General features: G+C 44.8%; 4 protein-coding genes across 11 annotated transcripts; all 4 read left to right on the plus strand.

Annotated features, from left to right (window-relative positions):
• The first annotated feature begins 2,523 nt into the window (after positions 1–2,523).
• On the plus strand, positions 2,524–62,596 carry MARK1 (microtubule affinity regulating kinase 1). Of its 7 annotated transcripts, none has more exons than XM_054170196.1 (18): positions 2,524–2,988; positions 25,526–25,729; positions 26,440–26,493; positions 34,882–34,930; positions 36,064–36,129; positions 37,112–37,182; positions 38,741–38,797; positions 42,645–42,881; positions 42,972–43,091; positions 47,020–47,119; positions 47,716–47,828; positions 49,044–49,218; positions 50,342–50,535; positions 53,961–54,061; positions 55,838–55,999; positions 56,786–57,040; positions 59,804–59,848; positions 61,956–62,596. In XM_054170196.1, the coding sequence occupies exons 1-18, from the start codon at positions 2,938–2,940 to the stop codon at positions 62,308–62,310; spliced, it is 2,409 nt and encodes an 802-aa protein (XP_054026171.1). In that variant the 5' UTR covers positions 2,524–2,937; the 3' UTR covers positions 62,311–62,596. The 7 variants fall into 7 exon arrangements, with proteins under 7 accessions (XP_054026171.1, XP_054026177.1, XP_054026181.1 ...); XM_054170202.1 differs by having other exon boundaries at positions 56,789–57,040; XM_054170206.1 differs by having other exon boundaries at positions 49,044–49,197.
• Positions 62,597–67,355: 4,759 nt separating this feature from the next.
• C2H1orf115 (chromosome 2 C1orf115 homolog) lies at positions 67,356–70,331 on the plus strand. Its single transcript, XM_054170246.1, has 2 exons — positions 67,356–67,846; positions 70,129–70,331. The coding sequence occupies exons 1-2, from the start codon at positions 67,553–67,555 to the stop codon at positions 70,246–70,248; spliced, it is 414 nt and encodes a 137-aa protein (XP_054026221.1). The 5' UTR covers positions 67,356–67,552; the 3' UTR covers positions 70,249–70,331.
• An 8,388-nt stretch (positions 70,332–78,719) lies between these two features.
• On the plus strand, positions 78,720–91,595 carry LOC104299881 (mitochondrial amidoxime reducing component 2). Its single transcript, XM_054170254.1, has 7 exons — positions 78,720–79,017; positions 79,250–79,423; positions 85,107–85,269; positions 86,949–87,089; positions 88,341–88,402; positions 88,554–88,625; positions 89,449–91,595. Exons 1-7 carry the CDS (start codon positions 78,743–78,745, stop codon positions 89,576–89,578), a joined length of 1,017 nt encoding a protein of 338 aa, XP_054026229.1. The 5' UTR covers positions 78,720–78,742; the 3' UTR covers positions 89,579–91,595.
• A 37,038-nt stretch (positions 91,596–128,633) lies between these two features.
• HLX (H2.0 like homeobox) lies at positions 128,634–131,991 on the plus strand. 2 transcript variants are annotated; one of them, XM_009900085.2, is made up of 4 exons: positions 128,634–129,342; positions 129,879–130,058; positions 130,531–130,715; positions 131,532–131,991. In XM_009900085.2, exons 1-4 carry the CDS (start codon positions 128,769–128,771, stop codon positions 131,883–131,885), a joined length of 1,293 nt encoding a protein of 430 aa, XP_009898387.2. In that variant the 5' UTR covers positions 128,634–128,768; the 3' UTR covers positions 131,886–131,991. The 2 variants fall into 2 exon arrangements, with proteins under 2 accessions (XP_009898387.2, XP_054024041.1); XM_054168066.1 differs by lacking the exon at positions 129,879–130,058.
• The last annotated feature ends 9,722 nt before the right edge of the window (positions 131,992–141,713 follow it).

Here is a 141,713-nt window from a genome sequence, read left to right on the forward strand (position 1 = left end):
TGCTGCCCCCATCCAATCCCTGCTTGTGCTCTGTGACAATGGTGGGCACTAAGCAGGACTTAATGCCACAGCAATAACTTTTCACATAATTTAGTTTCAGACAGTTTGGAGCAGCCATCTTCCAGGCCACTTTTGGACTCAGATTTTGGACTCATCATCTATTTTGTCTCTTTGGAGAGGCAGCTGGGAAATGACGAGACCATCTCTGTGGTCACCTTCTCCTTGATGCAGCTCCTTAGTTGCTGTCCCTGAGTTTTCTTATTTAGGCTAGACGAGAAGCCTGTAGTAATAACTAAACAAAATTAAACTGAGCTATTAAATGAATGAGTGACCTTATTAACGTGAAAGAACATGATAACAGAAACAACCACAACCAAAACAACTGCAAAGCAGATCTTCAGATAACAAGAATTATTACATGATTACACGTCTAATTTTTGATGAACCAGCATTTTCCTATGAACTACTGACCAAAATATATTCAAATGCTAAGGCAGGAAGTCTTTCTAAGCTTTCCTTTAGTCAGTGGTGTCATTAAAGACATTTAGAAGACATTTGAATTTACACTCCTTTCTTCCCCAACCACAAGCCTGTACACAAATCCATACCACGAGGGGCTTTCATCACTGGCAGTTTTGACCAAGGAAGGGTTACAGAGCCAGGCCCCACATACAGCCCTACTACACAGACTTGTTCTTATTTGGGATAAAAGTGAACACATTTTGATGAGCTAAGCAACCAAACTGGGTTAATATCCAGTTTGTCAACAAACTTGTTTTGGCATGATGATGAGACAATGCCTGTTTACCCCAAGTAAAGCCAATCTTGGATTATTTTGTTCCCAGAAAAAAAATGAAAAAACCTGAAATTTCCCTTGCAGTCAGCTATGTGAGGTGAAAGCTAGGAGCTAACAGAGACCCTTGCAAGGATTCAGGAGGTTTAGGGAGGCTTTTTATCTGGGAACCTCTATCATTCCAATCAAATAGTGCATCACCGGAGCTACATGATGCTGAATGTGCAAAGAGTAGTCCTGTCACACTGCTTGTACAACATGGGGATGTTCTCTGCCTGTGCTTGCATCAGCTACACATCAAGAGCTGTTTTCTCATATGGAAAACTCCACTGCTAGCTGACCCGTGCTAAGGAGCTGGGGGCACCTCTTGTATCACACCAGAACTAAAACTAGAACTAAATATACTCTGTTTACTGTGGTTACCTATAAATACAGGCATGTATGTGTGTGTGTGTATATAAAAACTATGAATATAGGTAATAAATAACAAAGTATGCCCTTTCACAAGCCCATAAGGACTTCTGGAGACACACACACAACCCATCAAGTGCCTTTCAAAGTATTTTTCAGTCATAAAATGCCAGGTTGGAAAGGACCTCAAGGATCATCTAGTCCAACATCTAAATGAAGGTCTTTCAGAACAAAGATTGTGTTTACAGCATTCATGAAGATGTTTACAGTTTAAGCTACAAGAATCTGTTGAACTATCACAATGGAAATTCAGGCACATTGTTTTTCTCTTGGTTTTGGTGCAGGAGAGTTGTTTTTGGTGGTTGTTTTTTCCCAATTTCTCCCCCTTCCCCCCCCCCCCCCCCCCCCCGGATTATTTTTAGAATGAGGTGAAGGGTTTGGCTGGTTTTATGGCAAGAGTTGCTGTCATGTAAACACTAGTAACTTCTCAAAGACAGAAACGTGTGCGTGGTTCTAATTTTAAGTACATGAGGTCATTGGTTAAGTGTTCGAGGAGTGCGTGCTGGTCGGACACCAGCGGATAGACGCATCGCCCGGAATCTTGATGCGATTTCAGCTTCAAGTGGGTAAAGGAGGCTGGCTCGTTGAGGCGCACAAATGTACAGCGTGATTTACACAGATGCTGACAGAGGGGTTTACGAGTCTCCGGGAAGTCTGTGACTTGAGGATTCGGAGCCGTGCGGGAAGCAGGCATGGCTGCCCCACCGCCCTCTCGAAGGTCGATGCCTAGGAACGGGCGAGTTCTTGTGGCACCCCACTCATCAAGCTGCAGAGGGCCCCAGCACCCCCTTGGGTACCGTCCCGCGCTCCTCATGCAGCGGGCTGGGGGGTTCCCAGGCAACTGTACCCCTCCCCCCCAACCCCGGGCCCCGCTGGCTTCCTCGAGGGCCCCCCCATCCCAGCAGGCTGAAGGATGCGCCCGGTGCCGGTGACGGACGCTGATCAAGACACACCGCGACGCACTCTCCCCTCGTCCTCCCTCACGAAGCAGCACACCTGCCCTGATCCACTTCACCCCGGGCCCGGGCCCAGCGCGACCTCCTGGCCGGCCCACACCCCGACTAGGCCCGGCGCGGCGCCACTCGTGTCGGGTGCCACGGCTGGAGGGACGGTGGCCCCGGCAGAGGCTGGCCGCCAACCTGCGTTCGCTGTCCCCTCCCGCACCGCCCGGCGCTTCCTGCGGCGCGGGGCGGTGAAGCCTGGCCGTTGGGGCAGGGCCCAGAGCGGCGGGGCGGGGAGGGGGAGGAGGAGGAGGGGAGACCAGGGCAGGGCAGGGCACGGCACGGCACAGCAGAGACGAGGAAGGGAGCGCGGGGCAGCGGCGGCAGGAGGAGGAGTCGGTGTCGCCGCCGGATGCTGAGGAGGCGCCGTGGCTCCCCTGCGCTGCCGGCCGCTCACCTGAGCGGGCAGGAGGGAGAAGGAGGAGGAGCCGGCGGTCGGGCTGCGCGGAGCCCAGCGGCGGCGAAGCGGGCGGGAGTGCGGCAGGAGGAGGATCGGCCTGGCGAGGCCATGGCGCCGGGCTCCTAGCGGGGCCGGCAGCGCGGCAGGAGGCCCGCGTCCCGCCGTGTGCGCCCGGCTGCCGGTGAGGACAGCCGGCGGCCTCCGCCGCGGCCTAGGAGAGCGGGCGGCCTTATCCTCAGAGCGCCGGGCGCGGCGCTGCCGCGGCCCCCAAGATGTCCACTCGGACGCCGCTGCCCACCGTCAACGAGCGGGACACGGAGAACGTGAGTGCCGTACCGGGCCTCCCTCCGCCGCGCCCCTTCCCCTGCCCGCCGTCCTCTCCGCAGCCGCCTCTCCCTGGCACCTGGCTGCGGCCCGGTCTGTCCTGCCCCCCAGGCCAGGTGCCCGAGGGGTGGGCGGGCTGCGGCAGTCCCCTCGCCCGGCAGGCCGGGAGCTCCCCAGCGCCGGGCTTGTACCACCGTCTCCCCACGCCGCAGGCTCCTTCATGCGGCGCTGCCGGGGCGGGTCCGGCGCGCTGGGTTCCACGTACTCCCAGCCCGCCCGCGGCTCCGGGCCTCACGCGGGGTCGGCGGGCGGCTGCCGCTCCGTACGGCGGCCGGGCAACCTCTTCCATGCGTTGCTAGGCCGGGCTGCCCTTATATGTACTTGGCTGGAGCCGGCGGCTGTCGGCGCACACAGGCAGTTGGCTTTGGGCCCCTGCCGGGGAGAGGCCTCCAGCCCCCGCGGGTTGCAGGCCGGACTGCCCTGCCTTCACGCGTGCCCCACGCCGGGCACCCCTGTGCTTGGGTGGGGGCACCCACTCGTGGGCTTCTAGCTGCCTGGCATTCGGCCCTGTCTCGCCTTCTGGGATTCTGCCGTACTTGTTCTTTGTTTGGTCTGCACCTCGAAGATAGTGCCCTGCATTGCCATTACTGTATTCCTTCCTCTGTTTTGCTTTGTTTTATGTCTGAGAGAGGTTGTCGTCGTGTCCTTGGTACCTCCCGAGTTGATTGTTTGTATCTTCCTTTGTGCTCTAATATCTTTGCGCTCTTCCTCTGCTCCGCCCGGACTTGATGGAGTAGAGGCGTAGTGTTGTTCTCTGTTGTGGTGGTCTTCTCACAGAAAATAACCAGCCTTGGTTACAATAGATGGTACCTCGGAGCGGTTGTAAAATCCTTGACCACATCTGGTCCTGTCCATTGGTGGGAGCTATTTAAATAGGCTGTAGTTTGAGAGATGTGAACTTGCCGTCTCAGGTGAAGTACGCTGAAATGCGTGCTAGATACGTTAGTTGACTTTGGGAAGGTAGCAGAAGGTGCAGGAGGGGCAAAAAGGAGTTTTGTGAAATGTAATGCGTGTAGTTGCACGCAGGTTCTACTTGGGTGGAGAGTGATCAGTAAGAAATGAAGGAAGATGGCCTGGTGGGTTGAAATGGGTTGAAGAAGATTCTTCATCATTGCATCAATCTCTCGAGGTTCTGGCCAACAGCAGGAGCTCATAATGTTTGTTACTTGTCCAGACCAAAGCAGCAGTATCTGTGGAGTAGATTACTGAATTTCATGAAATGAAAAGTGAATATGACCAGAGGATTTGGAAGACAAAGGTGACAGAAATGAGATAATACAGTTAAAGAAGTAAACCCCTAGATATTATAATGAGCTGTTAAGTATCAGTCACTCAGGAAAAGTTTAACTGACATAGCAATATTAGCTTGGTTGCTAGTTAAAGCAGATAGACACATTTGATCTGTCATTACTGTTCTTCATAGACTGATGAGTCCTGAAAGTCAGAATGGAAGCAAGTCCTTGAGAGGAAAATGAAAATTTACATTTAATTAAAAGACAACGACCAGGTTTGAGTGATACCTGTTACTTGTGAGTCTCCATTTCAAACATATATATATATATGAATGCAGATGAGAGAGAGAAGACGGGAAGGGATAAGAAATAATTATGCATCTATCCAGTAATAGACTACATAAGACTTGCAAAATACATTTGCACAAGGCAAATGGAAATATTCTCAAACATTGTCAACTTCTATAGGATGAAATCTTCAATGAAAGTGTTAGTAGCTCATTTAGAAAAGACTATGCTACTTCTAAATGCTCTATTTTGACACTAAAGGTAATTAGGGATTGGAAAAAAAAAACCAACAACAAACTATTTGAGAGAGTGCATTGGGTCCCTAAAAAAAATAGGTTTAAATGGGATATTAGAGTACTCTAAATTGCACATTTGCTCCTGAAATCGTGGTGTAAGCCTGTAACCTGATACTAATGAATATAATCCCCTAGCCAGATAAACAGTAAAGAGCAGTGCAGTAGTAAGTTTCCAAATCTGCACACAGTAATTCTAGTGTTGCCATTAGAATGGTGTCTGCTGGGTTTTGGAGCAGCAATCTCGAGGAGGTTGTTGCTTCTGTCCATCAGGGAGCCTTGGGAAGCCCAAGGTCTCCCTTACATAAGACATGCTCAGGTGGCACATGTGTGATAGCGGAGGAGATGGTCCGTTGCTGACCGCCCAAACAGCAGCATGCCTTGATTTAAAATGGACTTTGTCAGGGTGAGGCAAGACTCTTAATTTACTTTTAATGTGCTTCCTCCTGCTAATAAACGCTAATGGACTGGGAAAGCATTTATGCTGATGGGTCTTGATGCACAAAGTTTAGCTGGTAAGCTCTGGGTAGCTGAGGTGGTAAGAAGTTGCAACTAAAAGTAGAAGTTACTGGAAGGAGTAAGGAGTTACGGAGTAGCGTAAGTGGTTTTGGCCTGGTAAATAAATCCATCTTTGCAGTAGGTGTTTCCAGTTCCCGAGTATGTCTAATTAGTGAAGCTCTCACAAGTTCTGCAGCTAATGGTGATCTTCAGGAGAGCACTCTTTTCTTCTATCTCATTTACATGGCCATCTCAGTAAAGTTGCTCCATTGTGTGACTCTCGAGGGACACAGACTAGCTCTGTATCCCAAAGAGAGCTGATTGATGGTTCTGAGTACAAACCTTCGTCCTTGTCCAGCTGTGCTTTGCACGTGGTGTAAGGCCGTTGCATGAAATCATGGGGAGCTACCGTGCAGTACCAACCCCCTGTCTCTTGGCAGCTGCTTCCAGTGCTTTTTAAACCAGAAAATAAATAAAACTTCAATGTATGTTTTTCTGAGTATACAAGCATTCATTCTGTCGTATGTAAAAAAAACCCAACAAAACAGACACAAGCAAAAAACACCCCCAAACCCCACCCCCCAAAGCCAAAACAAAACCTGTAATCATTTGATATAGCTCCTGTCATAAGAATATGCATTCTTTGAGGAATGATGGGAGTTCCTGGTGGGATGGGTGAAAAAAATGCACATTTCTATAATGCTTTGTGCCATCTATCCCACAGCACCCTTTGAAGACAGTCTGGAATGGATAAGATCACAGAATCACAGAATGTTAAGGGCTGGAAGGGACCTTGAAAGATCATCTAGTCCAACTCCCCTGCCAGAGCAGGATCACCTATACCAAGATGGAACAGATTACTTGATAAGGTCTTAGCCGAAAGCTGGAGTGAGAGGTACAGGGGCAGTCAACAATGGACAAACAACAGGTGGAGGGAAACGGTGCTTGTGAAATGCTCACTATGTGTGTAACTGATAGGTCTGCCTTTCAGATGTTCACACCCTTTTCTTTTTTTTCTTTTTTGCTCTTTTACATGTCTCTCAGTACTATGTTTAACTTCTGTAGCATATGTCCCTAAATATTTTGCAGTGGAAGTGTTATTTGTCTTTCATGAAAGCCATGTTTAAGGAAAAGAAATAGAATGAGATTGTCAAACACTTACTCCTATTGAATGATTTATTGGGAAACTTGTGAAAATTCATAGGTGGAGGCAATATAGCAAAGGTTATTTTCATGCCTATTACCAGATTTAATTTTTCTAGTGAGGAGTGAGTGTAGTATTCAAAATGAAATTTTTTTCCCCTGTGTTTTGATTTTGTACATGTAACTATTTACAGCTTCCCCTCGACAGATTTTTAGGTAGGCCGTTGTACGTGATGTTTCAGTGCAACGAAACACTTGAAGTTGGGGTTACTCGGGTAAACTGAGCTTCCCCTCTCTGCAGAGGTTGGAGGAGGAGCGGGATGTGGTTCAAATGCTTTGAGCTAGAGTAGCTCCTTTGTTTTCATTGAGTTGGCACTATCAGTAACATACACTCTTAAATGGTTTTTGGGAACTCTGTGAAAGAAAAGACTGGGATTCAGCAGTGGGCTATTACAGTACGTGCTTTAGTAAAATTAGTGAAAGTGAGGATTGCTTTTTCTGACAAGGGTCTCAGTCTTTTTTTCTTTATAGTACATGCAATCTAATCTTTTGAAGGTATTAGTATTATGTGTGAAGGCATTGCTACTTATTTGTCTTGTGGTGTCACCCATATAGCTAAGTTTTCACTGAATCGCACATTTTAAGGTGTTGTTTTGTCTTCCACTTCTCAGACAGATAAAAGTTGGCTAATTCTGATGCAGAGGACTTGCATGTTTACAGCAGAAGGAGGAAAAAACAAGGCAGGAGTGATGGATGATAACACTGGCCAGAGTCGAGAAGGAATGTAGTTTGTCTTACCTAGTCAGTGCTCTATGAGAATGATTAAGAGATGTCACGGCAGAGGGAAGTTTAAGGCGGAGTACTGGAGTGACCTAGGATCATGTGGTTTTCTTCATTATCATACAAATAATTATCATTTTGACACATGCACACCCGTTTCCAGGCTAGCAAGGGAAGGGTGATGTCTCAGATGCCAGCTAAAGTGGGTGTGGTTAAAGATGACTTTGATAGGAGAGGCCACTTGATAGCTGCATTTTAAATTAAAGAAAAAAGTTGAACAGGACAAGAGGTGAAGAGGATGGAATGGAGTGGTCGAGTTGGGGTAATAATAATGATTATATCATGTTTAATTTCTTTCTGGTGTGGTTTTTGTGTTTGTTTTTTTGCTGTTTTGGGTTGTTTTTTTTCCTTCTGGATTTGCTTTTGCTCTATAAGAACACATGGTTTTGATTTGGACAGAGGGGGCGTGGGAGAAAGTATCTGACAAGAATTCTTTAGTTCAGTGCCTTAAGCAGAAGAATGGCCTAGTTTCTGAGCCTTATGGGTTCAAGAGTACAGCTGCATCTTTCTTATCCACAGGAGATGGGTTTTAGCAAAGTGGAGAATGCCTGTGTGTTTTCCTTGTAAGACTATTTTCATTAACTTTAAATACACCATGAGGTTGTATGTTTGCTTGAATCCTGAATAATCCTGTTTTCAAGATTTATTTTCTCTGTGCTAACTTTTATCTGTTATTTTGGTTCAGGTCTTGGGCAAGCTCCTATGTTGAGGAGAAAAGCACATGTTTAGCTAGAGCATTATGCACAGAGAGAGCAAGGTTCATGCTATCCATTTCAAAGTTAACCTTCCATGTGAATCATTGAGCTGTGGAACAGGTGATACAAGTGTTTAGCTTCATTTTTCCTTCGGTAAAGAGAAATATTTTAGAACAAACAAGTGAAAATCTGGCTTCATACTTCTGTGTTCTTTCTGGTCATCATAAAAGAGTATTTAGTGTTAAAGTTCGAAAGAGTTCATGCAGTTTGATTGTAGTACTTGTTTCATTTCATACTTCATGGCATTTTTGAAGTTCACAGGTAAATGTAGATTCAGATTGTGTGATTTGCATTCTGAAAGCTGCTCACATGGTCAGTGGAGCTAACTGCTCAACTAGAACAAGGAAATTCTGTCCCATGAAGCCTTGTTATCAGCAGGGTCACTACCATCGTATTTCTTGAATCACGTGGACCTACTGTTTATTTTAATGCAGCCTTTTTAATTTTCTATCTCTGCACTTAAAATGTTCTAATCATCAGTAAAGGCAAAATGTTGTTTTGTTTTTTTTTTTTTTCTCCATGGCACTCAGTTGTATTTGGCAATTAATGTTTCTATTGTAAATGTGGTCAGTTTCTACCATCGCAATTACTGCTGTTCAGCAGAGAGAGCTCCTGCTAGCTTCCAATTGATGTCAGTAGTGTAAACAGAAAAAAATAGTAATCTCATTTTTGTTTGAAGTGCAGATACAGTGATTTCTGTAAAATGAAGTTCTCAATCAGTGTTTTGTATCTGCACTTGCAGGGTGTTTTCTCTTGTTCTCAGAATTTACTGTGGACTTCACCTTAATATCTTACTGATGCTCGAGAGAGAACTTTAAATGCTGTTTGCCAGTAGAGCAGATTCATTGAGAAACTATCCTGCAAAAAGGAGAGAAGATTTTATTATTAATGTGGTGCTAGAAATCAAAGACAGATTCCTTAAAAATTGGCCTACTAGTAACTTGAAGAGTTTGAGCAAAGATTTTTTTATATGCCATGATATTAAAGAGAAAGCATTTTCTCATTTCTGTTTCTGAAGCTGCTATCTGCTAGCAGCTTCAACCCTCTTTTTATGCTCTGTCCTCCTTTTCAGGTTCAATACACTACTTGCAAGTTGCTGCAGACAGTGACATGCTTCAAACTTTACTTACTTGTGTTGAGGTCACGACACAATCTATTTTCTTTATTTGTTGTTGGAAACACAATGCTTGCATTTTGTGGTTGTGTCTTTGTTGGGTTTTTTTAATTTGCTGTCATTTCAGAATCACATATTTATTTAGTTATTTATTAACAGATTTTTTGGGGGGTCTTCATTCTGTAGTGTTTATTCCCTACTAGGTATTGATAAATTAAGAAGAAATGCTCTCTGCAGTTGAATATTTCTTGAAAAGAGCTGTGGAAGCAGGAAAGTTCCATCAAAACATTTACATTATTCAGCATAATGAATAGAATGAAACTAAATCTGACTGCTTAATCCTTACCATTTTTTTTTTAATCTAATTTAACAATTTATTTGTTTTTGTGGGGTGTATCTTCCCTAAGTGTTAAACTGAGCCTTAATTTGGGATGGTTGTACTTCATCAGAATCAAATTTTTCTTTGTTTCTTTTTCCTATGAAAACTTAGTAAAATAGTAAACCCAAAGGATTACTGATACCTCATGGCCAGTTGAAGACTTCATAGCTGTATGTGATACATGATGATGCAACTTAGACAGTTTTGATGGGCATCCTAGTGAATCTAAGATTAAAAATCCCAAAAGGATAAGAGGGTCCTTAAGATTAAAAATCCCAAAAGGATAAGAGGGTCTTTGTTCTTAAGGCAAGCTTCTCTGTGCTTCTTTCATCTCATCTTTTCTTCTTCCTTTTTTTTTTCCCCTCTGAGTAATGACCAAACGTTCAAACATGCTATAATTATCATGATAAAATAGTTAAAATGGTTTAAGGCAGAAGCAGTGGAAAGCACTCTCTGTGCTTACTGTAATCCTGCTTCTTTCTGCACTGTGATGGCAGTTGAAGAAAAGGTCAGATGGGTTGGTTGGTTTTTGGCAGTGTGTTGTTTCTATGTGGTTGGGGGTGCTTTTTGTGTGTAAATGAGCATTTTGTCAGGGTTTTCTTTATGTATGCTTTCAGAGAAAACACCAATTTACACTGAAAGACATATGTTCACAGTCGTAGTAAGGCATCTGCAGAGTTATTCAGCTGGGCTACAATTAACCTTTAAAGCAGTGAACCGAACGTGCTCGTGGAGCCGTGCCACAGCTTAGGCTGTAATGATTGATCAATAAAGTGTATTTATGTAAAACCCAAAAGCATAGGTTTTCTGTGCATCACTGCAGAATCTAAAATTCTCCATCCTAGCAGGACAGCTGATGGACTTTGCATCACTCAAATCACTGGGAAAAGTTGTTGGGTGTGTTTTTATCTGCTGGGATGAATGCCTTATTTGTGTGTATTCAATTTCTGTTTGTTGTGTGTGTATCCAGTAAAAAGTAATCATTTATCCTGCTTGTGAGGCACCTTAGTTGTAAGCTGTGGGTGTCAGTGAGAAGTGGTCTGCACTCCACTTGTTTGGTGAGCATGGCTTATGATCAAGATGACTTTTGTAAAGACGCCTGCTGAGCTGTTCAAGATTCAAGTGCTCAGTACCAGTGACTGCTGGCCCTTTGTGTGCAAACTGTTTCAAGTTTGCAACGTTTTAGAAAAATGTAGGGCATGTTATAGAAACCTACATTTATAATACAGGAGTACTATGGAGGGGTGAGGGAGGGGAGGAAAATTGTTTCTGTACACTTGCATTCTTCTAAAGCTTGATCATGTAACAGAAAGAGGACTCTTGGTTACAGTCTGCTTCAATCAGTTTCATTGTTTTAATTTCCAAGCTGTATACCAAATCTAAAGAAGCACTTGGGGGGAAAGAAACCAGCCAACCACATAAAAAAAAACCCACCCTAGTAAGCATTCTTTGAATTGTTCAATTGTCCAGTCATTTTGTACCCCCAATGAATAAAACACCCTAATATGTGAGTTTATAATCCTAATGATTTCTCAGGTAAGGTTTGATAAACATGGGTGTGTTACACTGAAGACAGAATGAAACATCTTTGTGACTTCAGATCAGTGTCTGCCTTATTAACCATGACCCTAGTGGCGTGATGACACTTAAGTAGAATAGTAATCCTGGTTTGTGTTTAAATATGTGGCCTGTTCAATTCTCAAAAGCATGAAAATGTTAACCAAACCAGAGAATGGTATCTAAATGTAGAATGTATTTAAATTTATTCAACATAAGGAGCTTTGTCCAATTGTGCTGCAGAACTGCATTTGAAACATACATAGCTGTGGTATGGACAGCTTGAATAGCAAGACAAAACTTTGTTTCACCTCTGATGAAAGCATTTGTTGTAGTACATCGATGTTTGCATAGCTGAACATAGAGAGTTACTGGATAGCCCATGGCAGTCTTTTGCAAGAGCAGATAATGATAATATTACTGGTGACAATGTCTAATTGGTTTTGTATTATAAAGTAATAGTAGCACATGATAGCTTCTAAAATCTCCAGCAAAGCCAAAATTAGGCAAGGTTGTTAGAGAGAAGTGATATCCTTCATTAGACAGATGTGGTTGGAGAAAATAGATTAGATTTGGGTAGATTAGACTCTCTCGAGGCTTGCTGTAAAGGCGCCTGCCCAAGGCTAACCTTGTGGTTAAACCTGTAGTGCCTCTGCTGTGCTTCTGCAGGAGAACCCACGCCTTACTCATGAGCTGTAAAACACGCATCTTTTTGTAAGGGGAGGCACAGCCTTAGTCACTGTGATGGGGCACTATTTTCAGCACGGTGGGAAGCTTTCCTCCTTTCCCCACTGATTGTTTCTTTTCCATTCTAACCAGTATTTTAGAAGAAAGTAACAGAAAAATAGTGTCCTTTACTTGTCCCCAAGCAGTCCCCTTTTTCAAAAGAGAAAACATCATGTAAACTTAATGTTTGTAAAACTTAAAGTATTAAAATTGCAAATCTCAATACATTAATATCACCTTATCTATGCAATAATCTTATGTGATTGTCATGGAGACCGTTGTTCTTATTTAGTGCCTTATGTGTTTGACCAATTTAATTTTGAACCTGGTTGTAGTCTGTAACCTGCCATCACAGCAGCTTTATGCTTCCCAATATTAATCATTCTGAGATTCCATTTGCCCACATTAAGTTGTTGGCCATTTAATACCTGTAGTTTCCTGCTTTATCTCATTCTTCCTCCCTATCTTGTTTTCCCTCACATTTGCTTTTGTGCTTGAGCCTGCATACTTGTTGCCAGCTTCCTTATGCTTCTCACTCTTTCTGGGATCATTTCCAGTTTTGCTCATTTAATGACATAAACAAAACCAATACAAAGCTTTAGTAAAGCTATGTAGTTGTAGCTCCTGTTTATCCTTCGGGTAATATCCTTTTGCCTGAGTCTCAAGGATCATTTTAGTATGTGAATGATCTGAATTGTAAAGCTAAAGGGAGCGAAGAAATGCTTTGCTGTGGGTAGGTTTCAGGGAGTTGTTTTAGGGGGTCTTCTTGAAATTACTAGCAGAAAGGATTGTTACAGCTTTACTCATTAATGAGACTCTATTTTCCTCGCCCTGCATTTCTTTCCCCTCCCCAGTAAAGCTCCTGTGCTTTCTTGTCTCAGATAACAGCAATGAGTAACCAAAGCTGTATGACGATTGTTTACGAAGAACAAACCATTTTAGAATGCTCTTCATAGGTTTCCTTCGACCTCACTAGGAGTTTAATATGTGAGGAGTTTAGTGTGCAGGATTTGCAGTTAGGAAAGTGTAAGGTGTATTGCAGTACATGTAGCAGCAGCATAAATTACTTGTGCTTAAACAGTAAATATCTGAAATTCCTTTTGAGAGTGCATGCTTGGGTTCAGTTGTATAGAAGTTATCTTTCTGATTCTTAGATGTTTCTGTCATAACTTAAAATAAGCAGAGGCATAGCTCAAAAATTCAGAGAATCTCATGCTTGAAGAAGAGTCTTTATTTTTCTGCCCTGCAAATTACTCAGCCTGTTAAGTGCTACATTGAATTCTTACAGAAGATATGGTTGTTTTCCACAAATGGATTACCTGTGTAATGTATTTACTCACGTCTCTATTCCAGATAATACTATTGATTGAAGCTAATAGAATTCTTTTGAAGCATTCTAGGGTTTGTTTAGTAATTTTTTAATTTTTTTTTTTCAATTGTAATCAGATTTTCTTTCCTCTGCAATTATTACAGTAAGGGCTGTTTACCAATGGTTTTAAAAAAAAAAAGGAAGAAAATGTCATTACTTGGTGAAGGACTAAAACAGTATTTTCTCCTTAAGATCAGACTCCAGGAGGAATAACAATTGTAATAATTCAGTGCAATGGGATGTATACAGAAAATAATACTGTCTCTCAGTAGTCTTTACCAGGCATACCTATATAGAATAGCTTTTCAAATTTGCTTGTCTTAATTTGCTATTAAAAGCAGCCTGCCTCGTGCATTTGAGAGTTCTCTTTGCCATTGATGGACACAAGATGCGCATGAACAAAGAAAATTTATGAAAGCATTTCACAGTGAAACTCTTGCTCCATCTACTGCATGGTCCAGAGAAATCTTAGACACAAAAACTTTGGTATGGACAATGGGAGTTGATCTGATATAGATGCTGGAGTTAGTCAGTAGAAGATGTAAGTATTACTAGAGAATGTATGCCTACAGCACTGTTCATAGGCAGGCTAAGGGAAATCTAATCCCTCAACCTGTCCAAAGCAAAGTAGACTGATACATAAAAGTCCTTTTAAAGAATGTTATTCTTGCTAATCCAGTGAGTACACTGGAGAAGTATTAAAACCTGAGTTTGTTTTTGAAGTACTGCAAGATAAAATGCTTACTGTCATTATTTTGTGTGTGTGACCTTTTGCAAAACTCTCACTTAGTATTGTGTGCAAAGTGTTTTGTCATCAGTCATGAAATCACTTTCCTGGTGGTCTGTCGTAGTTGGGTTAAATACATTTTTTTTTTTTTTGAAGTGGTGTCAAGCCTTCTGGAGTAGCATAGAAGAGGTAAACTGGGCTCCTGTATCCATCTGTTTGTTTTCACTCCCTTCACGTGGTAATTACTAACTTGAAGAAGCTGAATTCAATGAATCACTTGACTGTTAGACTGAAATGATGATAAAGTGAAATATTGTTGGTGCAGAAGCCATTTTCATAAATTGTCTTGACTTAATTGAAGATATTTCTAAGGCTAGCTCAGTGGGTGACAAACAATAAGGAAAGCAGCAAGCTGGAAGACTGTCAAGTCTCTTGGCAGGCAGTACAGTTATCATGTATTGGAGTTAAGTTTATGTCCAGATAATTTTGGGGGAAGAGTAGAAAGCTGTGTGTGATTTCAGGTCAGCTGTTGGGTGGTAGGAAGACAGCGGGGAAGTGAATAGGTTCTTTGTTAGCTGCTTGGTGACACATGAAAGATAGTTAACACAATAGCTCTCCTCCCCTGGGACTGGAGGAGTTCTAGTTAGTTTGGTAAATGAAGGACAAACCCTGCAGAGTTCCCAGCGAACCTGTTACAATTTAGGGATTGCAACATTGCATAAGGGGATAGCTAATGTGTGATCATCTCGTCTACAATGCTGTGGCTTTTCCCATCTCTGAAGAAGCAAAGAGCATCTTAGGGCTTAGTGGGAGAGAGACCCTTGGTGGGCTGATGGTGGAAGAGAGAGCATAACATTACTGTCTAATCCATCCCACCATTTGAATACATACATAGAATACATAGAATAAACCAGGTTGGAAGAGACCTTCAAGATCATCGCGTCCAACCCATCAACCAATCCAACTCCGCCCAAGCAACTAACCCACAGCACCAAGTACCCCGTCAAGTCTTCTCCTAAAAACCTCCAGTGATGGTGACTCCACCACCTCCCCAGGCAGTCCATTCCAATGTGCAATCACTCTTTCTGTATAGAACTTTTTTCTAACATCCAGCCTGTATCTCCCCTGGCGCAGCCTGAGACTGTGTCCTCTTGTTCTGGTACTGCTTGCCTGGGAGAAGAGACCAACATCTGTTTGGAATTTGGAATCATTCTGAGAAGGCCATTTGAAATCTGTGTAGAGATGACTCAAGTTTTTGAGAGTGGATTCCCAGCTGCTGGCAGTTTGGTTTTGTTTTGTGGGGGTTTTTTCTGCTTTCCATTTATCTTCCTGGTGGCATATGTTCCTAACGTGCTAAATTATGGTAGTTTGTGATGATAAATAATTCAAGCACAAAGGTTAAAATAGATGTTTTCATCAATTTAGAGACAAGGGGCTCTGAGGAGATTGTAGTCTGAGCTCTGTGTAGTGTGTGCTTTTTTGCTTGCAAGATCTGAGCTGATTCAAGGGGTATGCGGTGCTTGGACAGCTTAGAGTTAAGCACAGTTCTGTGCAAGGCTGGGAATATATTTGCCAAGTTGAAATGTGGGATCACATTATCCACATAAAGGTAAATAGTTACTACGACTCAACTGATGACATTTTATTTGACCTGTTAATTAACACTCATGGAAAAACAGGGCAAAGAGCACTCACCAGAAGACCATCTTCATTTCACTTCTGTTTCCTTTTTTTGCCTTTGAGTTCACAATGTCCTGCTATACCAGCTTTGCATTATTTTGCTCTGTATATAAAACCAAAGAAGTTCAGTGGTGTCCTTACAACTTTGTCTTCAACTCCTACCATCAGATCGGACTCTGCCGTACTGTTCTTGGTAGACAAAATCAAGGTAACCAAATGCTGCTTGAATGCAGGCTCACTGGTGTAAATGTCCTATGCTGTCAAAGGTGCTTCCTCTGCTTAGAATGGTGCCTGGTTTGCCTGTGTCAAAATGTGTGTTGCTGTTCAAAGTCAACCTTGGTATCAGTGCTTATAAAAATAAAAGACTGCAGAGTTATGAGTCTGATTATATCCTGGCTTCAATATTAAAACTACATCTTGGCAGATAGGGTCCAGTAGGCACTCTGCACTCCAGTGCTTTGAGGTAAGACTTGTTAATGACATCAGAATGCCTTGCTGCAGAGAGATGGACCAGAAAAGATTATCTGTCCTTGAAGTTAAAGAAGCTAAGCTGGTATGCTGCAGTGCAAGAGGCCATGAAGGGCTGTTGAGGTCAGGAAGCATTCCATTCCCTTCCTCTGAAGGCTGCAGCTCCTATGTAAGGACGTGAGAGAGGCCCTATTAATCTGCTGTAGGTCTGTGTGGGGGTTTTTACCCCCACTCTTCTATATCTCAGAACTAGCTGCCTGCCCAGCTACTTCTAGGTACATTTATGTTGTATGTATTTTATTGTCTGAAGGAAAATATTAAGATAAAAGTCTCTGTACCATTTAGACTTTTAAGATCCCTAAAAGGTTTATGTCAGAAGAAGCTTGGAAAATCCATCTGAACATTAGGAAACTTCATTTGAAACATAGCTTGACGTGATCCTCAGACATTGCAGAGTCCTGCACTACCATACAGTTTCTTTTCTAGGACATGAGTACATCAATTAGTATGTATTGCTCTCAGGTTGGATATTTTAATTGGTCATCTAATCACTTTCTGGAAGCAAACTTTACTTCAGAAAGTTTGTGAGACAGTGAGGTAAAATAGTCTTTATAATGAGATGTTGATCTGTCTTGATAGATTCATCAGTTGAAGCCATTGGATGAATCCAGTAATGGGGATATATAGACTTAAAAAACGCTGTCCAGCTTGCTACAGGAGTAACTTCTTGTTCTTTTATGTAGCAGAACTGTTAAGGCTACTTTATCTATGCATGTCACTCCTAAAGCATAGCTTCTTAAGCTCACACTGTGTGATTGTGTGCTTTTCTGTCTCACGCATCCAGGGCAAACAAACACCACAAATAAGCAAGTCTGTCTGTTTGTGTGTGGGATTTCTTTTGTTTAGAGGGGGTGTGTTATTTTGTTTGGTTGGGTTTTGTTTGTCAGTTGTTTTGTTGCTCTCCACGGTCCTTCTAGTTTTTTACCTTGTGGAATGGGAGTAAGTATCTCCTAGCTAAAGTTTCACTGCTGGTGTCAATTTGTCTCTGGATTATCAAGAAAAGTGGTGTGATCAGTTTCCTTTTCCATGTTGTTCTGTCCTGACAACAAAGTTCCACAAGAGTTTAACACGTAGCTGTTGTGTCTCTGTCTTTGGGTGCTGAGTGTTTCCCTTTCTCCTTGGGCACTGATGCTTGGAGAACTGTCTGGGGATATATGTGCTCAGGGAGCTGGAGGGTCCTCTGACAGAAAAGTTGCTAAGTTTTGTCAGACTTTGCTGCCTGGGTTGATTCTCTGGCCTAATGCAGCAGTAGTGTGATTGTAAGTGGTTGTGGACATGTGAGCAGTGTTGAGGCAGCTTCAGCAGCCATCACACCACATGTGGACTCTTCTAGAGTTGTTTCAGGTTTGTAGAGGGCAAGGGAAAAAATGCCCTATTTCATCAACTTTGATAGAAAGAAAAAGTTAAGCTTCAGAGCCTGGTCCCAATTAGCTGCCTGTATGCTTTCCTTCTGTAGAAAAAAACCTCAGCTGCCCCAGAAGAATGATTGTTTGTTCTTGAGTGTCAGAGATACTTAGCTGTATAATCTGGGTGCTCTTTTGTGAGTAAACCTTGCCTCTTGCTGATGATCCCCTCCTCTGGAGTCAAGCCTCGGGTTTCCAGATTGTTGTCTCCAGACTGTAGAAACAGTCCTTTCCCCTCAGTTTTAACGTTTGATGTGAAGGCATTTTTCACTTCTTGCACTCGGGCAAACATTTGAGAAGCTCTGTGTGCTTGATATGATCTTGAACTGTAAGTTGTTTCATGTCTCTCTTCTCCTGCCTTTCATCAGGGCAGCTGAAAAATGACCTGGCTGCATCATTTATAAGTGCAATAAAAACTCCTGCCAGTTTCCTTTGCCAGAAGTTTCGCTTTCTGGGTGTGTTCCTGTTCTTGTTTGGTTGGTTCAGTTAACGATCAACATTAGCATTTCGTTTTCTTCTTGTTTTATTGAGGGGATTTGAGCAAACTGTGAGTGGCCTGGCATTCAGCAGCATTGCCCGGTAGCTGCCTGTGTCTCTGGGTGCTGGCCAGATGTCCTGGGTGAGCTGGGAACACTCACTGAGAGCTCTGCGGTAGTAGGTTTGAAGATCTCGTGAAGTAAGTAAAAAGGGACTGATAAGGTTAAACTGATCACCTCCTGAGGAAAAAGCAATGGCTGACAAGAAGTGTTGAAAGAACTCTTTCTCTCGTTGGAAGGGTAATGCTTGAATGTGTCCAGGAGGCTGCAGCAGGAACAGCCCTCCTCTTCCCTTCCCATAAGTGTTTTTCTTCACAAACACGTGTTTGTGAAGGATGTTAACCATTCTATTTTGACAAGATAGGAAAGTAGAACTGTTTGGTAGGACTGACTGTAGCTTCCAGTACTGTACCAAATTGCAAACAAAAAGGAGCAAACATAAGAGGATTGGAGGAAAGCTCGTTTTGTTTTTTTGTTGCTGCCCTCAGTTCCGCCTGTGGTTTACTGCATCAGCTTTTAGCAGATGTTTTCACTGGGGCTACAGGGAGGGTTTCGTTGTGTTATAGCAATGGAGATGATATGGGCTGACTGTCCTGAATTAGCCCTGGAAAATCTTGTTTGTGTGTTTGGGATGAGTCAGGAAGGAAAGTGCCAGGTTGAAATAACTGTGCCAATTCTGAGTGAAATGGAACAAAAGCAGGAAGGTCCTGTTCTTCTGCACCTGCATGCCTGGCTGGGCTGAGAGCTTTGGACCCAGGGAGAGGAGGAAGCATGTTAGCAGAGTTCAGGTTACAAGACCTGCTTTAATGCTATGAAGGTATTTGTTTTTCTGAAGTGTTTTTGCCTGACTGCTCTGGGCAAGACCAGTTCTTGTTTTGATTATTTTTCTTTATCCTTTAAATTGTCAGTGGTTCCATGTGATAATGAACTCCTCCCTTCCATATGGCATTACTGCTGGGTTAAAATAAAAATAAAAACAAAAATTGAGGGCAAGCTTACTACAACATGGACAGCATTTATGACAGGCTAGTGTCACCATATGATAATTACAAGGATTATAAAGAACCTTGTCTGTGAAGTTTTGAAATGTATGTTAGCTGCGTTGGTAGATTATGGGCTCTGTTTTCCGTCCTAGATTGCCTCAAGCGTGGAGCTATAAACGTTGCATCCCGTGTAGCTTGTGATTAGAAAAAGCAACTTTGTCTCAAAGCTGGCAAACGTGTTTCTGATGCATCTCACAAAGCCACGTTGAACACTTGAAAAACCCCAAAACGAAACAAGAAACCCCACCCCCCCCAAACCTTCTAATGGGCTCTGATTCCGTAGTTACAAGTACAGGCTAAGATGTGCTCAGGCAAACTTATGCTGAGCGTTATCACCAGCGTATATATGTATGCTTTCAGAAAGGACTCTTTATTGGCATTAAAGGATTTTATTTTGCCTTGCAATAGAAATGTTTTACTCTTAGCTTTGAAGTCAAGATTTTAATTACTTATTTGTTTTAATACTGGGAAGAAAAGGAAAGAGGTTGAAAAGAAAAGAAAGATTAAGGGAAAGTTACTTTGTTCAGCAGCTCGTCTGCTACTGCAAATTGAACTCCATGCTTATGGCTGGGGTATTATATTTTTAAGTTTTATACAAAATGCTTTTCAGAGTTACAGCATCAGGTAATTAAATGCTCCCATATGCTTGGCTGAGACCAGTTTTATTCAAAAATCATTGTTTCGTACTGCTGACAGCTTCAAGCTCTTTCCAAGGTTCATGCCTGGAGTTCTTGCGTATTACCTAAATCTGACACAAGCTGAAAGATGCACATTGCGTGTGTTTGATTATTTGTGCACTTCTGGAGATCCTGTGTGAGCAGGCCTGGGGTATGGGGACAAATTAAATGCCACAATTTTGTCTTATTCTTTCCTGTCTCTGCCATACATTGACCTTGGTATCTGATTAAAATCTGTATATACTTTTCCTTTCACTCTGTGTGTGTTGATTACTTGGGTTTGGGGTTCTTTTGTTTGTTTTGTTGGTTGTTTTTTTTTCCTGGCTGAGTCCTGCATATTACCCTGTTTCAGTGGAGTAGGTTGATTGCTTTGGGTTTTGGGTTGCTTTGTAACAAAGTTTCTATCATGCATTCTCAATCTAGTATGCATTTAATTGCTGACAGAAAATCAGGAAGAGAGTCATGTGCATACGTTTAGTCTTTTTAATTGCACCCTCCAAAACACTGCTTTTTTGGATTGAGATTTACTAATTGGACTATGATATATGATGGGTACATGTGATGAGAGCAAGCTGTGGCTTTGTGTTTGGGGTTTGCCTGGAAGAGGACTGAACCCCCTTTTTGTGACATTAGCTAATGCATCAGGCATTGTCATCGTGTGCAGTTCAGAGGTGCACCATGTTTCATACCTGTGAACCTGGACCTCTGGGTGCCCTTGATACAGATGCAGAACAAGCTGATCTGAACATTTCCGTTGGTTTCTCCACTGAGATCTGCCAAGATCTTTCAAAGGAAAAAAGAAGGAAAAAAAAACCACCACCTTTTCTGATTTAGTTTGATGCTTATTTCAGCAAAACAAGCAGACTTGCTTGAGGTAGTTTGCTAGAAGCTCCTAGGTCCTGAAAGAATAGTTATGGGCAGCAAGTAGTTAAAACATGAAAACAGCTGGACATCCAGGACATTACTTCTCATCTTTCTCCCCTTTCCTTCCTCTGTGTTGTGGATCAAAGCTGTTGAAGATCAGAGCTGTTTAGAAGATGAACTTCTAAACCCTTTAGACTCCTTCTGTCTGGGCTAGCCATTTTGATTACCTTGCACAATATGACAGCTGTTACAGATGCTCATGTGTATGGCACATGCTTGAAAATGTTTGAAGTTATGAATATGAAAATTGGCTACAAGAAGCTTAAGTTCAGAACAGCAGATAATCATTGAGAGAAGCATGATGATGTGCTGCTTTTAGCACCCCGTGTGCATAATTTTGCTTCCATGGGCTGACTGTACCAAGGAATTTGCCTCGTGGTAATTCAAGATGGGGAAAATTCAGGACTAAGATGTGTGTTTAATTGTGTGGTGTATTTGCAGGCAGTTACCCTATTACTCAGGAGGGCTACAGAGGTCTTCAGTGTTGTTTGAGACAGACCTTGGTGACTGGAATGGGTCTGGGGACTTTTAAGACTAATCTGTAGGAGCAGTTAATGTATGTGATGATGTAAGTTTAATTACAGTCTGTAATCCATGGGAATACTCCTCCAGTGACTAGCTAAGTGGCTGAAGGATGCTGAATAAGTAAAGTAATGGAGCAGGCACTTTGTATCTCCTTGGTGGGGTTAGTTCTTCTGAACTTTCTGAAGGATAATGTGTCTGGGCATCAGGTCATCTTGCTCTTGCAAAGCTGCCTTGGGTAAACAGGAAAAATGATAGCTTTGAGTCTTGGGGAAGCAATGGGTCAGGTTAACTCTCTTGTGATTTTTAGTGCCCTTGACTTTCTGCAATAACTTGAATGGAACGTGTCAAATAAACCTGGGGAGGACTAATAATTGAGCTCTCTTCAGTCACAGTCTAAAATTGACTGCTAGAATGACTTTGCTGAGATTTCTGGCAAGGTGGTGCCTTTTGGTTTGTGGGGGGTTTTTTGGGGTTTTTTTCTTTGCCATTTCTAGGTATTTCACACTGACAAACTGAACATACAGGGGCTGCTGTTTATATGTGCTATTAATGTAGTGTTTCCCTCTGCTTTAATATCTGAAGCTACATTATGAAGGTATCTAGAGAAATACCAGAATCCCCAATTAAAATCCTGCAGAGGAAATGCAAGTTGTTAGGTGGAATTGGTTTTAGATGGCAGCAAACTTCAAGAAGTGTGGTGATTTATATAATTTTTTTTTTTAACAGCCTCCTTGTTTCCAGCACCCTGAAAAATTTCTGAGAATTTGAGAGATTGTTTTGAAATGTCAGTTTAAAATAAGTCACGTAGTAGCTGATGCATAATGAATGAGTGTATTGTAATGGACCAGAAGCTTCTTAAAGCCATGTAGCTTGTCTTTCTAGACAGTGTGGATGCTTCTGTGGAATTCAACTTCAGCATTGTTTGGAAATAATCTCCTGAGATATTATGTGATTTGATTTGCTTAGGGTAATTTTGGTTTTCACCATATTAACCTTGTCATGTTTTGATTTCATTGAATTCTGGTTTCCAGCTGATGAGTTTAAATTCCTCTGTACTTTCCAATAGTAATAAGCTGGGTATGTGCAAAAGAGAGGCCTGTTGCAGGACTCATGAAGAATAATGTGAATTTTTCATTCAGTGCTGTTCAAATTCAGAAATTATGTATGTATATATATGTGCCTCACAAATTGGGTAACTTTGACCTTTATGCATGTCTTCTGTCACCCTTGGGCTTAGCTGGGGAGAATGGTTGACTCTGAAGGTAATGGAATAATTAAAAAGCTGTTCAAAGGGGCTTAGTTTTTATGTCACAAAAAAGAAAGACCAAACTTGAGAATTGTCATGACCATGACCCTCATTATTTGTTTTGTGTTTTGGCTTTGTTTTCTTTTCCCCTTCAGATTTGCTTCTGCTTTATATTGTTAGGATTAAATAAATGTTTTCCCCATTAAATCTGCTCTGGATTGATCTGTCTCGTGAGGCCATTTTTCTGCCTCTGATGTTGTTTTGCTTGCTTATCTAACTGCTTATCTGAAAGATCCCTTCAAGTATCTACTGGAAGCAGACTGTGAAGCATATGAAACTGGCAAGGGGTAGCAGGATTGGTGATGCTCTTGGTAAACATTATATTTCAAGTAGTGATGCTCTAACTGTATACATGAATGGGCTGAAAGACTTAAAACTTGCTTGTAGAGTACTGCATCCCTGGATGGGGTTCTACGTACGTCTGTGATATTCATTATCAGCACCAAAAAAACCCTACTGATCTTGCAGAGTGTTTTCTTAAGCAGGACTTCTATTTGTGCTCTGATTTATCACGTGCAGGGCTACTGTCCAGTGTTGAGGGAATGTTTCAAGGTCCCTCTGCCTGCAGCTCTCCTTATGATCCCTTCTTTCTGACTCCACAGAAAGTATTTTAATGATGTGCTTCTAAAGGATAAACACTATTGCTAGCATGTTATTTCATGGTTGAATAAATGTGTCTAATACACAGAATCTAAACAAGCCTGGCTTGCTTAGTTCTGCAGTAATTTGGGGAACACTTTAGCAGTGGGGGTAAAGTACTGCTTTGCAGAGAGACTCAGGTAATGAGAAGACAAACAGAAAATTCTATTTAGGAGCGTTTTCCTGGCCATAGTGAATAATTAATAATGCTGGAGGTGATGTAAGCAGAGTTGTGCTACATTTGGGAAGAACGTTCTGGTTGTGGCGTGCTGCTTGTTTTTCCTGGTTGTGTTGCAGCTGTTTGCTAGTTTCCCCAATTCTGTTAGTGCTTATGTCCCGGAATAACTCCGGTTGGCTCAGTGGGACTATCTGTAAGCCTGGGTGTTTACCTGAGCGGATTGACTTTAGTCTGTAAGAAATGCATATCAAAATTGAAAGCACTGCTTTAAATTCCATTTTGTATAAGAAAATAACTATTTGCATAAGGAGTGAGAGGTATCTGGGATCAGTGTAGACTAAGATTAGGTTGGGTATCGTGAAAAAGCAGTGAAACCTTCCGCTGCCTTCTGATCCTACTTTCAGCTTAAGGTCAAAGATCTAGAAACCTTTGGTCTGTAAAGAAACAGGCTCAGTTAATGCTCCATATAAAGGTATCAAGATAGCCACTTCTTGATGGAAGCAGTGAACAATGGGAAATTGTTAAGGTGTCTTTTGAGTTTTGTTGGTGCTTTATGCTTAGCAGGAACTGACAGAGCTGTGAATAGGCATGCCTGTTCCAAAATCCAAAAACCAGCCTGAGAAGACACTGTCTCTACCTACAGTATTTGCCTGCCTTAAAATCTGTAACTTAAAAAGATGAGAGGCTAAATTTTACCTGTTAAACATTTGTGCCCATCTGCCACCAGTGTTTAGAAAGCATTTGAAATACTGAAACACTTAACACCCCTTTGACATCTTCCGTTACTTTGATTTCTCCTTGGATCACTTCCAAGCCCCATCTGTATCTTGCCCCTTATATACTTGGAAGTTGAGGAGTACAGAAGCACTGCAGATTTCAGTGACTAACATTTAATGTGGGATGATGTGTTGGCATGTATTAAAAATAACATCCTGAAGTTCTTCCGACTTCTTGATATTTAAAATGTATTTATGAGATACCATGGAGCTTTTTAAGAATAGATTGTTATTTTTAAGTAATGATGTGGCTTGCTAGTTACTTGAATGAAAACTACTGTGGCTTATAAAAAGATGCAAGCAGCTTTTTGGGAACAAAGCTTACTCAAAACTGCTTTTCTCATCATAGTATTTAAGTAGAGAAAAATTAAGAGAAGAGAGTGGACTGTTGTTTCCAAATGTGCCAAAGGACAAAGATTATTTTTCTATTGTGTTAGAGGACACAGTCTCAAGCTGTGCCAGGGGGAGTTTAGGCTGGAGGCGAGGAGAAAGTTCTTCACTGAGAGAGTCATTCGCCATTGGAATGTGCTGCCCAGGAAGGTGGTGGAGTCCCCATCCCTGGAGGTGTTCAAGAGGGGATTGGATGTGGCACTTGGTGCCATGTTTTAGTAGTCATGAGGTCTGTGGTGACAGGTTGGACTTGATGATCTTTGAGGTCTCCTCCAACCTTGGTGATTCTGTGAATCACAGAATGCCAGGTTAGAGGGAACCCCAAGGATCACGTGGTCCAACCCTTCTAGGTAATAGTGTAGTTGAAATGAAATGGCCCAGCACCCTGCCAAGCTGAGTCTTAAACTGTCCATGGTAGTAGAATCCACTGCTTCTCTTGGGAGATGATTCCAAACTGTTCTCATGGTGAAAAATTTCTCCTAGATTCCAATTGGAATCTCCCCAGGAGTCTTTTCCATGTAACTCCTTGTAAAAAGGGAGTCTCCACAATTATGGTGGCCACCCTTTATGTACTGGTACATAGTAATAAGGTTTTCTGTGATTTTCAATAGACTGAATCTAATTATGATGAGACAAGTTTATTTGCAGCACAGTGTGTAGTTTGGCATAGTTTTATATTTTCAAAGAAGTCTTCAATAGTTTGTTGATTGCAGTCTAGGTGTCTCTAGTTTTGCTCTTGGAGCTGATCAAGTCTTTCTACTGATTTTCCTTGAGACGTACATCAAATTCTGCCCAGAAACGGCATGCTCTCCTTAGGCTACCATCCAACGTTCTCAGCTACATTGTAAAAGTAAATAAATTATTCCCTTCTACACCTTTTAATGCTTTTAGTCTGTGCTTCAGCAACTGTCTAAAATCCAAGGAGCTAAATCCTGTTGTCTGCCTTCCAGCATACCTCAGTGGATGGATACACTGAGCCACACGTCCAGCCTATCAAGTCGAGTAGCAGACAAAACATCCCCCGATGTAGAAATTCCATTACATCTACCAATGAAGAGCATCCTCACATTGGAAATTACCGCTTGCTGAAAACAATAGGAAAAGGAAACTTTGCCAAAGTGAAACTGGCAAGGCATGTGCTTACTGGAAGAGAGGTAAGCCTTTCAGAAGAAAGAAAAGGCTGACTGTGTTTTATATTCTCTTTGGCTGCCTTTTTAAATGAGTATTTCTGTTATTCTTTTACCTTTTTCTTCTGAGCAGAAAAGTAGTATTTTTGTTTTGGTCATCATAAAGGGAAGATCAAAAGAGGCTGTTTGAGGATATAGGCAAAGTTACCTGAGGTGCTAGAGTTTACTCCCTCTAACCATTCACCCCTTTTAAAAAACATTATAGCCTTTGCTGAAGAGATTGAAAAGGGTGTTGCACATCAAAGGATGTTTTGAGGCTGGGAGGGGGGTCTGTTCATCCCCAAGCACTTCTAAATCTGAAGAGAAATCTATTAATGGATAGATTTCATTTATATTGATATTAAGGGTCAATCAATCATATCTATATTGAATGCTGGATAGATCTTGTGTTTGGGGAGCCTAGTTTTGCAGTGGACAGAACAACATTGTTCTGTCCTAACGCTGACTCAAGTGTAAAACTGATTCCATCTGGTGGCAAAAGTTCTGAGCTCCTGCTGGTAGATCTTAATAGGTGAGGGAAGTTTTGCTTGATGAAATGCATAAAAGCAAATGTGTGTGCCTGTCTTATAGGCACATCTGTGCTTTTCCTTACAGAAATGAGATATGGTTTTGCTTAAACTTTTCTTCTGACTTTAATAATCCATGGTTTTGTGGTGTGTTTTGTTTTATTTTTCAAGGTTGCTGTGAAAATCATAGATAAAACCCAGCTAAATCCTACTAGTCTGCAAAAGGTAAGAATATATCCTAAAATCTGAAGTTCTATGAACAGTTGATCTGTGATCTTTTATTTAGTTGACAAAAGTATTTGGTCCCTTTGTCTTGCTAAACAAATAACATTATATCTGAACAACCTTAGGAGACATATCCTCCTGTCCTTGTTACAAGGTGCACGTGCAGTTTGTTTGAGGGCAGTTCCTGTGTGGTTTCTATCCAGGCATTGCTGCTTTACTCTTTCTTTCTCCTCTAGATGTGCTCTTTACTAACAATAAAATTTGGTATCTAATTAGGCACACATGTGCTTTGTCTACATACTAAATCAAGCCATAATGCTGTACATGATAGGATTTTTCTTGGATTTTTATTTAGTCTGGTAATTGTTTTTCACGGATGTATAACAGTGCCAATTTTTATGCCTTTAACGTGGGGGGTTGTACCTTAGATTTTATTAAAGCTAATAATATAAAAACATTGTTCAGGGCACCTTTGGCAACTACTTTTTGGGCATAGAATTTACAAAATGACTGAAGGTAATCAGAACCTATTTGTTTGTGTCTGTAGACAGACATTCAGAAGTTCTTCATAACCATGGTGATTAAGTGCTTGAACAAAACCCTGGGTTGTTTGGTTTGGGTTGGGTTTTTTTCCCTATTTAACTAGGTATGTGTTTGGGTTTGGTTGAAGCACAGAAATACTGTATTGTCCTGGTGGAGGTTGCTCATTATAAATATTTGGGTTATTTTTTGTTTACAAATACTAGAGTGCTGCTGTTTGTAGCTGTAGAAGGAGAGAAAGGGGCTAGGGCTCACTGCTGTTCTTCTGTGCTGTTTTTGAGTATGGATTCTTCAGAGTTTGTTTATTTTTTAATTCAACCTGCTGGGCAGAGGCCATGCAGAAACTTTGCTATCCTTAAGTCCTGTATCCTGTAATAAGCAAGTCTCTTTTCTAATGTTTGAGCTCGTGAAGAGGGACCCATATGGGTGTGTGACAAAGCATACTGGTGAAATCTGGTGCTGCTCACACAGCTTCTGTGCAACCTAGCTTGCTATTTACACTCGAGGAGCTAGGTTGGTTTGTCTCATTGTTGAGCAATGAAAGGGTAAAACATGTTACAACTTTCTGGAGAAATAAGCATGGAAAAACTTAGTTCTGGGATTATTGCTTCCATGATAAATAAGCTGTATTTTACAAAATTAAAATAAATTGTTCACTAAATCCTTCCAAGTATAAATGAAACTCTCACAGCCTACAAAAGATGCCATCACAGAATTTTTATGGGTTGGAAGAGACCTCCAAAGATAATCTACTCCAACTTCCCTGTCAGAGCAGGATCACCTAGAGCAGGGCACACAGGAACACATCCAGGCAGGTTTTGAATATCTCCAGAGGAGACTCCACACACCCCAGGCAGCCTGTCCCAGTGCTCCGTCACCCTCACAGTGCAAAAAATTTTCCTCCCCCTGCACTAGTACACAATACTCACCTAACAGTGCACTGCTGCTCTGACTTGTTGGTTGTTTTTTTTTTAATGGGAAGCTGATCCATAAGAGAAAACATTTTTAGGTACAATTGGAAGCAGCTGAACTTCAGTAATTTAACCACAGTTCTCTTCTTCTTCAATAAATTCTGGAAATATTTATCCCCTACATCTTCTGCTTAATTGGAAAGTGTGTGATAATTTGTTGGAGTAAACTTTTCCTTGGTAACATCTTCATTGTAATTGGCAGAAAAAACAATCTTTGTTGTGAAGCTCTGAATGCTACAATTTCCTGAAAAAGTTGGAGCAACTGATTCCCTGAGAGTTTTTAAGTCATCTTTAGCACAGGTTTCTTTGCACAGTCACTCAAGTGTTTGGTTTTTTAAGCAAATAAAGATGAGAGAATGGTTCATCAGCATACTTAGAATGACTACTTCTGTTAGTATTTTGCTAGGCCATTTGTGTATTGTCAATAAAACAATATTATTTCTCTCCCCCCCCGCCCCTTCCATGAAATCACTCATCTTTGTTTTTCTTTCTGCACTGAACTAATTTTGTGATGATGTACTGCATAATATCATTGTCTTGTGGATTTTTCTATCAGGGTTATACTGCACATAGGACTGCAAAGTAGTCGATTGTTGTTTCTTCAGGAAGTAGTGTTGGAAATGGGAAGAAGTGACAGCAGTATTGTTCTTGTAGGAACAGACACTTTTCTAATGAGTGGTACTGCCACAAAAATACCAGTCCTGTGTTTGCACCCATCTAAATTAGTGCAGTTGAGAGGACAGTCTCTAGCACTTCAAAGCTGGTAATTTGTATATAGGTGAGCAAAACATTTAGGCCTTCAATCACCATGGAGTATTGTTGATCAAACAAGACAAATATGTAGTGATTTTATGCACAGGGTCATTCAGAAAACCATTCCCTTTCCATTCATCATATATAAAGGATACCAAGTGCAAGTAGGTTCTGCCATAGGGCTTACTACTGACCTAATTAAGCAAAAGGAGTTGAGGCATCGTAGCTTCTCATGCACCCTTCTGTTTTGTAAACAGAAACATTTGAGCACATACTTCGGCTGCTGAGAGTGTTGTACAGACTGGGTCTGTAGTTATTCACAGATATGAAAGCAAAGAAAGTGTTCAGTTTGCTTTTACTCACCCTCTAATATCATTTAAGCCATGCAGTACGGAGAGGGTAGTTTACAGACATAATTATTTTAACTCAAGCTGTCATATATTAGGAGATGACACAGGAATACTTCCTGCCTACACATTTTGATAGTGCAAATCATTGCTTCTGAAGATACAGTGGTTCTAGTGCATTGGTTTAGTCATGAGGGCTGTGGTGAGAGGTTGGACTTGATCTTTGAGGTCTTTTCCAACCTTGGTGATTCTGTGAAGTAAGTTGGCCTCATGAATTTTTAATTTTGCATCCTTGTGCATGGGATGTAATAGTCTGAAGTTAGATTCTGAGTCTTGCTTCAAGACTTCTGCATCTTTAAATAGACTGATACCGCTTCTTATTTTATTACCCATTTGTTCAGTAAGTGGTTCCCATCCTACTCACTGAGCTCCTGTTTAGAAGACAGAGATGGCTTTTTAGTAAAGTTGCTGTCTTGAATAGTGACATTGTGCTGACAGCTTTTTCCAGTGTCACAAATTGTCGTTTGCTCTCAAACCTAAGTATTTGGATTATAGTTTATAACTAATAGCCAGTTTACTTTCTGCCTGTCTGCTGCATTGGAAATGCCTCCTTGCACTGGCTTCCCTAGGGATGTTTCTGAAGTAACATTCTATTGCTGTTCTGCAAGTTGCTAGTGGAGCAGAAGGCACTTTTTTTTTTGCCTTAGTTGTTTCATTAGCAAGTGGCATTTCAGGTTTTCCCTCTTCAGGGAGGTTAGTGAGCCTCTTTTTATTCTTTAAACATATCTAAAGGCTCAAACTTAGAGTCTTTCTATTAAGAAAAGCAGAACAGAAATAAAGAAGTAGTAGAAGATTCAGAACAATTTCAATATGATGGCTATTGAAAAATGCTTTCTTTGTAACATCCTTTCTCTATAATGGTTCAGAAACCAGAGAACCATTCAAGCACATCTTTCAAAGTAAGGAAGAGCCTTGGTTAATTGGAAATTTTTGCTTTGGTTGTAGTAGACTTAAAATAGTAAGTCTTAAACATTTGATATTGACCTGGCAGCAAGTAGCAGTGTTAGCAAAGGTGTGACAGAAGCTCTTCCTGCAGCCTGTGCCCTGAAAATGAAACGTGAAAAGCAGGAACTGAATATTCAAGCTTTGTGCCGTTTCCATAGGTAGAAGCTCTGTGAATTGAGCGTGCTGCTGACTGGCCTCTACTGTAAGTGAAGCTATTGAGGCTACAATCTGTTTGCAACAAGGAGATGCTTGTTCAAGGGCTTTGATTGAATGATAGCACTTTATTAAAAACAGGGTGGTCATTTCACAGCCAAGAAGGCGAATGGCATCCTGGGATGCATTAAGAGGAGTGTGGCTAGGACGTTGAGGGAGATTCTCCACCTGCTCTACTTTACCCTGATGAGGCCTCACCTAGGCTACCGTGTCCACTTCTTTGTCCTTCTTGAGCTGGGGCACCTGGAACTACTGGAGTCTAACACTGGGCCACAAAGATGATGAGGGGACTAGAACATCTATCGTATGAGGAAAGGCTGAGAGAGCTGAGGATGTTTAGCTTGGAAAAGAGGAAGCTGAGTGGTGGTCTTTCAATGCTTACAAATACCAAAGGAGTGGGTATCAGGAAGATGGGGCCAGACTCTTCTCAGTGGTCCCCAGTGACAGGACAAGAGGCAGTGGGCATAAACTTGGAACACTGGAAGCTCCATCTAAACATGAGAAGGAACCTCTTTACTTTGAGGGTGGCAGAGCACTGGAACAGGCTGCCCAGAGAGGTGGTGGAGTCTCAGTTTCTGGAGACATTTAAGGCCTGCCTAGACATGTTTCTGTGTGACCAGACCTAGGTGATCCTGCTCTGGGAAGGGGGTTTGGACTTACTGATCCTCAAAGGTCCTTTCCAACCCCTACCATTCTGTGATACAAATGTGGGGTTGGGTTATGGGAGAGAAGTTGGGGAGCACTGAGATGTGCATGAATTATGAAAGCACTATTTCTGTTCAGTAAAACAGATGATCATATAATCCTGCAGTTTGCCTTGTGAAAGGGGAGATAATCTCACTGTTCTGTCCATACAGAGGTATCCTGGGTGATACTGAGGGGTGTGGTGGCCATAGTATCAATGAGCAGCATGCTTCTTCAAGGGGAAAGTGGTAGTGCTGTGGAGATTTATCCCAAAGCAGCACTCCATGGAATGCAGAGTTGCAATGTAAAATCATGTGCTCAAGTACTAGCATGTTTTTAACACTTTGATTCAAATGTTACCCATTGTTCAGAGGTTTTCTAGATTTGTTTCCCTCTTGCAAGACAGAATTAAAGGAGTGACCATTGGTGGTTTCTTAATTTGTATAAATGTGTATTTACTTGGCCCAGGAGAATTAAAATCCTGAATATACACCAGGACACCAGAGAACAGTTTGTTTGCCTAATTTTCATCCCACTCCCTCTGCTGTTTTTGAACATCTGTGCTGAAATAAGGTTCTCTGCTTTTCCTCCCCACTCTGCATTTGAGATCCCCTTACACATCCCTTGGACCATATGGGCCATGAACTACTCAAGGTATAAAGTGTCTGTGGCCTTCACACAGTGCTGTTCTGTTATTTCAGTTCTTTCAGCCTTCCAAACCATTTCTTTCTTCCTGGGGTGGAAGGTATCTGTCACGCCAAGCAGCTTTAGCAAAGCTGCTTGACTTAGTTATGTAGCAGTATTATGGCATACGTAAGTTACATTTGCCTGATTTGGGAGGTGCCTGAAATTGAGCTGCTTCAGAAGAAGGTCTGAAAATCTCCGTTTCCTGGTAAACAGCTGCTGGAAACTTGTCAGAAGCCAGTAACAACTACAAAACTAACTCTCAAGAGTAATGTGGGTCTCCCCATGGAGAGGGCAACCTTGTGTGCTCTGCTTTCAGTACTGGGCAGGTGGTTGGGACAGGAGTTTTATAGGAAGTACAGCCACTTAGGTTTTCTAATCTTTGCTGAGAGCAAGCCAACTGTAAAGAAAACAGCCAGTGCAGCTTACACCTGACGTGATTCGCTTGGAGGAGCATCACCTAAGAGAACTTCGGCTGCTTCAGCCTTGTCCAGTTCTTGCTATAAGCATGCAAACACATTTCAGGCAAGGTTAAAAATACATTTGAGTCAAAATCCCCAAACTAGAAGCCCACCTAAGAGCCAGTAACCAGGTAGAAAATACCCAGATTCACCTCGTGACCTTGAGATGCAGCAGAAAGCAAGTTGTACCAAGGGAGGTTTGGATTGGATAGGAGAACAAACATCTTCACTGAAAGGGTTCTCAAAGACAGGAACAGGGAGGTGGTTGAATCCCCATCCCTGGAGGTGTTTCAAAGAGGCAGAGATGTGGTGCTGAGGGCCATGGTTTAGCACCAGCCTTGGTAGCATTGGAGAATGGTTGGATTGAATGATCTCAAAGGTCTTTTCCAACCAAGATGGTTCTATGACTCTGAGTTCTGTACAATGTGCCTTAAAATAGCTGCTTGCTTTCAAAAGGTTGAGAGTAACTGCTTCCTCTTGAGAGGCTTGTGGTAGCTACTATGACTCTGTACATTCTTTTTTATGAGAACATGTTGTAAGTTGTCCAAAAAAAAAAGTCTGTTCATATAATAGATGATGTTGTAAACAAAGCAATTGTTTATATGGAATAAAGCTAAGCCCATACTTTAGGTCTTGTCAGAGCAAGAGCAAGTAAATGTTTCATATAGCAATCTGCATCAGTAATGTTCTCTCTTGATGAAAATAGACTTCTGTGCCCATTTCCTAATAGGCTTTTTCCTTTATGGAACAAAATAATTTACATGTTATGTGGAACAGAATTTTCATGTCACTGTGAAATCAGTTTGAATCTCAGAATAGTTAGTAAACTTCTGAACCCTGTGAGAGCATTGAAGAATGCACATACTTCTTTTTTTTCTTCCAATTACTCTGTGCTTCACTTTTCATGTAAAATTGTGTTTCTTAATGACCTTTTTTACTAACTTGAAATTACTTCTTTATAGAAGGCATGCATTCATTGCTGTAACTTTTACACCAGCATTAATACTGTTAAGTTATGAAATATCTTGTCAGTCTCTGGCAGGAGTTGCAGCTTTCCACTTACTGCTTAGAAGCTCTTCTGAAACTAATACTGGTTTAGCTGAGAGAGGTTTTTCTTGTGCAACAAATTGAAATGCTTGGAAAAAAAAAAAACAGAAAAATGCACAAAGAATAGCCTGGTACGATGTTTTTTCCATGGGAATATCTGACTTTGTGAGGAAACAAGAATATTTGCTAAAAGTTAATTGTAGTGTGTAGTATTCCATACCCACATGTTACATTTTGAGCCCAAGCAAACTGCATCATACTGTTCATATTTTCTCAGAGAGAGGGAACTGCTGTTACAGTCTTTGCTTCCTTCTGAAATGGTTTTAGTGGCAATTAAAAAGCAAGTGGATAGTAACTATCATGAAATAAAGAATGTAAATAGAGAACTGCAATAAAATTACTTAAATGATTTCAACAAGGTGCTGTTCTATGAGCTTAGCTTGCATAATAAATGCAGAATTCTAGAAGTGTTGTGACTGAGTTGCACAAATGGAGTAAAAAAAGTCAGTCTTTAAGCAAACTTTTGTCTTGTAGCCTCAGCCATCATAAAATGGAAACTGGGTTCTGTATCATTATGCCCTTATACAAAGGTAGCATCTGAGCAAATGAGACTAATTTTGAAAATGGAGAGAGGTGCTCTCTGAGACATGGAACAAATAGAAGAGCCACAAAGTGCATTTGCAGTGGGACAAGCTTCTCTGTAAGGAGGGCTGTTGTGCTGTTTCTGAAGTGTCTAACCATGATGCTGAAGTCAGTGAGCTTTTCTTCATTTCAGCATCCTACTTCAGCCCAATGTGGGACTGAAAAGCATGCAGCACAGTAGATAGATTTGATGATTCGCATAAGCTGCTCACTTGAAGTAAACCAGTGCAAGCCTATTGGTATTGATAGCCTCCAGTACAGAGTAACAGAACTGTATGGTCATTTTGGATTCCTTTTGTTAGCCGTCTTCCCTTTGAGCCCCTAAGTTAGTCTTACTTCACCTCTTCATCAAGAAACCCATGAACGAGGTGAAGACCTCGTTTCTGGTTAAGACAATGATGGGTTTACTCCTGAGGTGTGGGTTTTTTGAAGTATATACACTTAGGATTGTAAGTTTGTCCAGTTGTTTTAAATTATGTGACTCAGGATCCTAAAGCAGACTTCATCAATCATAAACCTTTAGGCCTTGGCAGGTTGAGAAGGGACATTGCTATTTGTGACCCAGTGCAAAATGTGGTAAATGACAGAAAACTGGTCTTGCCTGCTTCACCTTTGTTTAGCAGCAGGGCTGGGGTTCATCAGAATTCCTGGTATCTAATTCCATTGCAACATCTGTGTGTTTAGCTTTTCTTGCCAGTCACCAAAGACATCAGAGCAAAGAGAGAATAAAATCTTGCATGAATAATCTGCTGTGGTTTTGATCAACCTGAAACTCCAGAAGGAGCTATAAAACTTAGCTGTGTCTGTCTGTAGCAAGCTTAAAAATCAGTCTGGTAATACATTGCTGGTCATGGCTATGTCTATATAACGTCTGAGATCTTTTCTGGAATGCATTATACTATATTTATCTAATGTATTTTTGCTAATGTTGTTTTCTGTGGCTTCTGCTGCTCCTCTTTTTGCCATTTAAAATTGCAGATCTTGTGTTAACCTTTCCCTAATAAACACACTCTTAAGAAAATTGTCTTGCTTCCCTGACAGTTGTTTCGAGAAGTACGAATAATGAAGATCCTGAATCATCCCAATATTGGTAGGAACCCTGCATTTCTGCAAACCTTTTGTATTTTTCTTATACAGTGTACATTTTACTCTCTTTGGCTTGATTTGAGTATACTTTACAGCTATGCTTTAGATCATTAAACTTTTTTTTTTTTTTTTTTTTAAATAAGAAGACAGTGAGCATTCAGGAAATGCTTCATTGTCTCATCTCCTTTAGTGAATCACTAGATTTTGCTCTAAGGAGATGAACTGCTCAGTCCAGGAAAGCTTTCACACAGAGCAGATGCTGAGTGCTCCAGTCTGAGGGCCCCGACTCCCCTCTTTCTTTGAAACTGCTCTTGAGGGCAAAACTCACGACTGACTCTGGAAGTAGCAGAAGTCCATTAGTTCAGTCTAGGAAAGACTCCCACTGACTGATGTTTCCAGAAAATCAGAATTACAAAGTATGTAATTTTCCCTTTCTGCTTTAGTTCTTTCACCTGCCCCACAGCTTCAGGGTCCTACTTTGTGATGACAATTCTTCTGGCTGAGGAGGGCTGGACAGTCTTGTTCCAGAGACAGTTAATGGTCCTGAATTGGCCAGAGGGCTTGTTGCATACAAGGTATGGATGAGGTGTACGAGTTACTACATGCTAGGCACTCCCTTCCCATCCTTTGAATCATTTGTTTCTTTTCCAGCACTTTTAGCTTCTGCTGTTTATTTGTTTTCTTGGGGGTGGTGGTGGTGTGTGTGTTTGTTTTAAATGACTGGTTACTGTTGCAATCTGAGGAAGGTCTTTCAGACATAATATTTTCGGTACCCACTCAGCTTTTAGTTGGTTGGAATCTCAGGTTTCTAGTGGGGAGCAGTTTGCTAGCAAAACAGGGAAGGTTTGTATGATCTTAAAGAAGTCTCTGTCAAACACTAATTTCTGCATGGACCTGTTTGTGCAGTGTGCAAAAGCCTCTGAGAAAATTGTGGATTAATGTGCTTTATTATCAATTGTGATTTAGGAATTAATTTTGCCTTTCCCCCCCCTCAAAAGAATGCTAAGCTAAAGTTTTCATATGGTTTAGTGTTATCACTGGCCATAAATTATACTCATTTTATGAGTATAATTTTTGTTGGTGCTGTGTTTTTGCTCCCTGCTGCAATCTCTCTCTCTCATTCATTTTTTCTTGCAGTAAAATTATTTGAAGTTATTGAAACCGAAAAGACACTGTATTTGGTAATGGAATATGCCAGTGGGGGTAAGTGAATTCTTAATTCTGCTTTAAGGGTAAACTAAAACACACAAAGCCATTCTAGTTGCATGCCTTGGAATGATTTAAGGATTTTATGGTTAAAGGATTATTCCAGTCTGGCCTTCACAACAGTCCTAGCAGATCTCCTCGGGCAGACTTTCCTGCTTGCATCATGTTCAGTGAAGTAACCTATCAGGTTTGTGCTTCAGGATAGTTCCTGTTCCAAGGTGTCTGCTGGAATATCAGGAGATCATCTGTTGCTGATTCTGGCAAGGACTTGACTCAGTATTTATCTGCTATATTTAGGCAACCACCAGTGCCTAAATGTTATATTGAAAATGTGTGCCAAAGCACTTGGAGAGGCAGGTCTGGGGGATGGGAGTAAGGAACACGGGGAAGGGAACCAACAGGATCATAAAGAGTGAGGGGGTTAGTGGGTGCCTACTTGAGAACCTGCTTAGCATCTGAATGAGAAATGTTTGTATGTGGGAAGGGAATCCAGCAAGGGGCTAGTGATTAGCTTGCTTGCTGGGTGGTGCAGAGATGAGGATCTGAAAGGTATTTGAGCAGCTTTATTGGACAGAGAACAAGAAGGAAAAACCAGAGGTAATGCAGGTACTGTTATGTGAAGCTGCTAGAGATGTGTGGAGAAACAATGTGGTACATAAGTATCTGCTTGTTTCCCTCTGCCAATGTATCTCATGATTGAGGTAAATTTTGTTGTTGCTGTTTTCAGTGTTTTTAAAGTGGATTGATTTTAAAAAGATGAATCTTTAGTATAAAGGGTTCCATTTTTGTGTTCCTTGACTATTACACGTCTCAAAAACAAAATGCAATGCAAACAATTAAGAGGAGTTTTTCCTGGCTGCTTCTGTTTTCTTTCCCTTTAAGAAGGTGGGGGAGGGAATGTTTTCAAGCACGGTCTGATTGTTTACAGCAGTCAAAAATGCTCAATAGGGCTGATGGCTTTTGTCTTTGTCATGGTCAGGAGAAGTGTTCGACTACCTAGTTGCACATGGGAGAATGAAAGAAAAAGAGGCTCGTGCAAAATTCAGGCAGGTAGGAAATTACTATTCACTCTTTTTTGTGTGTGTTTCTGTTGATGATATTTTCAGCTAGGCATAGGTGTGAGTGTAATTTTGGTTTTTTACTTTATTTTAAAGTAATTGTTGTGGTAATGTTTATTAAAGATAGGGGGGGGGGGGGGGGTGAATCCCCAAAGAGAAAAATATCTGCTTCCTACGTCTGATCTAAAAATAGTAAGACTGTTTTACATACCTTTTTTAGTGGATGTTCCCAAGAGACACTTGTTTTTATTGTGACTCACTTGATGTTCTAGTCTTTTTTTTTTTACTGTTTTAGAATTTGACATGTTCCAGCGAGAGCGGTTGACATGATGACACGTATTGCTGTGTCATAGATTCATAGAATGGTTTAGATTGGAAGGGACCTTAAAGATCATCTAATTCCAACCCCACTGCTGTGGGCATGGACACCCTTCACTAGACCAGATTGCTCAAGGCCACATCCAACCTGGCCTCAAACACCTCCAGGGAGGGGTCATCCACAACCTCCTTGGGCAGCCTGTTTCAGTGTCTCACCACCTTCACTTCGTAACTCCTATCCATTCCAAATCTGCTCTCCTCGAGCTTCAATCTATTCCCTCTCATCCTATCACAACAAGCCCTTGTAAAAAGTCCCTCCCCAGCTTTCTTGTACCCTTGAGGTGCTAGAAGGCTGCTATAAGGCCTCCCTGGAGCCTTCTTCATGCTGAAAACCTCCAGCTCTCTCAGCCTGTCCCCATAAGGACAGGGAACTAGAAATGAACACAGTATTCCAGGTGGGGTCTCATGAAAGCAGGTTACAGGGAGTGAATCGCCTCTCATGTCCTTCTGCTCACACTTACTTTGATGTAACCTAGGACACAGCTGGCCTTCTGGGCTTCAAGTGCACATTGCTGGCTCTTGTTGAGTTTTTCATTAACCAACACCCCCAAATCATCCTTATCGAGACCTAGGGGCGTCAGCTGATGAACTGTTTTTTATGAAGGTTATTCTGTAACAGGATTTATATTCTTACCAAAATGAGAAAGTCTGCAATCTTCTTCTTGCTCTGTTTTTAGTGATTATTTTGTGAAAAGCTTTAATGAGATGAAGTTTGGTGTTTTTCAGAATCAAGGTGTGTAATGAATATGTAAAACACCCTGCTTTGAACCTGCTTTTCTATACGTGTTGTGAGACCTATGTGAAAGATGTATCTGAAAGCCTGCATGAAAATTCAATTGCTGCAATTATTTCAGAAGATAAAAACCTGAGCTAGAACATCCAGCTGTTTGGTTAGGGGTGGAATGATTTTCTGGATAGTTACGGCACTTAAAATAGATGTTTCTTCTGTTACCTTGAGAAGTTTGTATTAAACTTCCCCCCCCCTTTTTTTTCCCCATAAGCTTCTCTTGGGGGCTTTTTAGCATTTGAGCTTAAGTGAAACTTAAATGGGTATTTTCAAAAATGAAAGCTTTATTAATGTCTGCTGAATCACATCTAAATTACTAAATGATACACGAAAAACTGTACTGAGGTTGAAATAAAACATCTTACTGATCATCTTGGTGTTTCAGATTGTATCTGCTGTGCAGTACTGTCATCAGAAATGCATAGTTCATCGTGATCTCAAGGTAGGCTGTTAACTTACTTTTCATTTTGCTGGTTGACAGTATTGATTTAATTTCATTCTCTATTCTGGTCCTTGCCACTATTTATGAGTGCCTCAAGCATGTGAATGAGGGAACTGTCACTTTATTTTTGTGCCTCAGAAAATGGAGAATAAAATATATGTAGCTTGCCTGTTGGAACAGAGGAGAGACAAGAATAGAATATACGTTACTTCCATTTCAGCTTTGGCTTTAAGCAAAAGACAAGCTATCCAAAGAATTATACCTGCTGACATGCAGATACCTACACACTGAATCTGCAGAAGCTCAATGGTAACAGCCTGCACCACTTCATTAAAACATTTGCAGTTAAAATATGTATTGCAAGTTACATAAGACAGTCTTTTCTAAGTGGTTCATAAGAAATATCTTAGGGGTTTAATCCTCTTGAACTTGTGGTTTATACTCTAGTGTTTAATTCAGGCAGAAAAATAAATCAAAGGTAAACAAAATTTAGTTGAAATTCCTTTTTTTTTTATGCTTTTTAGCAATCTATCTGTGTAAACATACATGTTAAGAGTTCAGCAATTGCAGGTCAGTGTTCATGCCAGGTTTAGATGTCACGTGAGTTAGACTCGAATTCTTCATCTGCTTAAAAGCTGGCTTGTGTTCTTGCTTTGATGTCTGTACATCAAAACACTGGTGTATGTTCTTTTTGGCTAAGGCATCTAAACACTTGTGAGAAGCTGGGAATGCATAAGTCCTGTAGGTTTGTTTTTTTCCAGTCATATTTTGTCTTAAATTCCTTTAAATGTACTGTAGCGTGGTCTCAACCTCTTCCTTACAAATCTGTTCCCTAATACCTGTCCATCTGCCAGCTTCTTTGTGTGCATATGGTGTTGGATGATACATCCTTTTTTGGTGAGTCCTGCCTGCCCCAGGACCATTGTCATCTGATGATGGAGATGCCTGGCCAGCATGCACAATTCAGAATGCAGGGAAGGAATGGCTGAATCTCATTGAAATCTCAATGTAAAAATAAATTTCTCCTTGCCTTGTGGGTTGATTTGAAGCCTGTGAATGTTTTGTCAAGCTCCCTGGAGCTTACTGCATTCTCTGTGGTCAGGCTTTCCAGAAGGCCACACCAAGGGACCTATTGGCTTGGCTGGACAAGCAGCTTTCACTGATTATCTCAGCCCTGTACTTGGCTGGGAGCAGGGAGCCAGCCATCTCGTCATGCTTATCTGGTGCTGGCTGGCTCAGCCCAGCTGTATTACTGAGTCTTGCTGCATCAGCTCATGTAGTTATTTAGCATCCTTTACCTTGCTCTTTCCCCAAGAGCCTGTTAGAGCCTCCACCCCTCATCCACTTAGTTCCACAGCACACACAGCTCACTACATTGCTCACAGGACTACCCAAAACTGCTTTGCAGCGTTTACATGGGATCCCGTTCGCCAGAAGTACTCTGCTGCTGGTCTCATTCCTACATGAAAGACAGGCAGGCTCCAAAACAATTCCTTTGTTTGTTTGCTTTTCTCACTCTGCATTCTCTTGGATGGAGTTATGCTAGACTCATTTGAGAAGTTCAGTGTTAGGTATAACTGAGAGCTGGTTAGCCTAGCCAATGGAAAATATGTTCCACCAAGAAAGGGCCTAAACATATGGCTTTGAAGAGGTGTTCTAACTTCATCTCTTCTTTCCAAACATTGTGTCATCTCTGCCTCGCTTAAAAACTCTTGTGGAGCTGCAGAGAAGGAAGAAGCAATTTTAAAGCTGTGTCTGCATTGACATCTGCTTCTGTTGACTTTCTCCATGGTATTAACACACTGACCACTTGACGTTGTTGGCATTGCAAGGCAGAGGTCCAGCACCACTTTAGAGTTGTTGTGGGGTTTTTTAATAAGCCTTTTTGACTTCCAATAGCAGAAAGGGTAAACGCCATCAAATGTTAGTTACTTCAGACTAAACTTGGAACACATACAAGAAAATGCAAGTTTGTCTAGGCTGTTCTGGCAGAAGAGGAGGGAGTGCAAGGCCTGTGGGTAGTTAAACTGTCTCCTTTTAATGTTCTGTGATTATAAGCAGCTTGTGTAGAAAGGACAATAACCAGTTCCAACTTTGCTCAGCCTGTGATGCACAAAATTGATCTTACTGTTGCAGGGTCTGTTAATACTTTTTTAGGCTCTGAACAGGTAACCGACCAGCATATCTTTCTATTCAGCATGCTAAAGAGGTTTTCTGGTGTTTTTGTTTGTAGTATGGAACCTAAAAGCATGGGGTACTTGGGTAGCAAAGTACTGTTGAACGAGGATGGCTATTGTAATCACAGAGCAGCTGCACTGACAGTAATGTTTTCACCACAAGGAAAATGAAGTCTTTGTGCAGTATAATGTAGAAGGCTGTCAAATCTGGAAAATATCTCTGTGAGTCTGTTTGGAGGCACATCAGCTGAAACCAGCTGAGATTACAGGCTGTAAATTGGGAAAACAAAGTATTTTCCAGGATAGTTAGTTTGTTAAAATGGGCTGTGTTTTACTCCAGATAAAGGCTAAATTCTGTTGTGTAGCTGCTGGCTTGATACACTGAGTTAATTGTCTCCTGTTGTGTTCATTGAATGCAAATGAAATTATTAAAAGTAAAAGGAAATCAGCAAACAAACCTAAACAAAATAACTTTTACCCTTGTAATCAAAGCAAATAGCAAATTGGATTGCTGATTCTCTAATCCTGAAGGTAATTTTCATTTGGTGGTGTTTTTTTTTCTGGGCTCAATTTGAGAGCAGCATCCAATGGGAGATGTCTGTATTTGGCAATTGAGTGAATCCTCTGTTCTGCCTAATGTCTGTCTTCCTCATGAAAAGGACTCCTGCACTGCTCTGTGCTGCTCCTGTGTTGGCTGATACGGAGCTAGACCCATTTAGATGAGTAAATACTGCCCAGTTGTGCTGCACTTCTGGCACAGCATCGTTGCATTTTGATAAATGCACTTTTTCCCCCCCAATAATGTCTTTGTATTTCTCCACCCTCACTCTAACCTGACTCTCCAGGTTCTTGAATACTTGCATCTCTGCGTATGTGATGCAGTGTATCCATGTGATGATCGCTGCACAGGCGTTCATATTTTTAGGTGTAGAATACATGCTTTTTTTAATCATAGCATAATACTTGAGTGTTAAATTCCTCAATGTTGTTACTGCAAATGCAAATAATGAAGGGGAGAGAAATTCTTGGTACAGAATGCTAAAAGCCAGCACATAACTTCAAGAGTTTAATCTTGTAATCTGAAGAGATCTTGTTTTCAAGTCTTAAATCCCTTCGAACGTTTACCTCACCAAAATGGTAGATGATGTCTGGGATTAGATTTATGCTCCTTGGCATCAGAAGTTGGCATGAACCTGTGAAAAGCTGAAACTGCTGTTCTGAGATGTCTAGATACTTCAGTCTAAAGCCCAGTTATTTCTTCCAGAAAAGAAAATCTTCAAAGTTGATTCACTTACTGTCTTTCAGGTCTGTTTAGCTGCTTTTTGTTGAATAGATAGTGTTGGATGATAGGTTGGACTCGATGATCTCAAAGATCTCTTCCAACCTGGTCTGGTCTGGTCTATTCTATTCTAGTTTCCTGAGTAAATATAGTCAATTTTCAGTCTTTGGTGCTGTATTCAGGGGGATTAGTTTCTTTTGTCTCTGGTGCTGTATTCAGGGGGATTAGTTTCTTTTGTTCTGCAAGAAAGACCGAGGTAGCAAACAATCTAGAAATGTTTTTGCATTCCTTGGTGCACTAATGCACATTAATACACTGATAATAATATCCTCATTTATTGACCTCGCTTTGGTACATAAGTTGCCCTTTTCCTCTTTGGTCTTTCTCTTAGGCAGAAAATCTTCTACTCGATGCAGACATGAACATTAAAATTGCAGACTTTGGGTTTAGTAATGAATTTACAGTTGGTAATAAACTGGACACGTTTTGTGGAAGCCCGCCTTACGCTGCTCCGGAGCTCTTCCAAGGGAAGAAATACGATGGTCCTGAGGTGGACGTGTGGAGCCTTGGGGTGATTTTGTACACATTAGTGAGCGGATCACTGCCCTTCGATGGTCAGAATCTAAAGGTACAGTTAACAGAATGAAAGCTTGGCTTTCACTCTCTTGAGAACTCTGATGTCATTAGCAGGCTCACCTATTAAAACTTCATTTTGCAGGAACTGAGGGAGCGAGTACTGAGGGGGAAGTACCGCATTCCATTCTATATGTCCACAGACTGTGAAAATCTACTTAAGAAGCTACTAGTACTGAATCCAATAAAGCGAGGCAGCTTGGAAGTAAGTAATTTGGTCTTGGGGGGGAAAAAAGTCTTGGGAGGGCTTCAGACTAAGAAAAAGGATAAAATACCATAATTGCTTAAGACTTCTTTACTTTTTGCAATTGCTGCTGTGTGCGGTTTTGGTCCCCACTGTACAAAAAAGATGTGGACTGGCTGGGTAATGTCCAAAGAACAGCCCCAAGAATGATCGGAGGACTGGAAGTCTCAAGCTGCACCAGGGGAGGTTTAGGCTGGATGTTAGGAAGAAGCTCTTCATAGAAAGAGTGATAGGTTGGACTTGATGATCTTTGAGGTCTCCTCCAACCTTGGTGATTCTGTGATTGGCCATTGGAATGGGCTGCCCAGGGAGGTGGTGGAGTCACCATCGCTGTGTTTAAGAAGGGACTGGATGGGGCGCTTGGTGCCCTGATTTAGTTGATTAGATAGTGTTGGGTGATAGGTTGGAATTGATGATCTCAAAGGTCTTTTCCAACCTATTCTATTCTATTCTATAAGCTGAGAGAACTGTGTTTGTTCAGCCTTAAGAAGATAAGACTTTGGGGATACCTTATTACCATGTGCCAGTACATAAAGAGTGGCTACTGCAGTGGAGACTCCCTTTTTACAAGGAGTCACATGGAAAAGACAAGGGGTAACAGGTACAAGTTACTCCTGGGGAGATTCCAATTGAAATCCAGAAGAAAGTTTTTCCCCATGAGAACGGTTAAGACATTGGAATCATCTCCCAGAGGAAAGTAGTGGGTTCCCCTGTGTAGGTCAGATTAAGACTCAGCCAGCACCCTGTCAAGCTATCTCATTTAAACTACACTATCACCTAGAAAGGTTGAACCACGTGATCCTTGGGGTCCCTTCCAACCTGGCATTCTGTGATACATTCTTCCTGGTTTAAGAGTCCAAACATCTTGGTTTAAAACAAATAAAAAAATAATAGAAAGAGAAAATGTCCCAGAATCAATGCAGCTTAAACCCAGAAAGTGTTAATGAATGAAATCTAACCTCAATTGCAGCTGACTAAAGACTGTCTTTTTCAGAACATTTCAAAGTGCAAACTGCTCCCACTTGCTGCAGTCAGATAATGGAGCTAGTTCAAAATGTGTGGAAAGCAGACAAGATTGTAAATACTTTCTGCATAGAGTTATTCAGAAAACTGAAACCAGCAGCAGGCAGTACCATAAGCATTTTTGACTTACTATTTCCAGCATGACTTCTGAAAGTATTGATACAAGAACAACATCAGATATACAACTATGTGGGATTTTTGTTTTAATGCCATAATACAGCTAAATACAAAGAAGTCTTTGTATCACAAGCTAATAATTGCTGGTTTTTTCTGTTCAGTCTTGTCTTTTCTCCCTTTTTGGTAGCTTTGTTTCAGAATAGCTGGAAAAACTAACATATGCTAATACCTGCTGTGTCCCTCAGCTGGAATTTGTCTTGCTGGTTTCTACTAGGCTTTGCTTTTTGCATTTGTTTTGTTAGTAAATGAGGTTTTCTTTTCAGGGGATTTGTAGAATATCTGTGCATAACTTACACGGGGTTTAAAAGGTTCAGTGTTTTTAAGAGGTGGTTTTGTTCAAGGTTGCTGGATAACTCTGGAGCTGATACTTAAATACTTTGTGCAGAGCTCTCTCTCAGTGCTGTTCTGTTCTATTTTGTGAATTCTTCAACTGAGATTTTTTTAAAATAACTTCTACTTACCATAGAGATGAAAGTAGAGCAGAAAATAAATAGAATGGTTCAAAAATAGTATTTGCATGAGTTAATCACCAGTGACTTTTGTTTCATCTTTCTAGGCATGCTTGCGCAGCAGTGGATGGTGTTCCAGAGAATAAATCCCATTTAAGCAGCTTTTTATTTGTAGTGGCATGACTAAGGCTTCCTGGAATGGATGCTACCTGTGCAAGGAAACATGCATTTACTGAGCTCTATCTGCATGCAGCTTAGTTGAATCTAATGCTGATTTTGTGAGAAGTTATAAATAATTTTAACTTGAACAAAATCTGTACTGAAGAGAATAGTGAAGGGTGCTTCACTGATATTAGTTATCTTGTATTTATGATAGTCTAGAGGACTTAATGATAGGAGCATAGTCACTTGCAGATGGTGAGAGATTGCTGCTTTTTTTCCCTGTGCCATGTTTAAGTTTTGGAAAAACAGAATTTCCTCTTACTACAATTTGCTAGGTGTTTTCATCAATTTCTCTTCAGATTGGTGTTGGTGTTTTGGTTTTTTTGGTTGTTGTTTTTTGATTGGGTTTGGTTGGTTGGGTTTTTTGTTTGTTTGTTTGGGGGGTTGGGTTTTTTTTCCCCCCCTTTCATTTTAGATAGTGATGTTACCCAGTGCTTCTAAAATTCCATCCTGTCCCTGCAGAGAGGTGTTGGATAGACTCATAGAGCCAATAAGGTTGGAAGAGACCTCAAAGATCATCAAGTCCAACCTGTCACCACAGACCTCATGACTACCAGGCCACGGCACTAAGTGCCACATCCAATCCCCTCTTGAACACCTCCAGGGATGGTGACTCCACCACCTCCCTGGGCAGCACATTCCAATGGCTAACAGCTCTCTCTGTGAAGAACTTTCTCCTCACCTCAAGTCTAAACTTCCCCTGGCACAGCTTGAGACTGTGTCTTCTTGTTCTGGTGCTGGTTGCCTGGGAGAAGAGACCAACCCCCACCTGGCTACAGTCACCCTTCAGGTAGTTGTAGACAGCAATAAGGTCTCCCCTGAGCCTCCTCTTCTCCAAGCTAAACAATCCCAGCTCCTTCAGCCTCTCCTCATAGGGCTTGTGCCCTTTATGCCCTTCAAAAGCCCAAAAAAACCACTGTGGCAAAACTTTTAAGAAAAATATTACAAGTCTTATTGTCAGCAAAACATTAACTGGGCCAAATACAAATTCCTGTATTGTGCTTGTAAGGATTGTGCTATTTGGGTCTGTCATTTGGCAGCAGCAGCACAACATACAAAGAATTTGGTTTTATCACTGGAAAATTGAGTTGTTTGTTCTTTGTGAGAAATAATTTAATTTGGTGTTTGCAAGGCATATTTGGAGCCTGTGGGAAACAATTTGCTGGCACTTGTTTCACTCTTCTATCAATCTAGTGAGCAATATTAGCATCTGTCCCTAAAGAGTCATATGTGCCTGTTGCTGTGGGAGGGAAAATGTTTTTAGCTGTTTAAAAAGATTAATATATTCTTAAGGGGGAATCATGGTGGTGGTGATTAAGGGACTCTAGCTTGCAGGCATATAAAAGATCTGGACCACAGCAGAAGGCAATTTTCCAAAGAATGCAGGAGAAAACTTTTAAGCAAACATCTGCATGGCATAGAGAGAGTTAAGAAGCATTTCTCCCTTCAGCCAAAGTGTGAACACATTTAGGTCAAGTGCAGTGAGAAGATCCACAGGAAAAGATGACCATTTGGCATCACAGTCTTGAAACTAATTACTGTAGCACACTGCTGAAATGCCCTGTAGTTCCTAAACTTCCTTTGTTATTATTTGAAGGAGTTATTTGTTCTAATAGAGGTAGTAGTATTGTAGTAGTTTAGTAACATCTAGGGATCTTAAGGTTAGGGCATGAATGAATGTCAGTTACTCAACCAGTTGGGCTGAAGAGATGGTGGAAGAGAAGGGTACAAAATGACAGAGTTTTTGGTGTTGAAACTGCAGGGGTTTTTCTCTCGGTACTTTTTATGGTATTTTGAGCAGGAGGATTGTGTTACAGCATGCAAATAATAGGGGGAGGATGAGCTAATGGAAACAAAAGGATGTAAAATATAAAAGAAGACACTAAGATGGAGAAAGTGTGAAGAAAAGAGCACCATTCAGATTATTAATTTTGATTGCTTTGGCCCAGACCAGCTCGCGTGGATTTTATCAGGTGTGGTAAATGACACACTGACCTCAAGCTCATCTCTTTCCTTAGCAAATTATGAAGGATCGGTGGATGAATGTTGGCCATGAAGAAGAAGAACTAAAGCCATATACTGAGCCTGAACCAGATTTTAATGACACCAAGAGAATAGGTAAGGCTTTTTTACAAGGATATGGCATCTGATATACATAGGCAATTTTATGTTGTGCATCAAACAAAACTCCTTTATTGGAGAGGCAATCTCATTGTACAACTGAAATGGTTTAAAATTTTTGTATTATTTAAAGGGAAAAATTCATTACAATACTGTTCTTGAAACTACTTTTGTGATTTGACTGAGCTGGCATGAATCCCCAGGCACAGCAAAAGACAAATCAGTTTAGAGAATTCAAGAGGCAGAAGGAAATGGATTTTGTTCTGAGGATAGTGGTTTTTATCCATGGTCAGAGAAAGATACTGTGTTTGCCCTGTAGCTTGTTGTAGTTTCTACTTGTCAGTGATTTAAGTGTTTGGTGAGTAACATTTGATGTTGAATTATGTTGAATGACCTAGTTGAGAGTTTTCCAGAACAACAATGAAAGAGAGGAGCTGTAGCCTGTTAGATTTTTCACACCAATGATGATAGCAGTTGAGTTGAATCCCAGTTAGCTCATAAATTACGAGGATTTTTCTTTTATTTCCATTGTTAAGTTGCCATGAAACCCAAACATTTACTCTGCTAATATATCTTGCTCTTCTTACTTGTAGACATCATGGTCACAATGGGCTTTTCAAGAGAAGAAATCCATGAATCCTTAGTAAACCAAAAGTACGATGAAGTCATGGCTACTTATCTGCTTCTAGGTAGAAAACCACCTGAAGTAAGTGCTGGCTAATTTGTCTTCTGTTTTGACCTTTATAGCTGGCTGGGTGGAATATTTTGATGGTTTTTATCAAGTATTCTTTAACATCTTTTGAGGAAAAAAAGCCCTGATTGATAACTTAATAATGTCTTTCCCTTGTCATATCTCATCGTGAGTGTCTTTTTAGTTCTTGTATGCAGAAGTAGATTGAATACATTATCTTCACTTTTGCTTGTAAATATGTCAGACTGCTTTTTAAAAAAGCTGGCTGTTAATCTGAAGTGGCATGGCTTCTGAGTGCTGAGGCTTCTTCTTGTTAATGTGTTTACAGTTAAAATATGAATTAATTTGACTGCTTCTTCTTACTACCAAGATGTGACATCTGTTGCTTCTCAGAAATGTGCTCATCCCTTCTCACTCATGTTTTATTATTTAATAAACAATTGCATTGCATTCATTAATAAATTTGTGGTAGAAACATCTTTTGGCTCTTTGCAGTTAGAGGCATCTGTAGATCTTTAGGGACCACAGAGATTTTTGAAGAAATCAGGCTGACCTTAAGGCTTTCTTCTTGAAGGAATATTTTTCTTGCTTCTTCATTGACCTTCCTTCATTTCCAAGATAGTGTGGATCTGATATGTGCACCCTTGAGTGCATTTTCCCACAACATCTCTGAACCAGAATTCCCTTGTGATGGCAGAGCATGGAGGGAATCTGTCTAAAATGATGTTGAGTCAAACTGCTTGGAAAAGGATATTTTGCCTTTTCAACTTTTTACTTGCAACTTATGCTTCTTAGATACAAACCAGTTGCTGTGTTGAAGGCCATAAAGAATCCTTGAATCCAAAGTACTTCCTTTTTAGCCCTTCTGACTCAATCTGACGTATTCTGAAATTGTGCTGAAGCTGTAAATAAATGCTTTTTAAGCTTAAAATAAAGGCAGAGAAAGCCATTCTTTGGCTTCAGTTTTAAAATAGCAGAGTTCTTGTCACTCTTCATGTTCTTCTAATTTTATTTTGAGCATTCATTAACTTCTTAGCTTAACCTGTGTGTTTTTCAAGCACGTTAAACACAGATGAAGTGATTAATCTTGAAGAAAATTAACCTCTGAATGCAATTTTCAAGTAGACAATACATGCCTTTGATGAGAACTCTTGGCTTTATCATGCCATAAGTGTACCAGGACTGTTGAATTTTGGTTTGTGCTTTGAAAAAAAAATGTTTTTCTTGCAGTTTGAAGGTGGTGAGTCCTTGTCCAGCAGCAACTTGGGCCAAAGGTCTCGTCCTAGCAGTGACCTCAACAACAGTTCCGTGCAGTCTCCCGCTCACCTGAAGGTCCAACGGAGTATCTCAACTAATCAGAAACAACGGCGGTTCAGTGATCATGGTGGGGATGACATTCCAACAAGTAAAGTAACACACACAATTTAAGTCTAAATGTGCAGTGTTTTGTGAACCTAGGAGGTCCACCACTCTGTGCATTTGTTGTGTACCTCGTCACGCTCCACTGTGATGCTTTTGTTTGTATGAATGCCTCTATGGTAAATCTGGGTCAATGTAATTTGTAGATTCCATTTTTTTCGCCTTAGTTGACTCATTTAGCACTTGGGGATGTTTCCTCTTTAGGAATTAATAGCAAAATACTCTTCTGGATAAACTCAAAGGCAGGAAAACATTGCGTTTGTTAGTATGTCTGGACTTGGGGCCAAATTGTTTGTTTCCAAGAGACACAACAGTTTTATCAGGTGTTCAGGGCACGTTGTGGGGTGAAAGGGGTTACATCAAAGAGGAGTGCATATTGAACACATTAAATGAAAGACACTGGAATCATCTGCCAAGGAAAGTAGGGGGATCTGCTACATTGGACAGTTTTAAGGCTCAGCTTGACAGGGTGCTGGGCCGTCTCATTTCAACTACAGTATTCCCTAGAAAGGTTGGACCACATGATCCTTGGGGTCCCTTCCAACCTGGCATTCTGTGATTGGGAATGTCACTTGATGCGTTTTTATTTCAAGGGATTGTAAACTTCTACTGACGAAGGATTTGCCCCAAGGTATTTTAAAGAATGATGAGGGAGAAAGAATTGTACCTTTTCCAAGTATAAACAAAGTAGCTCTAGAGTTTTCAGGGGGCCAAGGATCTTTCAGCAGCCTTTAGAGGAAAAGTTATGCGGCAGAAAGTCCTAAAATAAAAACAATTTGAAGAGTACCTGCTAAGTCCTTTTTTTTCTGTAGTACTGCACAAATTTCATGGCTTTACAATGAGAATTAAAATACTTTTCTATATTTTATTTATTGATCCAAAATGGGGAACTAATTCTGAATTGCAAGTGGCTAATGAAAATAATGTGGGTAAAGAGAGTGCAGGCTGTCAAAGCTCCATTTACTAGGTTGGTGTATGCGCTGAGCTTGCAGTTGAGGTTGTTCAGATGCTTTTTTTGGTCTTGGGGGAACTATATTTAGGTTGTTTTGGCCAAGAAAAACGCAGTGATTATTTTTAGGTATTTATTGATACTTTTTTTAATTTGGCAGTTGGTCCCTCAATTCCTCCTGCTGTGTCATACACAAAAAGGGCTCAGGCAAACAGCGTGGAAAGCGAACAGAAAGAAGACTGGGACAAGGATGTCTCGCGCAAACTTAGCAGCACTACCGTGGGATCCAAAGGGGAGATGGCTGCAAGTCCACTTGTGGGCCCAGAAAGGAAGAAACCAAGTGCAGTTACCAGTGTGAGTTTGTGTGCTTTTGGCTTCTTATATTTATTTTTTTCTATTTAAAATCTGCAGCATAAGGTTACTATGGACATAAAGGTTACTGAGTAAGCCACTAAGTCTATTTTTGGTAACTTTTACTGGCAGGCAGAAATGGGTTACAGTGAATGTCTATTAAAATAAACCTCTTCCTTCTCCTTCCTCCCCCCCCCAGCTTTACTTTTTCTAGCACTAACATAACAGTAAGCAGGAGAATGTCTGCACTTGGGCAAACTGACGATCTCTCAAGACAAATAGTGGCTATTTGAGGAAAGCCAATGTGAAGTGCTCTTCTACTGCTTTCTAATGCTTGTGTATCTACAAGGAAGTCAAGAGACTTCCTGAATTGGAGAAATTGGAGATTTCATCTGGTTCCCTCCTGAACTTTTTCCTCTGTAAATTTGTCTGTTTAGCTTTCTGAAACCACTTTACTGGGCCCTCAGAAGTGGGGTGAGGTGAGGGGGAACAACCCACTTGTTCCCTAGTGTGCGTGCCTGTTGATGTTATGAGTTACAACCTGATTCTTGGTTCTGTGCTGTTGTGATACCATTTGCAGGTTTGTAAATTTTTACCCTATTACTGCCTCAGACATGGGTTTTTTTACAGGTAGAAGAGCCTGTCTTTAATAATGAGAAAGCATCTACTTCCTTGTGGGAGTTCATGTGCAATAGTATCCGTGTTTTAGATACAGAAGGAGAAAATGTTGGATAATGTTAAAAAAGCTGCTTAAGAGCAACAGTTGGTGTGAAGTGCAGCAACAAACAACAACAAAGAAATACTCATGAATCATAATTTTAAGATTTAAGTATACTTCTTGCTATTTAAGAGACCCTCTGTATTCAATATGAAAATTGTGGCCATCTTTGAGTACAGTAGGTAGGCAGCAGAAATTCTCAGTGTCCTTCGGGATTCTGTGTGCAGCTTTCATGGGGCAGTGTTACACATTTCTGCTAGAATTCTCTTAAAATAGGCTGAAAAACATTTAACTATTAATATTCTGCAGACTGTCTGCAATACATCTGCAGACACTTCAGACATTTTTTTTTCTCCCATTTTTAAATAGCTTTTTACCCCCCCATAAAGACTCTTTGAAGTTGTGGCCCATGTGGATTTCATGCAGGAACTCTGAGTCTTCAAAAATGAGACTCGTATCTGAGCTTTTCTAAAACTTCAGTGCCCCAAAGTTGATTACAGTCATGTGTGGTACAAGCTCATAGGTCTAAAGCATGCATTTGCATTGTGAGAACTAATTACAGTGGAGTATCTTTGCTATGAAGAATGAGGAAATTGTTTGCTTGCTCATACAACTTCAGTATTTATGGTTTTAGCTCTGTGAATGGCTTCGTAGTGGGCACGGTTAAGGGACAGTGATGACTGAAAATGTTAATTTGTTTTTTAAAACTCAAACACTTTCAACAAACCAAGCTAATGTGGATGATTTTTATAGTGCTATTGTCAATTTTGAGGGTAACAATGTTGGGGAAAGCAGGATTTCTTAAACACATTTGTCACCTTCAGTTGTACTAGCGTAACTTAGGAGAATTCCGGTTCAAAACCAGTGCAGTAATGTTGCCTGTGAATTGGCTTTGAAATAGTTTATTCAGTAGTCTCTGTGGGGTGGTACTAATGCCAAAAAAACAGTAGATGAGGGACACACAGTAAATCTTGCAGACTTCATGATGTCCTACAGTATGAAATCTTTTGCCAGCGTGCAGCAATATGTAATGTCAGCACTTTGCAAACCTCTATCTCATCCCAGATTCAATGTACTGTATCAAAAACTAAGAATTATACATCATGTACTGAAAGGAACTCTTCAGCAGCTAATCTGTGCATGGTGGGAGAAGTTTGTAGGCTCTTAGAGATGTGTGCAAACTGAAATTAGTCACAGAAAGTCCAATCAGTATTTAGTCCTTCAAGACCTATTTGCTGTGGTATCTGCATCATAATTTCTGTATTGACTGATGCAGATTAGTAATATTTCCATTTTTTATCTCTTGAGATCTCTGTTGACAGGCCGCAACAAACTGTAATGCTGGAACTCTAGTTATCATCTGCACAGGGAAGCCATTTAAGCAGCCATATGGATGGATTCCAAACTGGGATTCCAATTTGGTCTTTTGATCTCAGAGACAATTGATTAAAACAGTGCATAGAAATTGGGTAATAATATTTAATAAAGCAAATATCACAAAATCAAGTTTCTTTCTTTTTGTCAGAGGACTTGAAGCCATGCCATATGAAGAAAGGCTGAGAAAGCTGGATTTGTTTGGCCTCGAGAAGAGAAGGCTTAGGCAAAACCTAATTACTATGTACCAGTACATAAAGGGTGGCTACCACAATAGTGGAGACTCCCTTTTTACAAGGAGTTACATGGAAAAGACTCCTGGGGAGATTCCAATTGGAATCCAGGTGAAATTTTTCACCATGAGAACAGTTTGGAATCATCTCCCAAGAGAAGTAGTGGATTCTACTACAACAGACAGTTTAAGACTCAGCTTGGCAGGGTGCTGGGCCATTTCATTTCAACTACACTATTACCTAGAAGGGTTGGACCACGTGATCCTTGGGGTTCCCTCTAACCTGGCATTCTGTGATTCACAGAATCACCAAGATTGGAGGAGACCTCAAAGATCATCAAGTCCAACCTGTCACCACAGACCTCATGACCACTAGACCATGGCACCAAGTGCCACGTCCAATCCCCTCTTGAACACCTCCAGGGATGGTGACTCCACCACCTCCCTGGGCAGTGCATTCCAATGGCTAACAACTCTCTCAGTGAAGAACTTTCTCCTCACTTCGAGCCTAAACTTCCCCTGGTGCAGCTTTGAGACTGTGTCCCCTTGTTCTGGTGCTGGTTGCCTGGGAGAAGAGACCAACGCCCTCCTGGCTACAGCCACCCTTCAGGTAGTTGTAGACAGCAATAAGGTCTCCCCTGAGCCTCCTCTTCTCTAGGCTAAACAACCCCAGCTCCCTCAGCCTCTCCTTGTAGGGCTTGTGCTCAAGGCCTCTCCCCAGCCTCATTGTCCTTCTCTGGACACATTCAAGTGTCTCGATATCCTTCTTAAACTGAGGGGCCCAGAACTGCACTGGATTCTGTTTTCTTTTAGCATGCTTTCAGGGCTACAGAAAAGAGATGGTGTATTGGAAAAAAAAGTAGCCATGGTATAAATTATTTGTGTGAAAAGGTTAATCTGGTAACATTTGAGGACTTGCATATTATTATTTTTGGCTGATGCATGTCTTATTTAGTAATTTGAAGACTTATTATTAGGTGTACTAAGAATACACATAAATGTTTTAAACTGGTTTGGTTTGCTTTCCATGTTTGTATTTCTGTACACCACACTATACAATAGAAGAAAGTATTTAATTTAATTGTAGTCTTCATTTTCTTCTAGAATAATGTATTTTCTGGTAGTGGAATGACCAGGAGGAACACTTATGTTTGTGAACGTTCTTCAGATCGCTATTCTGCAATCCAGAATGGGAAGGACAACAGGTATTCTTCCACTCCCCTTACCCATTTGGGTACAAGAGCTGAGACATAGAAACATCAGGGTATGCAATTAATCAATACCACAACGGAGCACAGTTGAAGAACATCAAGTTAGCATGTTTTTGTCTTGTTTTCCACCCGTTTCTGTGTTTGGGATGAAATGTGTAGACCTGCCTCTGCCTCTTTTTATGGGAGCATATTTATTACCAAGGGTTGTCTTCCAACACTGAGTGAAGTAGCTATGCTGACAGCTAAGTAGGCAGCTCTTCTGTGGAGAACTTCAGATAGATTGCCTTAACACTGTAGCCTTTTTCACTTGTCCTGGCAATCACTCAAAGCTGGAATTGTTAAGACTTGTTGATCCTTTTTGGGTCAATAGAATAGAATTAACCAGGTTGGAAAAGACCTTTGAGATCATCAAGTCCAACCTATCATCCAACACTATCTAATCGACTAAACCATGACACTAAGCACGCCATCCAGTCTCTTCCTAAGCACCTCCAGTGATGGTGACTCCACCACCTCACTGGGCAGCCCATTCCAATGGCCAATAAGTCTTTCTATGAAGAACTTCTTCCTAACATCCAGCCTAAACCTCTGCTGGCGCAGCTTGAGACTGTGTCCTCTCGCTCTGGTGCTGGCCACCTGGAAGAAGAGACCAACCCCTACCTGGCTACAACCTCCCTTCAGGTAGTTGTAGACAGCAATAAGGTCTCCCCTGAGCCTCCTCTTCTCCAGGCCAAGCAACCCCAGCTCCCTCAGCCTCTCCTCATAGGGCTTGTGCTCCAAACCCCTCCCCAGCTTTGTTGCCCTTCTCTGGACACGTTCCAGCAACTCAACATCTTTCCTAAACTGAGGGGCCCAGAACTGGACACAGGACTCAAGGTGTGGCCTAACCAGTGCTGAGTACAGGGGCAGAATGACTTCCCTGCTCCTGATACAGGCCTGTTCCTTTCATGAGTGCAGTGAATATGTTCAGCATATTCTGAAAAATGACAGAGAGCAATTATCTTTCAGGCTGTATATTTGCCTTTCCTACAGAGTGGTGTAGCTGAACATCTTGAATCATTGGATTCTTTATTATTATTCTTATTATCCAAAAGCTTTACTGCTTTGGGACTGCTGTGTCTAGTACGTTATTAATGCAAATTTCATTTTATGTTTGTAGAGGCAAATCTGTACTCTGGCTTAAGTAATTTGATTTCTGTTTTAAAAATTAGTAACACAATGGTTTAGCTGCTACTTTCACCTCTTCTTCACCTCTTCAGAAATAAAACTACCTGTAGAAGAAGCTGTATTTAGAAAGTGTTGGCTCAGACTAGCATTGGCTGTGATAGTCCGGAGGAGAAGATGCAGTAACTTCCAAGTGATAATGTGGCAGGATATCCTGATGTCTTAAGTGAAAATAAGTGTATTCAGTTAACAAAAGGAGGGTCTTATTTATCCCACTTCTTTAAGTCTTTTGCAAACCTCTCTTTCATCATTTTTTATAATTGCCATGTACTCTTTCTAGTCTTTTTTTCATGTGTGTATGCTTTGATCTTGGGAGGAATGAAAGGCCTACTTTCACATATATGGGTGAACATAATTTTCTCAGCATTCAGTATTCTTTAGCTAACTAAGGCTGCCTGGCCACTTAGTCTTCTAGTTACTTAAACAGCATTTGCTGTGCTCAAAAAGGAAAAAAATAGTTATTTCCCCAGTTTTCTGTGGAGTTTGACACTAACCTTTCTTTTCCCTTATCTGTCTGCCCCTCCTGCCTTGCTGCCGTGGTAAAAGCCTAACAGAAATGTCTGCAAGTAGCACATCTTCTGCAGGCTCTGCAGTAGCTTCTGCTGTATCAACACGGCCTCGACATCAAAAGTCCATGTCTGCCTCTGGTCATCCTATAAAAGTTACACTGCCAACCATCAAAGATGGCACTGAAGCTTACCGACCAAGGTAATAAATCGGTCATCGTTTCCTTGACGCTGTGCACTTGAAAAATGCTGCTGGTCAGTTCACAGAATACTTCAGTATCCTTGTAATCTGTTCAAAACTGTTGTGGTGCATTCTATTTCAAGACAGTAGCTTGCTCAAATAGAGTGGGTATTGCAGATGGTTTCAGCCTGATTTTGTTCATCACGCATGTTTATATGCAGTTGAAGAAGTTCCTTGACTGCCTCCTTCTGGAAACTTCTGGAAAAGTTGAGCAGTTAAAAATGTAACTAATTAGGCAGCACTGTACAGCACAGGCCAGTGTAAATTCAAGTGAAATACTGCAATTTTAGCCTCCTGGTTTTGTAGATTGATGGAGTCATTTCTGCCTGAAAGCACTGTAGTATAGCTGCTCTTGCTCTTAACACCCTGGTAGCTTTATATGTTTACTTGTGCCAGGTGAGTACTCAAGAAATCACTGCTAAGTTTTTTGGGCTGCTGGTGTGTTAAAGGTGTTGATGAACACAGTCTTCTGAAAGCAGGCTTTCATACCTTTTTCCTGTTATCTGTGTGTATTTACTTTTTACTTAAGGTAATTTGATTTTTACAATGAAAACATCTGTTGGTCATTTCTGAATACGAATCATGAAAGCGAATCAGCAGCAGATTCAGGATTTAAAACATGGAGAGCAGGGTTTTGCTTGGGGTTGTTTGGGTGGTTTGTGTTTTTTTTCCCTATCTTTAAAAATTTGTTATGTGGGAGCGTTTCTAGCGTAGTCTTTCTCTTTATTTATGCTTCTGTTTTCCCAGCAGTGCAACTCAAAGAGTGCCTGCTGCTTCCCCATCTGCTCATAGTATTAGCACTACCACTCCAGACCGAACCCGCTTTCCTCGGGGGAGTTCAAGTCGAAGCACTTTCCATGGTGAGCAGCTAAGGGAGCGGCGTAATGCCACTTACAATGGACCGCCCGCCTCACCATCACACGAAACCGGTGCTTTTGCACATGCTAGAAGAGGGACATCAACTGGTATAATAAGCAAGATAACTTCCAAGTTTGTTCGCAGGTTAGTACCTCGGTTTTTAAGAGAAAAAAACCAGGCACAGCCATAACCAGGGCCATCCTTGGGAATGTTGCAGTTCAAGTCTGAAGTAAATGTAAACGTAGTTAGAATGCTGCTTGTTTTGTGTGTTCCTTGCAGAACCTGCCTTGTTTTACTTGTGTGTGTGTGTGTTCTAACCATATGTTCAACTGTTCTGCTTCTGTATCTTAAGAGGAGTGAGAGAATGCTACTTAAAGGTTTTTTTGCTCATGCTTTACAGCTCAAATACAACGATGTAAGAGTTAAGTTAAAACCACATTGAAGTGACTTAAATAATGACTCACTTTTAACAACATTTCACTTTCTTAACTGTGTGCAGTTTGTTGCAAGGGTTGTATTTTTAATTGTACTGCTGTGCACAGAGAGAACAGATATTAACACATTGTCTCAGGGAATTCTAAAACTCTGTGAATAAATGAGAAGCTTAGAAGGGAGCAGGAGTCTAGATGTCTGGAATTGCTAATATTTCAGCATCATGCAGCTTTCTGCATCATGTTGCCAGCTTCTTCAAGCGCAGGTTCAGGGTTCTGAATGAAGAAAACCCATGCATCCTGGACCTGCATTCATTCCTGTGATGATGCTAACAGTCCAGTGAGGAGAGGTGCTGGGAAAGATTTTGAAATACACTGTGTGATTTCAAGTGACTGTTCACTTAGCACTCAGTGTCTTTCCTGAAAGGGGACTTAATTTTCAGTTTGCCTCTTTCTGACAGTGCTTTACCTAGAATTCTTAAGCCCACTTCTGGAGGTGTCCATACTGCATTATTGTCTGTTTTATAACAGAATTAAGTCTTGGAAACCCCTATTTCCTTTGTAGAATCATGCTGTTCCATACTGAGTTCTGTAGTTTTTATGTGGAAAATAAAATTCAAAGCCAGACTAAGTAGTAGTTGCAAGTAAGTAAAAACACCAAATTGTGTAAGGTGGTACTACAAAGGAAAAGAAGAGAGAAAGCTAGAAATGTAGTGATGTTCTTCCTAAAATGGATTTAAGCTGATAAGAGGTATTACTGAGGCACACACTCTGATGACCTAAAAAAAAAAAATCAAATCTGTGGATGATTTTCTTTTTTCAGAAACCTGAAGATACAGGACTATGATCCTCCATTATTGGTACCTCCAGCACTTGCATAGTTGGGGAAACAGTTTGTTCTCTGTATTTTAAAAGGAAAGGAGGTTTCAGTGAAGTTAATCAACTGTGGTGTCAGTATAGACTTCCAAAAGGGCAGGAAAGGTGTATTGTGTTAGGTGACTAACCAATTTCAGCAGCACAGGCTGGTTTGTTCTGTTGGTGGTTTGTTTGTTGGTTGGTTGTATTTATTTTGTTTGGTTGGTTTTGTTGGTTTGGGTGTTTCTACATTATAGCTCATTGTTAATTGCAAGGAGTGGTATCTTTAATTTATTTTTGAAGAGTCAAATCAAAGAATTAGCACTTTCATTATGTTGAACTGCAGTAGCAAAATAAGATTATAGGCTATGCATTTAGAATTAACATTGTGTAGTGATGTCTTTAAAATGGTCTTTACAACATTTTTGTACAACTTTGTTTTATTCTGCTAATTGTCCTCTAGTGAAGGCCTTTTTGGGGGTTTTGTGGCTGGAGGTTAGTTATTGATGTTGTGTCTTGGTTTTGTGTTTGGGGTTTGTTTCTTTTTTTTGGATTGTCTGAGATTATATGGGTGGAGGAGGGGATTGTTGTTTTAGCTGGATTACATTAACTGCATGCCTTTAACTTCTGTGCTATTCAGGAAGTAATGGTTTAAAGCACACTTTGATTGGAAGGTGTCATGAAAGACTTTTTTTTGCTTGGTGGGGTTTTTTTGACAAAGATAAATGCCTTATCTGGTAAGTATATAAAGTAAATACACAATGAGAATGCTTAATGAGTAGGGTGTTGAAGTATTTTGTATCAGTGGTTTATGCCAAATGATACTTCTCCAATGTTTGTGTTTTGAAGGTATTAATCAGCTAATTGAAATTTAGTGTTAAAATGTTTGTACAGCAGCACTAGGAACATACCTAGGTGGCTTATACAGTCTATGGATATCTTTCTAGTTGCTTCAGACTGAAGAGGCATAATCCAAAGCAGTTACTTGGTGAACTACAGCTCTAATTCAACAAAATATAAAAGATATCTTTAATCTCAAGCTCATTGGTAATTTTGCCAAAGTCAGTGTAACAGCTGATTTTGCTTCAAGTTAAGCAGATGTTGAAGTAACCTTTCTGAACCAGGCTCCAAACAGTTGGCCCTGCAAACTCTTAGGCATGTCTTGCCTTTAATTACATGAGTGTGCATAAGCACAGACATGCACCTAAAGTGCTTTCAGGACTGAGGTCTAAAGGCCTGGCCCAGAAGAGTGCAGAGGGGAGCCCAACTGGACCACCTTGATTGACTTCTCCTCTGTGTGTGCTGGAATTATATGTGACCATTGCTCTGTCTGGAGTAGGTTGAGAACAATGTGTTAATTTTGTCATCAATTAAAACAAAACCACCAACAACAAATGCAACAACATTAAATAATTACTTGTCAGACCCTAAAGAAGTTATCATAAAGGGAAACTAAAATTTGCAGCTGTGGAAAAAAGTACAGTATTAGGCTTGACATTATTATACTGGTTTTACTTTTTTTTCTGTTCAGTAGCTATATAATATTGCTCTAGATGTAGGTTTTTCTTAACTTTTATTTTTCACCTTTATCATTGAATCTCAACCTTAACTTTGTTTTGAGGGATCCAAGTGAAGGCGAAGCCAGTGGCAGAACTGACACCTCAAGGTGAGGAGCCACTATTAATACTTCGCTCCTAGGTCTTTCGCATTGAGGGTTAAATGATTTCTTAAAGATGTTAACCAGGATGTAAAACAGAATAGTGCTTAAGTAACCTGCATCTCAAAAATGTTTTTCTTTTTCTTTGTGGGGGAGGGGGTTTTGGTGAGGTCCTTTATCCCTCATTTTTCCTTTCTTGCGAAGTATTTAATATAAAACTTTATTTAAGCATATTCCTTTGAATACTAAAGCCCCCCCCCCCCAGCCCTGTAGGATCTAACCAACCATTTAGGCACTTAAAATCATGATCTGGCTTATAAACCTTTAATGGTGTTTACTTTTGGTTTCAGTAGAAAATGTCTGTATGTGTCTGTGTGTATATATGGCTATATTAAAGTTCTACTGCAGTTACATACCGTGTCCGCTACTAAAGCTGCTGTTTGCGAAAAGTAAACACCTTACAGTCCCCGAGGAATGAATGTCACTTTGCTCTGAGCAGCAAAATAAGTGACATTCAGGCAAAAAGGGGGGTGGCTGCTAAACCTTGAATTTCTGTGGCAGCAGCAGTACATAAAGATAGAGGTGCTTTGTTAGTAGTAAAGCGTTCTTCCATATGCTCATTTTCCAGTATATCTGCTCTCTTGCCATGTTTCAGCATTTGGTTCTGCATTTTTGGTGTGCTTAGCACAGTGCATAACTTTTTCTTTTTATGCTCTCTAATGAACAGGCATTGTAGTTTGCATTCTAAACTGGCCACTTACAGAAAGTATTGACTTAGTTTTCAAAACAGAAACCCTTTATTAAGAACAAAACCCAAACCAAACACATTTTTGACAGGATGCATTGTATAATTCACAATAGATTTTATCCACACCAGCCCTTTTCAATTAAAAATCTATTACCTGTCAAATTCTTATGTGGAAAGGGAAAAGAGATTAATCAAAAGTTTAAATGCAATTAAGTGTGAAGTCGCTTTCAGCCCTTGCTTTCATTCTCTTAACTTCTGCTTTTTGTCATCCTACAGTGTCTGTTTTGGGCTAAAAGTCATTTGAGATCTTCTCCCTGCCATGCTCTATCCCTTACTATTGATATGGCTCTCTGGGGATCACGCTGAGACTCAAACTAGAAATTCTTGTTTTGACTCCTCTCTGGACAGCAACAGTTTATAGACCATCAAAATAAGAACAGCACCTTGCCCCAGTGACAGATGGGGAGGGCATCAGGCATCTTCAGTACCTGGGACAGGAACAGAAATAGCTGGCTGTGGAATTACTTTAAAATAAAGAGTGCTGTTTCTCAAAATGCTTTCCACAATGGAAACAGTAATCTATTCAGTAAGGAAGCAGTAGACTAAGAACACTGGAAATTTGTAAACATTTCAAGTCATTGTATCAACTAAAATACTTTGTGTCTACATATGGTTGTTCCCGGTGTGAAAAAGCTGCTGGCTGTGTATTCAACTGGTTGACAAACAAGCTGTTTGCAACCAAATGGCAGCACAAAATTCTACTTGCATTAAAATAAAGCACATTACTGTAAGGTCTTTTTACACAGAGAGAGGTCAAAAATATGTAATAAATGCAAAACAGGGGAAAGGTGGAAAAGAGAGGAGGAAATTAACTGAAGACTTGCGAATTGCAGGGTAGGGTTTCTTCTTCTGCCGCTTTTACAGTATGATTTATGCTTCAGGACTGTCACTCAACTTCAGTTTTGTTGGTGTATGGCATGCTCCAGATCATGAAATCTGCAGAACTTCAGTCATGCTTTTACATAGATTCCACTTTCTTTGGAGCAGTATGGAGTAACATGTGTCTGCTGCAGTTACCATTGCACATGTTGTCATCAGAACATTTTGGAGCAGGGGTTTCCAGACTTGCTTGGCTTGTGTGCCACTACTGGGAGCTGCACCAGTGCTGGTTAACAGCTCCCAGTGCTGTGCAGGAGATGGTGTGCAACTGTGCCAACACTGTCCATCTACCTCCTTGAATAAGCTTGCATGTGACTAGCAGTGTGCCGAATGCAGTTTAGAAACCCCTGCTCAAAAATTCTGCTTTTCCTCTATCTCTTGGCTATACTGCTTTTATTTTTTGACTGTTCTGTGTGTCACTTCTTCCAGGAGCACTTCTGGGGAGCCAAAAGACAGAGAGAAAGAGGATAGCAAAGATTCAAAGCCACGTTCTTTGCGGTTCACATGGAGTATGAAGACCACTAGTTCTATGGACCCAAACGATATGATGAGAGAGATTCGGAAAGTGTTAGATGCTAATAACTGTGATTATGAACAAAAAGAGAGGTTTTTGCTCTTCTGTGTTCATGGTGACGCACGACAAGATAGCCTTGTCCAGTGGGAGATGGAAGTCTGCAAACTGCCACGGTTGTCGCTCAACGGAGTTCGCTTCAAGAGAATATCCGGGACTTCTATCGCGTTTAAGAACATTGCCTCCAAGATAGCAAACGAGCTTAAGCTGTAAAGAGAACCTAAATTCTTGGGGATCAGGGAAGATTCATACATGATCTACACTTTTGAATGTACTGGTTACGCCTAACGTGATTGGCCTGTGAAACTCCCCATGTAGAGATTGCCCTTATTGCAATAAGGTTATACATAGTTATTCAGAATTGTAAAGTTAAATCCAGTATGACCTATATTAAATAACTGTAGCTAAAGAAGTTATGTTCACATGTACAGGTAAGTATATAGAGCATTCTGTTCATTTTATGTTCATAGAGTTGTATAATAAAAAGGAGAAAAAAAAAAAAAAACACCAAACAAAAACCAAACAGATGACTGCTTAAATTCAGATCTTGTATAGTTGTCTAGATTTCTGCACAGAAATGTATGTTTGACGCTTTGAGTTGGAAAAGTTCTTCCCTTACCATTGACATTTTTGGTGGGTTTTATAAAGTCTTACCTCTGTCATGCGTTTTTTAAAACAAACAAAAAAACCCAACAAAACACACTTGTGTCCTTGAGTCGAAATGCACAAGAATAGTTTTCACAACTGTAGCATGACCATTTTTAATTATTTAAAGATTGTTCACGAGCCGAACCGGAAGTCGATGAAGAGTCGGCTTCCGTTTCACACGAGACTGTTCCTGCTAATCTTTGGCTCTCGTTGTTGGACAGTGTTTAGTCGGAGAGAAACAACCAACCAACCAACCCACGGACATGTTTACAGTGTTGGCACTTACGGTTTGAAAACGTGTTTTGTTCTGCCTTGGGCCAGCTCAGAGCTGTTGGGGAACAGAAGCCAGGCCTAAGTGATGTTCTGTCTTGCAAATTAGAGTGCTTACTCCCATGGCCCATTAACAAATGTAGCACCGGCGCGCCGAGGACCGCTAATTATTTCATTGGGATATCATAGTGTAAAATATCACTTGTTTGCTGCCTTCAGAATACTATAAATTCCATTTTATGGAAATATATTAATATTGGGACTGTTTAAATAGCACAAGATAATCTGAAGTGTTGACCAATTGTATAAGTTAATAATACCACCTCAGGAATTAGCTTGGCTTTTGGAACGTGTGGTGTGTCGTCCCCTCCCCCAAAAGAGTACATGCGATTCCACATAATATTTTGCAGCTAAACATACCTTGTTTATAATGATAAATTGTTGATTTATGCTTTTTTGTGCTTGTACAGTTTGTTCCCATGTAACCCTGTTTGTGTTTAATATTTTACCAGATTTCTTGTATTTATTCCACATCATTATGCCTGTAACGTGCAGCTTTGTAATTAGGCACTCGCCTACAGACAAGAAGAGAAAAGCAAACAAAACAAACAAAAAAAGAACTCCACTTTTTTTTTTTCCCCTCTCCCCCCTCCCCCCCCTTCATAATTAATGATTATAAACTATGTAAAACCACTAGTTACTGGTACATTTTAATACTTGTTATTTTGTACTGAATTAACCATAGAGGTTGGTTGTGCAATGTTATTTAATGTCGTAATTACTGTAATATCAACATTATGGGCCCCATCTGCACACTCTTGTGAAGAATAGAAAAGTTCAGTAAGAAATTGTCACTTTAAAAGAAAAAAAAATAATAATAAAAAAAAAAAGCAAAAAAAAAAAAGCTGTGGTAAACTCTGTAACCCTAAGTTAGAAGGCTGTAAGTGTAGTAAATGTGCCATTCTCTAATGGCTTCTTGACTGAGATGGACTTTACATGCTGTACTGTGATGTAGCTTTCCTCTGTAACAGTTATGTTGGGAAATGGACGTGTATTGTTGCCTTAGAAAAAGGGTGGTGTTTGGAAAGAAAGAACTTGTAGCCCCTTTTCTTCTTCTTTTTTTTTTTTTTTTCTTTTTATCTGATGTTCATTGAAACAAAATCTGATGCAAGTCATCTTGATTCACTGGTGCACTCTATTAAAACTTACTTGAACAGTTCTCATACTAAAATCCTTGTTGTTTGCCCTTTATAAAAAAAAAGTGAAGTGATTACCTGCAGGTAGCAAAATAGTCTCAAGGTGTACAGGCTTCGACTTCACCTTTGTGGGAATGCAGGATTAGCACTGCCTTGGTTCCCTGGTCCTGCACTGCCCAGAAAATATCAGTGGTTTAGCCAGGAGCTCTTCCAGAATTTCACCAAAAATTAGCCTTGGGGTGGGGGTTTTGTGTCTGCTCAATTTACCTGTGAATGTTCAGATAGCCTTGAAAATGTACCACTGGGACATAACCATGATGTTGATCCACAATTGTGTGTGAACTTAATCATAGAACAGAAGCAAAACCTTTGCCTTTTCAGAAGGTTCAGGGGGAGGAAAAAAAATATAGGTCATGCTGTGAGATGGTAGATTAAGTGCTTAGGAAGCTTCCCACTTTGCAGGTCATGTTTTTATACAGCTACTCCTGCCCTAGATTGTTGCTGGTTTACAGCCCTTCATGTAACCAGAAGTGTATTAACGTTCTACAAAACACAGGTACTGGGTTGCAAATTCTAATTCCACTATCCCATGAAACGCAGCACCACAGAGTGCCAGTTTAATGCTTCTATCTATGGACAGTTTGCAAATGGTGTTATTTCTAGTACCTAGCAGCAGTGTGTCTGTCATTGCCCTAATTCCCAAGCCCTGCTGACCTCCTTCCTTCTTTTGTCTTGTTGGAAGATGAGCTGTGAACCACCTTAGACTCTCCGGAGCAAATACATCACTGAGAGCTTCAGCAAGGGCACAATCCAAGTGCAAGAGGTGGAGCTGCACATAAAAGCCTCATTTGGCTTTCCAAATCTCATCTTCCTGGTGGGACTAAGATGGGAAGATATGAGGATATTTTTCCCATAACTGCTGTTTTTATGGGCAAGCAGAGCATAGTTAGCATGGAGATCAGCAGGGCATCACATGCTGAATCCCCAGTGCCTGGGGTTTGGGTCCCTCAGCAGCCGCCTTGTTCTGTACCTGTCACTTGTTAAAATTACTCCTTGGGTATAAGCAGAATAAGAACATTTAGATCTGAAATGCAGTTTGACTTTCCCGTGGGAAGGGATCCGTGCAGCATTTTATCAGCACAGCTTTAACTTGAGCAATCTGAAAGACAACTTAAATGCCACGTCGTGCTCTGCAGCTCCAGGAAGGAATGGGGATGTCTCAGATCTTCAGAGGGCTTAGGGATTCAACGATCATTTCTTGGCAGCATTTCATGGGATGAGCAGTTAAGACTACTGCATGGCTCTGCTGGTTTGGGTTGTGTTGGGTTTTTGCTTTGGTTAAGGCATACAGTGACTTCCAGACATGAAGTCCAGTTCAAAGGATGAAAATGTACATAGGTCAGTGAAAGGGCTATCAACATTCACTCCAGCTTGAGAATGCTTGAGAACCAAGTGGTATCATTACTGCCATACAGTTACGATAATGCTAAAATTCCGTGAGCTGTTAAGATTGAGGCTTTTGATACCCAGTGTTAAACACCTAAGAGGTACCTTGGACCACTTAATCTCAGAACATGTTGTGGTTCCCCTGCCACCACGCTGATGGAGACAGCAAATCTCAGCTGGGAGATGTACAGTGGAGGTTTCCACAGCTGAACTCTGGGAAATGAAACAAACTTGGGATGTGCAAACCCAGTCTGTGGGGGAAAGCCTGCTCCTTCTGAGAAGACAGGTTATCTTTCACTGTCTTTACACTTCCCCTTTAGGGGCAAAAAACATGTCCAGTAACAGATCTCCAAACACAAACCCTACATGTTAGCACTTTTCACAAGGCCCCACAAAAAACAATGCTAAAAAACCCCAAACCCCAAACAGCCAAAACCACAACACAAAACCTTTTCAAGGTTGCTTGAGCTTAACAAGATGAAAGACCATATTCAACAGCTGCTAACAGATTTATTTCTTGGTGATGCTTCTCACTCACCATGAAGCAATTACTTCACCCCTCAAACTGTCTATGAAAGTAGCACATTAAAATCCACAGCAATGTACCAGAGGATGGAAACTCCCATCCCTAGCTGTTACAGGCTCCCTGTCATGAGATTATTGTTATTGGGGCAGGACCTACAGGCTCCTCTGTTCCACTGCCTCTGCAGTGTTGAGGATATACCAGCCCAGAGAGGTGGTGTTACCTCCTCTGGAGACTTTAAAAACTCATCTGGATGCATTTCTGTGCAACCTTATCTAGGTGAATCTGCTTTAGCAGGGGAGTTGGACTAGATGATCTCCAGAGGTCACTTCCAACCTCTGCCATTCTGTGATTCTGTGAAAAGATCATCAAGTCCAGTCATCGAGCCACCCCTACCATGCTCACTAAACCATGTCCTAAGTGCCATGTCTACCATGTCTTTTGAACACCTCCATCACCCTCCTGGGAAGCCTGCTCCAATGCCTGACCACTCTTTCAGTAAAGAAACTTTTTCTAAGACCCAATCTAAACCTCCCCTGGCACACCCTAAGGCCACTCCTTGTCCTATTACTAGTTACTGGAGAGAAGATATGCCAACTGGTTTAATAAATGACATTGATCCTCCATATACGTGTTGGCCTTTCTTGAACTACCCCAGCTGCATGAACACCGTTTGAGTAGCACAGCTGTTACACTGCAGCCCACCGGGCTGCACAGACGCCTGGCTGTCATCCCCCACTCAAACGCCTGGCCGAAAGCCACTGGGAAACTGCCTCTAGAGATCTCGGTACTTCTTTCCCCTTGGACAGAAGCAGCAGAACTGAGCCCTGTACATTGGAGAGGCTGCTCAGCCAAGGTTGTAACAGGGCCATCGCTAGCAGAAGGAATTTGGCTTCTCCCACTGAAAAAGGAAAAAAAAAAAAAACGGCGCGGGGGAAATAGTGCAAAGAGAAGAATGTGATCCCCACAGCCAGTGCCGGCGACAGAGCTATCACAGGGCTTCACCCGTGTTCACCATGTGGAGGTCGAAACAGCCCGGGTGCCGTGCAAGGTTTCCTCACTCCTCCGCTGCAAGAGGCGAGTCCTGCGCCTCCCTCAGCCGCCCCCCACTTGTCCAGCAAGACGAGGAGCGGTTTAAAGCGAGCAGCGGTTTATCCGCGGGGCCGGGCTCAGCTCTCGCCCGGCTGCCCAAGGCCGGTTTCCGCGTCACGGTCCACAGGGCGGCCGGGGCCTGAGCGCCTCTTCCCGCAGCCGTCCCGCCCCGGGGAGGGGGCAGCGGCTGCCTCCGGCCACACCTGTGTCGCAGTAGCGACAGTGCAGGGCAAGGAGCGCCCGCGGGTCCGCACTAGACGGGTTAGCGTCCGGCCGCACCATGACGGTGGGTGCGCGGCTGGGCGCCAAGGTGAGGGGCAGGTATTCCCGTCGCGGGCCCGGCGATGACCAGGTCTCCATCCTGCCCGGCGAGGAGGAGGAGGAGGAGGAGGAGGCGGGGGCTGGGGGCAGCGCGGGGACCCCGCGACCGGCGGCGCTAGAAAAGAAGGAGGAGGAGGGCACTGGCTCCAGGAAAGTGCGCTTCGCCGTCCTGCCCGACTCCTACGAACCGCTGCGTCCGCCGCGATCCGCCGGCAAGCGACCCTACGGGAAGCGGCTGAAGAAGTACGGCAAGGTGAGGCGGGCAGAGTGCTCCGGGGCTGGCCGCGGGCGGGCAGCAGGACTCCGCGGGCACCGGGGGCTCGACACCGACTTTTCCGAGGGGCTCTGGGAAGTGTCCCTTGCCTGCAGGCATTTTAAGCGCCAGCGCTTAGCTCCGAGGATGGGATCAGCCCACTGGCTTGCGCTTGGTCTTACCGGGAAGGAGCCGGTCCTGCTGGGGAAGGCACGACACTGACCCTCGCCTGGATCAAAGAGTAGAAAATCTGCCGGTTCGGAGTGAAAATGACACTAAGCTGATCCATGTGACGGGTACTTGGCCTTTCTTTGTTCTGCATTTCCCTCGGCGTCATTGTTTTGACACCATTCCTTAAAACTACTACTTCCAGTTAATTGGCTTTTTGTTTTCTCCTTCTACTTAAGTGACCGAAAGAAAGGGCAATAAACATCCCTCCAGTACCTGAATTTGTCACTTTGCCTTATAGGTGTCCCCTGAAAAAACACCGGTAGGAGTTAAAGAAAAAAAACCACAACGTTGTGTAACAACTGTTTTGGATCAAAAGCGTTCTTTGTGGTTATTCCCAAGTCCTGCAGTCCGATGCTTTGGGTTTTTTTTCACCCCCTGAGGGGCGGGAGCCTTTGCTTACAAAAGTGCTGCGTGGAAGAATTCGATTAGTTTTCTGGGGTTTTTTAAACAGCAGTTAAATCCACCTCGTATCTATCTTGGACATTTGTAACCAAAAATGAGTTTCTGTGTTAGCAGGAAAAAACAGTCGGGTGTCAGGAGTCTTTTTTTCCACCTGAGAGATTACAGATGTCAGTAGGAGATGTGACTTTCTGCTGCATTCTTTTTAAAAATGATAATATAGATAATATCTATATCTATATTATATAGAGATAAGCTTGCTATGCTGCTCAGCTTGGCAAATTTACATACTTCTGAGATTCACAGAATTTAGGGAAGGCAGCCTAGCCTTAGGGATACTACCGTGTCATAAACAGATGGACAGTACATTTCTCTCTTTCCTGATGGATTTGATCCTTCAGATTTCTAACATTGTGAATTCCAAGAAGTGCATAATGCTGCTGGTGGTGCTACTGCTTGTGCGCTGTTGGTGTAAGAGCGCTCATAGAAACCTTTAGAGCACAGGCCGGTTCTTGGATGCTGCCTGCTCCCTTTTGTGTCGCTCAGACTGCCACTTTGGTTTGGGCAGTGAAGAGCAACTTGTGAGTGTGTTGGTGAGGTCTGGGTAGGTAAGTCACACACAGTGCAGGAGGGAGGAAAAAACTTGCGATATAGTAGGGCAGGAACGGATGTGGGAAGGGAAGGCCCTGCGTCTCCTGCTCCTCAGTTCTCAGCCTCCATCCACAGTCTTGAGTTGCCTTTTTATTTTGCCATCTTAACTCCCTTCCAGTAGGTTTCCATAGGAGTAAATACAGTAAATTTCAGCTATGCAGTGTCACCATGACAGCTGAAGGTTCTCACGTGCCAGTACGACTTTAATCCAGCTTCAAGAAATCCCAGGAAGATAAGAGATGTTGGCTGGATTTCACCAATTTAACAGTATATCCTCTAGTTTCAGTGTTTTCCACATTACAAGAGCAAATTTTCATCTCCTCACATGCAACCCTGAAGTGTAGCAACAGTCAGTTCTATATTCCTCCCAAACTGACCACACTGGATTTAATTCACCAGTCCCGACCAGCCATAGGAGCAAAAACTACCAAGAGTGGAATTGAAATGAGATTAAGGCTTGGTTTTTTGTTCAAAAAATCTGTAGCCAGTTATCTCTAATGTGGTACACAGATGAACTCTTCAAAACATTCTTACTTTGATTGTTAAAAGTCTTGGTTTGACCAAAAGCAATGACATTTCCACAAGAGTATTCTCAGTGCTTTACTGCCTTCATGTTCAGCAGCAGTTTCGACATCTTATTACCAACATACTGTGGTGGGTTGGTACCCCCCACACACACTTAGAACTGCCACACACACTTAGAACATGCCTGGGTGGGAAACACATTTTGTGCTACAAAACTAGGTGCAAAATTTAGACTAATTTTATTCTTGAATAGAAGCCCATGTGAAAGCCTGGCTTCCTGTGGAGGCTGCATCCGTTCGGTGTAGCTGTGCTCAGTGAGTGTGTATTTCTGTGTAAAAATAGATGGCAAAATGGTGTTCCATGCTCAAGCCCTCATCAGCTGTGGGGAGAAGTACCATTTTCTAGAGTTGGTGCCCCTGGCTGTTGGAATGATTTCGTGTGGTGTTGCCTATCACCTCTCCTGTGTCTCTCTGCAGAACGTTGGCAAAGCTCTGCAGAAGGGATGTCGCTACTTGGTGGTCGGCCTGCAAGGATTAGCGACGGCCTATTCCGCTCCCTTTGGAGTGGCTGCTCAGGTGGCATCCTTCGTCCGCTAGAGCAGCTCCACATGCCCCACCTGGGGAGGACCTGAGGCCGTTGCTGCTTTCTTAAGATAAATATAGGAGACTCACATCCGAGAAACCTCCTGGACAACTAGTCAAGCTCCTGCACCAGCCTGTTCTGCAGGACTGACTGCTCCTCTCTCAGCTTCCAGTGCTTTATAAAATCACAGCAGGCTAAAGAAATGTAAAGATGAGGAAACAATCTTTGCCTAATCGACCTGAAGTTTGTTCTCAGACATGAGCTGTTTTTCTAGAGCTTTGAGATATGTGTGGAAGGGAGCCAAAGATAGATGGAAAAGCAAGTAGATGAGGGAGTGAGAAGTGAAGGAAAATAGAGGATGGCGGGGGCAGCTGTGGAGGTGGAGATTTGAGTCTGGCTAGTGAGAGGAATTGTCCAAGCAGTGGAGGAAACAGATAACATGGGATCAGGAAAAGGTAGTCTTTGGTTTTCTGAAGCTTTTTTTGTTGCTTGTGTTTGTTGTTTCTTTCTTTTTCCCTGGAGAGGGTTAGGGTTATGAGTACACTTAAAAATATACTTGGATATAAATGGACTGTAGTCTGAGACAGAGAAATTTGCTGCACCACAACTGTTCCTTTCAAACGCTGGACACGATGAGTCTCTAAGTCATAAGACTGATGCAAAAATCCACAAGGAAAATGAGGTGCATTTGTCTTCTTATGTTGGGGGGCATTAAAGGTTCACTGTGATTAATATTTTAAGGCTTTTCCTCTGCTGCTGTGAAACCTGCAGATTTTTTTTTTTTTGGTTATTATTTACTGAGAACAAAGTTTATCTCTGACATACCTGATTCTGGAAGCTCGGGAGCATAATAACACCACCCAGACCTGTGGTGTTCACCTGGAAGAAAAATGGATTGCTGGCTGCACCAAAACACACCTTTCATACAGCTTTTAGTGTAAGAATGTACAACTGCTCTGTGTGAGAATGGGGCCAAATAACCTCCCAGCTCCATCTTACGTGGAATTTGTAGCTAGAGGATGTCAACATCAAGTGGCTCAGCTCAGTGGTGTGGATGGAGCAGCCTATGTGTCACACCTCCAGGGACACAAATCTTGTTTGATCACACAGGAACAAGTGGCTTTATGTGTCTTCAAAATTCTGTGGGGTTTGGGCGTGTTTGGGTTGGTTGTTTTGTTGTTGGGTTTTTTTTTCCTGTCAGTCTTTTGTGGCAGCTGTAACTGATTTCCCTGCTAGCACTTTCTCTGTATTATAGATCTTTCTAGTTTTTGATAGTGTTTTTGTAATCAAGTAGTTAAGACCTACCTGGAAGGGGGGCGGGGAAGGAAATTCTGCTCATTCCTTTTCTTTGCCTTTTATTTTTTGAATGAAGGTGTTTGTGTGTCTTGGCAAACCACACTGTGTTTCTTTTACATGCAGCATATGAAACAAAGGTGGAATTTTTTAAATACTCTTTTCTAACTGGACTGTAAATAAAAGTGAAGTGATCTGTGTTGTGTGTTTCACTTATGTACATAAGTAAGCGCCCACAGGAGGAGTTTTCTCAGCGGTGGCCCAAGCAGCAAGGGGAAGCTGCAGTGTAAACTTCCCCATGTTGTGCCTGTGGCCTCAGCACTCCGCTAGAAGTTGTGGCTCAGACTACATGGAAATGCTCAGGAAAAGCAAGGTGTGGAGATGAGGCTGATACATCTATTAGGATAGGAATAGCCACAAAAGGATTTTGCTCATTGATTTCATGCCTTTGGTTTTTTCTGTAGAGCTTTCTTGTAGGGACTGACCTGCCCTTCTGATCTGCCCTTCTGCACTGAGAACAAGGCTGTCCTAACACCCCCATGCTACACCAGCCTGTTTATTTTGGGATTAACATCAAATTCTGTTATATTTTACAATTCACAGAATCATCAGAGCTTGTTTGGTTGCTTGTTTTAATGACTAAAGCAATGCAGGGGGGAAATTGTGTCTCCATTTTTCAGGGTGAAATGAGTATTCACATGTTTGCCCACATGTCCCCTGAATAGAAAGGCTGTTCCATCATTGCAACACCCAGGGTCCAACTCATTCAGTGCAAAAGGCAAACATGAACTTTAGTTTGTGAACTATTTAGCACAATAGTTACCCCTGCCTGCTGACCTATGGTCTCTGCTCATCTGGTGCAACTTCAAGGGAGTAACCTGGTTGCCATCCACACAGAGCCTGTATGATACGTAAAGCATGTTTCTGTGTAAGCCTGAGGAAAGCTGGATGTCTATTGGCAAGCCAGCTTCTGCTAAATGGTGGATCTGAAATAGACCCAAAACAAAGAAAGAAAGAGGAGAGAGAGCAAGAAAACCAAAGCAAGGAACCTGTTCTGTTGCTATAAAACAGCTGGTGATTCATGCCAGACAATTATCCGTCCTGGGAATTGACTAATGGTTCTCACTGAGCCTACCAAATATTGCTGCTTATCAGTTCTCATTGAGCAGTAATTCCCTCTCCTGGTGGAGACCATTTGTGAGGCCAAGTCTTGGCCTGGGGGTTTGCTACCCTCTTCACCAGCCCTGCTCATACATCGGTGTCTAGAAAATCTTAGTCTCAGGGGTGAGGTTCATTTTTCAGCAGGGTGAACAGCACAGGGCTTTGGCTCCTGTCAGTCATAGTGGCAGCCCTGCTCTCCTAGGCCTGGCTTAGCTATGATGCAATAGGTGGGACAGGGCAGATCCTGCAGTACTTAAAGATACCTTGGTGACATAAGACATGAGGAAATAGTCCCTAAATCAATATCAGGTGGCAGGTCATCCTGCTCAGCTGACATGAAATGGCAACCTCCATCAGAAGCAGAGCTATTGTGCTGGAAGTGTGCACAGGACTTGGAGGACAGCAAGATCTTGGGGATAGGAAGCTGGGCTCTTGAGGCAGCCTGAAAGTGTGCCAAACAAGGTGGGCAGGCCAGCACTAACTCCGGGCTTCTGCACAGGCTTTACATGCTCTTGGCAGTGGCTGGTCATGGAGAAGTCACCTGAGCAGGAAGAGCTTTCAACCGAGAGGTGCAAGCAGGCTCTTAAAAAGATGCCTGCAGCTTATCTCCTGGTTCCTTTAAGGAACCAAACAGATGTTTGACCTTCTCATAGACATAGGTGGGATGTGATGGATATTATGGTACAGCAGGTACACAGGGAAGATTTGATCTGATGTTTGAGTTGGATGAACTATGTTCCTCCTTTCAGGCACTTGCTTGGCACCTCTAGCCATCACTTCACCTCACAGCTTTTTGTTTTCAGTGGCATGCTGCTGTGCTACCTGGTTCCCTTCAGACTTCTGCCCACTTTTCACTGTTTTAAAAAATACAGCAGGGTACATAAGTTTGGAAAGCTGAGTACATGTAAGAGTGGCAAGAAGCAGTCAACTCATCTAAGTTTCCCTCTGTGATGAACTCCACTGGCCTGACAGCCTGGCAAGTCACTTTTAAATCAAATCCCTGGCTATTCCCAGTGCCTGCTCAATGAGTCACAGAGCAAAATAAAGCTTATTTCTACTGGTTTTGCCAAAGCATTTAATTACTGCTCTGGTTTGCTGTAGGCTCTGAGGAAATGGTGGAGGACTCATAGCTATTGTCCTTTGTCCTGTAACATTAGCAGCAAGGAAGCACACTTGCACAGCTTGCTTTTGAAGTTTTGTTAACTGCAGAGAGCTGTACCACACCACATCACTTCAGCACTTCCAGGGCTTTGCCAGTCCCAGGCCAAGGTTCACTTCAGGGGTGAATGACCTTACTGTCCTCTGCCTGTCTGTAAGATTGGAAATGGGAAAGGTCTGGTGTTGGGGTGCTGTAAAACCAGTTGTCTCCTTTTCTGTATCCTAAGTCCCTTGTTAGCTAGGCACTGACCTCTTCTGAGACAAAAATAGTCCTAAAATATGTACCAAGTTGCCACAGCTACCTGTACAGAGTATGCTTTGGAAATCCTTTTTCTTCAAGGAGCAGGAGAGACCCTAAAGAGCGTGTAGATTAATTGAGATAATTAAATGTAAAGAAAGTAAAGGAATACGATTCTTCCCTTCCAGCCTGCCAGGACTGTTTTGAGGTGAAGTCTAGCCTGAGATCAGAGTGATGCTCATTCTTTTGACACCTGTAGGCTTATTCAGCTGGAGAAGGGAAGACGTAGGAGGGACCTGACAGCAGCTTGTCAAACAAAATGGAGACAGGCTGAGGTCTGCAGCCTGGCAGGAAGAGGTCATGGTCACAAATTGAAGCTGGATAGAATTAGACTAGACTAGACTAGACTAGACTAGACTAGACTAGAATAGACCAGACCAGGTTGGAAGAGACCTTCAAGATCATCGTGTCCAACCCATCATCCAACACCACCTAATCAACTAAACCATGCAACCAAGCACCCTATCAAGTCTCTTCCTAAACACCTCCAATGATGGTGACTCCACCAGACACAAGGGAAACCCCACCCTCCCACCCCCCCCATTAATATGATAATTTAAGTATGAAAAGAAGGTACTTCAGGAGGCTGGGGAATGTCTCTCCCTGGAGGGTCTCAAGGCATGACTGCACAAAGTGGAGAGCAACCCAATGCAAACTTGATGTTGACCCTGCTGTCTCTTAGGGTCATAGAATAATAGAACAGACTTATAGAATCATTATGGTTGGAAGAAACCTCTGAGATCATCAAGTCCAACTGTCAACCCAACACCACTATGTCCACTAAACCACATCCTGAAGTGCCAAGTCTACATTTTGGTTTTAACACTTCCGGAGACAGTGGCTCCACCAGCTACTTGGGCAGCCTGTTCCAATTCCTGACCACTCTTGCAGTAAAGAAATGTTTCCTAATATCCAATCTAGATTTCCCCTGGCACAAGTAGAGCTCTTTTCCTTTCATTCTTCACTTGATACAAGGGAGGAGAAGCCAACACCCACCTCACTCCAACCTCCTTTCAGGTAGTTGTCGAGAGCCACAAGGTTTCCCCTCAGCCTCCTCTTCTCCAACCTGGGTGAATCTTCGGGGCTGCGAGTGGGATCCTGCAATGGTAAGCAGAAAGCTTTTAGTTACCTGTTGTATGGAGGTGTAAAAGACTGATATCATCACCCTTGCTAAAAGCACAGACGCTATGAACAGAGGTTTGCTTCTGAGTAACAAGGAAGGGCTTGCAGTGCAGTGCAAATTGCCTGAGGAACAGTTCAGGGCGCTAGCAGTTTCCTCTGCGCTCTGCCGGCTGAATCGCAATTGTCCTTTAGTGCCATCTCCTGGGAAAAAAAGAGATATTTCCAGCCTTGTGAGCCCGCCTCGCTGTTCTGCCTCATCTCCTGCAGGGATTTCCTGCCCTCCCTTAGGCTGGCCTCCTGGTTTGTCCGGCCCCATCTTCAGGATGTTGAGGCCCAGGAGTGGAATGTGCGTCTCTGCATACCAATGTTTTCTACCCAGCTGAACCCTGAGCCTCCTGTGTGCAGGTATTTCAAGTGTAAAGCCATAGGAATATTGTTCTTGTGTTGTTTATTTTCCTCCAGCTACTACAAATGCTTTACACTTTGCCTTGAGGTTCTTGCTGTGCCTTGGAAATGTTAAGGATGCTTCATTGGAGGGAAGGGGATGAGCCACAGTCACTTCTTGCTTCTGAATCTCATCCTCCACTGCAGAGATCACGACTTCTTAAGGCAGGCTGTGTTGTTTCAAATGCACAGGGAACAGGAGTCACAGACTGGAATGACCTCCCTCAGGAGTTGCCTTGGACCCCAGCTCCAGCATGATGTGGGTACTTGGCTTCCTCATGCTTTCTGCATTTCTCTTCCTGCTGCCCATGAAGGAATCCTTGCGCCTTCCTTTCCTGGGAGACTAATCTAGCATCAGATTGCTTTTTCAGCTGTGCCTGAGTTAGGGTGGAGAGTTTCCTGTCCTTGGTAAATTCCATCCTTCTCTGTGATGGCTGTTAAACCATAACTGCAGGAGTTTGTTAGTCCTTGTGCTGCAGAACAGATACAGTGCTCCCCAGTAAAGCCTTTCCTTTGGTTACCTTCCCTGTTCTCCCGGGTGACAGGCAGATCTACTCTGGCCATTCAGGCTCCTAAAGCTGCCTGACGGATACAAAATACTGACCTGGAGAATCACACAAAACGTAAGGAAAACTTGTAATATCCTTAGCCTGTGTTAATTAATACTGGGCTGAACACTTGCCTGGAACAACAATTTCTGTATTGTCCTGGTGAATTCAGAGGATTGTGATCAGCAGCACAGAGTCCAGCTGGAGGCCTGTGGCCAGTGGTGTTCCCCACGATCAGTACTGGGTCCAGTTTTGTTCCACGTCTTCATCAGTGATCTGGATGAGGGGATTGAGTGTACCTTCAGCAAGGTCACGGATGAGACAAAACTGGGAGGGGTAGCTGACACACCAGAAGGCTGTGCTGCCATCCAGTGAGATCTGCACAGGCTGGAGAGCTGGGCAAAGGGGAACCTCTTGAAGTTCAGTAAGGACAAGCATAGACTCCTGCATCTGGGGAGGACAAATACCAGGCACTAGTACAGGCTAGACGTAATCCTGCTGGAAAGCAGCTCCATGCAGAAAGACCTCGGAGTCCTAGTTATCCATGGGACAGCAATGCACCCTTGTGGCCAAGAGGGCCAATGGTATCCTGGGGTGCATCAAGAAAAGTGTCTCCAGCAGGTCTAGGGAGGTTCTCCTCCCCTCCCCTCTGCCCTGGTGAGACCACACTCGAATTCTCTATCCAGTTTTGGGCTCCCCAGTTCAAGAGAGACAAGACTGGAGAGAGTCCAACAGAGAGCTACAGGGATGATTAAGGGACTCAAACATCTGTTCTGTGAAGAAAGACTGAGAGACACGGGGCTGTTTAGTCTTGAGAAGGCTGACAGGGGATCTTACTAATGTCTACAAATATCTGAAGAGTGGGTGTCAAGAACAAGGAGCCAGTCTCTTTTCAGTGGTGCCCAGTAGGCAGCCAGCAGGTTGTCAAGAATCACGATGCACTTTTTGCCAGCTAGGGTGATTCCTGTTCGCAGGAACATTTTCTGATCCTGGCCTGTGATCAAGCTTACTTCTTCAGGTGAGGCAGGTATGAAGAGAGCTCTTGGCCCATGATAGCTGCATCTTCAATCTTCCTGTCCTCCAGGATGCTGCTGATGCACTGCTTCCACTAATCCATTGTGGCTGGGCTGTCTGAATCCTTCAGAAATGCCCAAAGCCTGAGAGGTTCCTTGTCTCCCACCTGCTGGGTCTTTGGTCTCAGCACACTGACCCTAAAAATTTTGATTTGTGAGTTTGGCTTCAGATCCCTGCAAGTCTGAACGGAGGAGCTGGAGGAAGTCAACAGCCAAGGCTCTTGCTTTGACCACGAGGAGACACCTGTGATGACAGCAGCTTTTGCCACTCCAGCCTGTTCTGTGTTGTCACATCTGACTCACAGACAGGTACTCCACAAAGTGACATCCCAATGACTTTTGACAACAAGAGCAAAGTTCTGGGAGAGGCTCTCATGAGTTTGGTACCAAGCAGCTGGAGGTGGCAGACACCCCAAGGTAGCCAAACAGCACAAGACTCCCTGCTCTAACCTCAAGTGCTGTAATTTGCTACTGCCCACACCAGCTTTCCACCTCCAACCACCTGTTTCCCACTTAGCTCAGTCAAATCAAATGGCTGAATTTCACAGAATCATAGAATGGTTTGGTTTGGAAGGGACCTTTAAAGGTCATCTAGTCCCAACCAGGAATATCTTTAACTGGATCAGGTTGCTCAAGGCCAACCAGACCTTGAATGTTTCCAGGGATGGTGGGGCATCTGCCACCAATCTGGGCAACCTATGCCAGTGTTTCACCATCCTCACTGTGAAAAAAACCATCTTCTGTCAATATAAATCTATCTTCTTTTAATTTAAAGCCATTACCCCGTGCCCTGTCTCAACAGGCCCTGCTAAAAAGTTCACACCTTTCTTCTGTGTCCCCTTGTACTTCAACTCTGCAATAAGGTCTCCCCAGAGCCTTCTTTACTCAGCACCTCCCACTCAGCCTTTCTTCACAGAAGAGGTGGTTCAGGCCTCTGATCACGTTTGTGGCCCTTCTCCAGACCCACACCAACAGGTTCACGACCGTCTTGTGCTGAAGGCTGCAGAGTTGGACGCAGTACTCTGGGTGAGGTCTCACCACAGCGAAGCCAAAAAGTATTTTCACCTACGCCTATCTCTACAGGGTTCGTACCCTTCAGCAACATTGCTCTGAATAACAGCCCGGAGTCTAGAAGAACAGCATCTGCTGCCTCTGTTTTGTCAAGCTGGGTACTGACAGCGTGTGCTCGGTATTTTATTTCCACGCTGGGACTGCACTCTCCCTTCCCCCAGTGCCCTCGGCCCCGTGCAGCGGCAGGTGCCAGGACCACCCCCGCAAGGGCCTCGCTGCCAGTCCCGTTGGACGCCAGGATCGGCGCGGCTGGAGGGAGGCGGTCGCCAGCCCGCGGCCCGCCCCCAGGCCTTGACTTCGGCCCTTTCAGCTGCCGCTCCGCCGCCGCTGCTGGGTCGCCATGAGCGGGGCGCGGGGCGCGGCGGCCTTGTCGCTGCGGGCGGCGCGGCCGCTCTGGCTATGGGGGGCGGCGGTGGCGGCGGTGCTGGGCGCCTTGCTGGGGGCCTGGCGCTGGGCTGGCGGGCGGAGCAGGGCGGGGAAGCGCCGCGGCCGTCTGCAGCGGGTGGGGACGGTGCTGAGCCTCTCCGTGTACCCGGTGAAGTCGTGCCGAGGGGTGGCGGTGCGGAAGGCGGAGGTGACGCCCATGGGGCTGCGGAGCGGGGAGCTGCGGGACAGGTACGGCGGGGGCGGGCGGGGGGGCGCCGCGCACCTGTCCGGCCCGGGCTGGGGCAGACCCCGCTGCCGGGTCCCGATTCGGGCCCCACGTTTGTTGGGTGTTCTTTTCGGCGCTTTTGAAGAGGCATCCGTTGCGCTGGCACTGCCGTGCCCTCCCCCGGCCGGAGCGCCCTGCGCCTGGCATTGGCCTCTAACATTGTTCCACGTGCGTCTGGCCCTTGCTGCGCTGCAGGTTTTGGCTTGTGACAAAGGAAGACGGGCACATGGTCACAGCTCGCCAGGAGCCGCGGCTGGTCCTCATTTCTATCAGCAGTGAAAATGGGCACATGATCTTGGAGGCCCCGGATATGAAGCCGCTGTCCGTGCCAGTAAAACTCCCCAGGAAAAACCCCGTGCGGAACTGCAGGTAATCAAGGAAGAGTTTTTCCCCTCCGTTCTCTACAAATACCCTTGCTTACATGCTTTGCTTTTCAAGAGATTGAGGGAGCTGGGATTGCTTAGCCTGGTGAAGAGGAGGCTCAGGGGAGACCTTACTGCTCTCTACAACTACCTGAAGGGAGGTTGTAGACAGGCGGGGGCTGGTCTCTTCTCCCAGGCAATCAGCACCAGAACAAGAGGACACAGTCTCAGGCTGTGCCAGGGGAGGTTTAGGTTGGAGGTGAGAAGAAAGTTTTACACACAGAGAGTGATTGCCCATTGGAATGTGCTGCCCGGGGAGGTGGTAGAGTCACCATCACTGGAGGTGTTTAGGAGGAGACTGGATGGGGTGCTTGGTGCCATGGTTTAGTTGATTAGGTGGTGTTGGGTGATAGGTTGGATGCGATGATCTTGAAGGTCTCTTCCAACCTATTCTATTCTATTCTATTCTATTCCTTGTTCAATGATGCCTGAATTGTAGGGCTTCATTTTCCTGATTACATGGCAAAATAGGCAATTTCAAATGGTCTGATTTTACCACTAGAACTGGAGAATAATGTACATTTTATAATGTATCCCCTCTGTGTTTGAAGATGCCTTATGCAGAAATTAGAGGGTGAAAGTTTAGTGTTTCTGTTTCTTTCACCTGCCTCACCATCAGCATCATGGATAGAGAGCTCAGATCAGGGCCTGTACTAACAGGACGAGGAGAAGTGGCTTTAGACTAAACATGAGTGGGTTTAGATCACACATAAAAATGTTTTTATTATGATGAGAGTGGTGAGACAGTAGAGTCAGTTGCCTAGGGAAGTCTTGGATGCCCCATAATTTTACATGTCCAAGGCCAGGTTGGACAGAGCTTTGAACAACCTGAGCCAGTGGAAGATGTCCTTACCCATGGCAGGGAGGTTGGACTACATTATCTTTTAAAAGTGCCTTCCAACCCAAACCATTTTTTGATACTGTGAAATTCTCTGCCATGGTTTATGTACAAACTTACAGGAAACCAGGACTCATTGTCATAACCAAAGGTCTGGATTCGATCTACTAACAACTGGTGAAAACAGATCTCAGGAAAAGATGACACAGTATTCAGAGGTCATACATTCTTAACTGTGATCTTCAGCCTTCATAGAATGTCATGTTTGCACATGTGGTTTACTTCTAGTGATTTCATTTTTGCTTGGATGAGCAATTGCATCTCACAGCCTCAGTCATGCTCATTGGTATTTCTTGGTCACTGCTAGTATATGCATTGGCATTTTTGGGTACACACTGCCCATTTGGAATTAGTGAGGTGTCAGAGTTTAGATTCTTGCACTTCTGTAGGCATTTAACTGAGGTGCCTAAATGAAAAAGTTGGGTGCCAGAAGCTCGCTCTGTGTTCACAGGGAGAAGATGAACAACCCCAAAGAGAGGCCTTTCACTGTAGGTGCTATCTTAAAGGGATTTCAGGTGAATACAAACATAGGCAGAAGGCCTACCGTATCCTGGGTTGCATCAAAAGCAGTGTGACCAGCAGGACAAGGGAGGTCATTCTTCCCATCTACTCTGCTCTCATGAGATGCCACATGGAGTACTGTGTCCAGTTCTGGTGTCCCCAGCACAGGAAGGACAGCAGACTGTTGGAGTGGGTCCAGAGGAAGGACACAAAGATGATGAGAGGGCTGGAGCACCACCCTTGTGGGGACAAGCAGCGAGAGTTGAGGCTTTTTAGTTGGAGAAGACTGGGGAAACCGTATAGCAGCCTTCCAGTACCTGAAGGAGTCTACCAGAAAGCTAGGGAGAAACCTTTTTGCAAGGGCTCGTGGTAGTAGGATAAGGGGGAATGGCTTTGAGCTGGAAGAGGTTACATTTGGGGTGGATATTGGGAAGAATTTTTTTACAGTGAGGGAGGTGAGGCACTGCAGCGGGTTATCCAGAGAAGTTGTGGGTGACTCCTCCCTGGAGGTGTTCAAGGCCAGGTTGGACAGGGTCTTGAGCAACCTGGTCTAGTGGAAGGTGTCCCTGTCCATGGTAGGGGGTTAGAGCTAGATGATCTTTTAAGGTCCCTTCCAACCCGAAGCATTCTATGATTTAGTTGTGTGCCTAGGGGGTTGTGTATGAATGCAGGCCTGGGTATTTTATGCATGTATTGAAATTCATGCTGGAAATTGCCAGAGGGAAGCAAAAAAACCTCTACCAAAAATAGCAACTAATATGTAAAACTATTTAGTAACTGTGTAGAGCGTTAGACCCTACAAAGTTACTGGTAAGTGTTTGGATAGCAGAGAAAGTTAATGTGCCAGCTGCTATGATTAAAACTAAAAGAGTGCTGCAAAGGAACTGCATTTGTTATCTTTTAGCATAAATCTGTTGCTTTGGAAATCCTTGATCAGCACAGCTCAGTATCTCTGTTTATATAAGATAAGGCAGGTGCAAGTTACAAATGATACCATTTCTCCTGGAGAAACAGGTCAGTGTTTTACAAATCCACCCAGATGCCTGCCTGTTAGTCAATGACATACACTACAAAACCATGCAGTTTTCAAGGTGTCTTTCCAAAACTTGTTGTGCCATTAGAAAAACATTTAAGGTAGACTAAATACATTTCAGTAATAAAAAATTGCCTTGGATTTTCCTGTTCTAGATCTTTATTTCCTCTTCTCTTGATTTTTTTAACCTTGGTCATAGAATTGTTTTGGTTGGAAAAGACTTCCAAGATCACTGAGTCCAACTGTCAACTTAAGATGACCACAGCCATTAAAATACATCCCACAGTGCCATGTCCACGCATTTCTGGAACACCTTCAGGCATGGTGACTCCACCACTTTCCTGGGTAACCTATTCCAAAGCCTGAACACTCTTTCAGTAAAGAAATATTTCCTAATATCCAATCTAACCCTTCCCTGGCACAATTTCAGGCCATTTCCTCATGTTCTATCACCTGTTACTACAGAGAAGAGACCAACCCTCATCTCTCTACAACCTCCTTTTAGGCACCCTCTGGCTTTAAAGTTGTTAGCATTTGGGAATGCAAATAATCAAAATTAAGATGCATGTAAATGGACTTTAAAAGTTACCAAGTTGTTTGGTGTTGTAGGTGGCATCACAGGATATGAAATCAGCAATACCCATGTCAAAACATTACCTTCTCAGGAGGAATCATGAGATTTTGTATGACTCTGGTGTGCTTAAGCCATTGGCCATTTGTCAGCTCAAGGCTGATTCTTTCTGACCCATTCAGCCACTGTAAGAATGTGGTTTAAGAGTAGTACCATACTCAAGCCAAGTGAAGATTTGGCTTTTGTTGCTAGATTCTCCTCTTCCAGCTCGTGAGTGGAGGTAGCTTACTGCATGGTGTGCTCTGCTGGCAAGGCCCTCTGCACAGATTTGTATGTATTCTGCCCAGGGCAAAGCATGATGCTTTCAGATTGGTGCTGGCTTGTGCCTGGCAGCTGAGGTAATGCAGTGGTGCATCTGGTTGCAAAAGCCTGTACAGATGCTGATCCTTAAAACTGGTATGTCCAGTTGCAGGCTTCACCTGGTTATTCACCAGCTTGTGTTTGGGGGAGTCAAGGGTAGGACTGAAGCCATTGTGCAGGCACAGTTTCTATTTGTGCAAACATCAGAGGGTTTGCATAGCCCTCTGGTTAAGAAGCCTTGTGTTCTTCATTGCTGTCCTGGTCAGTATCCATTGCATTACCTTAATTGAGTGATCTGTTCCCATGGATCCCTATACCACCGAGTGCTCAGGATAGGCCTGCCTTATGGGTGGAAAAGAGCAATGCTGGAAGTTGTAAGACCACCTCTGTTGTCCTGCCAGACAGAAGGCACACAGGGACTGAGAGTGAGGGGAGGAGAGAGGTAGTTGAATGCTGTATTAGGCTATGGCATTTAGTCCCTGCCTGTGCCACAGAGTTCTTAAAGGGATCCCAGCAAACAGAGCAGGGATGTTTCTGCCAGCAGCCTACTGATTCATCTCTCACTGTGGTGAGTAAAGGAGGGCTCCTAGGATCTGGGCTCAAGCTAGATGAACTGCCTGAGCATTTCTATGCTTTAAGTTGTCCTGGAGATGATTGCAGAGGTAGAGGAAACTGCAGTGCATTTGAGTCAAAATTGCTACTTTGGAGAGAGTTTAGGATCAGCTTTGAAGTTTATTGCAAGGTTGACTCGAGGGCTATCTTTTCATTGCAGGGAGGTGTTTCTTGCGTAAACTTGTTTGTGTTCTGCTGCCAGTGGCTTTATGCCCTGTGGACTTTGCTTCCATTGTAAATCTTTAAACTCTTTTAAGATAACTGAGCTATCCTATATGCTGAGTTTGAGCTGAAGAGGTTCACTCAGCTCTGGCTAAATGTTTACAGCACTAACATCTGAAGGAGAGTTTCCTTAACAATCAGGGACACCTACAAGTGATAACATTTCTGAATGTCAGTTACAGTAACATGCCACATCCTTTCAAACTGTCATTCATTTTCTGAAATTAACTGCTTTTGATATGATTTCTGGGCAGAAATCTTCTGATGTTGCTGTGGCATGCAAGTGGAAGAGCAGACACTTTTTTTTGCTTGAAAAGTATGGCAGAGGGGTAGGTTTGTTACTGGTCATTGATGTGACAGTTAGGTCTGGACACCTAAGGGCTCATTCTTTAAGCAGCTGATATTATCTAGCTGTATCCATGTTACTTAGCTTTCAAAACAAGGCCATGAGGAGATTGCGTGCTGGGGAAGGGCCTTGTGCCAAATTCAGAAGCCAGCTGCCACCTCAGTATCACAGTATCACAGTATCACTAAGGTTGGAAGAGACCTCGAGGATCATCGAGTCCAACCTGTCACCACAGACCTCATGACTAGACCATGGCACTAAGTGCCACATCCAATCCCCTCTTGAACGCCTCCAGGGACGGCGACTCCACCACCTCCCTGGGCAGCACATTCCAATGATGAACGACTCTCTCTGTGAAGAACTTTCTCCTCACCTCGAGTCTAAACCTCCCCTGGCGCAGCTTGAGACTGTGTCCCCTTGTTCTGGTGCTGGTTGCCTGGGAGAAGAGACCAACCCCTTCCTGGCTACAACCACCTTTCAGGTAGTTGTAGAGGGCAATGAGGTCACCCCTGAGCCTCCTCTTCTCCAGGCTAAACAATCCCAGCTCCCTCAGCCTCTCCTCATAGGGCTTGTGCTCAAGGCCTCTCCCCAGCCTTGTTGCCCTTCTCTGGACACGTTCAAGTGTCTCAATGTCCTTCTTAAACTGAGGGGCCCAGAACTGGACACAGGACTCAAGGTGTGGCCTAACCAACGCAGAGTACAGGGGCACAATGACTTCCTTGCTCCTGCTGGCCACACTGTTCCTAATGCAGGCCAGGATGCCATTGGCCCTCTTGGCCACCTGGGCACACTGCTGGCTCATGTTTAGGCAGCTGTCAATCAGCACCCCCAGGTCCCTCTCTGTTTGGGAGCTCTCCAGATACTCTGACCCCAGCCTGTAGCTCTCCATGGGGTTGCCGTGGCCAAAGTGCAGCACCCAGCACTTGGACTTGTTGAATGCCATCCCCACCTCGTTATAATCCAGGCAGTTTGTTTACTCTGTCTTGCTGCTACTACTACTACAGCAAGCTGTGTGCCAGTGAACAATAAGCATGTTTGAGCCTTCAGCTTTCTGGCTAACTGGCTGATGTGTCTTGTCACCCTTCAGAGTGTTTGGAGTGGATATTCAAGGTAGGGACTGTGGAGACGAAGTGGCTCAGTGGATCACCGCTTTCCTGAATTCAGAGCCGTATCGCCTGGTGCACTTTGAGCCCTCCATGTTGCCAAGAAAGTCAAAGGACATGATAAACCTTTTCCGAACCACAGATGAGGTAAATGAATGTTCTTTTTCTCAGAAGTACTTTCTTGTAGCTGTTTTCCACCCATCAAAACATGCCCATTACATCACTGATGACTGAGCCCAGTTCAGCAAGGCGTGTTGTTGTCTGCTTGTACCACATGAATCTTGAGCCTCATCCTCTTCTATGCTGATGCTGCTTAAATGTTGCTTTAAACCTGTTCTGAGTTATCACAGTATCACTAAGGTTGGAAGAGACCTCAATATCATCGAGTCCAATATCTTCCATTCTCAGCTAAAGAATCTAATACTGCTAGTCAGAGAGAGTAGAGTAGAGTAGAGTAGAATAGAATAGAATAGAATAGAATAGAATAGAATTAACCAGGTTGGAAGAGAACTTTGAGATCATCCAGTCCAACCTATCACCCAACACCATCTAATCAACTAAACCATGGCACCAAGCACCCCATCCAGTCTCTTCCTAAACTCCTCCAGTGATGGTGACTTCACCACCTCCCTGGGCAGCCCATTCCAATGGCCAATAACTCTTTCTATGAAGAACTTATTCCTAACATCCAGCCTAAACCTCCCCTGGCACAGCATGAGACTGTGTCTTCTCGTTCTGTCATAGGTTGCCTGGGAGAAGAGACCAACCCCCACCTGGCTACCACCTCCCTTCAAGTAGTTGTAGGCAGCAATAAGGTCTGCCCTGAGCCTCCTTTTGTCCAGGCTAAGCAACCCCAGCTCCCTCAGTCTCTCCTCATAGGGCTTGTGCTCCAAACCCCTCCCCAGCTTTGTTGCCCTTCTCTGGACACATTCCAGCAAGTCAACATCTTTCCTAAAAGAAGAACTGTTACATTGCAGAGTAGCATTCCTTTTGTGCTTCAGTGAATAGAAAAAAGTTAAGACTGTGTAAGACACAGAAGACTAGGTTTCAGCAAAAGGGATGTCACATTAGGAGGGATGACATTCAGGCATCCAAGCACGTGAAGAGAGTGAAATTGGTTCTTTGATTATTTCAGCACATCTTGGTGGTGTTGTAAAGGCTTGTCTGATGAGAGACATGTAAGAGAAAGACAGGAGGAGGGCTATACACTAAAGTTCTTGCCAGGATTGATCTCTTTTAATGCTGTGAAAGTAGCATACATTGGAGTTTTCTTTCAGTATTGGTCATTGGCTCTGTTGGCTACAGTGGCAGCCTTCTCACTGCCAAGCAAACTTGGGCTGACAAATGGACAGTTGCAATTTAGTACTGCTATTCTGTGTGTGGAACTCCCCCTGGTGGTGTGATAAGCTGGAGCCATTATTTAGCATAAACCAAAACGCTTAGTTGATTGTAGTCAACCAGATAAATTCAGCAAGTCCACAAACATTTTAAGTACCTTTCATAACTTGCCCTAACATTACCTCTGCCTGTAACACCTATAATAAATGCCTGAGACATGCATGCAGTATTATTGTGGAAGAAGTTGGGATAGCTTACAGAGTTCTGGTTTTATTCTGTAAGTGAGGTTTATTTTTACATTTTGAGCAAATCAGACCTGCTGTGGTTGCTGAAATAGGAAAGGCCATGCTAGTTTACTTTTTAACCTGCTCCCAGGACGTGAATGCAGCAGCCCCAACAGTCAGGTTAATAGGTGGACAGTAACATTCCTCCTGTGCTCTTTACAGCAGCTTCCACAGCAGCCTTAGTATTTGCTTGTGTTTGTATAGGTTGCCTATCCAGACTGTAGCCCTGTCTTGATCATCTCAGAAGCTTCACTGGAAGATTTAAATACCAGGCTGGAGAAGAAAGTTAAGATAGAGAACTTCAGGCCAAACATTCTTGTGACAGATTGCAGTGCTTTTGAGGAGGTAAACTACCTGTCTTAAGTATATTTTTGAAGGCTTGAATGTGTTTCTTTTAATTCAGTTTCCTTGTGTGATGGGTTAGGAGAGCTGCTATTGTGTGGTTGGTGGTGGTGTGGTTTAAAAAATTGTTACATTGGTTTTTAACCCTTAAAGTTATTTTTTAAATCTATTTTTATTTTGGGGGGGTTAACTATTTAAAATTGGTTTTATTTTTGCCTTCTGAAAGTTTTGCCTTTTTAAAAAAAGAAGTTGTGGGGGTTTAAGATTTTTTTTATCCCCCCTTCAGTGAGGAGGTTTCTTTAAAGTAGTACCATACTGTAGAATAGAATTAACCAGGTTGGAAAAGACCTTTGAGATCATCAAATCCAACCTATCACCCAACACCATCTAATCAACTAAATCATGGCACCAAGCACCCCATCCAGTCTCTTCCTAAGCACTTCCAGTGATGGTGACTCCACTACCTCCCTGGGCAGCCATTCCAATAGCCAATCACTCTTTCTGTGAAGAACTTCTTCCTAACATCCAGCCTAAACCTCCCCTGGCACAGCTTGAGACTGTGTCCTCTTGTTCTGGTGCTGGTTGCCTGGGAGAAGAGACCAACCCCCACCTGGCTATGACCTCCCTTCAGGTAGTTGTAGACAGCAATAAGGTCTGCCCTGAGCCTCCTCTTCTCCAGGCTAAGCAACCCCAGCTCCCTCAGCCTCTCCTCACAGGGCTGTGCTCCAAACCCCTCCCCAGCTTTGTTGCCCTTCTCTGGACATGTTCCAGCAGCTCCACATCTTTCCTAAACTGAGGGGCCCAGAACTGGACACAGGACTCAAGGTGTGGCCTAACCAGTGCTGAGTACAGGGCAAAATGACTTCCCTGCTCCTGCTGGCCACACTGTTCCTGATCCAGGCCAGGATGCCATTGGCCTTCTTGGCCACCTGGGCACACTGCAGGCTCATGTTCAGCTTACTATCAACCAGTACCCCCAGGTCCCTTTCTGCCTGGCCACTCTCCAGCCACTCTGACCCCAGCCTGCATGGGATTGTTGTGGCCAATGTGTAGAACCCAGCACTTAGATGTGTTAAATCTCATGCCCTTGGACTCTGCCCATCTGTCCAGCCTGTAACTGCACTTACTTTGAAGGTTCAAGTAAAGATGATGATCTGAAGTGGTACTGCTGCTTCTAGGAAGGACTGTGCCACTCCTGGACAAATGGTTGCATGTGGATGTTTATAATGTGTACATGATGTTATCTTCCCTCAGGACACCTGGGAGGAGATTTTTATTGGCAATGTGGAGTTGAGAGGGACAGTGTGCTGTGCCAGGTAAACATTTGACACCATTATTTTACATACATGTACATATCATATATATGATTTATGATAAGAATTTTGTGATTCTGTGATTATTTTGTATACATATATAATGATTTATGCTGAGAAGCCATGACTGATGTGGTGCTGTCTGTCATTGCAGGTGCATTTTAACAACTGTTAACCCAGACACTGGAGTCATGGACAGGAAGGAGCCCCTGGAAACGTTGAAAAGGTTGTGAAAAAAAGTAACCAGGGCTGCTTAGGCTCTGGGAGTGAGCTTAGGCTGGATCTCAACAGATGTTAGACTAATGTTTTAAAAGTGATTTGAAGAATGTGTGGGATGTAATAATTCAGTGTAAAGGTCTGTGTGCATTGGCTTCTGTTCTGCTTTCTGCCATTCTACGTGGCAAAGAAAGTTCAGGGAGTTCTGCTTTCTTGCAAAGTTTGCATTCCCTCTCTCTTGCATCTCTGCTAGGGTGAATGCCTAGGGTAACAGGTATTTAAAGGTCTGACTTTGCAACTTTGGGTTTTCTCTTTGTAAAGTCTTTTGTATGTGTATTAAACACAGATGTGTGAATACAGTTCACAGAATGCAATAGGTTGGAAGGGACCCTCAAAGGTTGTCTTGTCCAACCCGACTGCAGTGAGCAGGGGCACTTCCAAGTAGATCAGGCTGCCCAGGGCCACATCAAGTCTGATCTTGAATGTCTCCAAGGGTAGAGCTTCAACCACATCCCTTGGCAACCTGTTGCAGCATTTCACCACTCTCATTGTAAAGAACTTCCTCCTGTGTCCAACCTAAATCTAGCCTGCTCCGGTTTAAAACCATCGCCCCTTGTCCTAACTTGCTCTTCCAAGCAGTCCTTCCCCAGTCAAGCTTTTTATCTTCATTTGAGCTGTTCTTTTCTCTTAATTATAATGTTTATTTTTTGACTCTGGTATGGTGACTAAAACAGGGCATCACAATTCATATGTCCTCTTTCTCCTCATTGGTACTTTGGTGTTTAGAATGTGCTACCACTGATTCTGAAGACGTGCTCTCTCTGTCTCCGCAGTTACCGCTTGTGTGATCCATCGGAGAAGCACCTGTACAAATCCAGCCCTCTCTTTGGAAGATACTTTGCTGTTGACAAAACTGGAACAATTCAAGTTGGAGACCCCGTGTACAGGATGGTCCAGCAATGAGAGAAACTTTGCTGAGCAGATTGCTTTTTCACTTTGATATGCAAATGGTTTTCCTGTGAACACTGCCACCGGCATAACCTTTTCAAACTCCTTGCAGTATTTTTTGTGCCATGTTCCTTTGTAAGGTGCAGTGGGGTCTTTGGGGTTATAAAGTGATTTCAGATCATGTCATCTACTAGCATAAACATAGAAACCATGTCTTTAGATTTTCTGGAGGCTGTGACAGAAGAAATTGGTCCCAAACAGACTTCACAGCACAACTGAGTATCACACCTCCAAAAAATTTATGTCAAGCCTGCTGTTAGAAGCCAGAATTATGCACAAGGCCTTTACATCATGTCTTAGTTAAATTCAGTGCCTATAAAGAACCACAGAAACAGTCATGCCAGGTGTAAATATGTTGGTCAATGAGCTGCCTTTACAAGTGAACATGGAGTGCAAATGGCAAGGCTCTGTCTTAGACTCCACCTTTCTTTAGTCCTAACCATCTTACTCTATCTAGAGATGTTTTTTTACAGTGTTTCTTATCCTGCAGGTGTTTCCTGAAGATTGGAGCAGTATCAGGAGGAGAGGGATTGTTAGGTGACTAAATACTGCTCTAGCCTTGAGGGGTGATCTCTGGCTAACAGTGTGTAAGACTGTGGTTTTGTTTAGTTTATGACCACCTGCTTGACAGAGTTTGAGCCATCAATTTCTTCTCCTATGTGGCATACTGTAACACTGAGGCTGCAGAGTAGTAATGCATTTGCTACCCTATCAATAGAACTTCCAGTTCACATAAAAGAATTGAGTTGTTACACTGAGTCAGAGACCTTATGCACATTGGAAGGGAAGAAATTCTGTTGGGAGTGATCTGTTTCCCAGCCTATCCCATTCAAACTCATGTGCTGGCCCGTGTTGCAGGGCTCTGGGTTCACACATGGTTGCTGTCTGGCTCAGTGAATCTCTTGTTACAGGAATTCCGGCTCCTAAGCAGGTGTTTGGGAAGCTGCAGTTTTGGACTGAGTGTGTTAACATCCTTACTGGTTATCCATTTAGATCTCTGGTTGCCCACACCCCTGCCCCTATTCTAACCAAAATGTCAGCTGTTTGTAGGAAGCTGGTAGTTATATTTTCTGCTCTATTTTATACTGCATAAACAGATAGGGGAGGAAACTAGCTGGGTTATGGCAGGAGGATCTAGGTGTGATAGGATCTAGGTGTGATAGCATTATTTTGATTTTGTAAGGAAAAGGTGGACTCCAAGGCAAAAGCCAGCCATCTTTCAAATGCTTGGCTGCCTATTCCTTTGTAGTAGATTATTAGATCTAGAAAGACTGCTGAACTAGCCAATAAAGAGGAATCTAATCAAGTGTGAAGAAGGACAAATCATGACCCAATTTGGTCTTTGGATTCTTTTCTGTTGTGAATATGAAACTGGGATTTTGCTGCACGTTTGCAACTCAGACCTGTTAAATGAAGATCCATTGTGCCTTTGAACAAGCCCAGATGGATGTAAGTGGTAAGCCTGAAGCAGGCATATGGGGAAGGCAGTTTTCTGTAAATTGAGAACTTAGAGGTGCTCAAAATAGCCTTTGGTTAACAGAGTGCTCCATCAGTCTTGAGTTTTTCTGTGACAAAACAAGTGCCCAGTTTGGACTGCGTGTTGTGTGTTTGTTTGTTGTCAAGCCTGAAGCAGCAACTAGTGAGAGGAAGCCAGAGGAAAAAGCATCTTCTGAAAAGGGAAAGAATCCCGAAGGAAAAGAATCCTGAGGTTCACTTTCAAAAAGCAGATGCTGAAGATCCTTATTATTAGAAGCTGAAACCTTGTGGAATTCCTGATGGCATTATTAAGCAAAGACAACCTGCTGGGCTGCCAGGACAATTAGTTAAGTGCGTGTCTCCTCATTAAGTCAAAGGAGTGGAAGGAAAGAAAGCTGAGTTTTTGCCTCTAGCCATGTATTTTTCCACTCTTGTTTTAGCACCACATTAAGATTTAGGTAACACAGATCATGCAGTATAGATCATGTAGTATATGTCAGGTTGCTCCTTGTTAGACTAGCATCAGTTGGGTTAATTTGGAAACAGAGCTGTCTCTCCAGTGAAAAACTGCCATCTGCATTCCTGTGAAGAAAATGCCATGGATCTAAACCCCTGGTACATCCCTGTAAAATCCCCTTAGAAGAATTTGGCTGCAGTTCAAACCCAGGTATGTGTCTGAGCACAACACATCCCACAGAAGGCACTTAAATCATTTACACGATGAAAGAGGACCATGATGGGGAGTGGAGAGCGTAGCTTAGGAGAATGACAACCTGAATGTCTTCACGTAAGAGCTGAACTGCTGTAACTGTAGGAAATGTATTTGTGTTAAATCCATTTAGGATTTGTAATTGTTTTAATTGGGTTTTAAAGTCTGTACTTCAGAGTGTTAATTGTGGTGGTGGCTTTTTTTTTAACTTGAAGAAAACAGAAGTATAAAATTCTGGTGAATCCACACTCTTGTAAAACTGGTGAATCTTTTCTCTCTCTGTTTTCTCTCTTTTGGCATTTAACTTCTGCTGTTTTCCAAGACCTCACATATAACCAATAGTGATTTTGTTTAATCTTAGCTCTAAGTTTAGCAGAGTGTGCAGTTAACCAAAGGAAACCATGTGCATAAGAGAGCAGAACCATCAGCTCTAAGTGGTCTTCAGACTCAGTCTTACACCCCTTGCGATCTAGATGGCAACGATAGATGTTTAGGGCCTGTCTTCTTTTTTCCACAGACAAGTGAAAATGAGGAAAATTGGATTTGACAGCAGGGAAGTTTAGTACACTGAAGTCAATGCAAGGCTCTGTTTCCTTTGTCATGTCTCTTAGTATAAAGCCAAACCCTTTTTTCCCAACGTAACTCTTGCAGGAGTTTGTGTGAGAGGAGGACAGTGTTTGCACACAGAAATTTCCTTACTGCCTGAGATTTGAGACTGAGGGGCAGCGTTAGCTGAGCCTGCTTCCCTCCAAAAAACTCTTGAGAAAGGTTTGTTCTTCTGCATCTTAAGGAGGAAAAAAGCCTTCCAGAGGCATTGCTCCATTTTTTTCCTGAGAAGAAAAAATATTCCTGGCTCTTAGAATCATAGAATCAATAAGTTTGGAAAAGACCTCAAAGATCATCAAGTCCAACCTGTCACCCTACACCTCATGACTACTAAACCATGGCACCAAGTGCCACATCCCATCTCTTGAACACCTCCAGGGATGGTGACTCCACCACCTCCCTGGGCAGCCCCTTCCAATGGCTAACAACTCAGTGAAGAACTTTCTCCTCACCTCAAGCCTAAACTTGCCCTGGCGCAGCTTGAGACTGTGTCTTTAGCACTCCAAATGGCAAAGGCACTGTGCTTCCAAATCATGCTTACATCTGCTGCTGCTGCTGCAAAGAACTCTGGAGCCTCAGATTCCATAGCCCTGGCTGAGAGGTTCTAAGCCCCAAATGCTACAGAAGCTACAGGCAAGATGTGTGGGGCAGGTCCCAGCTGGGGCTTCTTTGGATGCTTTGAGTATAGCAGGTTACCTCCAGAGTGCCGTGAGGCTGAACTCCCAAATACTCAAAAGGAGGTAGCTTGCTACCTCCCTTTTCCCACGGTATCTTATTTCCACAACAAACCTTTGCTTGATTATGTCATTCACTGCCAGCAAAGCTTTTTTATATATATATATTTACTTTTCCAGAGGGCAACAGAAAATGATCACTATTTTCATGAGCCTGGGGGGGTTTTGGTTTGTTTGCTGGGTGGGCTTGGTTTTGTTGTTTGTTTTTGCTGTAGGGGCAATGAGATCTCAGCCTCCTTTTTTTCCAGACTAAACAAACCCAGTGGCTCTAGCTGTTCCTCCTAAGACTTGTTCTCCAGACCCCTCACCAGCTTTGCTGCCCTTCTCTGGACACTTCTGTTATAGTTGTGTCATTTTAAGTCACTAAAAACAAATGTTAATTCTTGTCTGTGCTGGAATAAATAACTCTGGATTGCAAACTCTGTGTAAAGAATAGATAGATTAAAAATCATTTAGGGTGTTACTGAAACTTCCTTGCAACTTCTGGGGAAAAACAAACCAAAAAAACCAACCCCAACCTAGTAGTGTCATCTGTGGGGACAATGAAAAACTGAATTAGCCTTGTTAATCCAGTGAGGCTACAAACAAACCTGCATGGTTTCACTTCTGTTTTCATTTACACTTCTCAAAGCTCACAGCACAATATGGTACATTTTCACCCTGGGTTTCCACTGGAAATTGCTTTTGAGAGTGACTCATTCCTCATTTGTGTTCTTTTTGTGGTTCCTGACACATTTCACTCTTCAGTAGCTCTTTGAGTACACACAGCCTTAATCACTGGGATTTTTACTTACCTTCTTTAAACTGCTAAGGATTGGTAAACCCCAAGAAGCCATACACACACCATCTCCAAGGGTGAGTCCTGAAGGATTATTTTGTCTAAAGTAAGGTGAGTAGGATTGGATTTGAGATCTCAGTGTGCTGCAGATGATCTTTGTCGTTTTGGTTTGTGGTTTGATTGAACAACACTGCAGGAATTGGTGTTGCTTTTTTCTTCACAGCCCAGTGTTTCATGTGAGCTCTTCAGCCTGGTAAACTTTCCACACAGGAACGTCTCTGCTTTTGTTACTGTGTTGTTTATAGACAAAATCGCAGCACTGGAAATGGAGAGCTTTTGCTGTGAGACCTGTTCCAGCTGAAGTTCACATCCAGGAAGTTCCTTTGTGATCTGCTGCTAGGGTGTTTGTGTGGGTGAGAGCTGTGTCTGTGAAGGACTTCAGTGAAAATAAACTGAACTCTGCCCATTTTGGAGCATAATACAAAACTCATAAACTTCTCCCAGATGAAAGAATTCAGCATGAACTCTCTAGCCTGTCCTAAGGCTGCCCATGAACTTTAAGCTCTCCTAAATATAACAAAGTGTAGGTTTCCAGGAAAGAGAATCATTAATTTTAGGGACTGCTGTCCTTTGCTGCATCCCAGAGGACCAATCCAGCTGAGGATCCTTCATTCTTGCCTGGAGAGGCTTTGCATTTGGCGACACTGGGTCCTAAATCTGTGCTAACTCTGCAGTTGTCAGCCAACCATTCTCCTACCTCCAGCCTTTCCCAGATGTTCAAGAACTGAAGCTGCATTTCACTCTCACTGTCAGCTGTTTGACAGGGCCACTGCTTTTTAAATAAATACAAAAGTTAAGATCTTAAATCACTGATAAAGTATAAATACACTTTAAAACCACATTTGAATAGAGTCGCTGTTGCTCACCTGTCAGGACTCTGCTGTGGTTACTAGAGCACAAATCACCCTTGTCTGGATGTCTCAGGGAGCTTGTTTTGCTCCTCTTAGTATTTAGGGGATTGGGCATTAGTGGAAATGCAGCTGTTTCAGCTGGGATCTTGGGAAAGACCTCCCTCTGCCATGTGCTGCTCATGGTGCGTCCAGAAACACACCACTGGTTGTTTTACTGTTGAATTGCCTGCCCTGTGTATCAGAGGAAGAGTTGTTGTTGTTTTCAATGGACAGAGGACCTGGCCTTCAACAGTTCAAGATTTTATGTGCTTCCCATATTTTTAGAGCATTTCAATTCACTGATTGAACCTTAGGGAAAAAAAAATGTATGATAAAACTGGTAAAAGAGGCCACCTGTACTGCTCAACCTGTTGCCTTAGAGATACATTTCTCTGCTCCTTGTAAATCCACTCAGCTCTTTTGGTACCAAGTGAAAGGTTTCTAACAAGAAGCTGAGAGAGGAAGTAAAGCTTTGCAGATCTACAACTACACATTGCAAACACGTTATACTGAAATATATTTTGCCTTCTGTTGTTGCTGGGGGAGGAAAAGCACCAGCTGAAAACTTTGCTTTAGAGAAAATGTGTCTGCTTTTCTGATGGTGAGTTTAACTTTTACTGGTACTTGGGCACAACTAAAATGGGCCTTTTCTGAATCATCTTAATAAGCTGGTTTCAATTCCAGTGAGGGACTTCATCCAAGCATCAGCTGCTTGGAGATGCATTTCAGTGTGGAGATGCCTTCCAGAAAACTTCACATTTAGCTTCGAGTTCCAGCAGAAGAATCTGGAGTTACAAGAGGCAAAGCACCCTCAAGAGTTGCTTCTGTCTTTCTGCGTGGAGCTGGGTAGGAAGAATCCAAGCTTTTGCTCACAAACTGAGCAAGGGAATATATTTTCTCCATCTATCTGAAAACACATTTTTTTTTCTGAGCCCATATTTCTACAGTAACTATGACAGTCCCTTCTGATTTGGGTTTTGCATCAACAGACCTCTAGAAAAATATTATCCATATATAGATCTTATGACATGCCAGGCTGTATTCTTTCCTCTCATGTCACCAGGTGATATATTGATACTCAATCTTCAGTTTTTCTTTACAGCATGAGCTTACTCCTTCCAATAGAACAACAGTCCTGAACTGAATATAAATTATGCCTTAGACCATATATTTTATCTGGTTGGCAGAGCAATGAACCAGAAGGAATAGGACAATGAAGGCAGTTCTTGTTTATTGTACTTCTCCTAACAGACCAGTTTAAGTAGAACACAGATTAGATGAGGTGGATTTTCCTACTCTTCGGTGTGATTATAATTTGAGCAGTCCCCTGAAAAGCAGAAAGAATGCTGTAAAATGGCTGTGGCAAGTCACTTAGTCCTGAGCATCGTTATGTGTATTGCAATAGTCTCTGTGAATTCACTTTTCTCATCACCTCTCTGCACTCCCTATGCTTATCCATCCTTGTGGGTTTGCTTCATCTTTGCTCACTGCTGCTGTGGTTATTTACTTGCTCTCTTTCCTAGTAACATCCGTGAGCTATGTACCTTGTATAAGCCCTTCTCAGGCTCCCAATGACATCAAGAAGACCTTTTTTGTCCTTAAGGCAAGATACTCCAACCAGCGCTAAGGTGATAAAGAAGTGCCACAGTGCTGGGGACTGTGCAGCCCCCCATAGTGGTGCTGAGCAGATCCTCAGGTAGGACCCGACCACCAGCAAGCTGCACCTCTATGTAAGTGCCACGAGGAGATGTGCTGCCCTGCAGCCTGCCTGTCACTGCCTGCTTGTGTAATGGGTTTGGGGCAGATCCCCTCCCCACCACAGGCAGAAATAACGACTCAGGCAAATGGATTGCAAAAGTGATGAAAGTTTAAAACCCAAAAGCAGTGAAGGTGGCTCTGTCTGTGAGTGTGCCTGTGTGAAGGAGAAAGGACAAGAAGAGGCAGAATGATTTAGCAGCAGAATATGTAAGAAGGCAAGGCTTTGTCAGCAATTTGGAATCAAGTAATTGTGCTGCAGCTATTACAGGATCTGCTTTTATCAAAACCAACCAACCACCCCCTCACCCAAACAACAACAGCAATAAACCCCAAACCAACCAAACACCAGGAAACAATCCACCAAAACAAAACCCAAACCATAATTCTGAGGTGTCAATCACACACTTGAAGGAAGAGGTGATTACTTTCAGATTGCTAGCAGAAGCAACATCTACACTGACTTTTCTATTATGTGGTTAAGTATCAGGATAAGTGGCCCATGGTAAAAGAGATAAATGCATTGGAAGGGTGGTGATGCACATGTTTATCCATCTGGGTTTTTTTAGCTGTAGCTGAATTTCCTCTTTGCAGTGGCTAATGCAGAAAAGCCAATCCCCTTGTTTACTCTTTGTTTTGTTAATGGTTATCTCCCCTTCTGTCTGTTAGTGAAAGTAGACAGGTGGGATTTTACCTACAGGCAGCCTATAGCTCAAAGAGTTGGCATAATCATTTAGAGGAGGGCAGTGAAGTGAAATGGATGAGACTTTTGTTTAGACAGGGATCCTGTTCCTAGCTCTGCCTAAAGTGACCCTGCACAGCCTTTCAGAGCCTCCTGTATTTTATCTCTGACATGGGTGGATTAATAGTTGCTTTCCTCATAAAGTAGGAGGATGGAGCTGTGCTTAGTAATAAACAGTCTGAAGTGTCTCCATCATTAAGAGTAATCAGGGGAAGAAGTAGGATTCCTGAGTTCTCTCCAAGCCTTTCCTTGGCTAGAAGGCACTCCAGCAGTCCCAGCTGCTCTTCCAGTAAATGCTGGGGTTTGCGGGTGTTATTCAGTTGGTTTTGTAGACAACAGAGAAGAGACAGTGGTTTTGAGAAAGATGTGTAGGATGGGTAGGTAAAGTCTCTTTAGAAGTGCTTAAAAATCACAGGAAAGTGAGATTATTTTTTTCTTTTATGTCAGAGTGACTTTCCCAGCAGTGCCCCACCACCTCTCAAATCCTCTTGGACTCTTCTTCATAGATAGAATAGAATGGTTTGGGTTGGAAGGGATCTTAAAGATCATCTAGTTCCAACCCTCTCTCCACGGGAAGGGACACCTTCCACTAGAGCAGGTTGCTCAAGGTCTCATCCAACCTGGCCTTGAACTCTTCCAGGGAGGGGACATCCACAGTCTGGCTGGGAAACCTGTGCCCTCACTATGAAGAATTTCTTCCTAATATCCAGTCTTAATTTGCCCTCCTCAAGCTTCAATCCCTTCCCCCTTGTCTATTATGACAAACCCTTGCAAAAAGTCCCTTTCTAGCTTTCCTGTAGGTCCCCTTCAGGTACTGGAAGGCTGCTATAACATCTCCCCAGAGCCTTCTCCTCTCCAGGCTGAATAGCCCCAGCTCTTATAGCTTGTGCCCATAGAGGAGGCGCTCCAGCCCTCTGATCATCTTCATGATTCTTACCAGAATCTGAATTCTTATTACAAATCGTGGAGAAACAACAGACTTTTAATAAACAATCATAGAATCATTTAGACAGGAAAAGACCTTTAGGGTCATCGAATCCAACTGTAAGGTATGCTGTTACAGCTAGTTTTTTACTGCCCTTATTTCTAAAAGCAGATGCAAGTTAATGCAAAGGGGGAAATGTTTCCTGAAGTATTATTTAGTCTGAAAAGGAAAACAAAATTAAACTGAGGCCGATTGCTAAGGAGAAATATCAAAATATCAAGGTAGAGTTTTTGATTTGCTAGCAGTTTTGGAAACCCAAAATCTCCAACTCCATAATAATTTTGATACCACAGATGGAAGACAGGCTGAGGGAGCTGGAGTTATTCAGCCTGAAGCAAAGAAGGCTCCAGGGAGACCTAGTAGTGACCTTCCAGTACCTGAAGGGGGCCTACAAGAAGGATAGAGAGAGACTGTTTACAAAGTCCTGCAGTGGTGAGAGGCGATGGTTTCAAACTGAAGAAGAGTAGATTTAGATTGGATGTTTGGAACAGGTTCTTCACTAGGAGAGTGGTGGAACACTTGAACAGGTTGCCCAAGGAGGTAGTTCAGGCCCCATCCCTGGAGATATTCAAGGTGAGGCTTGACAGGGCTCTGGGCAACCTGATCTGGTGGAGGATGCCCCTGCTGACTGCAGAGGGGGTTGGACTAGATAACCTTTGGAGATCCCTTCCAACCTGGACCATTCAATGGTCCTGTGATTCTATGAATCTTGAGAATCTAGCCTGAACATAATGGGAACATCACCATGAATTATTTCACTGTTTCAAGTTTTCCTCAAGTGCTGTTTCACCTAGAAATATTAATGGAGTTCAGATGCAATTTGGTGGAGTCTCATGTGTAAACATTCTTCTGCTCTCCGAGTTTATCCTAAGCTTTAGTGTTCCTCACCAGCTTTAGCATGTAGAAGGAAATTGTTTGTAAGTAAACCTTTTTGCTCAGCTCAGCTCTTTTTATGTGCTTGCTTTGCCATTGATTGCACTGCATTTATGGGCACATTGTCTCAATTCCTTTCATACAGCAATTTTTCCTGCTTTAGATGGGACTTGCAAACCAAAAAAGGCAAAAAGAACATTGGTTAAATGAGAGCTGAAGGTGTGATATTTAAATCTCTTTAAATCCTACTCGTTTGTAGTTGAAAAAGATTTTAGTGCAACAACTTTGTTAGGGTCTAGGGTAAACAATCACTGCAAAATGAGAAACATGTCATTTCATCAAAGCAGGTTAATGGTGTGTATTAATGTAACCAAGAGTGTGTGTATAGAATCATAGAATCAATAAGGTTGGAAAAGACCTCAGAGATCATCAAGCCCAACTTGTCACCCAACACCTCATGACTACTAAACTATGGCACCAAGTGCCACGTCCAATCCCCTCTTGAACACCTCCAGGGATGGTGACTCCACCACCCCCCTGGGCAGCCCATTCCAATGGCTAACAACTCTCTCTGTGAAGAACTTTCTCCTCACCTCTAGCCTAAACTCCCCCTGGTGCAGCTTGAGACTGTGTCCTCTTGTTCTGGTGCTGATTGCCTGGGAGAATACACCATGTAATGGAAAGATTACTTGGGATTTCATGTACTGCTTTTTGGGCAAGAGCTAGATTTTGGTTGCTTGAACATCCTCTTCCCTTCCCCAGTCTCCCATCTTATCATCACCCCAGCCATGAGTATTTGCTGCATTGACACCTGCTAGGTCTCAGGTTGAACCCAGTTGATTAGTCCGTATGTTGTTGTTTATTTCAATGAAAATACCAGATTACTCACAGAGAAATTAAGCAATCTTTTCAGCCTCTGAGCACAGCCTCATGGGACAGCCAAGGACAGCTGTAAAGTTATTCTTTTCAAGAAGTTCTGGTTAATGTCAGCTGAGAAAGCTCTGGGTAAACAGATGAATAATTGATTGCTCAGCTTTCACATAGCTACTGCGTTTCTGGGCTCACATGACTCATTTGTGAACCATTCCTGTCGTCCTAATGCCATAACATTGGAGAAATGATGATTGTTTCTTGGAGGATTCTTCTGCAGACAAAGTTGCCAAGACCAAAGCTGTAATGGTTTGTTATTATGACCTTTGTTATTCCATTAGGCTCAATAGCTTTAAAAAAAAAAATGATGTGTGCATACTTTAGGAAAGTTTTTACCCTTTACATTGACCTGACATCATAGTTTATGCTACGAAATGTATTAATGACAAAGTAGTGTTTTCATGTCAGGAGGACAAATTTTAACAGCTATAATCTGCCCTTAGTCATCATAAATACAAATGTATTGGTAAAACAGACCTTGTAAATGCAGCCAAGACAAATGCTGCGGCCATATTTCACATCAATTGAAGCTCTAGTCTATACACTCCTCGGGTTTTTGTGTAGCTTCAAATCCATTATTGTCAAAGCACTGCCAACAGGCGTTTTCCTGGGGGTGTCGTAGAGCAGTAATGACCCATCAGATGCAAACAATCTAGGTCGTTCTTCTTGAAGACGTGTAAATGCCTTTGAGGATGTGGAAGGGCATAGGGAGCATTCAATTAATATTGCTTTGATGTTTTGGGTTGGTTTTTTTTTTAATACTTGAAAAATCAACAATAAAAAGCCTGGTGAGCACGACAGTGCTTGCAAATTGCCTTGTACAGTAAACAGTTTAATTTGCAATAAATTCTGTGCACTAATAGTTATCTGAAGTGCACCCTGTTCAGCACCCCCTGCTCACTGCAGTGATGATGTAAAGTAGGCTCGCTCCTCTCAATTGCTCTAGCACTTCAAAGCAGAATCACAGAATCACCAAGGTTGGAAGTCACCTCAAAGATCATCAAGTCCAACCTGTCACCACAGACCTCATGGCTAAACCATGACACCAAGTGCCATGTCCAATCCCCTCTTGAACACCTCCAGGGATGATGACTCCACCGCCTCCCTGGGCAGCACATTCCAGTGACTCTCTCTGTGAAGAACTTTCTCCTCACCTCAAGCCTAAACTTCCCCTGGCACAGCTTGAGACTGTGTCCTCTTGTTCTGGTGCTCATTGCCTGGGAGAAGACACCAACCCCCTCCTGGCTACAACCTCCCTTCAGGTAGTTGTAGAGGGCAATAAGGTCTCCCTTGAGCCTCCTCTTCTTTAAGCTAAACAACCCCAGCTCCCTCAGCCTCTCCTCGTAGGGCTTGTGCTCGAGGCCTCTCCCCAGCCTTGTTGCCCTTCTCTGGACATGTTCAAGTGTCCCAATGTCCTTCTTAAACTGAGGGGCCCAGAACTGGACTGAGGGGCCCAGAACTGGAAATACATTGTCCACAAGCAGATCCATTGTCCACAAGTGCTCCTTTCTGGTTCTGCATTAGCTATATGCACAAGGCAAGTTGGCTTTCTTCCTCGGGTTGCACCCTTCCTTGAGCACACAGGTCTTTCAGCGGGCAGAATGAGACCCTAGAAGAAGCTATGGAGCAGAAAGGCTACCTGCTTTCTTCCAGCTCCTCTTTATGTTTTCTAGCTAGCATTTGAAGATCTCTTGTCAAGTGAATAGACCTGCTCTGAGAGATCCTGAGGAAACGTGTCAGAAACTCTCAGACTCTGCTTTTCAAGTGCCTCTCTGGATGGGAATTGCCTTGTGGAATTTGCAGTAAGGAATTAGTGCAGAGAAAGGAAACAAGGAACTTTCAGACTTCTTTCACGGATTTGCAAGGAAGCAAGCTTGAGGCAAGCCTGGGTATTTGTGCACAAGGTTGGGGCAAAGGGAAGTTTCTTTGCTCTTCTTGAAGCAGATGTTGAGCTCAACAAAGACACATTTACAGGAAAAATGCACCAGAATCACAGAATGCCAGGTTGGAAGGAATCTCAAGGATCATCCAACCTTTCTAGGTAAAAGTGAGATGGCCCAGCACCTTCTCAAGTGGAGTCTTAAACAGTCCAGTGTAGTGGAATCCACTAATTCCCTTGACAACCAGTTAAAAACCTGTTAGCAGTGGTACTGAATAAACGTTTCTCTCACTGACAATGACACTGCACTAAGGCAAGCTGGAGAACACTTTTTATATCCAGAATGTAAGCTGAGGAACAGGTATTTACTGCTACAGAAAGTGATGAGGAGTTCTTAGTGTCAGGGAGCAAGGAGAAACTTAGCTCAGCATCTGTCTGCAAGGAGAAAACATCCAGTGCATGTTGCTGTCCCATGCAAATGGATAAGAGCATATTTAGAGACTCATCTTTCGGGTCTTAGATCTAAATCCTTGTGGAAAACAGTATGCTTCTCTGGAATTCTGGATGCAAAATTATCATGGTTCTGCTTGGTGCTGTTTAGCTGTTGAATTAATCAACTGCAATTGCTTAAGGCCCTGGAGGGAAGGATGTAATAAATCTTGGGAGTATTTGTTCTGGTTTATGGCTGGGAGAAGCTGCCTAACATTAAATCAGATGTTATAAACATCTGCAATGGCACATTTTCCTTGCTCGGGGCATTGTGGCATGAGTCTTGAGAAACTAAAGAGGGTATGCCCTAGGGGCTGGAGGTATTTCTTGGTTTTGATAACCAGCAGCTTTGCTTTGCAAGGGGTGAGCTTGGTCTGGCTTGCAGAGCGAGGCAGACGCTGTACATCCCACGCTGCCGGGTAGAGGGCAGTCGGATACAGCGGAGCTGCCTGGGAGCCCTGCTGCTGGCTGAGCCTCCTGCCTGCCCGCCCTGCACTGGGGGTGGGCGGTAAGCCCCAGCCCCAAGTAAACCCTCACTTAATTGGAGAGACACGAGAGACTGATTCGTTCCACCTGAACTCTGATATTCCTCTGGAGCTGGACAAGTTGCCGGTGGTACATGGATCTTCTCGTTTGCCCTGGGAGCAGGAGCTGCAGACACATGGAACAACCAGTTGAAAAAACTGTCCTGCCTTATATGTGAATCTTCCTGAGATTAAAATGGAACTGCCTTGAGTTGTTTTCCACACTGCAGAGAAAGGACAGTCCCAGCATGCTGTGCTGAGCAGAACGTGCTCTGTTCTCATGTGCAGCACGTCCTGCCCTCTGGGACCTCGGCTGCTGGAAGCAGAGCAAGGCAGCAGATCCTCTTTCCCCAGAAAAGAAATGTGCCTGCCATCCCAGGGAAGGGAGCTTTGTCTCCATTTTAAGGGACAGTGTTCTGAAACTGTTGTTTGGTGGGGTTTTTTTTCTCTTCTAACTTGCAAGTACCTGAACAGGCTGTTTGCACCATGCTGGTTCACTGCTTGCTTTGCTCTGAGCCCTTCAAGCTTGCATAGGACCTTTGGAAAGTACAAATTGTGTCAATCTGGATGAGGGGCCAAGGCTGGACCCTAGGGAGGGGATGACCTCCTGGAAAGCAGCTCTGTAGAGAAGGACCTGGGAGCCCTGGTGCCTAACAAGTTCACCATGAGCCAGCAATGGCCAGGAAGGCCTGTGGTATCCTGAGGCGCATTAAGAATGTGGCCAGCAGGTTAAACAAAGTTCTCCTCCATTTCTGCTCTGCCCTGGTAAGAACACATCTGGAATATTGTGTCCAGTTTGCTCAGAAGAAACAAGGAACTACTAGAGAGAGGCACAAAATGGAGCATGGGAAGTTCCACCTGAAAATAAGGAAAAACTTCTTTCCTTTGAGCGTGCTAGAGCAGGCTGGAACAGGCTTCCTAGAGAGCTTGTAGTCTCCTTCTCTGAAGGTATTCAAAACCCACCTGGATGTGTTCCTGTACAACCTGTTCTAGGTGAACCTTGTTTATCAGATGGGTTGGACTAGATGTTCTCCAGAAATCCCTTCCAACCCTCCCCATTCTGTGACTCTGCTTCTGCTGAGAAACAGTCAGAAGGGCTGTGATGTTTGCATGCACAACCCTAGACCTGGAATTTTTTAAGGCTGGGCTGAATGTGATTCTGGGCAACCTGATCTAGTGGAAAGTGTCCCTGCCTCTGGCAGGGGATTGGAACTAGATGATCCTTGAGGTCCCTTCCAACCCTGACAGTTCTGTGATTCTATTTCCAAGAGTTGTTGGTAGTTACTGCTCCAAGAAAGCCTGGGCTGCTTCTCAGGGGATGCTAAGCCCCTGTGGTGCAAGGTCTTCTTCCTGCTCAGTTATTTGAGAGCCTCTTCTGGATGATGGGAGGATGCAGCTGCTTGAATTGCTGGAAAGGGTCACTTGTGAAATGGCTGCAGAAGCTGCATTTGAGCTTTTATTGTTCCACTTGTTTAAAGGAAGGCCAAAGATGAAAGGCAACTGGGCTTTTGTGGTGGGGAAGAACACAATGATCCCAGTATAAATCAATGTGTTGTCCAAACTTTGAGCCTACTGCCAGCCTGAACCTAGAGGTGAGAAGCCGTTTGCCTCAGGGCTGTTAAAAAACATGTCAGTGCTGCACCTTGACTTATTGCTGGAAGGGGAATTGTTACTTCAAGCATTTTGGTTTTTCATGGCCATGTTGTTGTCCACGAGGTGGATGGTGGGCTGGGTTACCAGGGACAAGTTGCGGTTGGGTTGAAAATTCCCCCCTAGCACTGAACTTGTCAGAGCAGCTCAGCTGGAAGCAAATGAAAGCTGTATTTACAAGCAGAACTGCAATCTACAAAGGAATGCAGTGAATATGTACAAAATATACAGGAGTTACAATGTTTACAGGTACTTACAACTAATAAACAACACAAGGACCTCACCCTGGTCAAAGACCAGGGGAAGCTACTAGCTTCTCCCTCTCTGCCCCTCCTTACCCCTCTGTACAACAGGGAGAAGAGGCAGAAGCAGAGAAGTTAGTACCAAAACAATGCAGCCAAGGTCAAGCAAAAGCAAGTTAGTGTCTCTCCCAGAGCAAAGAAGTGAGAAGAGAAAGAATTGTTTTGGTACAACTAGTTTTAGTCCCTTATCTCTTCCAATGGGATTGTTTAGAGTTGTTTTTGTTTTCCTTTTTACACCCAGTAGTGATTTGTTCACATTTTTACTATTTTCTGTTCAAGATCTGTGAAAAAACTTTAAAGGCATAGCCTAAAACTACCACACAAGTGTCTGCTGCTGAGGCTGAGCAGGTGCTGAGCCCAGCAGGAACAAGTGAGGTCATCTTGCTTGCACCAATATTGAGTGTGATCCCAGCGCTCCCGTGTGTGCTGGGCCAACTCACCCAGTGTCTGCAGGCTTCTGAGGCACTTCCAGTAGGAGCTGCACAGCCACTGGGCAGCATATCACTTCCATGTTCACTGGCACAGGTTGCCCAGGGAGGTGGTGGAAGCCCCATCCCTGGAGGTTTTGAAGGCCAGGCTGGATGTGGCTGTGAGAAACCTGATCTAGCGTGAGATGTTCCTGCCCATGGCAGGGGGTTGGAACTAGATGATCCTTGAGGTCCCTTCCAACCCTAACAATTCTATGATTCTAAGTCTATATCAACAGAGGAATCAGACATGCTTTAAAAATGCTCCTGAGAACATAAACAATGTGGGATGGAGCTGCCTGTGGAGAGAGGGCCAGGGTTTCTTCTGTTCCACATCTTGCCTGGTTGCAATGTAGAGTCCAGCCCCAGAATTGCACAGGACAGTACCACAACAGCCTTGCAAACACCCTGTCTGGCCAGCTGCTTCCCAGCTGGTGCTGGAAATCTCATTAGGAAAGCGCTCCCATCTGAGGGGCTTTTGCTCATCAGAGGGATATTTTTGCACTGGTTCCTACTGGGGTGGTGAGTGCACAGCCAGCAAGCATCTGAGCTGCTCAAGCAGCGGAGGGACCTCCTCCCCTCTGGCAGTGGCAACGCTGAGATGCCTCAGGGTTTGCCTATCACAGCCTCAAACCCAAACAAATAAATTCCCAGCTCAGTGCTGGGGATGCAGCTGCTGCTCATGCACACAGCCTTGGGCAGTGCACCCATCTCTCAGCACCCTGCTGCCCGCCCTCTGGGTGCCAGCACCTCTGGGCTGCCTGGATCATGCATGAGCATCTCATGAGCGGTGCCTCAGTCCTGACAGCTCAATGCTGCACCGCTTTTGGTTGCAACAGCTGTAGAAAGCAGCAAGGCCACACCATGAAGTATATATGGGTTGTATTTTTTTTATTATTAGAACAATTTCCTGGGGAGCTTTTTTTTTTTTTTTTTAAGTTTTTTTAGGTTTTAAGAGGGGAAGGAAAACAATAAATAGTCTGTAGAAAATAGGTTGGTGGGATTGTGTCATGTAACACTGTAACAAAGCAGCTTTCAGTGAAGTTAGAAGGTGGCAAATTCAAAACAGATCAGAGGGAGTATTTCTATATGATGTGTGCCCAGGCTGAGTTGCTCCTTGCTGCAGGAGATAGTAGCTGGCTTTGAAGAGGGCTGACATCTGGGTGGGCAGTGTGAGTGCTGAGACTTTAAAAAGTCAGGAGAGGATGGTATCAACTGGGTGGAAGAATTAAGCTGATGGTTCATAGGCTAGAATCTGAAGTTGGATGGATTGCCCTTCACGGGACTCCAGGGGCAGATCTGAACACAGACTCATAGAATCATAGAATTGTTAGGGTTGGGAGGGACCTCAAGGACCTCGGTTCCAACCCCCCTGCCATGGGCAGGGACACCTCACACTACATCAGGTTGCTCACAGACACATCCAGCCTGTCCTTAAAAACCATCAGGGATGAGGCTTCCACCACCTCCCTGGGCAACCTGTGCCAGTGTCTCACCGCCCTCATGGGGAAGAATTTCTTCCTAACATCCAATCTGAATCTACTCATTTCTAGTTTTGTTCCATTCCCCCTAGTCCTATCATTACCTGATAGCCTAGATGTTTGCTGGGGCAAACCACTGATGTAGAGAGCATCATATAGGGAGCTTTCAGCAGCATGAGCATATGAGCACAGGTTCTCAGAGCAGCAGCCATGAGACCACCCTTCCTCTCACAGCTAGGTTCTGGCTATCAGAGGTGCTCTTCATGTGAGCATGGCTTGGCCACAGACCCTGTAGCCGGGCCTCTGATGAGAAATTGTAGCTGCAAGTGTCAAGAAAGTTGGGGTTTATTCCTCTGCTTCAACGGTGTTATAAAAATAAATCTCTTTTGAGATATAAATAAAACTTTATGGAAGTGTTGAATAGACCTTTCCCCCCCCACACCCCATCCCCAACCTAATAAAATGTATTGCTTTTTCTCCCAAGTATTTTTATATTAGCAAGCAGTGGCTGCTGCTGGAAGAGAACTGTTCTAGTGCTATAAAATGACTCCAGATGGGGATACTCTCACCAGCTGCTGACTTCAGGCCCAAGCAAAGCTGAAATGTAGTGCTTGTCCTGCTGGTCACCATCCTTGGACAGGAAATATGGGAATGTGCTTGGCTCAGGGAACAGCAGCATCCTCCCCTCACAGTGTCTTGATTTATAGCATGTCTGCTCAAACAACAGCTTTGGAATGAGTTTGAGATTTTCTTTTAAGAAAAGGAAGAAAATGAAGCTGGATGACATGGGACTGGTGCTCTAAGCTTGACAAGCATAGCACAGAAACGGCCCCCCTAGACTTAGTGTTAAAAGTTAACACTGAATGTCTGGACCCAGCACTCCTGGCAGATTATTCCTCCCTCTGCTTGGGAAAGTCACCTCAAAAGGTCACATCACCTCTGCTATCTGCCAACAGCTGATGCAGAGATGCAGCCAAAGTGTTGTCCTGGCAGGTTGAGCCACCAAGGGCTGTGAGTGCCCACCACCACTGGGACAAATACCATCAAAGAACACAAAAAATGTAAAACTTGAGCGGTGCCTGCTGTGCAAGGAAGAAAAAGAAACCTTTGTCCTGCATGCAGAGGTATGTCACTGCCGTGGCAGCAGTGAGGCAAGGGGCTGAGCAATCCCAGTGTGAGCTCAGCCCTGCTCAGGACATCTCTGCAGAGCACCTGGTGTCCAAACATGCTCCAGCAGAACAAGGAGGGCATCCAGGATGGAAAGCTCATAGAATCATGGAATCAACCAGGTTGGAAAAGACCTCAGAGATCATCAAGTCTAACCTATCACTTAATACCTAACACCTCCTGACAACCAAACCATGGCTCCAAGTGCCACATCCAATCCTTTTCTGAACACCTCCAGGGACAGTGACTCCACCACCTCCCTGGGCAGATGATACCATCACCAGGATATGCAGCAGCAGGAATGTTGTAAGGATTTTCTGTGCCTCAGCACTGAGATGCTTCAGGCTTTACCTATCAGGGTCTCAAATCCAAACAAAGAAAATCCTGGCTCTCGTGAGGCAAAAAAAAGATGCTGCCTCTTGTTCCTCCAGCTCTGGAGAAGGCAAAGGAAGTGATCTATTAACTAATCTAAGCTGAGGCACTTTGTACAAAGGCTCTTGGCCTCACCCTCCATTTTCACTCCTGCAGAAAGCCCACCCTTTCTCCTCTAGCAGGGAATTTGCGCACACTGTGTTTTCTTTGGAAATGATTTGCTCAGCACCAAATCCAGATTCTCTCTTCTGTAGCCTGCTAGATTTTCTGCAGCTCTCTAAGTGACCCCACACTTAGGCAGCTTGTCCTGGCTGCCTTGCTATTGTTCTACACACATGTGGTATTGCTGCTATTGCTGCTGGACTGTTTGTCTTTTGATTACGTGTGGCTTGAAGGTTAAGCCTCAAGGAGCCGGCACCGTTGGGTTCACTTGAGGTTTCCTCTCCTGCAGCAGCTCAGCCTGGCAGGTGACTTTGGCATTGTTGTGCCATGTGGGGCCATGTACGTAGGTAGGAAGTTCATGGAGGAGGTTTTCTAAGCTTTTCTTTCCTGGTGAGTGATCTGTAAACACACTCTCAAAGCCAAGCATTTGGGTTTTCTGTTGTCCTTACGGCAACACACTGAGGATCAGCTGTGCACCACCGTTTCCCCCCCTCCACAAAAACTGGAGATCTCAAGGAGGTGAATTGTAATCCATTGTTGGACACTACTGCTGTCGAGTTTCCTTCTCCACTGAAAACACATGACAGGAAAATAATTACAGGAGCAGATGTGACTTGTGACGTAAATGTTACTTCTGGCCCTCTTTTCTCTTTTCTTTTCTTTTCTTTTCTTTTCTTTTCTTTTCTTTTCTTTTCTTTTCTTTTCTTTTCTTTTCTTTTCTTTTCTTTTCTTTTCTTTTCTTTTCTTTTCTTTTCTTTTCTTTTCTTTTCTTTTCTTTTCTTTTCTTTTCTTTTCTTTTCTTTTCTTTTCTTTTTTCCCTTCCCTTCCCTTCCCTTCCCTTCCCTTCCCTTCCCTTCCCTTCCCTTCCCTTCCCTTCCCTTCCCTTCCCTTCCCTTCCCTTCCCTTCCCTTCCCTTCCCTTCCCTTCCCTTCCCTTCCCTTCCCTTCCCTTCCCTTCCCTTCCCTTCCCTTCCCTTCCCTTCCCTTCCCTTCCCTTCCCTTCCCTTCCCTTCCCTTCCCTTCCCTTCCCTTCCCTTCCCTTCCCTTCCCGTCTCCTCTCTCCTCCTCTCTTCTCCTCTCTCCTTCTCTCCTCTCTTCTCCTCCCTTCTCTGCTCTTCTCCCTTCTCCTCTCTTCTCCTCCCTTCTACTCTTTTCTCACCTTGCCTCGCCTCTCCCTCTCCCTGGACACAGCACTCAAGGTGTGGCCTAAGTACAGTTAATTCAAGTTAATCCAAGTTAATTCAGAATCACAGAATTAACCAGGTTGGAAAAGACCTTCGAGATCTACTGTCCAAAGTCTGCAAATAAAGCTGGATTAAACTATGTAGGTCTTTTAGATCCCCACATTTTCAGGACATTGTGTGGCTTCCACTCAGTCAGATGCAGCTAGTACATCCTTTCTAGGTGCTTGCATCCTTTTGCATCCTTTCTAGGTGCTCACTTGCCTGGGTGTTCTGTAAGGGTAAGCCTAGTGAGTTGTCACATATGCTTTCCCTCTTTGCCTGTGTTGAGGCTGGCAGCCTGGCTGACTACTGTTCCCTTGGCACAGCCCCTTCCCCAAGTGGTCTGGTGTCAGCGAGTCACTCCAGGGCAGTAAACAGTCCCTTCAGGCAGCTACAGGCCCAGAGCTTGCGTCTTCCTGTACCAAAAGCAGGATGTGTCCCTGGTCTTCCTCGACACCAACACAGCAGAGTCTTGGTGCTGCCCTCAAGCTGCATGCCAGCCTTGGAGGCTCAGAAGAGTGGTAACCACAACTGTTGGTGCCCCAGGAGTCATGCCCTGAGGATGCTCATCTCTTTGTGCACAAACTCTCCACAAACTCATTTGGCAGCATCTGACCAAGGCTCATGTGTCAGCTGGAAAAAGGACACAGGCTAATACCGACCAGTGCTGCATACCATCAGCTGTCAGCAGAGCCAGGAGTAATGGGCACACATCTTAGAATTGTGGGGTTGTTTCATTGGACAAGACCTCCAAGATCTTTGAGTCCAACCATCAACCTAAGACCACCATGGCCATTAGCCATGTCCTGAAGTGCCATGTCTACCCGTTTATTTGAACACCACCTTCACCACATCCCTGGGCAGCTTATTTCAATACCTCTCTTTCAGTAAAGAAATTTTTCCCAATATCCAATCTAAATCTCCCCTGGCACAATTTCAGGCCATTTCCTCTTGTTCTATCACAATAGTAGAATAGAATAGAATAGAATAGAATAGAATAGAATAGAATAGAATAGAATAGAATAGAATAGAATAGAATAGAATAGAATAGAATAAACTGGGTTGGAAAAGACCTTAGAGATCGAGTCCAACCTATCATCCAACACCATCCAATCAACTAAACCATGGCACCAAGCACCCCATCAAGTCTCCTCCTAAACACCTCCAGTGATGGTGACTCCACCACCTCCCTAGGCAGCCCATTCCAATGGGCAGTCACTCTCCCTATGAAGAATTTCTTCCTGACATCCAGCCTAAACCACCCCTGGCACAGCTTGAGACTGTGTCCTCTTGTTCTGTGGAGAGAAGAGACCAACACTCACCTCACTACAACCTCCTTTCAGGTAGGTGGAGAGTGTGACAAGGTCTTCCTTCAGCTTCCTCTTCTCCAGACAATCCCAGTTCCCTCAGTTACTCCTAAGACTTGTTCTCCAGATCCTTCTCTTGTGGTGGGTCTTGTTTCCCCGGGAAAGAGCACACCTGCTGCTCACCCTGCCACTGCTTGGTGCTTGGCACTGTGAAGCTGCTTTCCCTGCCCACAGCCTGTGATGGCTGCAGCAGTGCAGTGATGTTCAAAACAGGAGAGAACATTATACTCTTACAGAGTAGGATGCTCTGAAACTGAATTTATTTCATGACCTTTGGTGCCAAAAGGTTTTGCTTTCATGTTCTGGAGGAGTGGCAGAGGACAGGAGGTGGATGGCTGGTCTGGGGCAAGAAGGTGGCAGCCACAACTGGCAGTAATGGCCACCAGCTCTGAGTGGCACCTGTTTCTATACAAAGGCTGACCTTTGTCTCACGTGAAGTTACTCATGCCCTCTTATTTCTGGCCAGAAAAATGTTCTTCCCAAGGGTACCCTGCCTCGTTAGCAGTCCCCACCCAGGCACCTCCTTTCAACTTCACCAGGCTTCCCAGCACCTCGCCACAGGGTCTGACTGGGGAACACAATAGCTCCAGCATGTTTACTTCATTTCACTTTTCCTCTCCACTTGGCTGGCAGCCAGCAGAGATGTTCTTTGCAAAGATAATAGCTTCAACTTAATCATTCACCTCTCGTGTGTCTAAAAGGAGCTAAAGGGAGCGGAAGTTTCCAAGAAAAATAAATGAACAGAACTGATTTGAGGGGGCCTCTTTGAGACTGTTTTATTGATTTGTTTGATTTTTTTTTTTTTTAAGGGGAAAATAAAAAGTGGGGGAGAAAAAAAAAAAAAAGGAGAAGCAGCAAGGTGTTCCTCACATCACCCATGCCCTGTTTGTTTTTTTTTTTTTTAATGTGTATTTAAGTGTAGAGGGAGGATCACAGACAGAAGGATTATGAAGTGCTTCTCACGAAGGGATTCGCAGCGTGTTGGTTCTGAGTGAAATTATGGTCATGTTCATTGCAGGAGTTGTAGGGTTAGAACTGTGCCTTGGGATGGCCTTCCCTGGTCTGCATATCAGTAATAGGTGACAGCTCATCCGTATGTGTCCAGTTCTGGGCCCCTCAGTTTAAGAAGGACATCGAGACACTTGAACGTGTCCAGAGAAGGGCAACAAGGCTGGGGAGAGGCCTTGAGCACAAGCCCTATGAGGAGAGGCTGAGGGAGCTGGGGTTGTTTAGCCAGGAGAAGAAGAGGCTCAGGGGAGACCTTATTGCTGTCTACAACTACCTGAATGGAGGCTGTAGCCAGGAGGGGGTTGGTGTCTTCTCCCAGGCCACCAGCAGCACACAGTCTCAAGCTGCACCAGGGAAGGTTTAGGCTGGATGTTAGGAAGAAATTCTTCACAGAAAGAGTAATTTGCCATTAGAATGGGCTGCCCAGGGAGGTGGTGGAGTCACCATCACTGGAGGTGTTTAAAAAGAGCTGGATGAGGCACTTAGTGCCATGATTTAGTTGATTAGATAGTGTTGGGTGATAGATTGGACTTGATCTCGAAGGTCTTTTCCAACCTGGTTAATTCTTCATTCTGTAAAAATGAAGGGTTTCTCTTTCAATAACATTTACTGTGGGCACACTCCAGTTTTACTGAAAACTGGAAAATGGTGAGGAAGGGAGAGAAGTCCCTGCCCAGTTGTAGCTGAGGGTGGATTAAGACATCAGCAGCAAGCCCAAACCTGAGGATGGAGCCCTTAAGCCATATAACTTCAGGGGGATCTGGACGTTCATTTAACTATCAAACCAAAAGCAACAATATGGTTGGACCTAAATTATAGGAACTTGCCCTGGGAAGAAATGAACGCTGGAAGAACCTGGTGGGCTGTCCTGGACTCAGGGCAGGCAGCCTGGCAGTGGGTTGGAAAGGACCTTAAAGATCATCTGGTTCCAACCACCCAGACATAGGCAGGGACACCTCCCACTAGACCACATTGCTCAAGGCTCCATCCAGCCTGGCTTTGAACACTTCCAGGGAGCAGCCATCCTCAACTTCCCTGGGCAACTTGTTCAGATGTCTCCCTACCTTCACTGTAAGGATGTTCTTCTTAATATCCAGTCTAAATCTGCCCTTTTCTAGCTTAAAGCTGTTACCTCTCATCCTTTCCTTGCAACTCATGTTTCCCAGGTCTGTGAAGCAAGGCAGTATGCGGCTTCTCCAGAGCATCTCCAAGAGGAGAGATTTGCTCTTGCCATTAATGCCATTTCAGCCCCAGGTGGAAGAGACAGAACCTGCCACATCAGCACTGTGACAAGAGAGCAGCATGCAGTCTACAATGGGGATCTACTGGAATCCATTTGAACCAGTAATGCAGGCAGATCCTTCCTTTCCTGCTGTCTCTCCCTGTGTTTTCCCCCTACTTTTGAAGAAGTTTCTTTCTGCAGAAAGAGTGAAATATCTGAAAAAAGAGTGAAATATCTGAATCCTGGCTCCATCTTGCAATCAAAGTGTCTGTGTGATTCTCTGGGCTCTCTGATGCAGCCCTACCCTTTGCTCACACATGGATGTGTTTATGTGAACATCTATGTACGTAGCAGCCTCTCCCTACAGTTGCAGAGAGTCTCTGCCTGATCCCGCCTGTGGAAAGTGGGCTTTCTTGTGGGTACAGATTGGAGGACTCATTTAAATCTGCAGAGCAGGGTGGAAAAAGAAATAAAAATGTAACTGTCATCACCTATTCAGAAAAATTCCTGCAGCACAGACACCCAGTTTCCAGCCTTTGTGGACAAGGGGGGAAATTGTCTTGCCAGGTGCGGTGTGATTTCTAGTTCTTCAGCAAAAGGAGGGCTGAATTTACCAAGCTGGGAGCAAGAGGGAAGTGAAACATCCCTCTCTCTCCTCCCACCCTTCTTCCCTCGACCCCTGGGCAAGCAGCACCCTCCTCCTTAGAGCACCTATCTTCACCAGTGTGTTAACTTTCATGACACCATGACAAGGCTTTGGGCTGGGTGCTTGTCGCCCTTCCCCCTCACCCAGCTCTCCAGTAACCACACATTACCCAAGCTGAGCACTTTCTGCATGACTCAGACCTTTTTTTTTTTTAAAGAACTATAATCCAGTGGACATTTTCCTTGCTGATACCACTGGGATTAGAAGGTCTTTTTTTTCCCACCAACCTTTAAAACATGCTGATCCACTGCAAATTTTTTTTCCTCTCTTTTCCACACCACCCCCCCCACCCCTTTTCAATATTTTGTTGTTATTAAAACAGCACCAAGTCCCACAGCACCAAAGGATGGGATCTCTCCTGCTCTTTTCTCGCTTCCTCAACAACTAAGAAAAAAGAATAAAAATAAAAATAGGGTAATTATCCAGAAAAGATAACATTAAAGGACACATGGACCATCCCCTGGTGGCCGGACTGAACTGAGGGCAGCGCAGGATGGGGCCGTGATGTATGTCCCCATTGCTTGTAGCTGCAAATGTGAGAAGAGAGAACAGTCAAGGATTCGTGTCCCCTCATCACCACCACCCTGACAATGATTCATTCTGGGCACAATGTGCATTTTTCTTAGACCTGAAGCTTTCAGCTGACGCTGAGTGCACGCTGAATGATGCCAGGTGAAGAGCGGAAAATGCCTTCATAACATTTTTCTGTCGCATAGGTGACCTACAGTGTCTCTGTAATCCAAGACTTTGGTCTCAAATACAAACAAAAGCACCAAGGGGACAATTAAGTTGAACAACAAGGCAGTGAGCTCCCACACAGAACTATCTGAAGCCAAGGAGAAAGCTTTTGCAAGGACTGGTGTTGGCTTTGGTAGTTGCGACATAAGGCAACACATACAACCTGCGTGACTTCCCATGCTGGAAATGTGGCTCTGTGGTGGGTGCCTGGGTGGGTGTACAATCATGGTGCTCAGAAGCAGGGATGGCCTGGCCCTGAGTAACCCCTGAATGCACAAGTGCCATGTGGAGCCAGCATGTGTTTTCTCCTGTGAATCCTGAACAGGTTTGGGGCCATGATTCCCATCTGACGTTGACTGCTTGACATGATAATTCATCCCTGAATTCCTTCAACTGACAGCCAGACTATTTCCAGGCTCTTAGTCAGCATATACCACTCTGCTTCCCAGTCTGATGAGACCTGGATTTTCCCACACTCCCCCTTAAATGGAAACACATTGTTCATCTTCATGTTATTTATTTATTTGGTACAAAAAAACAAGATACTGCTACAACTTTGAAGTCCCAGCTCTACAATGGTTGGTTCCTTTTTGGAGCAATGGGTTTTCCTAAAAGCCACTCTCAGCAAGATCCTTATCAAACTTTCCTTAGCAGGAGACAATGAACATTTCACAGCATGAAGAGGAAAAGAATAAAAAGGTCAATGAGAAGACAAATGCTCTGTGTAAAGAAGTAGCCTCAGTGCAGATGAGTTTCCCCCAGCCTTGCAGATATGGATTAGTTTCTGTCTAGCCTACGGTTTCTGAATGTTTCACTCATTGACTCAGCTTCAGAGTTTATCTAGAGGTCAAAACAGGGACCTGAGCTTCATCTGGGCACTTTCACTTGGGACCTGCAAACCTCAGCCTGACACATTTGAATACCAAGGTCCTCAATGCCTGCAACTGCCTAGGATGGCAATTAGGATAGGCTATGGGGATACATGCATGCCTCTACAAGCTGATATGGAGATGGTCCATGACAGGTCACCTGAGGACCAGTTTGTTTCTTACTGAGCTGTGAAGCCAGTGGGTGATCTGCATGGTGGCACAACACTTTCCTGTGGGTTGAGGTGATGGGAAGGGAAAGAGAGCAAGGAAATCTACTGGGAGACCCCAGATGCCAAACCTTGTGGTGAAGGGGTGCTGTGTTTTCCTATAGCCTGCTCAAAGCCTCTTCCTCGAGTGGGTGCCAAAGGGTGCTCTGAGCAGGGACAACCTGGGCTCATCTTCAGACCTGACCTCTCCTAAAAATGCCAGTGCTGCTGGATAGCTGATCTGGGAGATAAACAAGCACAGTACAGAATCATAGAATCATAGAACTGTTAGGACCTCGAGGATCATCTAGTTCCAACCCCCCTGCCACGGGCAGGGGCACCTCACACTAGATCAGGTTGCTCAGAGCCACATCCAGCCTGGCCTTAAAAACCTCCTGGGATGGGGCTTCTACCACCTCCCCTGGACAACCTGTTCCAGTGTCTCACCACCCTCAGGAGACACCCTCACCACAGTAAGGGGTCATCCTCCCTCAGGACCTGCCAAATTTGAACCACACCCACCATTTCAGTGTAAAAGTATAGATGTTTTATGGATGTTCTTTAGAGATGTTTGGTTCTCCTCGACCGATGCTTTCAGGACAAGATTTAAGCAGGCGAAGACATTTGTTACGTTATACAGCAGAGTTATCTAGTCTATCAGAAGGCACATGTGTCACATCTCAATTGGTCATTTTCTACTGGCATATGTGTAATTAAGGCATACAATAGGTCAAAATAACCAAACAATATCTTAACACATCCAACCAAATTCTGCCAAGCTTCTCTCCTTCAGTTACAAGGTGTTTACATCACTCTCAGAGTCAAAGACAAAACATAGCTTGCAAATCTTCCCTATAGTCTTCTAAAGCTATCCAAAACCAACCCTCTTGCCACATTTCAGCTCCACCAAACCTTCTGCAGGAACAGACTCTGGGCTGATGCTCCAGGTCTAGGTAGGGCTGTGAGTGTTGCTTCTGCTGGGGACAGCCACTGGCTTGCTTCAGCTGGGTAAGAGCAGCTCCATGCAGGCGGGTGGTAGCTTTGTGTGGAGGAAGCATCTCAATCTGCTGTGGGGTTTTTTTTCCCCTTTTAGTCTAATTGTATTTTTAATTATTTGGTGGATGGTTTTGAGCCAAGGCTATGCAATCCATCAATGTTTGTTGGTTAAAATAGAAGTAAACACTAAGTTAACATAAACAAAGGAGGGCTCTGGTTTATTGCCCAGGGATAACACCGGCATTGTTGTGTGGATCCTCTGCTGCAGGCTTTGAAGATGGCTTGTTCTATTTATTTTCCTAAAGATGAGTAACTTTGTGCTATTTGCTCAGCTTCTTGCTGGCTTGAGTAGACAAGGGGTGAAGTGTGGTAAAGGTGGGTATGGCTCCAAAGGAAACTGGAGGGAAACTGTGTTCTTTTGGATTCTGATCTCGTCCAAAAAAAAAAAAACAACCCCACATTTCAATGCCCTTAGATACCTCACAAATTGGAAATGCCAATGAGGCAGAAACTTCTGCTCCCAAGTCAACTCTGCTTTCATTAATAATTATTTTAAGGTGGCATTCAGAGAACAAAACCAGTACTATATGGAGCAGAAAGAGATCTGTGGGGAATTTGGGGACAAGCAAGAGTCCAGCCCACACCATCCACACTCTCACACTGGCTGTGGAGGATTAGTGTCCTGAAATGCAGATAAGGTGTTTAGATGAGGTGATGGTGAGGGACATGACAAATGGAAGAAAGAAGAGCTGTCCTCTAAATTATAACAGTGACAGCAGAGCCCAGACACCCTTGGGGGAAGGCTGATGGTGGGCCAGGCAGGGCTGTGTACCTGGGTGCATGGATGTGCCTGGCTCAGAGGACCCTCAGCACCCACGAAAGATGAGTCTGGGAAGCATATCTCCTGATTTCTTCAGGTAGCAGAGGTGTATTCTTGACCCCCTTTTACAGACGGTATAACTGAGACGCAGAGCCCGAAGACACACAATTTACTGACAAATCTGGGACGTGGCTTTCTCCTTTGGCCTTCACCTGGTGTCATCCCTCACACTCTTCCCGTGTCATGAAGTCAACACCCATGCCTGCGATCTGCCTCTACAAGTCCTGAAGACCATTACAGATGTTATTGGATTTATCACTTCTGTATGCAATGCACCAGTCCTGGCAGCACGCTTTGAAAGCACAACAGCAACGAGAAGCATATGTTCTGAGAGTCAAGTCAGTGGGATGATTTTTTTTTCCCTGCCAAGGACAATAATTTTTTTTTTCCTTCCCCCCCCCCCCCCTTTTTTTTCTTTTTTTTTTTTTTTTTTTTTTCAAAATAAACATCAGGCTGGAATGTGCTGCAGCAAATGGCTTGGGCTCTATTATATTTCATGCAGCTTTCTAAACAATTTTCAACCCTGCTGGCTCAGTGTCAAACAGAAGGCAACCAACAATAGCAAAATCCCATTAAAGCTGAGAAGGTTCCTTCCTGAGGTGAACACAGCCAGAAATAGTAATCTTGGCTCTCTTTTCAATTTGGCATTGGGGACTAATAATGCCTGTTCTCCTAATGGAAATTATCTAATTTCATCCAAGTGCAGCTCCAGAGAGAGCTGGGCTGACGCACAAACAGTCAATATAACAACATTCTTCTTGAAGAGCTGAACAATGGGGCTGTGGTGGGACCGTGATTAACAACGTCAAACTAAGAACAAACAGAAGGTGTAAAAATAGGCATCTGAGGAGTTGACACAACGGACTATTTTTCATCTGTAAGGCCAGAGGAGAATAGCTTTTAGAATTGTGTGCTTGGAGGGCTCCATCAGATGCTGCGTGGAAGGGCCCGAAAGAAAATAATGGAAATAATCCTGTTTCCCATCTGGGTCTGAATGTACTAAGGAACTGCACATGCCTTATTAATATCAATCACATGAGGAGTAGAATTCCCTTTAGCATTAAAGAACCATTTTTCAATGAGCTGCAGGAACACCTAAGGGGAAATAATGGTGTTTGCTTCATTTGGAGAGAATAGTAAACTACAGTGTGGAGATGGAGAAAGCAAAGAGCCGTTTCTTCTCACCAGTGCTATGGGTTTTCATGTCTGTGGTAAGACAGCCCCTTCTCAGCCCAGAAGGGCTGTATCCAGTTGCACTGTAGAGGCCCCAAGAGGTGGTGGAGAATGGAGACAGGGGTGAAGGGCTGCTGCTCCAGAAAAATGGAGCATCTCTATGGGCCATGGGTGAAGTGCTGCTGCTCTCTTCCCATGCCACCTGCCTATAGACACCGGTCTGCCAGAGACCTAGGCATTGTCCAGCATCTGCTGGTTGCCCCAGTCATCCAGGGGAGTCCTAGGGAGGAAATCTGGGAAAGTTTTGGAGCGCAGAAGAGAAAAAGACATGTGGCTGAGCTCATCCCCAGTAGTTCCAGGGGTGATGCACCACGGCTGAATGTGACCCAGGAGGGCTGTTGCTCTTGAGGATTTTGTTGTCAGCTTGCACTAGAGGGTGCTACTTCGTTAGTGTTTGAGGAGAGATTGCAGCCATGAAACCCTCTCCAGTGTCTTAATTCCTTCCAAAGTTAGGATGAGACTTGAAACACGTTGAGATTTGTGTTACCATTCAGCGTGGCCTCAGAATGAAGCAGATTGATTAGCTGGGGGGGGGGGTGGGGGGGTGGGGGGTGGGGCGGGGGGAAGAAAATGTCTTTGCTTGGAAAAGAGTTTATAGATCGGGGGGGGGGGCAAGGGTGAACATTTGGCTTAGACATGGTGACAAATGAAAGAAAAAAATGGTCAGCCTTGCCTTTTTTCCCTTCACAATTCCAGGATGAATGGATGCCTTGAGGAGCTGAGACATTTGGGGAGAGGGGAGGAGGTGGAATAAGGACAGAACAGTGAAGGCAGACATGGGAGATAATGGACATTTGGAATTCACTGCTGAGGGGCAGATAATAAAAATCTCATGATAAAGTTTTCTAGAAGAAATACAAGCAAATCATATTTTCTGACCACTGCACTCCTTTGGCTAAGATAAAGGTAACCAGATCCCAGTCATCAAGATATAAAATGATGTGTTAGAGGTATCAGTAGAAAATTACTTCCCCTGTGTGCTGCACTGCTCCATTGGCTGTGTTCTCTCTGGTTTTCTTTCCCTTTGCCAAGGGCACAGAGGAATGGCTGTTGCTGCAAGCAGCATCCCAGCCAGACCCACAACTGGGAGTGTGATAGCTTATGTTCAGGTCCAAAGGCATCTTCCCACCCTCCCAGGTGTTTCACAGAATCATAGCATGGTAGAGGTTGGAAAGGACCTCTGGAGATCATTCAGTCCAATCCCACCTGCTAAGGCAGGTTCTTAATGATCAGGTGCACAGTAACACATCCAGGTGGGTTTTGAAAGTTGGCAGAGAAGAAGATTCTACAACCTCCCCAAACTTTCACAGCAAGAAGACCTGCTGGAGCCTGGCACATGAGCTGCCCATGGAGCTGAGAAGTGATGACTGGACTTTATTTAGGACAGATTTGGTTCCAGTGAGGGAATCAGGTCTGGAGGGTGCACAAGCCCTATGAGGAGAGGCTGAGTGAGCTAGGATTGTTTAGCCTGGAGAAGAGGAGGCTCGGGGAGACCTTATTGTTGTCTACACCTACCTGAAGGGTGGTTGTAGCCAGCAGGGGGTTGGTCTCTTCTCCCAGGCAACCAGCACCAGAATGAGAGGACACAGTCTCAAGCTGCGCCAGGGGAAGTTTAGGCTGGAAGTGAGGAGAAAGTTCTTCACAGAGAGAGTTGTTAGCCATTGGAATGGGCTGCCCAGGGAGGTGGTGAAGTTACCATCCCTGCAGGTGTTCAAGAGGGGATTGGATGTGGCACTTGGTGCCATGGTTTAGTCATGAGGTCTGTGGAGACAGGTTGGACTTGATGATCTATGAGGTCTCTTCCAACCTTTCTGATTCTGTGATTCTGTGAATGTACACACTGTATAATCTGGTGTGCTTGTTTATGGGACCATGAAACTTCCCTGGCTGGCACTTCTATTTGGCATCCAGCAGAAAGCACCTCCCTTGGGAAAAAGAAGAAGAAAAAAGAAGTTAAAATGGGATTTCTTTTTTTTTTAGGGTCTGTGATGACATTACTCTGCTGGGATTTTATGTATGCTAATAGCAAGGAAAGAGCTGGATTTAAAGCTCAACTGCTGTGTACCTTCCACATTTAAATCCACTTCGAACGTGAAAGGAGGGTAAGAAGAAAAACAATAACTGTTCTCAAATCCAGATGAATTCTACAGAATAATTTTCTTCTAGAAACTTGACTTACTTCAGGGACTGATTTTGCCTTTTATGTGACTGCATTCTGATAGCCTTGTTTCCAACTTCCCCACATTTCTGACCACTGTTGGCAAGGAGGAGGAAAACGCTTCTTACTAAAACTTTTATTAGGCAGTTATTAGTATTTCCTTCTTCAGTATTGAATGGCTTTTCTGAACAATGCCTTTAATATACTGCTGTTGGAGGAGCAGTGAGCCCAAAGCATCAGCTTGGGTTTGTGGAAACAGATGGAGTTGTTGTGACAAAATCATAGGGGTGTTGGCGCACTATGGGAATAAAAAATCCTCTGTTTTATTTCCACCTGTGCTTGCACCTACATATGCAACAAACTAAGACATCCTGAGCCTGTCCTCAGCAGCTCCAGCTTGCCTCAGTTAAGGAGCTGCACTTTTGGGTCTCAGCTGGAAAAGGGGGAAATTATGCTCTCCTGTCAGGTTTATCAAATACCCATGGATGATCCTTCTGCTCTGGCAGTCAAATCACTTTTGTTGGACGCAGTGGTGCTTTGTTTTCTCTGTCTGTAGGCACTCTGCAAACTGAATCTAGCGTGCACACGCGAATGCTTCTCTCAGTGGCAGTTGCACCTTTTATCAGCTAATCAGAGGGATGATAATTACAGCCATCTCTCTCTGGACCAGCTCTCTTCTGGTGATGACTCCCTGTGATGACTCCCTCTGCCAGCAGATTATGGTCTGACTGCAATGTGAAGGTGGAGTAACTGATAAAATCAGAGATGCCAGTGGAAATGAAAGTAAACTCAGGGTCTTTCATTGTGAAGAGTATTTTAGACTGCAGGAGGCAACTCCAAGAGGCAGCACTTAAGTTAACAGTATCACAGTATCACAGTATCACCAAGGTTGGAAGAGACCCCAAGGATCATCAAGTCCAACCTGTCCCAACAGACCCCACAACTAGACCATGGCACCAAGCGCCACATCCAATCTCCCCTTGAACACCTCCAGGGACGGTGACTCCACCACCTCCCTGGGCAGCCCATTCCAATGACGAATGACTCGCTCAGTGAAGAACTTTTTCCTCACCTCGAGTCTAAACCTCCCCTGGCACAGCCTGAGACTGTGTCCCCTTGCTCTGGTGCTGGTTGCCTGGGAGAAGAGACCAACCCCTTCCTGTCTACAACCACCTTTCAGGTAGTTGTAGAGGGCAATGAGGTCACCCCTGATCCTTCTCTTCTCCAGGCTAAAACAGGTGACCTAATAAGAAGCTGGAGCAGACTAGAAGAGGGTCAGTCTCTTTGCCTTAGTAACAAGTGACAGAATGAAAGGAAATGCCCTCAGGTTGCACCTACGAACGTTTAGGTTGGATATTAGAAGAAACTTCTTCACTGAAAGGGTTCTCAAACACTGGAATAGACTCCCCAGGAAAGGGAGGTGGTTGCATACCCACTCCTGGAGGTGTTTAAAAGATGCAGAGATGGGATGTTGAGGGACATGGTTCAGCACCAGACTTGGTAGTGTTAGGTAATGGCTGGATTTGATGATCTTAGAGGGGTTTTCCCAACCAAAATGATTCTATGATTGATTCTAGGGTTGCAGTGGTCCTGCTGCCTGCCCTCTACAAATGCATGTTTCCCCCAGCTCTCTTACTCTGGCTAGCCACATGAAAAAGTTAGTTTGGGGAAGTATGAGAGCAAAAATACTTTTCTTACTGGCAGAGTCAATTTTCTACAGTCTGACATCCCTAGGGGTAAGAACAAGCAGGCAGGGATGGAGTGAGTGTGGGAGACTGGTACTTCAGCTTCGAGCCGCTTAAACCCTTATAGCATTGAGGGCTCTCAGTGCCCGTCTCCTGGCACGGCATCAGATGCCTAAAAATGGGCTTTGGGAAAGCCAGCACAGTGGGCAGGACCTGCCTGCCCTAACCCTTAGGAAACCCCAAGGAGGAGACCATCCTGACCCGGCTGATCCTCATAATGCAGCCTCCTTTCCCAGGGCTGTGGAGAGGTGCTTCTTTCCAGTTGTTTACACATGCAAATTTATGTATCTGCAGCTTTTCAGGAATCAACAAAGAAAAGGAAAGAAAAAGGAAAAAAAGGAAACGGGTGGGGAAGAAATAAAAAGAGAATACATGAGAAGGGGAAAGGGGGAAGAGGGAAGGGGGAAGGGGAAAGGGGGAGAAGGGGGAAGGGGAAAGGGGGAGAAGGGGGAAGGGGGAAGGAAAGGGAAGGGAAGGGAGAAGGGAAGGGAAGGGGGAAGGGGAAAGGGGGAAAGGGGGAAAGAAAAATCATGTCTTAATCTGTAAGTACGACTGTGGAAAGGTGCAATGTCCTCCCACATCCCAAATATCTGTGCAGGCACTCAGAGGCAGCGGGGAGTTAGTGTTTTGAGGTCCTTGGGGGTGTTACACAAGATTTGGGAGACTTCTCCATCTCTCTGCTTGAAGCCCAGCAGCTTCAAATGATCTAATGTATTCCACCAGATCAGCAGTTGAGAGAAAAACACAGTGCAAATGTTCAAGTGTGAGAAGTCTCCAGCAGTTGTCCCTCAAGCTGGGAGCCTCAGGATTTGATCCACTCTAACACAGAGACCTGTCCAGTGAGACTTATTCTGCCCTAACCCATGGACAATTGCCAAGACTGCTCACATGCAGAAAACCCCATGGAATTTACAGACAACCACAATATAGACATTTCAGAGGGATTTTGCTTCAGAGTAATTTTAGCATGCTCAGTTCCCATCAAGAATACCTGCGTGTGCACCCCAAGACCTCTCCATGCTGCAAACCCACAAATGACCAGGAATAGGTGATTCCTTCCAAAAGCACACCCTGACCCAGCCTCAAATGCTAATGCAGATGTTCCCACAGGAGGCTTGAAATCCTGTCCCATCACACGAGACCCAGATCCTGCCTGTTTTCAGGCACCTTCCACTGGCTCCCAGCAAATGACGTACCATTAGTTGCTTCTTACTGACACACGTATGTGACTAAGTCATGCATGGAATGATAGAAAGGAAATGTCAAGGAGGTGACCTGCTTAGTCACTTTGTTCACTTGTGGTTCTGGGCAGTTCCTGCCCCAAACACCTGCACTTTGCTTGAGCATTTCAGACAATAAACTGTTGACCATCGGAGAGAAGCCTAGCCAGCCCTGCTGGCCTGCCTGCAGCTGCAAATACCTGGGGCAGTGGGGGTTCGGCCCTGCTTGCTCAGCTCAGCTCAGATTTGGCCATCCTGATGTGGTGCTCCTGGGTATCCAGGGTGGTGCTGGAGGGAGCACCAGCAACAACTCCCAGAACCAAAGAATCACAGAATTGTAGGGGTTGGAAGGGACATCTGAAGATCCCCCCAGGTAGTCCAACACCCCCATTAGAGCAAGATCACCTAGAGTAAATCACCCAGAAACACACCCAGGCAAGCTGTGAATGCCTGCAGAGAAGGAAACTCCATATCTCTGGGCAGCCTGTTCTAGTCTTCTGCCACTCTCAAAAGGAAGAAATTTTTCCTTAGAGATATCTGGAACCTCCTGTGTTCCAGTTTGTATTCAATGCCACTTGTCCTGTCACTGGACACCACTGAGAAGAGTCTCCCATCCTCCTGATACTCTCCCTTTAGATATTAATAAGCACTAATGGGATCCCCTCTTAGTCTCCTCCAGACAAAATAACCTCAGCTCTCTCAGCCTTCCCTCATAAAGCCGATGTTTCTGTCCTCTAATACCTTGTGGCTCTCCTTGTCTTTCTTGAACTGGGGAGCCCAAAAATGGACACAGTATTCCAGATGAGGCATCACCAGGACAGAGTAGAGGGAGAGAACTTCCCTCGACCTGCTGGCCATGCTCTTCTGAATGCTTCTCAAGAGACCACTGGCTCCCCTAACCTGAAGACCCTAGCCTGCCTGCCGTCAATGCCTTTGGGTGGGTGTACTATTCGGTTTTGGGCTCTGAGAATTTGCTTTGGAGCTGAGAGCAGGGGAAATATGCAGGCGACAGGGGTGCCTTGCGTGGGGGGTCCCCGCTCGGCAGGTGGCGACAGAGAACGGGCTTTGGGGCCGGGAGGGACGGTGGACGGAGCCGCTGGGTGCTCGGCGCTGCGCAGAGAGGGCAGTGGGACCCAGGGGGACGAGGGTGGGGGAGTTCTGTATAACACACACGGTAAAGGCACCCAAGCAAACCGTCTCGACGGAGTGTTTGCAACGAGTTTTAAATAATTTCAATAATCACTTCTAAAAGCAGACGTAGAGACGGAGCGGGATTTTTTAAGCTAGTTTTATTTTTAGATATTACATATGTATGTTTTTTATACACATATACAAACCGAACGACATGTATAATCCCAAAAGTCAACGGGCAATGGGCCCGGTCGCGCTGGCCGTGGGAGAAGAAGGAGAGCCCATAGTGGCTGCATCATGGGGCCGGGGAGCTGCAGCACCTCGGGGTTAGCCCTTTTGTTTTCTCCTGGTAAGAACGAGAAAAATTGTCGTTTTTCCACCTCCTTTGTTGGCCTCGAGGTAAAATAAATAAATAAGTAAGTAAATGAAAATCCTTCGAGACTTCATTCCTAAAGGGAAAAAAAATAAAAAGCATCGCTCCTGCCTGCACAGTTCATTCGCTTCTTCTCGAGTCCCTCGGAAAGGAAGATTAAAGGGGAAAGTCGCAGCTGTATATTTATGTTTTCATTGCTAGAAGGGAATTGATTTCCTTGCATTTATTTTTGTAGTTGCAATACACAAGGGCGGATTTGCGTCACCAAAGCAACTTGCTAGTCGAGATAAAGTTGCACAAATATTGAAAAGGGAAGTGCTCACGCTCATTATGAAGTTTTTCTCCGGAAGAAATAAGGATTTCTGCTGTATCCTAAAATACTAAAGCCGCTTCTATTTTGGGACAAATCTCACAGGCACATCCGCTCATTTAGTCCGAGTTGGAACCTCTCAAAAAAACAGGAGATGACCTGGGCTGCAGTGAGCCCCGGGTTTCCTGCAGCCTTCTCCCTCCTTGCACGGGGAGGAGGGGCCGCCGCCTACCCTGGGCAGCGCGGCCCCGAAGCCGCCGGGGCGGAAGGTGCGCGGGAAGGGAGGCCCGAGGAGGGAGGGAGGCCTATGGGGAGAGGAGACAGCTCTGTCCCCCGGGAGAGGGAGAAGCCTGGGCAGGGGACAGGCAGGTGCTCCTGGTTTCGCCCGCGGAGGATCCGCAGGAGCTCAGCGGTGCCCAGCCGAACGGGACCCGGGGAGGCACCTGCCCCGGCGGCTGAGGCTGCCCAGCTCCCTCGCCCTCCGGAGGTCCAAGTGCCGGGCGTTTAGCGTTTACTTTCGGGTTATTTCTGTCACCTCACTGTGACAGCGGGGAAGGAGAGGTTTTCTCCACCGGTCCCCCTAGGCACCGGCCCCTCCGAAAGGAGCAGAGCCGAGGCCCTGCCCGGGGCCAGGGCTGCCCGGGGCCCCAGCAAACTTGCGCTGCCCTCTGCTGCTGGTCATCGCCGGGCGCTTCCCGGTAGCGGAGCGAGCGGAACTTTGAAATAAACTCCTAAAAATAAAGCAAAACACCACGGTTTGTTTTTACACACACACACAACGACTACCTGGCGAGCAGCCCCAGAGTGGTACAACAGCGGTACTGGCACCAATGGCACCTTACGGCACTAATTTTATGATGCGGGGTGCGGCTGGGGTGCAGCGGGCAGAGCAGCCTTCGTTGCCCTTCCCTCAGGCGGGCTGGTGTGCGGCTCTGCTCGGCGGTGGAAACGCGAGTGAAACAGGAATCGTTTGATCCAATTTGGGAGCAAAATACTGTCGCTCGGGTCACCTGCATGAGGAGTATGATGGAGGAGTGGGGGGAGGTAGAAGGCAAAGGGGCTTTCCGTTATCGAAGCAGGAAAAATTCAAACTTAATCAACCCTTTCTTTCGCCACTTTTGGTTTTCGGATACATCCTGTCAAGCCAGACCGCCTTTTTTGGTTTTATTTTCGGCTTCGTCTCGTTAGTAAAAACCAAACCAAAGCGTGCTTTTCATGGGGAACCAGCTTCACCATTCCCGCGCTCAGGGTTCTAGCTAAGGAACGCGTTACACTCTGGCTCGCAGGTGGTTTAAATATTCACACGAAAACTATATCTTACTATCTGGTCAAAGAAAAATACTTTGCGTTTCTGGCGGTTCCCTGAAAACATTCAGAATTGGGGAAGCTATTTGGAAAAGAAAAAAATAAATAAATAAAAATGAAACAAAGCCAGAGAAAACCCTAAAATTTATCCGACCGAGGAGCCTGCTAAAAATTATAGCGACTGGTTTGCATGCGTGAAAACTAAAGGTGTAATAACTAAAAGAGATTTTCATGGACAAATATGTATGTTAGAAGGAAGGACAAAAAGCGCAAAAGATGCTTTGATAAATTTGTCCCCAAGAAAGCTTATGGTAAAAAATAATTAAATAAAAAAAAATAATAACGTGAGTAATTCTGTTGTCAAAGGTTTGCAAAATTACAAACTAACATTTTTAAGGTGAAATTGATGTGGAAGTAGATTGAGCCACCGGGATGGAGAACGAGGTAAAAAAAAAATCTATACAATTATATTGTCGATAAAATATAATGAATTAATTAATCCTTTGCCAATGAAGGATCAAACGTGTCCTGGGCCCAGAATAGCTGGGAGCTCTCATAAATACACATATGTTGCGTACATCAGCACAGATTAATTTTCTTCCAGACTACCCTAGGCTCATTTATCCGGGAAGGAAACCCATTTCCCTGGGAATCATTTCCAAGAGAACGGATCTGCCTTAAATCGCCAAGAATTTCCCTGCGCGTTTGTGTTTTGTTTGTTTGGGGTTTTTTTCCTCAAACGTTTGGAAATCGCTGCAGCAAGCGTAGCGCCCTTGCGCTGCTTTTTGAGTTGGGATCAGGAACAAACTTGAGGGAGGAATTTAAGAAGATGTATGTGTGGCGGGGGTGGGGGGAATGGTACCTTGCGTGGTAAACTGGGCAGAGTCGGGTCGCGGGTAGGGGCCGCCGCGTCGCCAGCGCGCAGTTCCGCGGTGGCCCCTACCCGCGACCCTGCCCTGCGTGGGCGTGTCGGCGGGCGGTGCTGCCCAGCCCTGCAGATCGCGGATTGGGTGCGGGGAGGGAACGACGGCTGCTGCGAAGCCCGGGAGTGTCTCTGCCAGAGAAAGTTTTGGGGAGGGGTGGCTATCTCTCTCTCTCTTTTTTTTTTTCCTGTCTTCCCCCAGTGCGAGGCAAGGGGGTTTGGTTTGGGTTTGTTTTGTTTGTGCCGCTCTGCTCCGAGACCGCTCGCTCTCTCTCCGTCTCGCCGTGGGTTGTGGGACATTCTTCCTTTTTTTTTTCTTTTTTTCTTTCTTTTTTTTTTTTAAATTTAAAAAAAAAATTTGGTGGTTATTTTTTTCTCGCTTTGCCCCCTCAGCTGCCTCGCTGCTCGCTATCCCTCCCCATGCTCCCGGGGCAGCGGGAAGCTCCGCGGTGCGTACCCCGGAGCTGAGCTGCGGAAGCACGTAGTCCCTTTCCCCGGGCAGGATGTACACGGCCGGGCTGGCTCCGTTCTACGCCTCCAACTTCAGCTTGTGGTCAGCGGCTTATTGCTCGGCATCGGGGCCGGCAGCCGGCAGCTGCTTCCCGCTGGACGCCTCGGCAGCGAAGAAACCTTCTTTCTGCATCGCCGACATCCTCCACGCTGGCGCTGAAGCGGCAGGAGGACCCGCAGACAGCCTGCCCGGAGCTCCCGGTACCGGCATACCGGCAGCGCTGGGAGCCGTTCACCACGGCGCTCCCTTCCACGCTACCGCCTCTCCGCTCCGGCCCACGCCCGTTGTGGCCCCAGACGCCCCTTCCACCGCCTTTCCGCCGCGCCTCTCGCCGCTCTCCGCCGCCTACCACTCCCACCACCACCGCCCCACGCAGCACCGGTCCCCCGCGGCGGCGGCAGCGGCAGCAGCGGGCGGCGGAGGCGGCCCAGCCCCGGCCCGGCTGCCCGGCGGCCACACGCACGGCTCGGCGCCGGCGCCCGCCAGCAAGGACCTGAAATTCGGCATCGACCGCATTTTATCGGCGGAGTTTGACCCCAAAGTCAAGGAAGGCAACACTCTTAGAGGTAGAGAAATGGGCTTGTCTGCTTTCTGCTCTAGCGTTCGTCGTGCTTTTTTATTTATACTATCACAATTTCTAAACAATATCACGTTTTCTAGCGCTTTGAAAATGTTTCTGTCTAGCCAAGAAATGAGTTATTAAAAATCCAGAGCGTTATAAACCCGAGTTCCTAATAGCCCTCACTAAAATATCCTTCCCCGACCCCACCCCCGAATCCGCGCATGGCATCAGCCCATGCCACCGGGCTAGGAAAAATAGGAATAGCGTAAAAATAGCGAGCAGAACGGTCTCCGGGCCCGGGGCGGGCGAGGGCACAGCCCGTTGTAAAGGCTTTCGCTGCAATCCCTCTTCCCCCGCGGTATGTAAGCATCCCGACTAAGGCAGGGATGTCCCCCAGGATGTCTGGTTACCGGGGCACGGTCGCCTTTCCAGAAGAGAGCCCCTGGGGCAAGGAGGCGGCTGCCCAATTCCCCCGGAGCGTGCCGGGGTGTCGATTTTGACCGCGATGTAACAGAGCTCTCCTTGTTCCTGTGCTCGCAGATCTGACCTCCTTATTAACTACCAGCCGCCAAACTGGGGTTCATGTCCCCAACTTGCAGCCTTCCGCCGGCCAGTTCTTCGCGTCTCTAGACCCCATTAACGAGGCCTCTGCTATTCTGGGTCCCTTAAACACAAACCCAAGGAGCTCAGTTCAGCACCAGTTTCAAGACACTTTTCCAGGTACATCTCGTCCCTCGTCGACCCTCCTGGGGCTCAGGGCCCTCCTCCCTGGAGCAGCCTCCGATCCAGGCGCTCTCCCCTCGGAGGGACGCGCCAGGCGCTTTTGGAAGGCCGTGAAAAGCGTTGTTTTCTAGCGAGGCTCAGATTTTGGGCGAAAGCCGGGCTGTGTGGGGGGAGAAAGAGTCGGCTAGGACCTGACCCCAGAGTTTCATCCCATCCAGTATCAAAATAATACCTGAACCGAGAGAGAAGGGGTGGAGAGGGGGGAGAGGAAGAAATTCGGGTCCAAATCGCTCCATCCTTGACCGAGGGAGCAGATACTGACAGGACCCCTGTCAGGCCCCCCCCTAGCCCAGGCCTTCCCCACACACTACAGTCCGGATGTTATTTTGATCGATTTGAGGCTGCCTTTTAGGCATCGATATTAATAACAACGTCTTCCTTTCTGTCCCCCCGTTTTTCTCCCTTCCAGGTCCATATGCAGTTTTAACCAAGGACACGCTGCCCCAGACGTACAAGAGGAAACGTTCCTGGTCCAGGGCTGTTTTTTCCAACCTGCAAAGGAAAGGTTTAGAAAAACGGTTCGAAATCCAGAAATATGTCACCAAACCAGACAGAAAGCAACTGGCGGCAATGCTGGGGCTGACAGATGCTCAAGTAAGAACATCTTCGGGTTTATTTCAAATTTTACTTCCATTTTAGAGGGGTATTGGAGGGGTGGTGGAGATGTTGAAAAGCGGTTTCCCTTCCTTAATCTTTGGTGGGGCTGGTTAAGGAGTGGGACTTTGCCCCCATCATCTCCTGTGAGCCCCGATTTCATGGCTCGACGCAGAGCTTTTGCCTTTGTTTTGGCCAGCGAGGAGCAGGGAGAGGGGAGCAGGGCCGGGACAGGTCATCAGTTTGCGCCTTACTGAAGAGGGAATGTAGGTCAAAGGAAGCAGAAACAAACACACTATTTTAAATGTACTTTTTGGTTTTAATTTCCCCCCTAAATCTCTCCCTGCCATGTTAAATCCTTAGTTCTGGGGAAGTGGAAAATGTCCTTCAAACGGAATCATTAAACACCACTCTTTAATGATTCCACTATTGAAGGCCCACAGCTCACAGAATTGAATAACGCTGTGGTTTCTTGAGCAAGATCGGGCTTCCTGGAGAAGAAGTAGAAAGACGGTGGGGGGGAAACAACAAACACCAACAGAAAAAAAAAACCAACGACCAAAAATAAGCAAACAAACAAACCAGGGAGTGGGGGACGTTTTGTATTAAAACATGCAAACTAGAAGGAGGAGGGGGAAAACTATATTAAAACCACCTTAGTGGCGTTAATCGTGTAGGCAGAGGGTGGTGAGGAAAGAGAAAGGCGCATCTCTTTCTCTTCTCGCTGCCCGTCCCCGGTGGTGGAAGGCGCGGGGCCCGGGTGCTGCGGGGCGCGGTTGGGGCCGTGCCGCCCGTCTAAGGGCGGTGCGGCCGCAGGTGAAGGTGTGGTTCCAGAACCGGCGGATGAAGTGGCGGCACTCCAAGGAGGCTCAGGCCCAGAAGGACAAAGAGCTGCCGCCAGAACCGGAACCGGAGCAGACGGCCCAGCGAGCTGCCGGACCACCAGCCGCTACCGGCGAGCCCGAGCGCAGCCCCAGCCGCTCCGAGGGCGACAGTGACAGCAGCGACGCCGACTCCCTCGACATGGCCCCCAGCGACACGGAACGGACTGAGGGCACTGAGCGGAGCCTGCCCGCCGCCGGGCTCGGCAAATCCTCCGGTAGCACCGGCCTCCCTTCCCCGCCGCCACCTGCCTCCGCAGCCAGTCCCGAGCCGCGGAGTGGCCTATAGACGGGGCGGCCACCGCGGCCAGGACCTGCGCCGTAATTTATCTGCCTTCCTCCGCCCCGGGAGCGCGGCACCGGCCTACTCCCTCCTGCGGCCAACGCCCGGCCCGGCCCGGCCCGGCCCGGGGAGAGACGCCGAGGATGTCGGTAGAGCGGGGAACCTCGGCCCTGGGATGGCTGGACGTGAGGCGGCTGCCTCTCCCTCCACGCTGCTGGAAGGACAGCGGGATATCTCCTTCTATTTTTTTTTTATTTTAAATAATTTTATTTTGTTCTCCATCTCCCGCCCCTTGTCCTCTCCAGGAAAATCCAACTCCGAAGAACACGCTCCAAAATCCCTCTACCCAATCCACCTCTCCCCAAACAATTTACAATGTGAAGTATTTTGCCAACGTTCCTCATCGGTTGCAACTTGTTGCTTCGAATAATCCGGCCAAGAAATACTGCACTGACGAAATATATAAATATATATATATATATATATATATCTCCTGTAAATAAAATGTTTGCTATGGTTTGTAACCACGTCAGTCTGTTGAACAGGGGAGAGGGGCTGCTAAGGTTATTCCAACTCCTTTCGCCCCGCATAAAGGCAGATGCTGTCCCTGCTCCTCTCCTTCAAAGAACCTCTCGCGGCAACATAGCCTTTTTGTTGTTGTTGTTGTTGTTGTCTTTAAATACTTCTCTCCCTCTCTCCTTCTCCCCACCCCCCTTCCTTTTTCTAAAGAAGGCGGTGACAGGGACCGGATTTGATTACGCAAAATTGTGCCTCAGGAGAGAAAGTTCCTAATTGCATTTGTAGGTCCTCATGTGCGTACATAAGTATCTATGTATTTTGTGAGGTGGCTTGGTTTCTGATGCAAGGCGCGGATGGACTGTTAGAATCCCTGACACTCTCGGGGGTGCTGCCGAGGGCCGGCTGGGCCGGTTTTGGGGTGCTGCAATGGGGTGGTGTGTGTTTGCTTGGCTTTGGTGTTGCTCAACTTCGCCGTGCCCCCGCGGTAGGGTGGGAAGGTGACATCAAAATGTGGCTGTGCGGTTGGGGGGAGGAAGGCCGGGGGGGTGTGGGGGGAAGGGGAGAGGGCTCGCTGTGACGTCAGGCAGGCGCTCTGCGTGACTCGGGGGCGGCGCTGAGGCAGAGCAGCTGTGGCGGGGGTTGCCTGAACCCCGCGGGGCTGACCCGCGGGGTGATGCAGGGCTGGGTGCCCCTCCCTGGGAGGGACAGCTCAGCTCCACTGGGAGTCTTCGTGGGTCTGGACCGGGTCCCCCGGTTCACGGTCGGCTTCGCTCCTTAGAAAAATCTAAAGCGCCGCAGTACGGAGTGGGCCACTCTTCCTAAGCTACGGGGTAGGACGGGGCGGGGGGCTTCTCTTCCCTTCCCCGGCAGCATCCATAAGGCCTGATCCTGGCCAGGGATCCTAGGCGAGGGCAGATGAAGCCAAGCCGCCCGCCTCTTCCCTCCCGTGCTAGGCCGAAGAGCGCTGAGCCTGTGACACCTTTAGAAAGAAAAGGAAAACGGAGAAAGGAAAACGGCGAAGTGTCGATGTGAAGGCAGAAGAGCTCCTGTCCCCCTGCTGTTGCTTGCTTGAGAGCTCAGGCGAGAAATTCTTTGGGGCTGGAGGGGGTTTACCGGGGGAGAACACGCTTCTCGGGGCCACTTCTAGCAGGGGTACTCGGGCAGAAGCAAACACCTGAGAGAGCATGCCGACAGCATCCCTTCCTCACCCCCGCCAAGCACTACGGGGAAGGGAGCTGGGGCAAACAGCAAGCCAAAAGATGACGGGTAAGGTGGTAAATAAGGTGCAATAGAACAAGACGAGGACAGGGAGAGGTCCGGGAGAGGTACTCACAAAGCTGCGCTGCATCCTTGGATGCACACGACGCCCGCGCACGGCAGCGTGACTCGGGAGCCGTCCATCCCCGAGGCCTGCGGGTCGGGAGGTCGGGGGAAAGGGTCTGGAAGGAACTTGTAAATTGTTTCTGCCAAGGTGGACATAGGGCCTGTTGCAGCTTTTCGGGGCGAGAAGCGGGCCCTGCAGTGTAGGGTTTGCTACGGACTTGTAACTTCCCCAAAGATGTGGGACAGGTGGAACATGACTATTTCTCCTCTGACAAACCACTGTGGTGCAGCTCGTGGATTTTCGGGAATTCGTTTGCCTCTCATTTTTGCTTCCTAAACAATAGCCTGTGCGGCAGAGATGAGTCCGACGTGGCTCTTCTCAGATGAGAAAGGAGAAACAGGGTTAGCAGAATCTGTGCCTCCTTCGAGCTGGGGACAGGTTTCCCCAACCCCTCGGCCTGCCCAAATAACGGGAGAGCATTGCCTGCCCAAACCCCGGATCGGGGAGAGGGCAGCGTCCTTATGGCATCTTCTTGAGATAATGCAGCAAAAGGGGAACATTAGCACTGCTGGTACTCAGGCTACGGAGAAAGATGCTTAGATCCGAGTGAAAGAGCCGAGATGAAATTCTTTTGCCCTGCATGTGATTTTGCTCCACTGCCCCACCGCCTCCAGGATTTGGTGCTACGTGCACCTTGGGCTGCTGCACTAGCCAAGCAGCAGAGCCAGAAGGGTTGCTGAGAGTCTGGGGAAAGATGCTCGGATGGAGGAATTTGTGCCCATCTAGACAGGGAAGGAAATTTGCAGAGTCCTTTGAGGGCTGCAATTGCTGCTAAGTTTCTGCGGGAAGAGTAGGGACAGCGTCGTGATTGCAGACAGCTGGATCGCCCTTCGTCTGTGAAACCGACCTGACTGTGCAATGCAACACCTCCCCAGAATATGTAAAAAACCCCGAAACAAACAACCTGGGCATGTCCCTTTTTGTTTGCTTCGTTATCGCCTGATAACACGAAAGGTTTTGATGCTCGTTATTTCTGAAGGAGAAACACTCAAGCCCACGATTCCCCCGCCGATCCAGTTCGTCGGTGGCCTTTACACCAGGGATAGCAGCTTTTCGGGCGGCCTCTTTACCCACTCCCTCCCACCCTAAATCAGTTGTGACTCTTTTCAGACCTGTGCCACCCGATCCCAAATCCTTTGGGCTGCACCCACCCACCACAACAGGTTCGTGTCGGCGCGGGTCCACTTGCCCAGAGGGGGCCGGGGTCCCCTCGGAGAGGCCGGGGGGCGCTTGCCCGGCGCTACCTCCAGCCTCCGCGGCCTCGGGCAAGCCAGAGTCTCCGGCATACACCGGATCCATTTTCCCCTCCGGGATGCCGGCCAAAGATTTTTGGGGCTTATTTCAGATGAAAAGTTGTGCGGGAGACAAGAAACACGGGAGCGGTGCACACCTCTGCGCAGAGAGCAGAGGTTTCCCTGACTCCTCCTTGCGTGGCATGTGTAGGAAGCGAAATCGATAAAGAAGCAGGAGGCCTCTCAGTGCCTCTCCGACATCCCTGCCCCGTCTGCGAGCATCCTCACTCGCAGAGATGTGCAGTCAGAATGGCCAGAACCAGCTCCTGCCGAGATTCTTCCTGGGGAGCAGTTTAGTAATGCCCCCCACCTTCCCCCGGAGCAAGATTAAGAAGCCAAACGAGCTCTTTTTCTTCTATCTTAGCAGAAACCTCTCTTCTGCAAAAAGACTCGAGTTAGCCTCGGAAGTAACAGCCACGTTAGAAGAAAACAAAACAAAAGCTCCAAAAATAAACAAAAACAAACGCGGTATTTTAAGCGAGCGATTTACGGTGGGAAAAGGGGCGGGCGCTGGGGACCGCCGCTGTCCCTCCCGGCGGGCGCAGGGTTGCGAGGTGGGCCACGGCCCCGTTGGGTCGGCGATGCCTCCCCACCCCGTCCCCTGTAGAGCCCCGCGGGCGCGGAGCAGGCGGCAGCGAAACCTGATTTCGCCGTCCTCGTTAGCTGAGAGAGACTGGCCTGCTCCTTAGAAAAATATTTTTATTTTATTTTAATGTCGGGCTTAAGCTGGTGTCTTAAAAAATAATTGTTTTCAGACGCTGGTTCGCTCGGCATCGCCGTTTCACACTCAGAGGCACACACAGCTTTCCCTGCAGTTCATGCCTCGGGACTGCCTGGCGTCGGCAAGACAAACTGCAATCTCCGAAATGTCAACTTTTGCCACAATCTCAACTGAAAAAACCACCCCCTTCTTATTGCTGTTGAGCGCTCATCAGAAATAATGGCTGTTTACACAAAACCTTTATTCACTTTCTTAAATAAACACCAGCGAATTCAAATAAAGCAAACCCTCAGCTATAATTCAAGCACAATGTTTGCTGTGTGTATTCTCGGCTGTGGACCTGGAGAGACTCCTCGGAGAGAAATATGAAGTCTCCTTTCATAGTCCACCTCCATTAGCTAAATATTCTAGCTCACCTCAGCCGAGTTTATTCTACCCGAACTTTCCATTTTTTTCCCTTTTCTTTTTTCTTTCTTCCTTTTTTTTTTTCTTTTTTTTCCCCCGCTTTCCCCTAGCAGAAGCAGAAATATTTCCTCACTTCTCCCTTGTCCCCGTTTACGGAGATGAGATCTGGACGCTTTTCTTTTAAAATCAATTTACAGAAGCCCCTTTCCTCCTCTCCCACAGCCCCGGCTCGAGGGACCGGGCCACATCACCGGGACCTTCCGCTGCCAGCATGGCCGAGGATGCTCATAGCTCGGCGAGATGAGCGTGCTCGGAGGAATGAGGGTTCTCAAATGAACGGTGAGCAAAGGGGATGTGTGTGAGCGAGCCCCGCGAAGAGATGCCAAGGTCCCGTTTATTCGAAAGAACCTGCTAGGAACGAAATTTGCGCAACCCCCTGAGCTCTACCAGGTAGCGGGAAGCGCCGGGTATCCGTCGGAGAAACGGCGGTGTCTCCCGACCATCGCCCCACACGCCCGGGTAACGAAGCCCGTACCCCTCCCAGGCCGGGCAGGAGGAGCGCTGCCCACCCTGCTCCCCTCGCCCCCGCTGCTCCCAAGTCGAGGCTCTCGGCCCCAGCCCTAATGAGATCCATTAAGCCTATTATTGATGTGGAAGTTCGCTGTGAGGTCCTGGCTGGAGAGAAGCGGAGCTCTGTTGCAGATACAAGCTCTCTGATCTGCACCACCTGGCTGAAACCAGAGAGCCGCCACTTCATTAATGGGTTTAGCCTTTGCTAATTGGTGTCTTTAGGAGCCTTGCCAAATTCTGCTCCGGGATCTTTGGAGGCAGCTTTTGTTTTTCCTTCTGCCGGTGACATTCGTTGATGGCAATTAGAACCGATACCATTTCTGCGCCGGCGGGTAGCCAGGCAGCCCCCGAAGGGCCGGGCTGTCTCCGGCTCCTTCTTGCCTGCTGCTGCCTTTCACCGCCACCATCATCATCAAAAAGGGAAACGCCGTAGGTCTCCTCAGGGTGGAGGGAGCCTATCTACCCCCCTCTCGCCAAAGTGGCGGCTGCAGCAGGTGACACGAATGGAGGTGGGGCGAAAGGCTCCCTGTACCCCATCGTTGTTCCCCCCAGAAGGGCACGCGCAGGGATCGGGGCTGCCTCTGCCCGACGGGGCAGCGGGAAAAGAGGCTGCCCCCGCCCTTTGCTCCTGCCGGGTGGATTGCAAGGGCCTGTGGACTGCTGAGGAAGCTTGAGGCGAGGGGTCAAGCTGCATCCCCGTCCCCGAGGCCTGACCGAGCTTTCCGGAACTCAAACGTCCCTAGTTAATGAAATCCGCTCACCGCAAATCACAGACCTCTGGCGTACGCTATAATCAAATTTCTGCTTGCCTTAAAAAACCCGGGCCACCCTCCTCCCACCCCCGTTCTGCAGGCAAACCCCAAATCAAAGGCTTTCATTCATCACACCCCTCCAGCTATGACTGGACTCAGACCATCTCCCCGGCCTTCGTTGTCTTTTTCCTGTTCTTCCTCCCTGACACTGAGATGCCAGGGACCAACCCTGTCCGCTTGACAGGGACCGGTGGGGTTACCCTGGCCACCTGCATGTGCAGATGGGAGTGATGGAGGGGAAGGGGTTGGGGGTGATGGAGGCTATGGGGATGCTGGAGGGATTGAGAGTGATGGAATAGATGAGGGGGATGGCTACATCGGAGTGACCGGAGAGGCTGAAGAGTTTTCTGCACCCAGCAGCTGAAAAGAGAGGTCGGGAGGTGTGGAGGGGAGAGACACACACTCCACAAATCACATCAGCCCCATTTCCAGGGTAATGTGTCACCAGCCATGTAAGTCAACTATTCAGGGGTCAAAGACGGCTGATAAATCACTCAGAGTCGGGATTTTATCCTCCTCATGGCACCGTTGTCACCTGGCTCTGCTGACCGACGCCGGTATGGGTCCCGGCATCGGCCCCGGGCAAGGAGGCAGCGCAGATGTCAATTTAAGAAGCATTTTCTTCCCTCTTTCACGTTTGCCGGGACAAACGTCGGCGTCCACGGCGTGCATCCTCGCAGGGAAGGGGCGCTGCTCTGTGCCAAGAGTAGGGAAGTGGAAACGTGGTTTACCGGGAAGGCAAAGGGGTAAGGCTGGGGTTCTCCATTTCTCCCTTTCTTCACTTGGCTCAAATACTCTCTCCCTTAACCCTCCCACGGGCGGGCTGCCTGCAGGCAGGGGAGCCTGCTTGGCCCTGCCCGATTTGAGCTGGGCTATTGCGAACGGTGACCCATGTGCGATCAGGACAGACTCCTCCTAGCTCTGCCGGGATCCCGGAGCCTCCAGCTTGTGCCTGACCCCAGCCCCGGGAAGCGGGAAGAAGGGGGATGAGATGTGGCAGGGAGCCAGGCTGCCTCCCTGAATACATCTCGGTACAATTCGCTGCACCATCCTGCATTTCTCATATTCTTATATCCTATAAGACCAGATGGAGATGTGGAGGGTTTAGACGGAGTGGCCCCTTCCCCAGCCTATGAGAGCCCCTTCCCGCCTCCACCCACTGGTGTCTGTGACAGCAACCATGGGCGGTTGGTGAGCGAGGAGGGGAGGGTCTCTGCTTTCTCTTCAAGAACATCCCCGGGGATGTGTCCGGGGAACATGGGAAGTGCGCAGTCCTGATGGCCGTCCCTGGTCTGAGGGATGTCCCGATCGTCGCCATCCCTCGTTCCCGCATCACGCCTCGGTCAGGAAGAACGGGATGGGGGTGGAAGGCTCAGCGGCACCGTCCGGATCGGGCTCCCCTCTCTGCGGCTACAGTAGACGTGTTTATTTGTGCGCACGCCCATCCCCATAAATCCCACCATCTATAATCATTATCTACATGGAAACTTTTGCCCCCCGCCCCCCCTTCAGCCCTCCAGGACTTCCCCTCCTTTCCCCCCTCTAGTTAGCGGTGATGATTTTAAAAGCATGCGATGATCTAAGCCCTAATACTAATATTATGCATCATTTGGACAGGATAACCATGCCACCTTGTCAAACGCTGCCTCTTTACACAACCCATTTGCTGCATCGCAGAGTCATAACGGCGGTGATGGATGGACCGGGGACCCCCCCGGGCTACCCCCCCAGCTCGGGAAGAGGAGGAATGCGGGCGGGCGGAGCCCCGCGGCCGGCCCGCACCCCGCCGGCGACAATTTATAGTCTGTATATATTTGCTGGCTCCAGATATCGGCACCGTAATGGATGGTTATATTTTATGAATCCGAGGCTGGGATGGAGGGGCTCGGGAGTCCCTTCCTTGTATGGTGCACTCCTGTCTCGCCCTTAATCCGTCCGGCAGGCAATAAACTTCCCCGCCAAATGCGCCGGGAGATAACAGCCAACTTTTATTGATTACAAGAAAATGCTCGAAACTAAATAAAGTTTAGTGCCTTTTTCACCCCCCCCTCCCCCCCCCCCCCTTTTTAATGAGGATCCCTGCGAAGAGCCTTTTTCTCCGAAACCATTGAGCGCGATATCGACGGTTTACTGCGTGTAAACTGTGAATTTGTTTGCCCATAAACGGTGCGGCGGGTGAAAGGCGAAGCGCCGCGATAGCTGCCGGGCTGCAAACGCAAAGGGTGCCCAGAGACCCTTCCGGGCTCCCTCTCAGCCCCTGTCTGTTCACCCTCTATAAGGGCATTGGTGAGGACGCTGCTCCCAAATGTAGAAATAGGGAGCACTGGGGAGCAGCAGCAGAGATGCTGAGCAAGGGAAGGACGGGGAAAAAAAATAATCACACAAGGGTTTGAAGGAGGTGTGTGTGTGGGGACACCTAGGAAGGATTATTGCCCGGGAGTATCGGGAGGGAAAGCGCGGGGGAATCCACTCGCGTTTTAAAATGGATGACCGTAGGAGGTTGCTCCCCCTTTCTCCCCATTTCCACATGCTTGGGTGGTGAAGGTGTGAGGAGAGAGGAGGATTTATTTGGAGTATTTCGTTATTTTATTTTTTATTGTCCCAGAGGGCTAAAGGGAGTCGAAATTTCCGTCTCAAAGCGGGACGATACTGGGGAGGGGTTCGGACTCTGGCTCCGGGGTAAGGTGGCGACCTGCCTGGGTGTGCTTCAGGTTCCCTGTGAAGCTGTACCTCCCCTCCCTGCGCCAGCTGGGGGCACAGAGCTGTTTTGGGGACACACCGGTATATTTCGTCCATCACATTACACATAGAGGAGACGACACTGCCTCACGAAAAACAACCCACCCGTGGTAGGATCGAGCCCTGAGTCTGAAACAGCAGCGACCGCATAGCTTGCTTTTATTTATTTATTTATTTATGTATGTATTGCCGACGCTTAATATTCTGAGCACACTCCTCTCGTAAATTGCTCAAGATGTTCCGTGGCTTCCTTACTGTTGTTACTTCTGTCCGTAGGCGGCCGTCTCGGAGCTCGCAGACACATTATTTTCTCCTGCGACCTCATTGTCAGCCTCCGAGAGCCAGGATCCAAACCTTCTTTAGTTTTGTTTTCTTCTTGTTGCTCTGTTTGCTGCACTTTGGAAAGAGAACTGCAAAATCGCTCAAGTGTCTGCCAGTTGTATCGCGTTTTAGTGGAAAGCCATAAAACTGTCTTATTCCCTGATGTTTCTTGATTAACTTATGAGCATAAAGGAAATGCTTGAATAGTGTTCCCTCTGCGGTTTTTCTCTCGTCGAGGGGAAGCCAAAGGAAGATTCTAATATTGTCATTATATTTTACAATTTATGCTGTCTGCCTAAGCAGGGTCTGCACACAAATGAAGGTGTAGTGGGGTTCAGCTTGTGAAATGCAGCGCATGTATTTCAGAGATCAACCAGTGAACAGAATAGAACAGAATAGAAAATAGAATAGAATAGAATAGAATAGAATAGAATTAACCAGGTTGTAAAAGACCTTTGATTATTCAGCCTGCATTTTATTGCTGTTAAAATTTTGTCTTCTGTGTAAATAACCAAAGTGAATTGGAGCCATAGAATCATAGAACTGTTTCAGTTGGAGAAGACCTTTAGGATCATCGAGTCCAACCATCAGCCTAAGACCTCCAGGACAAGAATAAGGGGACACAGTCTCAAGCTGCGCCAGGGGAGGTTTAGGCTAGAGGTGAGGAGAAAGGTCTTCACAGAAAGAGTTGTTGGCCCTTGGAATGTGCTGCCCAGGGAGGTGGTGGAGTCACCATTCCTGGAGATGCTCAAAAGAGGATTGGATGTGGCACTCGAAGCCATGGTTTAGTTAGTCATGAGGTGTTGGGTGACAAGTTGGACTTGATGATCTCTTTCCAACCTTATTGATTCTATGATTCTATTAAACCATGTCCCAAAGTGCCATTTATCAGTTCCACACCTGTGGGTGTTGAGTTACACACCCCCTACCCCAACCCCCTTAACCCATTCTGCTTGCACATTAGAGGACCTTCTCCCCCCCCCCCCCCCCGAATAACCTGCACTTGGGCCCCTGGCTTCTCTCCCCCTCCAGCCCGCCACGTGCTTACTATCATCTTTAACTGTAATACAT

This window comes from Dryobates pubescens, chromosome 2 (genome assembly GCF_014839835.1).
Source record: "Dryobates pubescens isolate bDryPub1 chromosome 2, bDryPub1.pri, whole genome shotgun sequence".
Taxonomy (NCBI): Eukaryota; Metazoa; Chordata; class Aves; order Piciformes; family Picidae; genus Dryobates; species Dryobates pubescens.

What these genes read in the sequence shown, in the direction of transcription:
- MARK1 (XM_054170196.1), top strand. Translation starts at nt 2,938, where the DNA reads ATGTCCACTCGGACGCCGCTGCCCACCGTCAACGAGCGGGACACGGAG. An exon ending in ATCCTACTAGTCTGCAAAAG is followed by an intron (nt 26,494 to 34,881) that starts GTAAGAATATAT and finishes CTTCCCTGACAG; the next exon opens with TTGTTTCGAGAAGTACGAAT. An exon ending in ACTTCCAAGTTTGTTCGCAG is followed by an intron (nt 57,041 to 59,803) that starts GTTAGTACCTCG and finishes CTTTGTTTTGAG; the next exon opens with GGATCCAAGTGAAGGCGAAG.
- C2H1orf115 (XM_054170246.1), top strand. Translation starts at nt 67,553, where the DNA reads ATGACGGTGGGTGCGCGGCTGGGCGCCAAGGTGAGGGGCAGGTATTCC. An exon ending in GGCTGAAGAAGTACGGCAAG is followed by an intron (nt 67,847 to 70,128) that starts GTGAGGCGGGCA and finishes GTCTCTCTGCAG; the next exon opens with AACGTTGGCAAAGCTCTGCA.
- LOC104299881 (XM_054170254.1), top strand. Translation starts at nt 78,743, where the DNA reads ATGAGCGGGGCGCGGGGCGCGGCGGCCTTGTCGCTGCGGGCGGCGCGG. An exon ending in TTTTCCGAACCACAGATGAG is followed by an intron (nt 85,270 to 86,948) that starts GTAAATGAATGT and finishes GTGTTTGTATAG; the next exon opens with GTTGCCTATCCAGACTGTAG. An exon ending in ATTGCAGTGCTTTTGAGGAG is followed by an intron (nt 87,090 to 88,340) that starts GTAAACTACCTG and finishes ATCTTCCCTCAG; the next exon opens with GACACCTGGGAGGAGATTTT.
- HLX (XM_009900085.2), top strand. Translation starts at nt 128,769, where the DNA reads ATGTACACGGCCGGGCTGGCTCCGTTCTACGCCTCCAACTTCAGCTTG. An exon ending in GTTTCAAGACACTTTTCCAG is followed by an intron (nt 130,059 to 130,530) that starts GTACATCTCGTC and finishes TCTCCCTTCCAG; the next exon opens with GTCCATATGCAGTTTTAACC. An exon ending in TGGGGCTGACAGATGCTCAA is followed by an intron (nt 130,716 to 131,531) that starts GTAAGAACATCT and finishes GTGCGGCCGCAG; the next exon opens with GTGAAGGTGTGGTTCCAGAA.